General features: G+C 35.9%; 4 protein-coding genes across 8 annotated transcripts; 3 read left to right on the plus strand and 1 right to left on the minus strand.

Moving 5' to 3' along the window:
• Positions 1-6,490: 6,490 nt before the first annotated feature.
• Positions 6,491-11,090, plus strand: LOC127810143 (F-box/kelch-repeat protein At1g67480). 4 transcript variants are annotated; one of them, XM_052349422.1, is made up of 5 exons: positions 6,501-6,641; positions 7,648-7,804; positions 8,032-8,113; positions 8,234-9,113; positions 10,187-11,090. In XM_052349422.1, the coding sequence occupies exons 4-5, from the start codon at positions 8,584-8,586 to the stop codon at positions 10,812-10,814; spliced, it is 1,158 nt and encodes a 385-aa protein (XP_052205382.1). In that variant the 5' UTR covers positions 6,501-6,641; positions 7,648-7,804; positions 8,032-8,113; positions 8,234-8,583; the 3' UTR covers positions 10,815-11,090. The 4 variants fall into 4 exon arrangements, with proteins under 4 accessions (XP_052205381.1, XP_052205382.1, XP_052205384.1 ...); XM_052349421.1 differs by lacking the exon at positions 7,648-7,804 and having other exon boundaries at positions 6,491-6,641; XM_052349424.1 differs by lacking the exon at positions 6,501-6,641 and having other exon boundaries at positions 6,658-7,817.
• An 892-nt stretch (positions 11,091-11,982) lies between these two features.
• Positions 11,983-20,984, plus strand: LOC127809115 (nuclear pore complex protein NUP54). Its single transcript, XM_052347805.1, has 9 exons — positions 11,983-12,537; positions 12,644-12,697; positions 13,390-13,449; positions 13,561-13,671; positions 16,822-16,887; positions 16,967-17,053; positions 17,802-17,903; positions 17,991-18,137; positions 20,600-20,984. The coding sequence occupies exons 1-9, from the start codon at positions 12,115-12,117 to the stop codon at positions 20,711-20,713; spliced, it is 1,164 nt and encodes a 387-aa protein (XP_052203765.1). The 5' UTR covers positions 11,983-12,114; the 3' UTR covers positions 20,714-20,984.
• Positions 20,985-21,752: 768 nt separating this feature from the next.
• Positions 21,753-91,188, minus strand: LOC127809573 (mannosyl-oligosaccharide glucosidase GCS1-like). 2 transcript variants are annotated; one of them, XM_052348451.1, is made up of 22 exons: positions 90,712-91,188; positions 90,531-90,604; positions 82,101-82,352; positions 81,260-81,428; positions 80,460-80,546; positions 80,167-80,235; positions 79,962-80,058; positions 56,475-56,554; positions 55,745-55,852; positions 31,536-31,657; positions 31,257-31,364; positions 31,093-31,166; positions 30,322-30,447; positions 29,380-29,447; positions 27,471-27,620; positions 27,343-27,393; positions 23,164-23,220; positions 22,900-23,049; positions 22,619-22,710; positions 22,396-22,505; positions 22,235-22,298; positions 21,754-22,147 (listed from the first exon to the last, which is right to left on the minus strand). In XM_052348451.1, exons 1-22 carry the CDS (start codon positions 90,994-90,996, stop codon positions 22,006-22,008), a joined length of 2,535 nt encoding a protein of 844 aa, XP_052204411.1. In that variant the 5' UTR covers positions 90,997-91,188; the 3' UTR covers positions 21,754-22,005. The 2 variants fall into 2 exon arrangements, with proteins under 2 accessions (XP_052204412.1, XP_052204411.1); XM_052348452.1 differs by lacking the exon at positions 80,167-80,235 and having other exon boundaries at positions 21,753-22,147.
• A 43,990-nt stretch (positions 91,189-135,178) lies between these two features.
• Positions 135,179-141,434, plus strand: LOC127810619 (U-box domain-containing protein 6-like). The gene is made up of 6 exons (XM_052350186.1): positions 135,179-135,601; positions 136,155-136,247; positions 136,486-136,671; positions 137,471-137,578; positions 138,290-139,470; positions 140,476-141,434. Exons 2-6 carry the CDS (start codon positions 136,197-136,199, stop codon positions 141,269-141,271), a joined length of 2,322 nt encoding a protein of 773 aa, XP_052206146.1. The 5' UTR covers positions 135,179-135,601; positions 136,155-136,196; the 3' UTR covers positions 141,272-141,434.
• The last annotated feature ends 2,745 nt before the right edge of the window (positions 141,435-144,179 follow it).

Raw genomic sequence — 144,179 nt, forward strand, 5'->3', positions numbered from 1 at the left:
AGCTTATTGAATCTTGAATAAAAGAATAAGGGCTTTTGAACTTCTTGTTGATAGCTCTTGGAGTGCTTGAACGTGATTAAGAGAGGCCACAAACTAAGCTTAAGAAGCTTTTATACTCCTTATGGCGACCTGCTTTCCTTTTAAACTTTTTTGCCCGTTAAACTCGAATAATCGATTAATTAGAACCTTTAGTCGAATATTGTTGAATCTTTAGTTGACTAATGAAATTCAATAGTCGACTAATCTGAGATTTAGTCGACTAATGAAAAATCACTACTTGACCCAGCCGACTAATGCTGCATGGAAGAAAATATTTATGTAGAGATGCTCTCTGCTTATTCGACTAATGACTAATGCTATATGAATAGTCGACTAATGAACTAAAAATGCTGAAAATAAGTTTTCTCCATTAAAAATATTTGTAAAATAATTTAAATAAATAATCATACTTTATTTGAATTAATGCCATAAAAGAGATTATTAAAAAATAAAATTGGGGGTTAACGATTTGTATATAGTTACAAAACGATCTTTAGTTAATTATCAAAATCTTAAAATAAATATAATATAAGTTGGCTCAACAGCCATTCTTTAAATAAAAGATGGGGAAAATAAGCCTCGTAGAGACCAAAACAAGACTCAATGATACATTTAAAGGAAATTCACAAGATTTGAGAAAAACACAGAACTAACACATTTAACTACAAGCTTTCAAAAACCACCATTAAAGAGATGATAGCAAGGGCTTAATTTGTTTAAATATAAAGACATACCTTGCACTAAAATTAAGATAGGAGAAAATGAGAAGGAAGCTTGCTTTTTAATGAAAAATCCCAAGAGAAGAAGCACTCCAGCAACTCAAAATCTACCCATTTTGAGAGCTTGATTCCACCATAATAAATGTAAGAAAGGAAGAGGAAGATGAAAGAAAACTGCTGTGAGAGAGAGCAAGGAGATGGAGAGAAAAAGAAGAAGTTTGAAAGAAAAGAAGGATATGGGGGAGAATGGGCTGCATGTCTATTCTCCAACCACCCTCCTCTCCTAAAATTTCAATTTTGCCCTTCACACATAACACATACACCCAACTTATTCATGTCCTTAATGGTCTTTTACTTCTATTTTTCTTTTTCTTTTCTCTTTTCTATATTTATTCTATTTTGTAAATTTTCATTTTACTCTTAACTTTTTCCACACACAAACATAGCATATAAGCCCTCTTTGTACATTTTGCATTTCATTACCTTTTCCATTTTTCTTATTCATTCATTTTCCACAATATAAATATATATATATATATCTCATTAAATAAAACTCATATTTATACATGACCCAACCCATTTAAAAACTCAATTCATATTAGGCCAATGGAATTATTTTAAACCCACCACTCCCATTGGGTTTTAAACCCTTGATTTAAGCCCACTTTATAACACATATACATTAATTTACTCACATGCAATAACCCCAAACATTTTATTTTTCACTAACTTGCCTTTTAGACCACATATAAAATATTTTTTGTTATTTAATCTCTTTAACAACCTATAAATTATTTTCAGCATTCATCAAATAAGGTCCACATACAATACACTATATAAAAATATAATTAACATCTATGATCTACTTCACGGTCGTTACATCTATTGTCATACAATTTAGATGTATGGCCTAAGTGAGGGGATTTTGTTTCCCCTTCACTCTTTGTACCCTCCTTTTTCTTTTAATCCCCACAATTCCAACATGGTCCAAATGTGGTTTCTTTGGTTCATAATTTAAAATTTAAAAAGATTTCTAAATTTGTTTAAAAATTAGAAGACCAAACAAGTAGTTACCTGACCAAAATATTAAGGCCGCCAAAAAAATTCCAAACAACAATCAACAAATAGCCCATAATGGAGTGTCACACATGAAAAATGAAAAATGATCCTGTAAAGAGCAAACTAGCTGGACATGGTACATCTGTCACGTATTCCCCTCAATGTATGGCAATGATTTTTTTTTTTTAATTATCCTAAGGTATCCAAACTTGTTATCCTATTAATCTTCAGGATGGGTAACCTTTTTCTCTGATATACCCTCCAAATAAATTCGGATGCTAATAAGCTTATACACACTTGGGTTAGACGTTTAACTGACCCCTTCTAATGGCATGAAAACTTCAGAAATCGATAACCCCAATACTCTATGAAAAAGTATCTTATTGCCTCTCCTACTTTACCAGTCCGTTATGTCCGTGGGGGATGTATGGCAGTGATCTTGCGATGATGCTGCTGGGACGATAATTATGAATATTTGCCACGTTTGCTTAGATGCAAAGGTACACGCCGACATTACATCAGTGGATTCCTCTCACAAACATCCGTTACCGTTCCCTTCCTTCAACTTTGATTCAAAATCACTACAGGAAGACCCTTTAATTAAAAATGTAACCCAATTGCTGATTTATCTCCCTTTCTACTTACTTTGTTCCGACTGGTTGGACTCCAAATATAATGGAAGCAATGTGGGAATCAATTAATTAATTAATTCATGTATGAGGTGGGCATGTGGCCACCACAAATGACTCTTTCAAACTTGGCAGCTAGCTAGCTCGATTTTATTCCTTTATTTGGTTGGACGGTACGTAATTGTTAATATTCCAATCTACACTTTGATATTGTTTTGTATTCTAATGGGCATTGGGATTGGGAGCTGCCTCACTGGAACACCAAGAGCCATTAATCAAAAGGCGTTACATGTTGACCAATCATATTAATTACATATATATATATATATGGATCAGCACATTAATTAATTTTTTACAGAAAATCCTATGTAAACCTTATGTATTAATTGTAGATATTTTTGTAATTGCAAGTAAATTAGTTTGATGATTGTTTCAAACGTACAATTAAGAATAGCCGTCCATTTGCGTGGTGTTTGCAAATACTCAAGCTGATAACACAACCGGGGGGTTAAGTCAACTTTGCAAGGAGAAATGTTTTTCTTAACCCTAAAATGTGACTATTTTATTTATTTAGGCCAAGCACTCCGAAAATGACAAATGAAGTAACTTAGAAGTAGAAATAATTAAGCATAAAAAATATGCTTTTATCTTTTTCTAAGTTCTAACAGCTAGACATCATAATTATCCCATTTTTACTGTGTGTAATAAGTAAATTTATTAACCACTTACAATAACTCAAAATTTATTTGTGCTATAAGTATGTGTATAAAAGTATTTAGTTTCCTAATAAGAAACTATTATAACTTCTTTACTTAGGTAACGTTTGTTAAAATGAGTTAGATAAGATTTGAATACTTTTCGGATTAACATATAGAATCGTCAAAATAAATCTGAAAAACATTACAAAATTTTTATTAAATAATTTATTAAATTTTTTAAAATGTACTAGAAGATGTATATGTTATTTTTTCTTATCTATAAAATTTATAATATGTTTATCTAGAGAGGGTCGGGAGAGGGGGGAGAGATAAACATATTTGAAAAATATCAGATAAGAAGTCACGTAATTTTTTTTTTGAAGAGTCGACAAATAAATTTAACAAATACATTAAAAAAGATAAAAATTTATAATATTTTTTATTTTTTATTTTTTTAATTTATATTTTAATTAACAAACATTACCTTACTAACAAACTAATTGGTTGCTAGGACGATGTTAGAATCTTGAGTTCAAGACTTAGGAGGGCACTTTGTGATTTGTTATGTTGTTATGGTGTACAATGTGTTATGGGCTCATCTTTTGGAGTGATGGCTTACTTAGTTCATGTTACAATGGTTGTTGTAGGTAGATATGTAATTTATAGAAAGAGAGAGAATTCTCCAAGTGAAAACTGTAGAGGCTTTTAGATTTGTAAATTAAAAAAAAATAAAAAAAAATTCTTTGGACTGTATTGGCCCAATCGGGTCCGATCTAATGGAGATCTAAGACCTCTATTGACCTTTCGGTCCCATACTTGTCAATAGTGATCATCATTATTTCTGTGCCTGCAACACTTATGCGTCTACTATAAATTTTATTAATGTTCAATGGAGCATTTAATGAAGATCTTGTTGGCACCATACTTTTGTCAGAAAGTCTCATCGACGTTGAATATCTCCATTTCATCCCGCTACAACACCTAAGGTCAACTTACATGTCAAGAAATCTCTTTTTCCCTCTATATAAGCCACCATGATCACAACCCAAGATAGATTTATTTTATTTTATAGATACTTTGTCAACTAAATCTCTTACTCATTTCATCATCGGAGTGTTTGAAGGTGTCACCTCTCACATTTGTTCACCAAAATTAGCTTCAACGTTATAAAAAATCTCCTCGTTTGACAATTCTTTAGGTCGAAAGGAACATTCTTGAATTGGGTAAGAGCAGAACCAAATTTTGTACAGAATTTTAAAATAAAAAATTTACGCAAAATAATGTTATTGGGAGGCTTCCTTGTGGAACCTAGTAAGCATGGCTAAAGCCGTGTTTGGATTCCGAAGAACGGAGCAGAAAAGAAAGGGAGCACACTCGAACAGAGAGCAACCGGAAAGACACGGCTTCCTTTTTCATATTTCTTTAATTTGTTTTGAAAATAATTCTTACGCTCTTATTCATTTTCCTTTAATTTTCTGAATTAATTTTTCTTCCCTTTACACAAAATCCAAACAGCGCCCGAACGTATCCCCCAAATAGATAAGCAGTAAACAGTATCCACAGTCTTTTTGGTGACGTGGCTCACCGTCATTGTCAACAGGCTTCCATGTACATATATATTATCATTAATGTCATGGATTACAAAAATAAATAAACAAACAAATAAATAAATGACAAGACAGATGGCATGCTTGGACCAAAAGGTAAAATTTCTCATCTTAAAGGTCCCCGATTACCCCACACTAAGAGGGAGGTTAATCAGGTACACGCGGGCCACGGTCAACGGGAGATTCAGTACTAACTGCCCACAAGAACCCCACCCCAGAGGAGTAGAAATCCCACGCTGCAACTGGCCAAGTTCGAACCTGGATCCTTGGCACCAATCTACCGTCCCGCAACCACACGTGCTACGCCCTGGGGGCAAGACAGGTGACATACTATGCCATGCCATGAATAAGGTAAGGCCCTCATTTATTACCAACAACTAAATCAATCCATTTTCTATATATACTTCTCTTTCAAATTGATTCTTTAATTTAGGCCTATGTTATACCAAAACACTTAATAGGAATAGTTTTTTCGTTTTTGAAACATTTTTCATTCTTATTTCATACTCTATTTATGTCTATTTTTTTAAAAAAATATTCATTATCATATTTTCATTTCTTATCGAAAATATTTTTTGTTTCTATTTTTATACAATATACATTTAGGCCTATTTTCACACTTTTTTTCTAAGTTAGTAGGTAGAAGTGAAAAATAGAAAGGAGGCAAAAATGATAAGAGCATGTGTGGGCGTGTTTAGTAAATATCTAATATCTAATCATAATGATTGCAATCCTAATGATTTGCCAATTGACCCTTTTTGGTTGAGATATTCTTCCCTGATCTGCAACTGACGATGCCTGCTTTGGACAGCAGTGCCGGCAAATGTCAGCCGCTAATCCTAAGCGAAGGCGCTCATTTTATATGCCGCCCCGACGACGATGAGTTGTAAATCAGCACAAAGTCTTGTCCAAAGCAATGAAGGCCATTTCATCATTGAGATGACAATTAACAACTGCTTGTAGTGGTAAATAACACTCCCTTTTAATGCTAATTTGAATTAAAAAAAATCTACCAAAGTATTGCCTTTTTAAAATGAAAAAAAAACAATAAATCAAATATATATACACATAAATCAAATGAAAAGAGAGAGACAGATCCAACGTCCTAGATTGGTGGGTTGATGACGAACCACACAGTTGAGTGAGAGTACCGGCCGAAATGGATTCTTCCGTTGGGGTTGAGATAGACTACCACTCGAATGATGACGCCTCACATTCTAAGGTTCCCCGGCACTCTCTGCATTCCACCACACAAGAAGCTGCGCTTGTGGGCGTCATACAATCAGTCACACGTCCAAAAAATTGGCCTCAAACCAACCAAATCAAAAAATTGGCCTTGCACCAAACACTCAGTCAGCGAGTTCAACTACAAATTTACTTCACTTTGACTTCGACTCTCTTTTCTTCACTGATATAGTTAGTGATGAAGGGCTGAAATGATTTCAATCGAACTTTGTCCTATCGCATGATTATTCCCAATTTCCCCCCTTTCCATAATAGCAACGACTTCCGACGCGTGACAAAATACCCACTAATTCTGAGTACATAAAAAGATGCCCCGGTAAAGTAATTGCCTAGAAATAATTCCCTCGACTGGGGGGAAAAAACAATTCTCCGTCGCTTTCCTTATCAGTGGATCTGCGGGAGGCTGGAGCCTCATCCTGATTGATGGCTGGCAGATGGGGTCTTGGCTTGGACTTTAGTTAGCAGCGTCTGGCGCTTTTTAATTTATTATTATTTATTATTTTATTCACTGTGTCGACCGCCCTTTCTATAAATCCTCATCCCGGGCGGGCTCACACGACTTGCCCCAGCCCTTAATTACACGCGTCTTTCTCTGTTCGTTTTCGATTCACGAAGAAGCTCTTCGCCGATTCACCTATTTCTCAGGTAACTCGGAAAGCTTCTCCGATCTCTGTCCCTCTCTCTGTTTCGAGACTCGAAACCGCCGTTTTTGGGCTTGCTAAGAGTGAATCTGGTTGTTGTGTTGTTTCACTAGATCGCCGCTTATATCCGTAATATACACGTAGAGTTTGAACCTTTTGGTATTTTTAGTAAATTTTTGACGCTCCTATTTTACAGACGGTTCACTTCTTACACATACTCAAATCAGCCAAGTTTTTGTTTGCTAGAAACAAAGATGGCTTCCGGGAGCTTTCCGGGGAAACATTTGTTCTTGGTATAGGCTGAGATTCGCCCTATTTGAATATAACATGATCTGCCCTTTTATTTTGTTTCTTTTGTCGATTTATTGATTTTAATCAGTTTAACTGAGACAATCAATCAATCAATCTCTGACTTCGACGTTAGAAGAACTTGTTACTTAGCTTACAGGCAATTTTGTTTTCGATTCATTTGCCGCCTATAAAAAAATCTAACGGATCCGTTAACGTTTGGCTTGTAAATCTCAGCTGGTAGCCATACATCTCAAGTGTTCGTTCTTCTGGGACCAGTTTAGGTTTTCTGAATTCCAGTTTGTTACTCGACGCTTTTCGCCCTTATGTTATTCTGTTCATTTTTAGTAAGTCTGATGTGCACAATGCAATTGAGCAGATCTATTGGTCATTTGCTTCTCTAACTTTCCCCTTTCTTCTATTCCTTGCGTATACAAATGGTTTCTTTTTCCCCCTTATTTGGGGGTGGGTGGGTGGGTTTGGTGGGTAGCTGAAGTGTGAACTTGTTTTTCGGCCTTTAAGAAATTGGTTAAGTCGTTTAAAACGATTGAACTTATGCGGTTGCTTGGAATTTCCATCTGATTATTTTATCCATTTTCATGCCAACTTCAAGTTATCGCTTACTTGGAATTTCCATCTGATTATTTTATCCATTTTCCCGCCAACTTCAAGTTATCGCTTACTTGGACTGATTTTAGACTTTATTTTTCTCAAATACAAAGAACTTGTAGGCAGCTTCCATATTGGCGTGCCTAGTTGTTGAACCGTACTTGTTAAAGACAGTTAAATCTCCAACTTTCTTCAATTGTTTTGAATATGGAGCGTGTATTTTTGATAACAACGAGAAGTCGCAGCTACTACCTTTCAAGTGTGCACTAGGTAAATACATGAGGTATATGCAATACTCTACAACCTATGAGCACTAGCTACCAGGTAAGCACGCAGAAACCTTTGTCTAGGGTCACGCTTAGGGATGTTTGACCACTGATTCCAGAGGAGTCAGTTATAGCCTCTTACCAATATGGTGCGTGATAGTAAATCATAGAACTCTTTATCTACAAGCCATAACATTCAACTTACTGGTGAGATAAATTTTGTTGTTATAGGTGATTATTGACTGTGACCGGTCACTTGAACAAAATGGAGGTTACAGGGGGCTAAACTTGTCCAGTTCTATGGCCTTGCGTGGTATTGCTCTATGTCTTTTTCCGCAATGTTTTCTACTTTTTTCTACTCTGATCGTTAGTTTACGTTATTCCTTCTCCTGTTTGCAAATTGGGTGGCTTCAACTTTGTATAACTTATGCAGACATTTCTGCAATGTGCGGGGGAAGAAATAATTCAAGCAAAGTAGAAATCAGCTTTACCTTTGGCAGGACAACTAAGAACGACCAACATAGAAACAGGACAACTGGCATGGAATTTGAATCAGACTGGACAACACATAGAAAGTCATCCCTATTTACAGCTGAAGCGATACGTTCTGCAACATCTTTCATGCCTTGGTCTGGTGAAATCTCTATATGTGAAGGATATCACGAATTTCTCTAGTCAAATGGTGGCATTGGTTTGTTGATATTTGCTTTTGAGAGAATTATTTGTTCACCCATGGGAGTTGCATCAGCCTATCAGCTTTTGGGTAGCTCTACAATCTAGAAAATGCCTGGTCTTGTTTGTCGAAAGAAGAGACTGGCAGAATCAAGTATGTGTTTCACCGATTCTGTCCAACAGGAAACCACAACTCATACAAAAAGCAATCCATTTTCAACTTCTCAGATCACTGATGAATTTCTCAGTCCCATCTTACCTGGTCTCCCTGATGATGTGGCAAAGTATTGCCTTGCTCTTGTCCCTCGTTCCAACTTCCCGGCTATGGGTGGTGTCTGCAAACGGTGGAGGTCATTTATACAAAGCAAAGAATTCATCACTGTTCGGAAACTTTCTGGCATGCTTGAGGAGTGGCTCTATGTCCTCACTATGGATAGTGAAGGTAAGGGGAGCTGCTGGGAGGTTTTGGATTGTCTGGGACAAAAACATAGAGAAGTCCCACCAATGCCTGGCCCTGTCAAGGCTGGTTTTGGGGTAGTAGTTCTTAATGGCAAACTTCTTGTCATGGCTGGCTACTCAATGAAAGATGGAACCGGGCATGCCTCTGCAGATGTTTACCAGTATGATTCTTGCCTCAATGGGTATGTTTACCACAACTCATGTGTACATGCGTGCATATTTACCATGCTTATGCTTTTTTTTTTTTTTTTCCTAGGATCCAACTGTTCAATCTGTTTTACTTGAAGTTAAGCAAAGGTCATTGTGGCCTGTAGTGCTCCGTTTTCATGGATAGAGGTTTTTGGACATTTATCTTTAGTAGTCTGCTCACATTATAACATGTTTTTACACTTTATGTGCAAGCTTATCAATTGGGACCTCCCATTAGGTAAATTCTGAGACCGAGGCTTTGTAAAATTCACGGTAGAATTGGGTGTTAGCTGTGTTATTTTCACTTGAGAACGGTGTAGATTTAAGTTAACAAGACTATTCTTCACCTAATAGTTTCATTTTGTTCTGAGATCATGTTGGCTTCCTAGAATCATTTGTAAAACCCAGAGAAAAGGAGAAATAAGTCACTGAAGGTCTTGGTGAGTGTAGGCCTGCAATAGAGCTTTGATTTTTGCTTGAACCCCCACCCACCCAAATAATAGAAAAATCTTCTTGCTCTTCTTGTTTGGACTGTTAGGTAGCCCACAACCAGTGTATAATTGATTGGATCTTGTAATATAAATTCTAGATACAATGATTACCAAACTAAAATATATTTAGCTGGCCTCATTCAGTGGGATTATCGCTTGGTTGTTGTTGTTGTTGATGATGTTCTATATTTATAACCATTTTTTGGTTTTGTCCTCCATTTAGTGGCTCCATTTAATCAATCAGCCATCTCCAACCGTAATGAAGAAAATCATATCTGACTAAATCATATCAGCCATCTCATTTTTAGGGATTGTTAGATGCCATAAATAGTTTCTATATGCAAGCATCATCCATTTGTTATGGTGTGACTAAATCATATCTGACTATTGTTTCCTTCTTGTCATTTTTATTCCTAGATATTAGTTTGTAAAAAACTAAAAGAATTTCTGAGGCACCCCTCCCCCCCCAAAAAAAAGTAAAATAAAAAGAAAAGGTGAACCTTGCAAGAATTTGTTTTTTTTTTTTTCAAGTAGCTATCCTCCCAACAATGTGCAATATTCTTGTACAATTGCAGGTGGAGCAAAGTAACAAACATGAATGTGGCGCGTTACGACTTTGCTTGTGCTGAAGTTAATGGTATGGTTTATGCAGTCGGGGGCTATGGGACAGAGGGGGAGTCTCTGTCCAGTGCCGAGGTGTACAATCCTGATGACAACAAGTGGACTTTAATTGATAGTCTTCGCCGTCCAAGATGGGGCTGCTTTGCCTGTGGGTTTGAGGGGAAGCTTTACGTTATGGGTGGAAGGTCAAGCTTCACAATTGGAAACTCAAAGTGTGTTGATGTGTATAACCCAGAAAGACACTCTTGGTGTGAAATGAAAAACGGGTGTGTCATGGTTACCGCTCATGCTGTGCTGGGGAAGCAGCTATTTTGTATGGAGTGGAAGAATCAGCGGAAACTAACAATCTTCAATGCAGAGGACAATACATGGAAGATGGTGCCTATTCCTGTTACGGGAAGCTTGAGAATTGGTTTTCGGTTTGGGATACTGGACGGGAAGCTCTTGTTATTCTCGCTAGAGGAAGGCCCTGGTTATCACACCCTGTTATATGATCCTAATGCATCTCCGGGCTCCGAATGGCAGACTTCTAGGATAAAGCCATCTGGGTTGTGCTTGTGCAGTGTCACGATCAAGGCATAAATAAGCTAAGCTAAGCTGCGTTTCTGTTTAAAAAGTGAAATATGATATTAGGACGGCGGCTTATGTTAGTTACTTTGCTGGGCGGTTTGGGTTGAAACTAGTATGGTTCCTATTCTCACCATTGATATTCAGCTGTCTGTTTTTGCTATAATGATCACTGGATTTTAGATCATTCTGCTTCAGTTGTTATGCTATTACTCTATGTTAAGAGTATATTGTGTTTCGGTGGTTTCAGTTAGTTTCAATTGAATGAATGAGTGCCTTTTTTGTTTCTCACTCTTGAGAGCCCATTTGTTCAATTTTAATTTTAATTTATGATCTGATCTTGACAAAGCTGTAGATTTTTTGTCATTTCTTATTTTAATTGAAAATTAAAAATTGAACACATTGGTCGTGTGCCCATTTAGATCAACAACGAAAACTTAATAAATCACTCGACCAGCAATTTTATATGCTCATCCCTCATCTTCATTTTTTCCCCCATTTTATGATTTCCTCCTGAGGTTGAGGTTGAGTTTTTTTTTTTTTTTAATTAAAAATATTTTATTATTTAATACTCAAAAATAACTTAAAACAACAATTTTTCTGGTATTTGGAACTGTCTGTAAATATTATGTTAACATTAAAAAATATAACCGAATGGAATAAAATAAAATGAAAAAAATAACATTATTTTGAAGGTTTATTTGGGAGAAAGTAATAAAAAAAAATGGAGCCAAAAAAGAAGAGTTGAAAAAAATGAATATAAAATATTTCTTTTTATTTCAGAAAGTAATAAAAATAAATAGAATAAAAGGATGATAAATAATAAATGACAGTTTTACCTTTTTAATAAAAAATAGAATATGATTTGAGTTAATTTAAAAAAAAAACCCTTAATGTTACGGTTGGTTTGTCTTATAAAACTATATTATTATTGTGTTATATTGTGTTTTTTTGTTATTGTAGTAAATTATATTATAGTGTGTTTTTCGTTATTCTAGTGCAAAAATAAGTAATTAATTATGAATTTTACTATAAGCTTCTTTGTTTTTAATTAGTTTAATTTAATTTTGTAAAAACTATGGCTTAAAAACAAAACTGTAAACTTGATCAAGTATTATTTTTATTTGTTTAAATTGGAAAAGAATAATTAATTGTGCTTCAAGACAGAAGGGGCAAGAGAGGAAAGATTGAAGCATCACGCTCTTAATTCCCTGCTGACATTGAAAATGGCGGCAATTGGGCGTCATTCTCTCTCGCTCTAGGGTTTTACTTCTCTCTCTGCTCTGCTCTGCTCTGCTCTGTTCTGAAAGCTAAAATGTTCGGAGTTCAGGCGTCGTCGTCGGCCTTCGGGACGCCGTCGGTAACCCCAGCATTCGGAACTCCCTCCTCCACGCCGGCCTTCGGAGCCTCTTCCTCCATGCCAGCATTCGGAACTCCTTCCTCTACTCCAGCCTTCGGCACCCCATCGACGCCGGCCTTCGCCACCGGCTTCGGCACGTCGCTCTTCTCAACTCCATTTTCACAACAACAACAACAACAGCAACCGCAAACCTCACTGTTTCAACCCCACCACCAACAACAACAGCAACAGACCCCCAGCCTATTCGGCTTCTCCACCCCATTCAGCGCCCCAGCACCGTCCACTGCTACTCCTTTTGCAAATGCTCAGACTCAGTTGACCACTCAGATGGCCCCCGTGGCTCCTCTTCCCTTCTCTCTCGCCGATCGCGACATCCAGGTAGTAAAGTTCTTCCATCTGACCCCTAAGATCTCTGATATAATCAACCCTAGTTTTCTGTTTGAAATTTTTGGCGCTGAGTTATTTATTCGTTGTTTTCTTGTAGGCCATTGTTGATGCTTATAAGGAGGATCCTGGAAACCCTAAGTACGCTTTTAAGGTTTAATCTCGTCTTCCTTTTTCTCTGAACTAGTTAGTTAACTCGCAATAATCTTCTCTTGCTTTGCTTACTAACAAAAAAAGTTATCAAACAATTAAGAAGAAAATAGATAATGAATTTTATGAGTCGTTTATGTAACTTCAGAACAAAGAAAAAATTACTTCACTGCGTTGGGAGTGTTACTTGGTTGAGCAACATTGACCTTTTTGGGTTAACCACCCTTACGTATATCAAGGACACCCCCTTAACTAAAATTGGATGAGTTGAGCACTTTGGGTATCAATATCCAATCATTTCAATGTTATCACCCAACTTGTGATGCTAATGAGGTAAATTCGTTCCCTAAAAATTGGTTGTAGAACGAAAACAATCTAGAAATGCCCTTCCAAACTATTTTTAGTCTTGAATTTGACAGTAGCAGTTAAGGTTGACTGAAGTATGTGTTGGGTTAAGGATGCTATTCTACTAGCTGGCTATGTTATCCTGAATATGAATTCACATTGTTGATTCATAACCATACCTTTTAGTTTCATCAAGTAAGATCGTAGTTTAGGTGTTCAACTTGGACTAACGCTCATCTTATTTGTTATCCTTTTTGATATTTTTGTTTGAATACTTTTTTAAGTCTTCTTGCAACCAAAATGAGCACAGGGGACTCAGAGGTTTATTGGATTTTTTTGTTGGTTTCTCAGCATTTATTATTCAGCGTAACTGAACAACAATTTAGGATAAAGCCTGCTGGTGTATCAGATGTGAGTTGACTAACTAAGCTTCTGTTTGTTAATTCCTTCACATCTTAGAAGTTTATGGATTTATTTTTGTGGCTTATGTTGCTAAGTTTGGAAAATAGTTTACATCACCAGATCATGTGGGCAGAAGCAATGGGGAAGCTAGAGGGCATGGATAGTTCTAACCGGGAACGCCTTTGGCCTCAGCTTGTTCAGGGTTTCAAAGATCTTTCTCAACGCCTGAAGGTACTTTTTTACTATTGTTATGTGAATTTTGTCTATAGCTACTAAAGGGAGGTAATGAAGTAAACTTGAGAAATAGATCCATAGAGAGAACAAGATGGGTCCTAAATCTAAAATTTGTTGAGTTTTGGTTTTGATCTACAAATCCTATCTCAAGATAATTTCAACACTGTATTTGTATCTTATACTTGTTTGCTCATTTATGCTATTGTCTAGGGTTGCAATTTGAAACGTATTAATAAGGAGATTCTTCATTGTTTGGGGAGTTAATTCGCCATATCCACTGTATTTTTTACAAATATAATATGCACATGTATTGTTATGGTTGATGTGTGGCCATACAAGATCTAATGTAATAAGGTTGGAGTGCTGCCTATGAGGATAAGATGAGGAAGTTGTTATTAAAATGGTTTGGACATGCAAGAAGAAGACCAATGGAAGCACCTATGAGGTGAGCGGATGAAATGGAGAAAATTTGTAGCAAAAGAGGGAAAGGAGACCAATGAGAACTTGATGAGACACCCTTAGACATGGCACAAGATATAATAGTCTTATAAAAGATATGGCCATGGTTAGATTTCATTGGAGATCTAGATTTTATATAGCTGACCCAACCTAGTGGGATTGAGGCTTGTGATTGTTGTTGATGATATGCTCATGTATTTGCTTCATGCATGGTTTATTTTTTCCCCTTCTATTTGCATGTTGATTGGTTAGGATAATGCCACTCAAGTGTCAAATGATATCTTTACCATTCAGGTTTTGGGTAAATTGAAGGGCTCATTTGAATATCAAGATGATTAGAAAGGCCACATGGATCTCTTTGTTCTAAAAATTCTTAATTTGATCCCAATTTTCTTTTGAGGTGTATGTTAAACACATGGAAGTAAAAACAATCTGATAATTATGGTCTCTACTATATATTGATTTTTATCTTAACCTAAACGGTCCTAGTAGTTGGTTATGCATATTTTTAGTACATACAATTGTTTTAGATTACAAGATAATCAATGTACTAATACTTGATTATTTTTTCATGTAACCCATAACAACAACAAACATTTCAAGTCTTAATATATTCAATACAACTAATCAAGTTACTAATACTTTATCATTTTTATCTATGGCAATACTTTTTGTAAGGTCATTATAACCTATGTATTGCCTAAGATTTTCACCGAGTTTTTCTTAGTCTTTCCCTACTTCTTTTGTTTCAAAACTTCTTTTATGTCATCTATCTCTTCATAGGAACATCTATAGGCCTTATTTTTTCATGATCATATTATCTTTAATTGTACCTCACATATTTTATTCTTAGTAGGAGCCACTTTGACCTAAGTACAAGCAATTGTATTTCTAATTGTCTTTTCTTGTATAGTTGCATATCTATTATTGTGCTGTCATCTTAATTATGCGTATATTTTTCACATTTTGGTCCTTTGTTGATACTTTGTGTTACAAACATGGATGATTTGTCATTTGAGAAAAGTTCCTGTTTTGACTTTTAAAGGAATTTTACAATTGCATAAAATGCCAAAAGTACTTATCTACTATAATTATTCTGCCCTAATTTGTGACTAACATTCTCAAGAACTCATCTTTTTGGATAATTGATCCGGAATTTTAGAATTGTTTACTTTTTGCAATGGCTTAATTTTCAGGTCCCCTCCCCTTCCCTCTCCCTAGAGATGTCAAAAGGGCCGGGCGGCCCAGCCCGGGATGGGCCCGGCTATGGCCTGGCCCATCACTGTTCAAACGGGCCAGGCCGGGCCAAAGAATTTGGGCCCACAGTCCGACCCGTTGGGACCTTATGGGCCGGGCTCATGAGGCCCACTGGGCCCGGCCCATTGGGATCTTATATATTCCCAACGTTCCTTGCTCATTTATTTTTTTAACTATGTTATTTTTTATTAATTATTGATATTGGATGCTAAAAAATTTACATTTCGCAATATATATAAATAATAATCATCAATATATTTAAAATTTCTAAGCTAAATTTTTTATATATTTAAATTATAAATAAACATTCTCCTTTTTATATGTGCATTCTTTTTCATATCAATTCATAAGAAAATTTACAAGGCATATAGAATTTTGAAATATAAAGTCATAAAATTGTTTAAAAAAAAAAAAGAAAAAAAATAATTTTTATATATGCATTATTTTGATATTTATATATGTATTATTTTTTAAAAAAATTATTTTAAAAAAGAAAAAGGGGTCGGGCCTGGCCCGACCCGCTAGGCCCTGTGGGCTAAGGCCCACAAGCCCGCTAGGCCCATGGGCTGGGTTGGCCCGGCCCGACCCGACCCAGCCCCCCTACAGGGGGGCTGTGGGTCGGGTCCTACCCACAGCAAAAGGGGCCGGACTGGGCCCGGCCCTTTTAGTAAATGGCCTGGCCTGTCCCGGTTAAAAAGCCCGTGGGCCGGCCCGGCTCTTTTGACATCTCTACCTCTCTCCCCTTTCTCTCTAGAGTGATGCGGGAAGAGGGGGGGGTTTCAGAGCATAACAAAATTTTTTAACCACATGGTTATCTATTTTCAAATTTTGAAACTGCTTTGTTTTGGGAACTTTTATTTCCAGTCTCTCTCATCTTCAGTCCTAGCACTGAAGCATAACAAAGTAAAATATAAGGTAAAACATACAACACCATCAAATTCTCAAAAAATAAAAAAGGATGTATGGATTGGATCTGTTAGATCTGAATCTGACTAGATAAGATTTGATTAGCAATTGAATCTATTGGATCAAATTCTATTGGATCTATGCGTTGAATCATGACTATGAACAAATGAATCAGGATCAGAGCTTGATTGGATTGAGATCCAATCTGATTAGTTGACAGATCCATTGTCTAGTTAGTTTATTCATGTCTAGTTAAAGGAATCCCTCAGTGGGGATCTTCCATTTTAACCTTCGGCATTGGGGAAGTTCCTTGTTCTGCCTGTGTTAGTGGACATGAAGGTTGCAGCTCCTTAATTATTCAAGTTTAGGTACCTTGTTGGTCTTGCTGACCTGATATCCCACAAATATTTTTAGGTTGACATTGATCTTGATGACCTGACATTCATGATAAATGGATTTTTTAATTGTTCTGATAGAAAGTTGTTCTATAATTATATAATGATTTGTTATATTTGGCTGGTGCAGCTTCAGGATGAAGTTATACTCTCTGATGCTGAGAGATTGCAGATGATTCAAAACAATGTGAAAATGGTACTCTGTGTGCATATGCAGTTTTCATGTGTTTTGACATGCATCATGGATATGTAATGTTCAATTTCATGTATTGCAGCTTCAAAGGCACTTCCAAGCTGACACTCTTCCTTGGATAGAAAGAATGAGACAGAAAGAGCAAGGTCTTCAAAGGCGCCTATTAAGGGTGGGATTTAGCTCCATAATGGATAAACTTTTTTTTTTCTAAGTACAATGGATTAACTCTTAAATGTACTTTTAAGTGTAGATATAAACTATCAATGTAGTTTCACAAGAAGCTAGGTCTTGTTTGCTTGGTTGGGTTAATTGTCAGAATGCGGTGCACTTTAATGGCCCATTTGGTTGTGGATAACTTGGACGTAATACCATCTGTAGTGGTAAATGGTAATACCATGTTTGGGATGGAAAATGGGTGGGGTATAAGTTGACACATTTAGAACAAATACTGCTCTATGAAAGCCATCCCTTTATATTATATATATAATATAGTATATATAATTATATATATAACTATATGAATATACATTCCTTTCAGTGAATGGGCAGTTTGGTCATTTTCCATTTAATGCCAAGTAATACCTCATTCACATTTTCACACAGCAAACATGAAATACTTATGACCTCAAATAATACCTCCTTTGCCAAACATTGGATACTGTTTTTTAATCCCATCACTATTCTATCTGTGAACCAAACAGGCTGTAAATGGTTTAAGCATCATGGTTGGGGAACACTTCTATGGTATGCTTGAATAGCTTTGTTGTCATCTACTTGAATTTCCACCATGCTCGTGTATTATCATATTTGCCACTTCTCGCATCTGTCTCCTGCGTGCTTTTTGATCATTCATGTGAAAAATTGATTCATGCCACTTGTTCTTGTTTTTCTTACATGTTTGTTGTTTTGTTGAAAAGGCTATGAGAATAATTGAGGCATTGGAGGGAAGAGGGTGCAGGGTGCCTTTAATGAAAGGAGAAGCTGAATTGGCCGAGAAGTTGGCTGCAATAACTAGGCAGGTTGGTATATCTTGCCTTCTGTTTTAACACATGGTATTTTCTTGGCTTGTCAAAATGAATCATACTGACGAGCAGATGCCGATACAGTTGAAAGGTTCTGGGGCAGAACTTTCAAGGAGGGTGCAGAATCTTCTCACTATAGCACGCTTCCAGGCAAATGCTGGTGGTGGTGGTTCCGTTTATCTTCCAGGGGCAGCCAAAATACATGAACAGAGTCTTTCTGATATGCAGGAGGTAAGTTCTGATAGGTTTGAAATGTTATGGCACACACTCAAGAGGGGGGGTGAATTGGGTTATTTAAAAATTGGCCTGAAAATTTAAAATCTTTTCAGAACAAATAAGAATATAATGTAAGTGAGGATTATTGAAATGCTTGAAATAATAAATGAAACAAGAAGCATAAGCAAGAGGTGAACACAAGGATTTATAGTAGTTTGACTTAAACCAAGTTTAATCCACTACTTTAGCTCGTTACTAAGGATTTTGTAAACCAATCCATTATAACCTCCTATTTGAACCCAAGTAGGCCCTTTAGTCTAAGATTAGGAAAATACAACATTTTGCTTTAAACTAGCAAGCCTTCTAGCATCAAGCTAGGTACAATCCTCCTACATGCAATGTAGGTCCTCTAGCAATACAAGCTGGGAAAATAAGAAATGTATAATAGAGAAGTTCTAAGAGTATACACTTTTAGTTACAATGTCTCAAAATAAGATACAAAGGCTTGAAACTAATTCTACAAGATGATACACAAAGCCTTTTTGGGAGAAAAATAAAGCTCAAGCACAATTGAGAAGATGAATAAATTTTGCAAGCTCACTTTATTCCCATTCATTGGCCTCTTCTAGATCATTCTTGATATGTATTTATAGGCCTCCCAAAAGTTTCAAGATAAATATAGCTGTTTGTGACCTTTAGAGTTTGAAAAACTAGTCGTTGGAGGCTTTCAGCGACTGAAACGGTCGACAGATGAAGAACATTGGTCGACAGATGGATAAAAACGGTCGATAGATGCAAAATCACATTCTGTTGGTCAACAGATGCATGAGCATCGATCGACAGTTATTGTAGCAAAATATTGTAGCAATCGGAAAATACTGTAGCAATTGGAAAGTAATGTAGCAAACATCAAAAAATTATTTTGAAACTTTTTCTCCACTCCAAAATTATTAGAAGTATTTTTGATACAATTTTTAATCAAATAAAAACATAATATTCCAAATGTCATAAAGAAATTTATCACAAGATATTTTGACATTGGAATGCATGATGAAATTGATTTTAATTTTCGGTACTTAATAGATCATATAAAACTAATTTAGAGCACCAAGATAATATCCATTGATAAAATAATTTCATTATCAAAATGCAATTAATTTTCATCATCAAAAATATATTAAAGGCAAAAACATCAATCATCAACATACATTATGTCAGTCGACAGCTCATAGCAAAACGGTCGACAAATGCAAACTAAATTGCAAAACATAAAAAACAAGCACTCTATCGGTCGACAGCCCTAAGACAATCGGTTGACAGCCAGAAGCATGACGGTCAACAATCACTATCAATCTATCGACAGTTTGGTCCAAAATGCCAAAACGGTCGACAGGTTCCTAGAACCGGTCGACAGATGGTCTCTTGCCTTTGAAAAAATTTAGCTTCATTTTAACCAATGGTTCAAAATTAATTTTTGAATATAATTTAGGGGATTTGATCATAAATATGCTTGGGCAAATCTCCATGTATGTATAAGAATATAATTCGATTGATTTTCATTTTAACAAAGTATTTGAAATTGATTTTTGAAAACCATAAAGTTGACTCATGACTTTGGGATCAAAATCAAATGTTTTTCAACATCAAAACTAAAAACAAGTATAAAACATCAAGTTCTAATGTTTTAAAAGACTATTCTTGAGGATGGAATGGTACATGGCTGTTATATCTGCGTAGTTGGTACTTTTGGTTCTTCCTTCTGGAATATCAGTTCTAATTGTTCTAATAGCAATGATTTTGGAAGAGAAGGAAAAGGGGGAAAAAAAAAACATGAAGCTGCTTTGGTATAAATGTCCAAAACTCAGAGAAGTTCAATGGTTTTTAAACATAAGTTTAGTGAAAATTAAGCTAATTTAGAGAAAGTTGCTACATGTTTTCCATTATAACTTTGAAGATAGAAAAGGCTTCTATATTTCTTATTCTTTTTCTAGCAAGGAACTCATTGTTCCTTGTCTGATTACTGTGGTAAGGGAGAAGGTTCTTGGAATAGTATGCTTGAAATTTTTAAGTCTAGATATTGAGTATTCATGAATTCCATGATTTCTTATTGCTTGAAAATTTTTAATCAGTACTTGTAGGTATTAGAAAAATATATAGAGGGTGAGCCTTGTTAGCAATAGTAAGGTTCCTCCTTTGTGACTGGCAGGCTATAGGTTTTTGTGTTGTAGAAGTAGCCTTTTTGCAAAGCAAGGATAAGATTGCATGCAAGAATGAAAGCTAGGAACCTTGTGTATTGAGGACACCCTCTTTAGTTTCATTTTACATCTTGTTTCCACTTGCCAATTTTGAAGTTCGTAGAACTATTGTCTGTCATGGAAAGTGGGGGGGGTATATTTCATATTTGGTTTTAGTCTAGATCAATGGGTATTTTTCACGATGTTTTTGTTTTTAAGTGCTGTATTATTTTTTTGGGGCAGGTCTTACAGCAGCAGACAGAAGCGATTGCAAAGCTAGGCAATGTATTAAAGAGGGATATCAGGGATATGGAGATTATAATGGCCGAGGATACAGAGTTGACAGATGCGAGTTAAGAGTTACTGGATGATTTCAAAAATTTCTGTAATTTTTGATCAATGATTTGGTTTTTGTTGTTACTGATTGCATTTGACGTTTGACTGGTGATTGAACTAATACACAAATAGTCGCTAGAATGGTAGGGATTTGTAACCTTGAGAGCTTGCTCCATGTTGGAGTTGGAGCTCGTGCTCCAGCTCCTCGAGTAGGCTGGAGCACGCAATTGTTAACGTCTCTGGCACCTCCGGCACCACTTGCTTAAACCATTAAAACCATTATTACCTTTCAGTTTAGTTGTAGCAGAAGTAAATTCAGAGACCATAAAATTGTACAGGATTAGGTGTCTAATCACTGCCCCTTCGTAGGGATGTCAAGTTGGCACGGTGGTCTAGCCTGGTCCATCACACTGCCCGAGGACCTCTGCAGCATAGATAAAGGCGTCGGCCTGGCCCATTTCTGCCAGCGGGCCGGGAAAGTGCAGGGAAATGAGTAGATTTGACGTTCCTGGCCGTAATCAGGAAAGAATTTGCAATGAATCATGCTACATCTATCATTTTTATACATTTTAAACTACATAAAATAATATTATAATTAAAATATTTCTATCTTCATACACATGAATGATATTTTTATCATTGACATTTTTGTATAATTTAAAATATATATAAAGGTCTATCATTAACATTATTTATTTGCAATATAGCTGGGCCTGACTGAATCCAAACAGAGCCCACCAATTGTCAAACTTGACCAGATCTACAAGCACTAAGCTAAAACGGCAACAGTGGACAAATGCAAGCTCTATTTGATAACATTTAATTAAAAAATAATATTTTCTAATAGAAAATAAAAATCACTGGAATTTTTATAAAAAATAAATGAAACATATTTTAATAATTATACTGTAAAATTTAATTCTATAAAAAATTATAATGTCAAATAATAAAAATGAAATTTAATTTTTCGGATGTTACATTTAACACACCCTTAGTATTATCCAAATATCACAACTAAATTTTAATGGTCACAAATAACTATATTTATCGATATCTTTCAGTTCAGTTTAACTGGCATCAGAAGTAAATTTTGACACTAAAAAAGCTATACAGAACTAGGAGGCTTATTTGTTGTGGGATTCTTTCCTTTGTTGATAAATAAAGTTAATAAAATCCAAGTCGCAGTAATCGTCTTCTTCCCTCTAATACTTAAAAAGTTCTATCCCAAACAAGAAGCATACAAAAGGGGCAATGTATGACAATAAAACTAGGACCCATAATTTAGCTGAGATCTACTCATTTCCCTTTCTGATCTAGTCGCCATATGCTTCCGCCATGATCAATAACACAAGTGACGTCCAGCCAGTAAACACGCGTGCGCCTTTTCCCTTCCCTTTCTTCTGATCAAATTGTTCCCAGAAATAACCTGTCTGCTGGTAATTTCGAACAACGTTTCTGTGACAAGCAGAAATGTACATTAGTCATTTGAATCAACTGGACAGCAAGATGCGTGTTATTAACAAAAAGGAACATGAATGTCACCTAATCACATTGCTCCTCAACTCATGATAAATGGTCCTGGCTCTGTCCCTATATGGTCCATTCTCTGCACGTGTTAAATTGCCAAGGATTCAAATTTCATTACAAGGCGGAAATGAGGGTTCAGATTTGATCTCTGCAAGAGCAGAGGTATATAACTTTACCTTTAGAGTAGTGATGAAGAGAGGATAAAATCAGGTAATTCATGTTCATCCAAATTGGTCCTCTCCAATAAGGTGGATCGTGCTCTGTGTTGCGTTTCATGTACATTGAGCTGTGTTATGCAAGAGAAATTTTATCAATTAATTTCCTTAACTCTACAACAAACCAGTTATCAAACAAATCTCTATAGATAAAGGACCTCATGAACAAGCGACAGAATCGTACCTTGTTTTTGAAAGAGACCGTAGCCCATAGTCAGTCCATAAAATGGACCGGTTTGAAATGAGATTGAGCTGCTGTTCTAAGATCGATGAGTCCTATTTGTGCATTAACAAATGCGAATGTTAGTCATCCCCAATTGAAAAAAGAATTGAAAAAAGAAATGATAAAGGAAGGGGGCGGAGGAAATTAGTATAAAAGGGTTCATTGTGAGAATGTAGTAAACAAGCACTGATAACAGACAAATAAATAAGCAAATTGCATTGTAATGAGATCATGCAACTTACAGGTGGAATAATCCTCCCCACAAATGGGAAAAGGCTGACATAGCCAACATGAGGAACAAACCTCAACTTCGGCTGTTCTAAAACTTCCTGGACTAGCTCTCGACTAGCATGATGGTTGTTTCCAATTACTTCTCTCCAACTCAATTGAACCTTAAAAAGATCAAACATTTTTTTAGAATCTTGGCAGTTTATGTAGTACGCAGGAGACGGTTCTTTAATGTATTGTATATACTTGTTCAGAAACTAAATGTACGAGTAGCATGCCTTTTCTGTGTGATTTCCAAAATCAAAATAAGCCCCATAAGAATCATCAAAGTGCATCTGCAAAACATTAAAGCATGTATGAGAGAGTATCTACAAATTAATAACCAAGGTCTTAAAAGACCAATCAGTGAATTGGGCCTGATCAGGAACCATTCTATCCTGTTTGTTTAGACCTGGATGGATCTGGATTGGACAAATCCAGTTAATTGGATTTGATTTGATGGGATCAATCTAGCATTAAGGACAACAGCAAGGCTGTGTAAAAATATGACTCTTGCAAAGCAAGAAGTCTACTGCACTGGCGTCTCTTTTTGTATGTGAATATTATGATGGTATTTTTTAATTTATATTTTAGTTATGTTTAAATGTTAGGAAGATGAATGGAAAAAAGAAAAAGAAAAATGGACAAATAAAAATGCCCAAAACAAAGCATAAAACAGTTTCCTCTTCAGCTCATTTTCTTTCTTTATTTTTTTTCTCTGAGACTGAAGTCAACAACATTCTTCTTTTTTTTTCTTCAATAAGTGAAAATAGAAAGTGCATTGATCAATTTATGTGCCAAACCAAACTAGCAAAGTGTTAGGGTGTCAATTGAATATACAACTTTCCTGCTTAAAATATAATTTATTTTGATTTTCTTTAATGAGTGTTTGATTCCACAGGGTGGAAAAGAAAATAAATTCCAACATCCATGGAAAATCAAAACCAACATCCCCCCCGAATTGATTTTCCTTGGTTTTATGGAAAATATGGCATTTTTGTACTTGGATGGAAAACAAATTTCATGGAAAAGTTATCAAACACCCAAATTTGGAATTTGGCTGGAAAATATTTTCTTTTCCACGTTAGTAAGTTCTATTTGATGAATTCACAGGGAAAAAAATACTGAAGGTAGAAACATTTCAAATTAGTTACAAAAATAAAAAATAATTTACCATTTATAGTTATATAGTACATAATTTTATTCCTCTTTTTTTTTTTTTCAAAAAAGATTAATTTGACGAACTTATTCTACTGACTCATTGTCTGAAAAAAGTGAGGCAAGCCAAAAAAGATGAAAAAATAGAACAGTTGGACTAAACAACTTTATCCCACAAGAATTCCAGTTCTCCAATTATCTTTATCAACGACCATTTTCCAGGAAGCTCATTATATCATGTCATGTCTAAAGGGTTTCCTACCAAGTTTTTTTCCCCTCTTCTACAATAAATTTCCTCCATTTCATACATCCATACACTTGTCTCATAGGAAGCCTATCAGTCTTCACCCCAAATGTCCACACCATTTTAGTTGACTCACTCATCTTACCTTTAATAGACGCTACTCCAACCTTATTATGAAATGATATTTTCATACAAGCATGAAAATACACAAGAGAATTAGGCACTTTATGGTAACAAAACTAGTCAATTAGATAATTTAATTGAAGAAAAGAAAACACTCAACGAATGAAGAAAGAGCAATCTAGTGTCTATGAACAAAGTAAATCAAAAATGTGATTGAATAAGGCTAAAAAGAGAAACCAAGGTATCTAAAAATAAATTTGGTTTCTTGTCTTGTAGGTTAACAATAGAAGAGATATATCTGCTAAGACACCTAATGGAAAAATCAATTATTTAAGTAAAAAAAAAAAAAAATTACAAGTGTTTATATATTTAAAACAAGCTTATGACAAAGTCTAAAGAACAAGTCTTATGGAGGGTCTCAAGAAGAAGTCCAAGTTGCTTACATACAAGTTATTGACACATGCATCATAGAGCATAAACATATGTTAGAACTCGTGGAGATCTTAAGTCTTGTTCAATTAAAATAGGATTGCATTGAAGATGTAGACTAAGCTTTCATCTCTTTGCTCTAGTGATGAACAAACTCATTAAGCACATATAAATAGAGGTGCATTGGTATATGTTATTTGTAGATGATCCTATCTTGACGGATGAGACAAATGAAGGCTCAAATACTAAACCCGAGGTATAAAGGGGCACCTAGAATCCAAAGGCTTTAAGTTGAACAACATATTGCAATTAAACATATGCCTAAGCCAAAAAAAAAAAGAAAAGAAAAGAAAAGAATTAAACATATGGAAGTTTAATAAAAATAAAATCTGGATGATGTTATGGTGAACCTAAAGATCAAATCATTTCAAGAAAATATCAATTCATATATTCCTGAGTTAATTTTCCAAAAGACAAGAGGATAGATGTTAGTCACAAAATTAACACAAAATGGTTAACCTGGAGAAGCACTTTTGATGTTTCATATGATTTTAAGATCCCTTAAAGCTAAAAGAAGAAACAACTAAAAGACAAGCTTTATTGTAGTACACAAAATGTTGGACAATAAAACACTAATATGTGCAAAATATTTGTAATTGAGATGAGTATGTTATGGTGAATGTGTTGACAAACAAGAAATGGCAGTATCAGAAAAAAAGGAGATAAGAAATAAAGTTAAGACTGGCCTATTGAGGATGAGACACATGAGACATGATTAAAATGATTTGATCATCTAAGCAGAAGATCGAAAAAGTGCTTTAATGAGTAAAGTGGATTGAATAGAAGAAATTTGCAAAAATGAAGAAAAGGAAGACCAAAAAGAACTTGGTAACTCCCAGGCATGACACTGGTTATAATAATGTGATAGAAGATATGGTTATAGTTAATGATGATTAGCTAGGCAGACTCCATGTAGTTAGCCCCACCTAGTGGGGTTAAAACTTAGTATGCTGCTATTCTATTTAAAAACTTGAGGGAAATGCATGAAAAATAGAATTATTTAAATGAGTTTAAAGTAAAAAATAATTGTAGAAACAAAAATTTACCATGAGGCTTGTGATTTCTTTTTTTGTTCTTTTTTGTCTACTTCCTCTTAGAGAAAATAAAATCATAGATAGAAACAGTGTTCGAAAATTCAGTCTAGGCAGCCACTGGCCGCGGCGAAGAAAGGCTGGTTGGCACCTTAGGCGCTGGGTCCGATTAATCGAGCCACGGCGCCGCCTAGACTGCCGAGGCGGCGCCTAACCGCCTAGGTCGCGCGCGGCCTGGGGCGATTTATTTCCTCCTTCTCTTTCTCTATTTCCCCTTTCCCTTCCTCTCTCTGGTCGTTCATCGCGGGTCGTCTCTCTCTCTCTCTCGCCGCCGATCTCGTCTCTTGATCGTTCGCCACCGCCGTCGATCTCGTCTCTTGGCCGGTATGTATCCATCTTCCTCTGCCTTCGATCTCGTCTTCCTCCACTATGCATGCTGCTCGCTGCAGCAAGTAGCAGCAAGCTTGCATTGCTGCCAACGCAAGCTTGGGCCTAGGCGCAACAAGCTTGCTTCTTGTTGCCAACGCAAGCTTGCTGCTGCAACAAGCAGCAAGCTTGCGTTGCTGCTTGCGGTGGCAGCAAGCTTGCTGTTATCTATAATACATTAATACTACATTAGATAGTTCATTAGGAAAAAAAAAAACAACCATAACAACCATTTTTCCTAGTCGCCGCCTAAGCCCCGCCTAGGCACCCTAGGCGCTAGGCCCCAGCCTGGCGCCCGACTAGCGCCTAGCGCGTTTTTGAACATTGGATAGAAATGTTAAGTGAGTTAAAATTCATATAGCTAACCTAACGTAGTGAGATTAAGGCGAGATATTGCTGTTGTTGTTGGTCTACTTGCTCAAATATGTGTATATTACATGAAAGAAAAAAAAATCCCCCACTAAAGTAATCAGGTTAGCTGAAGTATATGGATCAGGTACTTGATTATCATTATTAGTTTTCTTGTTACCATTATTTTTTTTAATGATCAGCATGGGTTAAGTAATCAGGTAGTCTTTTTTGTTATGTACTAATTATTTTGAATTAGGTCCAAATATGCTAGAAAAAGCAAGGGGAAGGTTGCATAAAAAATACGGCCTCCCCGACCATCACAAAGTGGGGAGCCTCATATACTAGGAATGCCTAGGTCCAAATATGCCAGACTCAATCCGGTCATCAATAGATCTTTATTAAGTCCATGTCAATTGAATGCAAATTTGGACATATAGATGTCATCAAATCTCTATGTTCTTAATTTTCTTATGCTGAACTAGAAGACTCAAGAACTCTATTTAAACGGCCAAAAATTATATCAATTATTATAAAAGCTCTAATACGGTAAAAAAAAAAAAAAAAGGTCATACCAGATATCATCATGTCACACAAACCTGATTTAGAATTCCAAAATCTGAGAGTAGCTTAGCTGTTGAACCATACTCCTGCATCATTTCAGTTGAGAGGTTTATTATGTTAGAGATGAAACATAACATGCAGATAAGCATCCTCCTTGCCATACCTTCCCCAGTTCCCTTTCCTTCCCAAGAAGCTTTGAGATGGAATACATGCAATCTGCTGCAAGAAGCATCCAACACCTAAGATCCAAGTGTCGTTCCTCTTCACTTGGGTGTGAGGCACGTGGGTAATCATCCAACCCAGAGCTCAGTGCCTGGACATTCCGGTGACAATATCAATATAGCAGCACAACCATGGTTGAAGTCATGGAATCGGGAATAACCAGAATTCATGTACTTGACTTAGTTAAAAGTTATAGAACTAGTGCTTTCAATAAAAAAAAAAAACCCGACTGATCTAAGTTAAGTGGCCTGCTGGGTTTTTCATTCATTAAGTAAAGCTTAGTTTTCATTGGGGGGAGAAAGCTTGATTTTGCTACAATATTATTTGATAAAACAAAGCAAAATCACGTGGAGAGTGAGAGCAGTAAAAGAACTTCTTCAAGGTACAAAGAAAATTTACATAGTGCAGGAGATTCGCAATTTATCTAAAACAAAAAGGGAAAATCCTATACAGCTATACTGTTCTTTTTAGGCATTTGCCTTTTGCTTTTTTGTTCCCCCCCTCTCTATTTCTTTTTAAATTTTTCAGAATGGTCCTTATACATCTCAGTACCACAATTACACATACAGAAGAAAGCCAAACCTGCCCAAGACAACGCAGGTGACAACTCTTTTATGTGCATATGCACTAGCATACAAAATTTAGAAAGTAACAATAAGGAAAATAAAAAGATAGTATAAGACCACAAAACAAGGCCCCAACCATTGTATCACAGTGACCTTCAATTTTTTTAATATGTCTATTTTCCTGATCTGTCTTTGAAAACAACCAATAACATATCTAGAAACTAATTGAAGCACTCCCTGTATCATAAATATCCTACAAAATGGAAATAACTCTTTTCAATTCTAATACATGAAAAAGATTATTAAAAGATATGCAGCAGCTATTTTTAAAAAAGTCTCTCTAGATGATTTGCAGATATTCTACAAGGTTATTTAGGGAGTGGGCTGAGATATTCTTATTTCATCATTGAATTAGAAAAAGCAATCTGTAATGTTTCTAAGCCAGAGGAAGTGTGGGAAATAATAGTATTGGAAGAATTACAGCTAACACATATACTATACAGAGAAAGTTGGCCTGCAACCTTGGTGGATTAGAGCCAGTGCATAATTATGGGATTCCATTAGCAGAATGGATTGAAAATGTGATCTTATTCTAACCTGATTTGTTCAAGCAAGCTTTCTGGTATTAGTGCTTTTTTTTTTTTATTTGTTTGACAAGAAAAATTACTCGTGTTTGCATGTTGTAAAGGTTGGTTTCAAAATATCAACTATGTGATGGAACATGAGAAAATCAATTATCTCCATTCACCGCCATCTCATAAAACCTTTTCATATAAAGATGGTGCTGGAAATTTATCTCATCTGCATCAGGAATGGCATTTGGCATAAGTTTTGCCACATTATTGTCAATGCTTTTAGAAGTCAATTGACATTGTGGATGCAGTGTCACCGACCCTAACTTGGTTGGAATAAGGTGTAGTTATGGTGATGATGAATTTTAATAAGAAAAATTCTTTAAAACAAAAGCTGACAGAGGGGGCAAACCCTGTACAAGGGGTCAGTTTTTCCTAGTAAACAGGTTATGACCTTTAAGTCAAAAAGAGAGAGAGAGAAAAAGATGCCACATCAGCATGCAGCCTATTCATAAACAACTACAATTTGAACAAAAACAGAAATACTCAACACATGTTACAAATTTTGCCCAATATTGTAACAATAAATCCTATAAGTAGGTCATGTTCCACATTTTGCCCAAAACCTGTGCTCTACCATAACACATTTTTATTCTTTAGAAAGCATATTTAATTTTTTGTTCAGAAAATTAATCATAGTTGTGATAAGGACCTTAGGATTTAATTCACGTGTAGTTGAATTGTCTCTTCCATGCCAAAAGTAGCTGCCCATATCCTTGCCTGTCAATCATAGCAGCGAAATAAAAAATATAATACTTTCAGAGTGAAAAAAATGGTAGAACATACATTCTCATGATCAGAAACAATAATCAGGTTATTGTATTTCACACTGTTCTTTATTTGGTGGGTCTCAGCAGAGACAGAAGGATCTTACTTTGTTTGTCTACATGAGTAACTATCAATCATTCTGATTGTTTCTGTGGTATACATGGTTGAAAGCGTCTAAGAAAAAGGGTTAGCAAGTGTCTAGATCAAGCAAATACTGTCGAAGGTCAAGGAGATGCAGTCTGTTTTTTCCTTTCTCCAGTCAAGCAGGAGGGAGAACACAGGCACCACCTGACAGTGAAAGGATTCCCAATAGAGAGCAACAATCACAAGCCTTAAACCCACTTGCAGTGGCAGTGGCATCCCCAAATAGCAAAATTTTGACCTGCCAATCTCTTTACTTTGGTTTAAAGGGTAGCCTTATTGTTTCTATATCTAATGACAAGAAGAGAGTATGCTATGATCATAAAATTTGCAAGCCTTTGGCCTTCTGCTGAAAATGGATGCACACAGAACAGGAACAAGTATATGGCAGAGTGATCAGATAATAATAGTACAGGAAAGAGTTAAGAGGGTAAGTAAACTCATTGTGGAAGTCACATGAATGCAACTCTATTCAGCAGAAATCTACCCAAAAGGACAGGAGGAACAATAGTTAACACTGCCATTGACCTAATATCAACCAAGAGTAGACTAAATTGACTTTGTTTAAGAATTTCTTTTCCAACCTATTTTTCATAATCAAATTTCATGTTACAATGACAAATTCTCAGACCATAATCATTAACCTTACGAGCTCATGTCCCACGACAAAAGAGTTCTGATTTACCTGATTGTGTGGTATTAAACCACTGAAACCATGCTTCAAGGCGAATGAATGCCAGATCTAAGAAGGAAGAAATCTGATCCCTCTCTGTCGCTGTAAACTTGTTTCTTTTTGTAGCACAAACCAAATCTGAGAAAGTTGAGTTTCCAGCTTTGATCAAAAACATATTTTGTAAGCCATGACATTGTATTCTCCTCAAGAGAAATATAAGAAAATACCAACAATAGACAGATTATCTGTCTATGGCCGGACCAAAAAGAGGAAACATACTTTGATTGGAATATGTACATAAGAAGAGTAGTTTTTACTTTAAATTGATGAATGTTACAGGTATCACCCTCCACCTGATGATGAAATATCATTTTTATTTGCAGTGTTCAGTGAATATTTGCAAAAACTTTCAAGTGGGGACCACATGATGAAACTTAGTTTTCCAGGTTTTTTCCCAGCCATCTTAATCAAACAAGATGATGTCTTTAAGCTTACTGAGAAAGGGGGGGCCACGGGCAAGCCATCTTGACTTGCCACACAAATAGCTGGCAACACAAACCAATAGTAATTTCAAGGTTACACTTTAGGGTAAAGACATATCAATGAGTTATCACCTAAATGATAATTAGATGTGTTATGTGAATGCACACTTGTACTAATGCAAATCTCACCATCAACTCAGAGGAAGATGTGACATGCCTAAATCTCTAAAGTGTACCAATGTAAGAGAAAGATCACCCAAAAAAGCAAAAGCAAAAAATGTATTCAGAGGAGTTCAGATACCACGCAAGACCAAAAACAGAGTTGGTGGATTGCCATTTGTTGGATGTTGAACAACAAATTCCTCAGGAACCTTACTGTAACAGAAAAAAAGGAAAAAGTGCCTGTAAATGACAGATTTTGAAATTCCAAATTTGTCAAATTCATTCCAAGAAACAATTTGATACCTTAGAGCTTCTGCACCCAAAATTTGCTCACGTGGAATCCACCCATCAATATTCATTAAATCTAACCAATGTCCCATAATATCCAAGGAAATATATATATCCCACCGCCTATAGCATGGTAAAAAAAAAAATAAAAAAAAACACAAGCAATAATGGTGTGATAGAATTTAGAATATAATTTACATAAAACATTTATCATATCAAAGCATGCAGTTAGCAAGTATGGAGATTAATACATATGCAATTGCAACTCAAATGGAGAAGTAACAAACAGCTAACCAGATCAATAGTTGATGAAAACCTTCATCCCACAAAAATCCTCTTGGAAAGAATGGTCTGCTAGGTACAGCTGTATAAAGTTCTGCTGGCCAATATAAAATGTAGCTTTCCCCACTTTTGAGCTGCAAAGTATAATTGCCAACTATATGATTTTTCCAGATGTCAAATCACAGTTGTCAAGAACAAAAACTAGTAATTTTTCCCCATACAAGTAAAAGTATCAATACAGGTTAATCAAATAGAAAGAGCCCGAGTTTCATGTGGTCAAACTGGCCAAAATATTAGTAGCTATGAAGCACGGAAAGAGCTTAAATACAAAAGATAAGCCCTTCTCTCCTTTTAGTGAATAGAATATAAGGATATTTGCCAGAGGTTTAACATTCCATAACTAAACGGTCTTGTAAAGGCATCCCTCACATCCGACCAGAAACCCCTCATTAAAGATGCTGAACCCCTAATGTGAGATTCATATGTAACACCCAATACGCTGATATGACGCATGGCATTCACTAAAGAATGGAAGTGTAGTTTGTGGGACCTTGATGACTGCATTGTGGTAATTATGAGTAAAGGTTTGACAATGATCAGAATATGGCATGCCCTAATTATTTACGGCATGTGGAGATAGTCAGTAAGGCTCAGGAAAATAGACCCAAAGAGAAATTTTAAAGCCCCTAAAAGATATTAGAGAATGGGAAATGAGCTTGAGAAGCCAAGAGATTTTTATAGACGAAGAAATGGGCTTAAAAGGACTAACATAGGTCTATTGGTATTAAATAGGCCCAAAAAGAAATTTTAAGTTGGGTTTGCCTTAAAAATAAAAATAGTCCCAGTAGGCTGAAGTAGGTTCAAAGTATTTAAAAAGATAATTAGGAAAATAAGAATTAAAATTGGGTTGGGTCTAAAAATAGGACCAACAGAATTAAAAGAGGTTAATGGGCCTAAAGCACAAAATTGAAAATAAAGATGCAATGGGCTTAAAATTAGGAATGACAATGGGACTTTGTTTGGATCAGGTACACCTTCCATTTCCCTTTTTTATTCATCGTCCCCGTCCCCGTCCCCGTCAGGTAACTTGCAATATAAAGCAACAACATAAAGAATGAAAATAAATTTGTTAAGGTAGTATTTCCATCTATCCTCCATGGTGGTTCTAAGGTGAAAGGAAGCTAGAATGCTGGGATTTTTGGGAACAGTTTTAGAATCTTGGCTTCTTTTTTTTTTTTCCTTTCGGTTTTGGGAGGAGGCGAGAATAGTTGAAGAAATGATACGTGCTACCAATTTCTTTCCACTTCAATGCTACCCAGGGTTTATTGTTCTTATCCAAATGCCATTGTTTCTTCTACATAGTTAAGCTGCAAGGGAAGAACAAAATTCTAGAGATAGCCAAAGAAATGTGATGGCTAAACATAAGGGAACTATAACTTTGCTCTCAGTAAGATTCATCCTGTAAAGGCAAAACAAACACAAGAAAGCAAGTTTTATTTTGAATTCAAACTAGTAATACGGGACTATAAATAATAGTGTCACACGGTGAACTTGGCCTTAGGAAATTTTTAACTTTCTTTTACTACTGTAACTTTTGTTTACTGCTGTTTTTTCTATTTTCTATTATAGAGTTTGTTAGCCTAGGGGAATCCACGTGAAGTGGTTATAGGTGGCAGCAGGTGGTTATAACCACAGCAACTGCAAGAATCTGCCCTTGGCGGATTGAATATATTCTCCCATCGATTCCTGAAAGAATTAATGAGAAAATATCAGAAGAATTCTCTCTCTCTTTCTTTCTGTTCTACGTTTTGTTCCTCTGAGAATGCCTTCCAATTCAAATCAGATTAGGAAGGTAAACATTGTTAGGCTTAGGCCGTGACAATATTGGCATTAGAGCGCGATTCTTGGCCAGAGTTTGCTGGAATCAATGGTGGAAGGTACCCACATAAAGAATCTCTAGTCGCAGCTGTAGCAAGTCAACTCGACTATGACGGATTTCTAGAATAGAGTAGACCAATTGGAGTTCGGAGCCACCCAGAATCATGAGGCGATTGTAGCAATGGATCGTAAATTGGAGAGTTTCATGGAGGGATTGGAGCGGAGGTTAGATGGATCAATCAAAGGGTGCGAGAGGAACTAGGAGCTCAAATGTAGTAGTTCATGGTGATGTTCACTCGCCAGAACTCGATAAGAATATCTCCCGACTTTCCTCCTATGGAGAGGATTGAACCTATTTTGCATGGAAATAGGATGAATAGGGGAAATGGCACCTCTGAAATTGAGGTGGATTTGGAGGAGGAATTGGAGGGATTGATGGATAGAGGAAGGGGTGGTCCTATCAACCATCAACATCCGGGGTTTCCCATGCCCCAGATGGAGATCCCAATGTTTGAAGGAACTAATCCTAGATGGTGGTTGAGGAAGTGCAGGATGTTTAATTGGCTTAATATATCGGAAGGACAAAGAGTGTCCTTAGCTACAACTTACTTCAATGACGTGGTTGATGCCTGGTTTCAGGGGTATATGCAAGTGAGAAGGAATTATACTTGGGAAGAGTTTTCAGAGAAATTGTGTGAACGATTTGGAGAAAGAAGTATGGTAGATGTCATAGAAGAATTTAACAAACTTAGGTAGATTGGGGATGTAGGATCTTATCAAAAACGGTTTGAAGAGTTGAGATCCCTCTCGTGATACACCACAACCCTCATCTCACGAAGGCTTATTTTGTGTCAAGTTACATGAGTGGTCTAAGCGAGGAGCTCAAGCCAATGGTTAAAATGATAAGGCCCCAAACAATGGAGTAGGCATCGGAAAGCGCCCGATTACAAGAGATGGTGGTGGAGGCCTTAATGAAGAAGCAAAAGTAGCAACAAAAAGGGGTGGTCTTAGGGACATCCAATCTGGGAGGCAAGAACTTTAACAAATAGGTGCTGAAGGGAAATACTGGAATGAAAAATGGGGTTGGATCAAGCACCTCATCCTATGGAGGGAAATTGGGAGAACAAAGGAGACTTGCTGGCCTATGTGTTAAAACTGAAGCCCAATTACTCACTCAATATTCACCGAATCAATCACAATACATGCACAAAATAGAAAGTAAAAAAAAAATCGACAGAATTAAAATAGAACAGAAAATCAAACCACAAGTCTTTGCACGCTGATTTACCCTAGTTCATGCCATAGAAATGACACTACATCCAGTAACTCCACCGAGAGAACAATTCACTAATGAATGTAGGAAATCTGTACAAGAATCACTAGCCTTCTCTTTACACTCGAGTACAATTCTCTTCAAAAGGACTCCAAGAACTATATTGATCATAGCTCTCTCTCTTTTCTCATTGCACTTGAACAAGAGAATAAAATTGACGCAGCGTGTAGCGCGTGTGAAAAAAACATACCAAAATAAACCCTTGAAAGAACAAACTTCAATAGCCCAAACTTGGTTTTCAAGAAGATGCAAAAACAAAATTGTTTTGCTAAGAAAACCCAAATAGGTTGCTGAAATTTGATTGAGAAAAAGTTGATTACAAACTCTAGATTCTAGGCATATTTATAATGTTTGGCTAATCCAAATCCATCTAATATTTGTAATTAAAATTCAACTAGAATTCTAATAAAAATAAATCCTAAGTAAAAGTCAACTAGAATCCTAATAAAAATAAAACCCTAATCAAACATGAAGTAAAATCCTAAATCAAGTAGAAACATGAAGTATAATCCTAAATCAAATAGAATCATGAAATAGAATCCTAAATTAAGTAGAAACATAAAGTAGAATCCTAAATCAAGTAGAATTCTAAAACTTAAGAAGTATTAAAATACTATTCTGGTGCCACTATTCCGGTGTGATTGGCTCGGCCTTGGCTTGGGCCAGGGTCTTGATCATGTCCGCATCATTCACCTCTACTTGAGAAAAATTCGTCCTCGAATTATGATCCGGGTAGAACAAAACCATGTCCGACAAGTACAAAGAGATATTAGCCACATTGAATGTTTGGAAATACCCATATAATTAGGCAAATCCACAATATAGGCATTATCATTGGTCTTCTTTGTAATCTTGTAAGGACCATACTTCTTTGACTTGAACTTGTTTTGCTTTTCTGCTGGAATCCGTTCTTTCTTCAAGAGTATCATGACTTCATCTTCAACCTCAAATACCTTGTACTTTCTATGCTTGTCAGTTGTCGCCTTGTACTTCTTATTTGTGCAACTTTTGCTTGGCATCTTCTTGAACTGCTTGAAAATTTCTGCTAAGGGAACATAAGCAAAGACATTCCTTCCCCTCCTATCTTCGTTGGCATGGGTCCAACCATTACCATGTTTGTTGCCCTCTCTGCCTCTATTGTATTATTATTGTTAGATTGAGGACGTTGAACCTTCCATCTTGAGCGCTTCTCTAATTTGGTAGATCTTATCATAGGTCCTTCTCCTCTCATTAGTTTTCTTGATTTTGACTTCTCAATAGATTCCGAATTCATCCATAGATTTTTCTTGCCTGGTGAAGCATTCCTTTGCAATTGTTTCGAATAGAGGCTTATTCCATAACTACCAGCAGTCACTCCATCACTTAAAATATTGATGCTTGAATCCTCCTTTGGTCTAAGCACATGATCAGCTATAGCAACAGCTGCTACAACATTCTTAGTTTTAGAATCTAATTTCAAATTTGTCAACTGAAAAAAATGAATAGTCTTTTAATCTTATTCAATCAAGAAGCACACGAGTACAATAAATAACAATCATCTTCCTGCTAATTTTAGGAAGATTCTAATTGCTATACAAGAACCTATTTTTAGAAACTATAAATAAAGAAACAAAAGGCTATATACAAATTTACATTCCTACTTTAGATGATCCTATCCTAGGCACAAGATCAACTAAGAATAGAAAGATATAAGAGACTAATTGATTGACTAAAAGAACAGCCAATCATAATCCTTAGATATCGACTGAATTAGGAAGCTTCCATTCCTTGCTGCTGCCTTGCATTAAATACTCGCTAACACTCCCCCTCAAGATTGGAATGGATATCATCCATCCTAATCTTGCTAGAAAGTCTTCGAAATACCATTGGAGGTAATCCCTTTGTAAGAACATCCGCTACTTGATCACCAGAGGAGACATAAGGAGTGCAAATCAAACCATTGTCCAATTTTTCTTTGATAAAATGTCTGTCCACTTCAATATGCTTGGTTCTGTCGTGTTGAACTGGGTTGTGGGCTATACTGATCGCAGATTTGTTATCACAATAGAGTTTCATAGGACCTTGCCATTGAATTCTTAAGTCCTCCAAAATAATTTTTAGCCATAACAGCTCACAAATACCCAAAGCCATAGACCAGAATTCTGCCTCAGCGCTAGATCGGGCTACAACATTCTGTTTTTTACTCTATGTCACAATATTCCCTCCTAGGAAAGTGCAATAACCTGAAGTTGATCTTCTATCCACCATTGAACCTGCATAGTTTGCATCAGTATAACTTCAAGAGTCAAATCATCACCTTTTTTAAACAGAATTCCCTTGCCAGGCGCTCCTTTAAGATAGTGAAGTATCCTATAAACTGCTTTCAAATGAGGTTCTCTCGGACTGTGCATAAATTGACTGACTACTCCAACCGCATAGGCGATGTCTGGCCTAGTGTGAGCTAAGTAGATGAGTTTCCCAACCAGCCTTTGATAAGACCCTATATCCACTGCATTTTCTCCTAGAGCTTCTCCTAACTTGTGATTTGGATCAATTGGGGTGTCCACAGCTTTGCATCCCAGCATCCCTATTTCATTTAATAAGTCGATGATATATTTTTGCTGAGAGATAAAGATACATTTTTTCGAATGAGCCACTTCTATACCCAAGAAATACTTTAGTCTCCCTAGGTCTTTAATTTCAAACTCTTGAATTAGACATTCTCGCAGCCATTGCATTTCAGTTTCATCACTCCCTGTAACCACAATATCATCAACATAAACAATAAGTATAGTGACTCCCCCTGAAACCGAATGCTTCACAAATAGAGTATGATCTCCTTGGCTTTGCTTGAACCCTTGAGCAACCATTGCTTTTGTAAAACGACCAAACCATGCACGTGGTGATTGTTTCAAGCCATATAGGGCTTTATTCAACCTACACACCTTCTTTCCTGATTAGGAAGCTCATATCCCGGAGGAATGTCCATGTACACTTCCTCTTCAAGGTCCCCATGTAAAAAGGCATTTTTGACATCATATTGGTATAATTTCCAGCCAAGGTTAATTGCTAAGGATAGAAGGACCCGAACTGTATTTAATTTCACAACAGGAGCAAAGGTGTCTAAATAATCAATACCATATACCTGAGTATACCCTTTGGCCACTAATCTGGCCTTATAGCTGTCTAGGGAGCCATCAGCTTTGTACTTGACAGTATAAATCCACCGGCAGCCTACAGGGTGCTTTCCTTCAGGTAGATCAACAATTTTCCAGGTCTGGTTTTTCTGTAGGGCTGTCATCTCTGCTTCCATGGCTTCTCTCCACTACTTATGTCCTATTGCTTCAGAAAACGTCTTTGGAACAAAGGTAGTATGCAGGGTAGTGAGAAAAGCTTTGTGAGGAGAGGATAATTTTGAATAGGAAAGAAACAAATGTAATGGATGTTTGGTGCAGGCTCTAGTTCCCTTGCGAAGAGCAATAGGCCAATTCAAATCATTAGGGAGATCGGCAGATTCAAGGGTCACAAGATTGGGACTTTCAGGGTTGTTGTTAACAGCAGTTGGAGGTTCCGTGAGGATGTTACCTGAGGTTGAGTTGATAGAATCAGTAGCTCGGTCATCTGCAAGAGTAGGCTCTGTGGAGGAGGATGCTGGATCTGATATAGGAATTTCAGCACCTTTTCTTCTTGAGTAAACCTGTAATGGCCGAGGGGATTTCGGGAATGATTCTGTCACTCCTGTTTTCTGGGTGCTCTCTGGCTTAGCAGCCGGTAAAGGAAACAAAGGTTGATTCGGGCAAGTAGGAGTAGGAACCATAGACTTATTTGGGTCAAGAGATGAATGATTGGATTGATGGAAACAGGACTCTTCTTCTGTAAAGGTGACATCGGCTGACACAAAGAATTTTTTTGTAGGAGGGTGATAACACTTGTAACCTTTTTGAGTGGCTGAGTACCCAATAAATATACATTTTACAGCTCTTGGGTCTAGCTTACCCCTGCTAACGGAAGGAATATGAACAAAGGCACTACACCCGAACACCCTACGCTGCAGACTTGGACTGATCATACAACAATCAGGGAATGACTTAGTGAGCAATTGGATTGGACTACAAAACCCCAGAAGCTGAGATGGTAAGCGGTTGATAAGGAATGTGGCTGTTAGAGCAGCTTCTCCCCAATAATGTTTGGGAACATTATGATGAAAGAGAAGTGCTCAAGTAACATTTAGAATGTGCCCAATTTTCCTTTCAGCCACCCCATTTTGTTGGGGAGTGTAGGGACAAGATGATTCATGTATGACTCCCTGTTTTAGGAAAAAATCAGATAGGGAATGACTGAAAAAATCTCTAGCATTATCTGATCTAATCCTCTTAATGCTCACTCCAAACTGATTTTTAATCATGTTGAAGAATGTGGGAATCACATTACTTACATCAGCCTTAGTTTTTAAAAGATATAGCCATGAGGTTCGAGTATAATCATCAATAAACACTACAAACCACTTTGCTCTAGAGATATTAGACATAGATGAGGGACCCCAGATGTCACTATGAATAAGGGAAAAAGGTGAACAAGACCTTTTATTTGAGGAAGTAAACGTGGATCTCCGATGCTTAGCCATTTCACATACAGAACAATGAAAGACAGCAGTACTTAGACCCTTGAATAAATCTGGAAACATGTTTTTGAGAAGGAAAAAAGATGGATGACCTAATCTGTAGTGATGTAACCACAGTTGGTTTTTATTAGACTGAGCTAAACATGATATGATCTGATCTTTCCCTTGTCCTCCCTGCTCTCTAGGTTCCTCAAAAAGAAATAGGCCTGCTTTCTCTTTAGCAAGTCCAATCCTCCTCCTAGTGCCTTGCTCCTACATCTCGCAATGGGTTGCACAAAATATGATATTGCAATTAGAGTCTGAAACAAGTTTATGAACAGATATTAGGTTAGCAAAAAGTTTGGGAACGTGCAACACATTTTTAAGGGTGGGGTGCCGACTAAGAATCACATCACCTTGGCCTGCCACAGTGGTTGAAGAACCATCTGCTAAGGTGATTTTTCTGGAACTAGGACAAGGAATATAAGAACTGAAATGGGTTGAAATTGGTGTCATGTGATCAGTGGCACTAGAATCTAAGATCCATGAGGTAGGGGAATTATTTTCTGAAGCATATAGGCTATAAGATATGGTAGAGATACCTGTGAGAGCAAGAGGGGCTACACCCTCAGTTTCTGTACCTTTTCCGAGGGATTCCAATAGTTTTCTCAGCTTCTCAATTTCCATTTGATTCAGCTCTGGGACATTTTCTTGCTCGGGTTCCTTTTGATTTTGAGGCTGTGGCTGGCTGCCATATACACCTGGCCAGAATTCTTCCCTGAAGATCCTCCCTTATTAGGCCGCCCATGAAGTTTCCAACATTTCTCTATGGTGTGCCTAGGCTTTTTGCAATAGGTGCACCATAGGTTATCTCTATCAAAGGGCTTCTTCTCATCCTTTCCTTTGTTTTGGGCCTGAACTTTTAGAGACAATAGAGCCGAAGTTTCTATTGGATTGGTTTCTAACATAACACCTCTCATTCCTTCTTTTGCCCGAACTATAGAAATAACTTCATTGAGGGACGATAAATCTTCTTTTCCAAGAATCTGAATTCTCACAGCATCAAAATCAGTATTTAGCCCAGCTAGAAGATCATATATCCTTTCCTTTTCAACAAATCTCTTGTGTAATGCAGCATCTTCGCTGCATGTCATCTTTAGACACTGGTAATGGTCTAATTCCTGCCACATAGTTTGCAGAAGATAGGCATATTCTGTGATTGATCTAGTACCTTGCTCTGTTGCTGCCACTTTAGTTTGGATCTCATAGATCTGGGCAGCATCTTTGATCTTGGAATATGTCAACTTGATAGCCTCCCAAATCTCCCTTGACGTCGATAGGAACATCACCGTGTCGCTGATTTCAAGGACCATAGAATTCCATAACCATGACATTATTAAAGAGTCTTCTTTGTTCCATGTAACAAACCTTGGGTCATCGGTCTTAGGGCCAGTCCCTTCTAGGTGACTAAGCCTCCCTTTGCCCTTAAGAATGGTCCGAACCAATTGAGACCACTTCAAATAATTCTTACCATTTAAAAGGTAAGCTATCTGAAGGCTTGGCAGATCCCCACTGGTATTTCCGCCATTGTTGCTGGTCATTGAAGGTTCAGCCACTCTCGTATTGCTGGAATCGGTAGTCTCAAGGGTTTGAGTACTAGACATGATTCAAGCTGGACTAAAGAAAGGAGGAAGGGATCAAGTTGAACCAAGGAGGAAACGGCCACAATAGTTTCACAGATCGGAAAGCTATTGTCTTGGCTCTGATACCATGTCAACTAAAAAAATGAATAGTCTTTTAATCTTATTCAATCAAGAAGCACACGAGTACAATAAATAACAATCATCTTCCTGCTAATTTTAGGAAGATTCTAACTGCTATACAAGAACCTATTTTTAGAAACTATAAATAAAGAAACAAAAGGCTATATATAGATTTACATTCCTACTTTAGATGATCCTATCCTAGGCACAAGATCAACTAAGAATAGAAAGATATAAGAGACTAATTAATTGACTAAAAGAACAGCCAATCATAATCCTTAGATATCGGCTGAATTAGGAAGCTTCCATTCCTTGCTGCTGCCTTACATTAAATACTCGCTAACAAAATTAATACCGAAAGTAGTTGCACTACCCGAGTTAACTAGACTGGGAGATCTAACACCCCTATCCACAAAGAGACTCATTTGACCATCTTGCTTTTGCAATCGCAAATGTGAATATATTCCTATTGCCTTCAATTCAACCATGACAGAGCCTGAATGAACTGTAGAAGGATCTACTATCATGGCCTCCATCTCCTTTATAGTCACAAGTCGATCAAAAAAAACACCGCCATCCTTGGATTGCAAGCAATGCCTAAGCCCGAGACTAGAAAATATCCCAATATGAGTCAATAACCTTGGAGTTTCTGTCATGTTAGCAGCATAAATCAAACCTGAGTTTGCGAACGTTGAGGTTGCTGGGACAACATAATGTTTGACATCAAGCTCCAAACTCAACGAAAAACCATTCTTTAGTTTATACTCATCGTTTCCCCAATGGTTGTGTTGCTGCGCATTCCTCCTAACCCCTTTACCACTAGGGTTGGCTATCATATGACCAAGATCATCCTCATCGTCGCTATCATCTATCATTGGTCTTCTAGGATTAATGAGGACAGGATTAATGGCTGGTCTTCCTGGTTTAACATAGTCGGCTTGATTCACACCATTAGTTCGGTTCCGATTATCCTTAACTCGTTGTAAAACGCCCAATTGGTTGCGGATTCGCTCCAATTGATGCTCCATTGTACGAGTTATTTCCCGTTGTTCTTCTATTGCTCTCCAAACCACGGGCAACCCCCGATCACTGTCACGAGGCTGGTTGCTACCGTTACCTTCAAAATTGGCCATTTGATTGGTTGATGAACCGCTCTGATACCACCTGATGCAGCATGTAGCGCGTGTGTGAAAAAAACACACCAAAATAAACCCTTGAAAGAGCAAACTTCAATGGCCGAAGCTTAGATTTGAAGAAAACGCAAAAACAAGACTGTTTTGCTAAGAAAACCCAAATAGGTTGCTGAAATTTGATTAAGAAAAACTTGATTACAAACTCTAGATTCTAGGCATATTTATAATGTTTGGCTAATCCAAATCCATTCAATATTTGTAATTAAAATTCAACTAGAATCCTAATAAAAATAAATCCTAAGTAAAATTCAATTAGAATCCTAATAAAAATAAAACTCTAATCAAACATGAAGTAGAATCCTAAATCAAGTAGAATCATGAAGTAGAATCCTAAATCAAATAGAATCATGAAGTAGAATCCTAAATCAAGTAGAATTCTAAAACTTAAGAAGTATTAAAATACTGTTCTGGTGCTACAGTTCCGGTGTTTATTAGCTTGGCCTTGGCTTGGGCCAGGTCTTGATCAATGTCCGTATAAAAAATGATAAAATGATTGATGATCATAACAGGTCCCCTTGACCTCCTATTTATAAACTAAAAGGGCAGACCTTCCTAGGGAACATAATCGACTATTACAAAGTCTAAATTACCCCAAACATTTACAGTTAATTACAAATTGTATCTTGCACTCTAACTACCACGCGATCATCATCATAGTCTCCTTAGATTTCTTCTAAACTTCCAGCATAATAACTCGAGCAAAACATTAACAAATCTCCACCATTTTGCCTCGAGTAAACCTAGAACTTTACCATTCTTGTTCTGCTCTCACCTAAAAAATGATCAATCAAACAACATAAAACTATAACAACCTTAAACAATGATGTAATTTGGACATGGGAACAACTTTAGTGAACATGTCAGCTACATTATCATTTCCTGCAACTTTAATAAGATCAATCTCCTTCTCAAGAATTTCTCTTATAAAATGGTACATAATGTCAATATGTTTAGTTCTCTCATGGTGGCTTTGATTTTTAGCCAAGTGTATAGCACTTTAGTTGTCGCACTTTAGAATAACCTTCACATTATTTCCTAGGAGCTCAATAACCAAACCTTTCAACCACAATGACTCTTTAACAGCTTCGGTTACAGCTATATATTCTAATTCAGTGGTTGATAGTGCCACAACTGGTTAAAGGTTAGTCTTCCAACTAATTGTAGAGTTCCATAATTGAAACACATAGCCGGTGGTAGATCTTCTCCTATCTAGGTCTGATGCATAATCTGCATCAATATAACATATAATGTTAGATTTTTCTAATTTCTTAACTCCACCATAAACTAAAACTTTATTAATTGACCCCTTCAAGTATCTGAACACCCACTTTACAACTGTCAATGTCCCTTCCCCGGATTAGCCATGAATCTACTTACCACACTCATGGCATGGGCTAAGTCCAGCCTAGAACACACCATAGCATACATAAGACTACTAACAGCATTAGAATAGGGAATTCTCTCCATTTCTTTTAAGTTCTCTTCATTCGATGGAGATTGGGCATGCAATAACTTGAAATGTTGTGCAAAGGGTATATTTACTACTTTTGCATCCAACATATGAAATTTCCTTATGATTTTCTCTAGATAGGCTTTTGGGATAGCTGAAGGATTTTGTTATGTCTATCCCTAGTAATTTCCATTCCTAAAATTTTCTTAGCCTCACGTAGCTCTTTCATTTCAAAGGCTGACCTAAGTTTTAGCTTTAGACTTTGGATTCCACCTGGTGAATGACTTGCTATAAGCATGTCATCAACATATAACAAGAGGTAGATTGCTACTTTAGAGGAAACATGCCAAGTAGACACAACAATCAAATGAGCTTCTTATAAACCCTTGACTTATCATAAAAGAATCAAATTTCTTGTACCACTGCTTAGGAGATTGTTTTAGTCCATATAGAGACTTTTTCAACAAACAAATCTTGTCGTCTTTTCCCCTAATTTCAAAACCTCTAGGCTGATCCATTAGAATTTCTTCTTCTAACTCGCCATGGAGAAATGCGGGGGTAACATCCATTTGCTCTAGGCAAAGGTCTAGATGGGCTGTCATAGCTAGCAGGATTCTTATGGAAGTGTGTGTCACAACCAGAGAGAACACTTCGTTGAAATCTACCCCTGCTACTTGGGTAAAGCCCCTTGCTACTAGCTTAGCTTTATACCTAGGCTTAAGGCTATCTCTAGCTCCTTTTACCTTAAACAACCACCTACAACCTACTATTCTTTTTCCCAAGGATCTATCTACTAACACCCAAGTCTCATTCTTTCTCAAAGATTCCATCTTAGTTTCCATGGCAGCTATTTCTGAGATTCCTTTGAGTTTATAGCCTCTTCATAGGATTGAGGCTCTTCTCCGGCCATCTTATCTACACTTAGCAATGCATATGCTACCAGATTAGAGAAACCATATCTCACTAGTGGCTTACTGATTCTTCTTTGCCTACATTATATCTTTCTTCAATTAAATCTCCTATTGTACTTGATGAACCAGCATTGTCCATGTGTTGTTCTTCAACATAACTTGATGAATCCCTCATATCTATAGATCTGTTAAGGTTATTTAGGTTTGAGGATCCTTCACCTGCACTTGGCTGGTCCTGAATAGGTTCCAAGGGAGTATTGTATACAACAACATCATCCTGTTGTTGTTCAAAGTTTACAGCTTTTGCCTTCCCTTTCCTATCCTTATTCTCCTTGTCTTGATCAATAAATGAATTCTCATCAAAGGTTACATCTCTACTTACCATGGTTATAGGCATTTCTTCTTCTAAATTCCACAACTTATACCCCTTAACCCCTAATGGATAACCGATAAACACACACTTCTTAGCCCTAGGTTCTAATTTACCTTGTTTTACATGAGCATAAGCTATACACCCACACACCCTATTGATATGCATTAATATTTCCTGTAAATATTCCTTGTAATTAGCTGATTACTTGTTGTATTTAAATGATACTACTTGTTATATTTAGATAAGTCAATCCCTAAAATTAAGGGAGTTGATTGAGTTTCTTGTAACTATATATAATCAAGAAGATTGTGAGTGATTCACACGCCATATTACGCACCAAATATCCTCTTCTAACTTGGTATCAGAGTTGGTTTGTTTTGGGGCTGTAAAATCCCCAACAGCCAATCTCCCTCATCTCTCACGCATGACTAGCCTCTGTCTAAGGCTAGATTTGCTATCCAAACACCTTCAACTGTCCAAGTGAAGGTCTCAGTTGTCTACCCTAGTGATTCTGACCGACTGACCCACCGAAGTCTTGTCGCCAAAAATCCCTCCACGCGCCTCCTCTCTTGTCAGTGCGTGAGAGCCACGCACCACCTTCCCATTGCCGAAACGCCACGCTACTGGTCCCATATGACTCATCAACACCTCCTAGTCCTCTTCCAAGGGTCAGATCTCCAATCGCAGGTCTCTATCTTCGTGGGTCAGATCTCCATCATCTCCTACAATGGCTTCCGCATCAGAAACTTCGTCAATCACTTCTGAAACACCAAAGAAGGGACTCATTTCCTTTTCCTTCTCTGGTAATCCCACTATAACATAAAAAAAAACTCAATGGAAAGAATTTCTTAGATTGGCATGCTGCTGTTGATATTTGGTTTTTGGGCTAGGGACTCTCTAAAAACCTTACTAAGCAGGCGAAAGACATTCCTAATAATGAGAGAGAACAATGGCAGCGGGTTGATTATCAGTTAGTCTCTTTATTATGGCAATCCATTGATACCAAACTGTTGGTTCACTTCCAGTCTTATAAAACATGCTCTGATATATGAAGAAAGCTCGAAGCATCTACTGTAATGACATACAGCGTCTGTATGACTCAGTTCATAACCTAATAACGCTTCAGATGACAAACCATGACTTACCTTCATATCTGAACAAAGCTACTATTGAAGAGATCAAATTGAGATTGACAAAAGATACCCTCGAAAAGGTGTTAGACAAGCTTGACAAAATGTATATGGTCTTTGTTCTCCACGGTCTTCACAAAGATTTTGAATCTGTTCGAAACCAAGTTCTGACTAATCCCAATATCCCTATGGTGGAGGACCTCATTGATTGGTTATTTCGAGTTCCTTCTCCGAAGGCAACATCGGGATTTGGTTCTCAAACAGTTTCAGAATCCTCAGCCTTTCTCTCTAATTTGGCTGAACATGGAGGTCAAGGCCGTGGCCGCTGTAATGGTAGAGGTGGTTGAGGTACCTTATTCCTTGGCCACTGTAGCTCATATTGGTAAGTCTATGGTTTCTCTCCCTCATTCTTCGTCTGTTAGTTTTTGGATTTTGGACTCTGGTGCTTTCGATCACATAACTGGTAATCCTTCCCTTTTCTCAAATTTATTATCTCCCAAGACACCACATCAGATCACCCTTATCGATAGCTCTAAAGCTAAGGCCACTGGCGTTGGTTAAGCCAAACCTATCTCATATATGTCCTTAAATTCTGTTCTTTTTATACCTGATTATCCCTTTAATTTAATTTTTGTTAGTCAACTTACTCGCACTCTTAATTGCTCCATAACCTTTACTGCTGATTCATTTCTTATACAGGACCGAAGTACGGGACAAACGATTGGAGAAGGATCTGAATCCAGTAAACTAAAACGTGGCCTAGGCGGCCGATGGCCGCCGCGATTATGGCCAAATCGGCCACCTTCGGCGTCGGCCCGGCTAATCAGTACCAAGCGGCGCCTAGGCGGACACCTAACCGCATGAACCGCTTGGCCGATTATGGCCTAATCGACCACCTGGGCCGCGTGAATTGTTTAGTATAAATTTATTAGGGTTTTGTTTCCCCTTACCCATTACCCCTTCTCTCTCGTCGATTTCCCCTTCTCACTCGTGTGCACCACCACTGACAGTCTATTGTTGAGTCGTCGTCACCTCTCTCGTGCTCGCATGCTGCCACCGTCTCTTCCAGTTGCAGAGTCGCTACCGCTACCATCTCTTGCAGTTGCAGAGTCACCGTCGCCACCGTCTTGTGCTCGCACACTGCCACACTCTGGTTGTCTCTTGCATCTTCATCTTCTTCACTCACCCTCTGCCTCCTTCAGTAAGCAGTAGCCAGTAAGCTGCTGCTTGCTTTTGCCTCTCCCTCTTTTGTTTTCTTTTTATTTTTTTGTTATTTAATTTAGTATTTATGTTAATATTTGATTATTTGTTATTCAAATATTAATTAATTATTATTATTAATGTTTTAAAAAATTAATATTTGTAACTTACTAACTTGCAAGCAAGCAACAAATGTAGCAAGCTACCTTTGTTGCTGCTTGCTATTGCACTGGTGCTGCTTGGGGCTATTGTTAGCTCTTGGCTTTGTTTGTTAGCTAGTTGTCTATTTTAATTCAATCATTCAATGTCAATTTACTCAGGAAAAAAAAAAGAAAGTCATGTCGAATGGAATTGGGAGTACGGAAGCATTGTCCGATGCCGCCTCAGTTCTTAAAAGGAAATCAAATGATGTCGAATGGCAGTATGGAATGTTAATTAATCTGAAGAATATGGATAAAGTTAAATGCAAGTTGTGTGGTAAAGTTATGTCTGGAGGAGTTTACAGAGTCAAAGAACACATCGGCCACATTTCCGAAAATGTTTCTGCATGTCCTAAATCTTCTCCGGATGATAAAGCTAAATGCAAGAATGCTATTGCCGAGGCAAAGAGTAAGAAGAAGAATAAGAAACAAGAGGAAGATATGATGAGATCCTCGGTTAATATTTCTGACAAGGGGAAAGGGGTGGATGATGAAGATGAATTGGAAGAGTTAGGGAGCAAAAAAGTGCCTCGTACTCTTGGCCCTATAGATAAATTTGCAAGCTCCATAGTCCTGAAATTTGTTTTGAGTTCGAGAATGACGCAAAGGCAGCAAAATATTAGTGAAGCACTGTTTAAAAAGAGAACACAGACTGTACAAGAATATTGTGCTAGATGGGTGTACGAAACTGGTATACCTTTCAATGCTATTGATCATGATAGCTTCAAATTGTTTGTTGAGGCAGTTGATCAATTTGGGCCGATGTTCAAACCTCCTAGTCAATACCAGTTGAGGGAACCGTTATTAAAGGAAGAGGTTGACAGAATGAAAGACTTACTGAAGAAGCATGAAGAAGAGTGGGCACAAAATGGGTGCTCTATTATGACAAATGCTTGGGCAGACAGAAAAAGAAGGAGCATCATGAACCTATGTGTTAATTCTAGCATGAGTACTGCTTTTCTTTCTTCAAAAGAAGCATCAAACGAAGCACATACAAGTGAACTCATATTTGAGTATGTGGACAAGTGCATTGAGCAAGTTGGGCCACAAAATGTCGTCCAAGTAGTAACCGACAATGCTGCCAACAATATGGGAGCGGCAAAATTATTGAAGCTGAAGAGGCCAAATATCTTTTGGACATCATGTGCTACTCACACCATCAATTTGATGCTTGAAAGTATTGGAAAAATGCCAAGATATAAGAAAGTCATTGATCAGGCAAAGAGTTTGACAATCTTCATTTATGCATACCATAAGACCTTGTCCTTAATGAGGTCATTTACGAAGAAGAGGGATATAGTGAGACCGGGAGTCACTAAATTTGCTTCTTCTTTCCTTACTTTGCAGAGTTTGATGGAGAAAAAGGCCCAATTGAGGTCAATGTTTACCAGCTCTAAATGGGAGAAGTGTAAATGGTCAAAGACTGTTAAAGGGAAAGCAACATATGCTACTGTGATGAGCATTGCTTTCTGGAATGGTGTAACTTTATGCCATGGTGTAACTTTATGCCTTAAGATTTTTGCACCTTTGGTGAAGGTGCTTCAAATTGTTGATGCAGATAGAAAGCCTTCTATGGGCTTTTTATATGGAGAGATTAAGCAAGCAAAGGAAAATATTAAGGAGGCCCTAAATAATCTTGAGAAAAACTATCAGCCTATTATAGAGATTATTAAAGCAAGGGTGAAAGATAGGCTAGATAGTCCATTGCATTTGGCGGCTTACCTTTTGAATCCCTACTACCTTTTCAAGAATAAGACTATATATCTTGATAATCAAGTGATGGATGGGCTTTTTAATTGTGTGGAGATGTTTTATCATGGTGATGATCATTTTGAATTGCAAGGTCATGTTATAAATATTGAGTTGCCAAAGTATACTTGTAAAGAGGGAGCTTTTAGAAAATTGTGGGCAGCTCAAGGCTGTGCAAAAAATGATGACAATTATAATCCAGGTATAAAATTCCTTTAATCCTTTTCTTAGTTCCTAATGTGTATTAGTGTATAAATTTGTTTACTTTATACTTGTTAACTTATGTAGTTACATGGTGGATGACTTATGGAAATCAAACTCCAAACTTGCAACGAATGGTAACAAGAATCCTCTCGTTAACCAGTAATTCATCCGGTTGTGAAAGAAATTGGAGCACTTTTGAAGGAGTTAGTGTATATTTTAAAACATTTTTAATATTTTAATGTCACTATCCCTATGAAAATATGAACTATATTTCTTTAATATCAATAACTTATCTATCATTTAAATTGATATTACTTTTATTTTATTTATCTAGATACATACGAAGAAAAGAAATAAACTAGATGTGCATCGATTGAACAATCTTGTCTATGTCCAATTTAATGCAAAACTGATGAACAAGCAAAAGAGGGAGAAGGAAAGGAATGTTGTTGTGCTACTTGCTAGTGATGCCAGCAATGCACAAGGATGGATTGTTGAAGGAGAAGATGATGAAGAAATTGAGCTTGGTACGGGGCTTACTTGGGAAGTGATTGGTGAAGCATCCGGAGCAGACGGGATGCTTCAACCTCGAAGAAGTTCTAGGATGAGAGAACTTCATAAAGATGATTTCCAATAAGAAGAAGAAGAAGATGAGCAAGAGCTCAATGAATTTGATTTTGAGTCTGATGAAGATCATGTATTGGAAGAATATGGAGAGGAAGAATTCCAATTAGATAGTTAGATACTTAGATTCTTCAAGTATGGTTTATGTTGCATTATTGTTGCTTTTGTCTTATTGAAGTTTGAACCTAGAACTGATCTATAACAATTGTTTTCTCATGCTTAATTCTATATTTCACTTGTCATTCCATTATTGTTGTATTATTGATTTATGTTGCATTATTGATGCTTTTCAACTTTGATTTAATTGAAAATAACATCAAATTACATCACAAAGTTAAAAAACAAAAACAAAAAAACAACAGTTTTCCTAGGCCCCGCCTAAGCCCCCTAGGCGCTGGGCCCCAGCTTAGCGCCCAACTAGCGCCTAGCCCCTTTTAGAACACTGTCTGAATCACGTGGACTTTATTATCTACAGCCTCTATCCTCTACCATATATGCTATCACAGAGTCTCCTACTTTGCTCCACCATCGTCTAGGTCATACAAGTCTAGATAAGCTAAAGAAAATGGTCCCTCATCTCTCTCATTTACAGTCCTTAGAGTGTGAGTCGTGTTAGCTTGGAAAACATGGTCGGGCATCGTTTCCAAGCAAAGGTCAGTCTAGTAAAGCACCCTTTGACATTGTTCATACTGATGTTTGGGATTCTAATCGTGTCAGTTTAGTTTTAGGTTATCGATACTTTGTTACTTTCATAGATGACTTTTCCAGACGCACTTGGATATTTTTAATGAAAGAACGTTCAGAGTTATTTACTATATTTCATAACTTTTGCAGTGAAATTTTAACTCAATTTGGACATCCTATTTGCATTTTAAGGAGCGACAATGCAAAAGAATATTTTTATGCTTCTTTCAATTCTTTTATGGCATCTCACAGCATGGTTCATCAATCCACTTGTCCACACACTCCACAACAAAATGGCACACTAGAGAGGAAGCATCGTCATATTATTGAAACCGCTTGCACTCTTTTATTACATGCTAATGCTCCTTTAAAGTTTTGGGGCAATGCTGTCCTCACTGCTGGCTACTTAATAAATCACATACCATCGTCTGTGTTAAATAACAAAGTATCTTATTCTCTTTTGTTTCCTCAGGAGCCCTTTACAATGTTCCCCCTTGTATTTTTGGTTCTACGTGTTTTGTACATGATCTCTTTCCAGGTCTTGATAAATTGTCGACGTATGCTATCAAGTGCGTCTTTCTTGGGTTTTCTCGGGTTTAGAAAGGGTATCAGTGTTATTCTTCTTCCACATATCGATTTTACATGTCTACAGAGGTCACTTTCTTTGAGAGTACTCCCTACTTCACCTCACCAGTGGAACCTGACTCTGTCTCTCAGCTCTTACCAGTTCCTTGCCTTAGTCTACCTGTCTCTACTCCTTCATGTCCCACTTTACCTGAATCCTCGACTCCAACAAGACAATCCTCACCATGCCCAATTATCACCTATCAACATCGGTCACAACATCCATGTCCAGAGGCTGTTCTTTCTCCAGATCCACGTGATTCATCTTCTACTCCACTTGCTCTGGACCTACCTACGCCTTCCGCTTACCTGCCCATTGCACTTCATAAAGGTACAAGCTCTACTCGTAATCCTCATCCCATCTATAATTTCCTTCGCTATCATCGTTTATCATCATCCCATTATGCCTTTGTGTCTGCCTTGTCATCCATCTCTATTCCTAAAACTATCCAAGAAGCACTTTCTCATCCAGGTTGGCGACAGGCTATGATTGATGAGATGGCAGCCTTGGATTCCAATCATACATGGACTCTTCTTCCATCCCCTCCTAGGAAGTCTATAGTTGGTTGTTGCTAAGTATTTACGATCAAAGTGGGCCCTGATGGCCAAATCAATAGCCCGACAGCTCGCCTTGTGACTAAAGGCTATACACAAATCTTTTGCCTTGATTATGGTGATACATTCTCCCCGATTGCCAAGATGGCGTCTGTTTGTCTTTTCCTCTCTATGGCTGACATGCATCATTGGCCTCTTCATCAATTGGATATTAAAAATTCCTTCTTGCATGGTCACTTAGAGGAAGAAGTCTACATGGAGCAACCACTTGGGTTTGTTGCTCAGGGGGAGTCCGATCTTGTTTGTCGATTGCACAAGTCTCTCTATGGTCTTAAATAGTCCCCTCGGGCATGCTTTGGCAAGTTCAATAAAGTTATACGGTAAAGTTATACAGTAAAGTTATACAACAGTTTGACATGATTCATAGTGAGGCAGATCACTCTGTGTTCTACAAACACTCGTCTTCAAATCAATGTATCTATCTTGTGGTCTATGTGGACGATAATGTTATTATAGGAGATGATCATGAAGGCATCAAAGGTCTTAAACAACCCTTATTTCAACATTTTCAAACTAAGGACTTGGGACGACTGCGTTATTTTCTTGGAATTGAAGTAGCCCAATCAAAAACAGGCATTGCCATTACTCAGAGGAAGTATGCTCTTGATATCTTGGAAGAAACTAGGGTGCTAGATTGCAAACCAATTGATACTCCCATGAATCCAAATGTTAAACTTCTACTGGATTAGGGGGAGCCCTATTCAAACCCTGGAAGATATCGAAGGCTAGTGGGAAAGCTAAATTACCTTACTATGACCAGGCCAGATATATCTTTTGATGTTAGCACTGTAAGTCAGTTTTTCAATTCTCCCCATGACAATCATTGGGATGCAGTAATTCAAATCCTAAGGTATATTAAGGGCTCCCCTGGCAAAGGCTTAGTTTATGAAGATAGGGGCCATATTGATATTATGGCATATATAGATGCAGATTGGGTAGGCTCTCCAAGTGATAGGAGATCAACTTTTGGGTACTGTGTTCTCATTGGAGGGAATCTCATATCTCGGAAAGCAAAAAACAGAGTGTGGTCGCCAAGTTAAGTGTAGAAGTAGAATATCGAACCATGGCCCTTGCCACATGTGAGCTTGTTTAGTTGAAACAACTGCTTCAAGAATTAAAGTTCTTCAAAATAGGCCCTATGAAGCTCATCTATGATAATCAAGCAGCGTTACACATTGCTTCCAATCCAATATTTCATGAGCAGACCAAACTTATAGAGATTGACTGTCACTACATTCGTGAGAAAATTCTATATGGAGAAGTCACTACTTCCTTTATAAACTCTAGTGATCAACTAGCGGATATTTTTACTAAATCTCTTAGGGGATCGAGAGTGTCATATATACGTAACAAGCTAAATGCATATGACATATATGCACCAGCTTGAGGGGGAGTGTTGATATGCGTTAATATTTATTGTAAATATTACTTGTAGTTAATATTTCTTGTAAATGTTCCTTGTAATTAGCTGAGTACTAGCTGAGTACTTGCCACATTTAGATGATACTACTTGCTGTATTTAGATTAGTCAATCCCTAAAATTAAGTGAGTTGATTGAGTTTCTTGTAACTATATATAATCAAGAAGGCTATGAGTGATTCACAAGCCATATTACGCACTAAATATCCTCTTCTAACTCACCCTAAGATGATCTAGGTTTGGCTTATGATTATTCCACATTTCATAAGATGTCTTAAAATCTATGGTTGATGAAGGTGATTGGTTTATCAAATAGGCTGTTGTAGCAACAACCTCTCTCTAAAATGTTTTTGGAAGCCTAGTATGAAACAACATACATCTCACCCTCTCAAGGAGGGCCCTATTCATGCGCTTGGCTAACCCATTTTGCTTGGGGTTACCAAGGCAGTAAGGTGCCTTTGAATACCATTCTCTTTACATAATAGAGTGAATTCCTTATTACAAAATTCTATGCCATTATCAGTCCTAATGACCTTCAATTTTACACCCTTTTGGTTTTCAATCAAAGTTTTTCAAGTCTTAAATGCATCAAAGGTATTATCTTTGGATTTCAAAACAAAGACCCAAACCATTCTAAAGTAGTCATCTATTATAGAAAGGAAATACCTAGCTCCACCATGAGTTAGAGCTTGACTAGGGCCCCATAAATCTAATGGACATATTCAAGTGGGCCTTTAGAGGTATGGAGTGCCTTCTTAGGGAACTATACTTTCATAGATTTTCTATAGATACATGATTCACATGTGTCTAAATGTGTTACCTTACTTGAGCCTAAAATCCCTTGGCTAACTAGTTCTCTAAGCCCTTGGATACTCATATGAGCCATCCTAAAATGCCATAGCTTTGTGTGCTCATAGGTCTTATCTTCCCCTACAGCCACATCCCCACATAATGTGGAAACTATCATAACAAATATTCCATTTTTAAGGACTGCCTTCATACATACAAGTGATCCTCTAGCTACCTTGAGAACATCACCATGGCCACTATAACTATATCCACTCTTAGCTAGGGGAAATCAGATTCTTCTTTAAGTCAGGAACATATCTTACTGATGACAGGATCCTAACTGACCCATCAAACATCTTAAGCTTAATGTCCCCAATCCCCTTTATACTACACTCTTGACTTTTTCTAATAAAACCTTCCCCCCACTTATGTCTCTATAATTCAAGAACCATTCTAGATGGGGTGACATATGGAAAGAGCAACCGGAATCTAATACCCACACCTCTTTATCCGAATGTCTTGATACCACAAGAGCATGCGAACTATCATAGTCAAAATCATATATTGAGTTTGAGAATTCTGGTTTACCTTTATCTGAAAGTTCTTACTTTTTCTTTGGGCAATTTTTCTTTATATGCCCTTCCTCATGGCAATGAAAACATCTAAAGTTTTTCTTACCATTTCTTGACTTTGATCGAGACTTCCCCTTTGCCTTAGTGTCTCTCTTTTCAGAGTTTACAATAGGAAGGGCTACAACACATTTAGGAAAGATTATTATACAATGGGATTAGGAAAGATTCCTATTCCTTTTAAGAAACTAATCTAATCAAGATAAAATCTTAAATAAAGCATTCCAAAACAGGCTGCACTGCCGCCTCTTCTTCTTTCCTTCCCTTTCATGTCAACACTCATCTCTGTCATATTCATGTTGGTGCATTACCCCATTTTATGATTTGCCTCAATAAAATATACAATGAAGACAAAAATATAACACCATCTGAAGATGAATGCTAAAGGAGCTGCCCATGGTTCATCCAAAATGCCATTTGCAAACCAAATTTAAGTTTTTTCTATATCAGTGTTATATATTTACACAACAAACATTCGATAGATAGATTTCCTGAACATTAAGATCTAGTAAAAGTCTGATCTTGGCAATAAATTTGAGATTTTTGACCTTAAGGAGCTATGGAGACAAAGACAAGTATTTGTGCAAACAAGACACAAACTTTTTCAAATGCTATTCTAAAGCACAAAATTATATGTCTAGATAAACTTTAATTGTGCTTTAACTTACATGACTTATAGATCATTGAACTCACTGTAGTAATGGCTTTGAGCCCCTTCTCTCTCTCTCTCTCTCTCTCTCCCCCCCCCCCCCCCCCCTCCCCCTCTCTCTTCCTTTCCTTTAGCACAAGAAATGAGATGGAGATAGTTATTTCAAATGAATTTCAAAAGGCATATCTAAAATATGGTGGTCATAAAAAAGATTTACAAACTTACGTTAGAGTTCCTTGGGAGTGAGATCCTTGACTGGCCATAAAAATAGCCAATACCACCTAACAAATTCCCAATGGCAGCTTTACCAGTGGAGATAGATTCAGGATCAAGCTAAAACAAAAAAAAAAAACATAATAGTAATTAAGTGCACAAAAAGAGAAAATCAAAGCATAGAACAAATGGTTGATAATTTATTTAACTTCTTGATATGGAAACTGCAATTAGTATTGTCACTAACAGCATATGGATGGAAAAAGATCCATCTGTTTGAATCTGAAAATCCTTTTTCAATTTTTTTTTGTGAAATAATTCAGCAACCTAAACAGCATATGCCAGTTTGTCTGCAATAGTGCCTCAGAAAACGTTAATGGTGGTTTCACAACTATATAATCCCCTGCATCATAATTACCAGAATCCTAAAAATTTAGCTAGCATACTTTTTAGTACATTGAAGCATGTGAAGTAATGTTTCCCTTCAAAATAAGCCAATATGACACATCTTAACCAAAACTTCAAACTCCTTACAATCTCAATCAGCAAGGGACAATATGTCGATATTCATCATGATAATTTTGATGAAACACTCAAATGAACTTGATTTATCACCAAGTGTGAATAACCTTTACAGACAAAACTATCAATAGACATTGCCATGATGCTACAATTTCCACAAACAGTTACCTGATATCAAAATTGATGAATCAGAATATAAGAATTTCATACAGAAGATTACCTCTGAAAGATTGAAGGTATTTTTGAATTTCTCCTCAAATTCTTTTTCCTTCTCATTTAGTTGACTAGTCAGCAAGGTGCCTAAAAATATGAAGGAAAACCATCACAAGAGGTTACAAATCTGAACTAAATCATTCCTGCCAATGGAAGATCACAATAAGCATAGCAAGAATTAGGAGCAAAACTGTATATAATACAGAACATGATTCATATTTGGTAGATATGTCGTTCCTTCACACCATGGGAAGCTTGAACTTTGGTGTTGCAGTAAAAAGGGGATTTTATTCAAAGAACTGTGATGACTGGTCAGTGAAATGAAGCTAATGTGCTGAACTTTTTAACCAATGGCACTGGAAGCATCAGATTACTTGTTAATAACATCTTGATCACAGCATATCCATCTAATTCCATGACATCCTGTTGAATCCATTACACTTTCTATGACGGCATGAAAAATCAACTCTTTGTTTCCTTGAGTAAACCAAATTAAAAGTTTTTGCAAACTTGCTTGAGCCTCTCTCTAACATGCTTACATGCTAAAATTCTTTGAAACTGGTCATTCTAGCACCAGATCGTTTTTAGACAACAAAACATTTACCACACTCATCTCTTCCCTACCTCTTCTTACTGAATACTTGTTTACTCCTCTTTAAATTGTTGAAGAATATATGGAATAATTCCGACCGTGTAGTGATAAAAAAAGATTGGAATGTGATAAAAGAGATAAGATGATAAGAAGAAGAATTTTAAATTAAAGACAGCTGAGGAGATAAAGAAAGGATAAGAGGTTACAAACAAAGTAGTTCCATAAAGATATGAGAGAACTATCTATAAGTTTGAATCCTATCATATCTATTGTTGTACTATATTTAAAATTTGTATTTTGAATTCCTATATTCTAGAAGCAAACTAAGGCCTAATCATGTATATATACCTCGTTGGAGATCAAATACAAGTGTGAAAATAATTCATTTTGCTCACCTCCAGTTTTACCTAGAGTATTCCTACTTCGAGTTTTCTACTCGTTCATGGTATCAGAGGCACCGATCTAGTGGCTGCATACCTTATCTTTTTCTTCACCAAACAGTCGTTCCAAGATGACTAGCAATCCACCAACAAGTGAAATCTCCACTACTCATCCTGCACCCACCAAAACCCCACAAACTCAAGTCGTTCCTATTTCTCTAGACAGCCATACCCTTCAAATTACACAGCATAAACTGAATGGGATTAATTTTCGAGAATGGTCTCGATCAATTTTGTTGGTTGTTAAAGGGAAGGGAAAAATGGGATACCTAACTGGTGGTACTCCTATGGCAGATCGTGAAGTTGCTAATTATGAAGTATGGGATGCCAAAAATTCAATTGTTATGGATTGGCTCATTAATTCCATGGAGCTAAAGATAAGCAGAACCTATCTGTTCTATAAAACAGCCAAGGAAGTATGGGAGGCAGTGTAAGCTCTTTACTCAGATATGGAGAACATGGCTTAATGTTTTGAAATCTAGTTGGCTATTCAGACAACTCGACAAGGTAATCATTCGGTCACCAATTACTATAACATGTTGACAGAATTATGGCAAGAAATGGATCTATTTTAGGACATTAGTTAGGAGTGTACTGAAGATGGAGTTAAATACACTAAAATGGTGGAAAAAGAACGGGTGTTTGATTTCCTTCATGGCCTTAATTCTAACTTGGATGAAGTCAAAGGAAGATTACTAGGAACTAAACTATTCTCGTCAATCCGAGAGGCATTTGCAAAGATAAGAAGGGAGGAAAGCCAAAAGAAGGTAATGATGAACTCATTTTCTACACATGAAAATAACACTTAGAATTCAGCCCTTGCTACTTCTAAACTAAAAATAGTACCAATACGTGGTGAATCACAAAAAGAGAAACAGTGGTGTGATCACTTTCATAAGCTCCATCATACGAGAGACACTTGCTAGAAAATTCATGGGAAACCAACAAACTGGAAAGGAAAAAATCAAAAGAATATGACTCAAGCAGCCCATGCAGTAGAGGCTGAAGAGGGTAAAATGACTAATCTTACCCTAACAAAAAATCAATTGGAACTCCTTCAACAAGTATTGAACCAGACAAAGGTCACTAAGCCATCTGATTCGAGTGAATCTCCAAAACCAACCGTGTCACTTGCCAAACAAGGTACTTTCTATTAGCGTCACCTCTCTAAAATGTTGTCTACAAATGATTGGATTGTGGATACAAGAGCTTCAAATCATATGATAGGTTCATTACATGGATTATCAACCTATAAAAGGTGTGATAGGACTATAACTGTGACTATGGTAGATGGTACTGTATCCTATGCTAAAGGAGAAGGATCAGTATATACAGCTAGCCTACATTTAAAGTCTATTTTATATGTGCCTAAATTGAAATGTAATCTATTTTCAATTAGCAAGCTAACAAAGGACATGAACTATAAAGTGACATTTTTCCAACTCACTGTGTTTTTCATAACCTAACTTCGGAGAAGATGATTGGCAATGCTGAGGGAAATGAAGGTTTTTATTATGTCAATAGCCAGTACTCCCACCTTATCTAGATTTACATAATAAATCCTCAATTTCTATTGTCTTAGATTTTAATATTCAGTTATGGCATAAACGATTAGGCCATCCTAATTTTAGATACTTAAAGATCTTGTATCTTCATTTGTTTATTAATAAAGAGAGTGAATCTTTTCAATGTGAGCAATGTATTCTTGCCAAAAAAAACTAAAGTTTCACACCCTATTCACTCTTATCAGCCCACTAAACCATTTTATTTAGTACATAGTGATGTATGGGGGCCAACAAGAACACCTATTCACACCAACACTTGCTGGTTTGTCACTTTCATAGATAATCATACCAAAGTTTGTTGGGTCTTCTTACTAAAAGAAAAGTCTGAAGTTCATGCAATGTTCAGAAAATTCCACCAAATGGTACGCAGTGTTTATCAAACATCAATCCATATCCTTCGATCGGATAATGGAAGGGAATATTTCTCAAATGAGTTTGATAACTACTTGAGTGAAAATGGGATTATCCATCAAAGTACTTATCCCTGTAACCCACAAAAAAATGGGGTGGCTGAGAAAAAGAATCGACATCTTCTTGAAACTGCCCGATCCTTGATGTTTATAAGCTTAGTTTCTAATTCCTATTAGGGAGAGACTATACTTACAACTACTTACCTCATAAATAGACTCCCTACCCAGGTTCTAGATTTTAACACTCCCTTGAGCACTCTTCTTGCTAGCTATCCCCTCACTAGAATGCTTAATTCACTGTCACCAAAAGTCTTTGGGTGTACAATGTTTGTGCATAATTATTTCCTTATATCACTCCAAATTGGAACCTAAATTTATGAAGTGTGTGATTGTGGGATACTCCCCAACACAACAAGGCTACAAGTATCATTGTCCTAACACTAGGAAATTTGTTGTATCATGTGATGCCTCTTTTCTCAAGGATCACTACTTTTATTCCCCCATATCTCCATAAGAGGGGACTTCTAATGCAGAGCAAGGCTGGGATTCTTTGTTTTGTCGTGAGGCATTTACCATGATTAATCCCACTCCTAGTTATGTAACAAATCAAAGGGGAGAACAATCGATCCAAGCTCCTCAAAAACCACCTATGGTTTATTCTTGGAGAAGTTATGACCCAAAGTAAGGCCAGTCATCACCTTAGGAGGAAGGTCCAGTACTTGAAAGATGAAAGATCCAATGTTATTAAAGACGCAAGGCGCACTAAGGCACAAAAGGATGTTGGAGTCTAAGACGCAAGGCACAAGGTGAGGCGTGCACCTAACGAACTAGGCGAATGCTAACTAAAAAATGAAAAATATATATATCATAATTGAAGAATAAGGTATAAAATAACTCATAACTCCTAATAACATATTCACAAGTATGTTATCAAGAAAATTAAAAAATTCAACATATATTAATGAAAAGAATAATAAAAAAGGATAAAGCTATTTGTACAGAAGGGGGTGTACAGATAGCTTTACAGAATTATGAAATGACCAAATTACCCCTGAGTTCAACCCAACACACTCTCTCTCTCTCTCGCCTCGCCTCGCCTCTGCTCTCCTCTCCTTTGTCTCTCTCTCGCGCTCGCCTCGCCATCACCCTCCCCGCTTGCCGATCGCCGCCGCCCGCTGCACCTCGATTGGTTTGGGTGGTAGCTAGTTGTTGGAGGTTGCAGCGGTGAGGAGGCAAGGTGGCAAGGCGCAGAGACGAGGCGGCGAGAGGAGGCGGTGAGATGGCAGGCGAGGGCGAGGCGGGCGGCGAGAGAAGAGGAGAGAGAGAGAGAGAAGGGGGTGAACAAATCGCGATTTATCGCGTCTGTGAAGGGGTTCTGTGAACCCCTTCTGTACGAATAGCGCGACCCAATAAAAAAAGCTAAAAGATGCAATTTAAAAGTCTTTAAATTAACTTAAATTAAATCTTAAACAATTTATAGGTCTTAAATCTTAATTAAGATTAACTACTTATGCATTTTAAATAATCTAAAAGTCATCCTCATCATCAAGATCAAACATTTTGATATTTTCATCATTAGAAGCATCATTTCTAATATCATTTTCTTCCACATCATCTCCCTCTCCATCTTCATCAAGTTCAAATCCAAATGGGGCATTTGAAGTAGTAGCTCTTTTACTCATTGTCAAATTTGTAGTTAAAGTAATAAATATAAATCCTAAACAGTAAAAAATTAAATAAGATAATAAACAATAAAATAAAAACCTCAAAAAACAATTAAAAAAGTTCATGCGAGCCTAAGCCCAAGGCGCCTTGGGCCTGGTCTGCGCCCACCTATAAGCATTTCAGGCGTCCGAGGTGCACCTAGGTAGGCCTTGTGCCTAGGCGTGCCTTTAATAACACTAGAAAGACCTTAACCTAAAGTAGCAAAGATGATGATAGTACCTGACGAGGAAGAACAAAGGACATAAATTGCAGAAACCTATGATTTGGATATCCCAATAGCTTGGAGGAAAAGGGGAAGGTCATATACAAAGTATCCCATATCTAATCATTTGGTATATTCCAAATTATCTCCACAGTTCAGGGCATTTACTACACGGGTTGATGAGATTCAAATTCCAAAAGATATCCATAGTGCTTTACAAAACTACACCTGGGGATGTTATCCAATGCCAGTCCCAAGTCCGGATAAAAGAGGTGGGCTGTGTTAAGTAGCCGACAACCAACGTAAAACTTAGTCAGATCCAAAACATGAACTCTAGACAAATTATGAAAAATCGTTGAGGCGTAGGCGTAACCTTTCATAGCGACGCGCTACACTGCCCGCATGTAGTGTCAAGTGAGCTAGGGCCGCTACATCCGCGCCCGGATGTGGTGACAAATGAGTAAGGGTTCCCGCATTTGCATGGACGGATATGGGTAAAGAAGCTAGTCCAAATCAAAATCAAAACCAAAATCAAAATCAAAATCAAAACAAAATCAAATTCAAAGTCAAGGCTAAAAACAAAAATCATAAATTAAGGATTGGGTCATGGAACATAGGAATATTAACAGACAAAGCTATGGAAGTGGTAGATGTGATGATTAGGAGAAAGATTAATATTATGTGCATTCAAGAGACGAGATGGGTAGGGAAAAAAGCAAAAACTTTATCAGAAACTAGATATAAAATATGGTAGACAGGAAATGATAGAGCGAAAAATGGAGTGGGGATTATTATGGATAAAAGCTTAGTGGATGTAAAGAGAATAGGGGATAGGATTATTATGGTGAAAGTTAGTCTAGGAAGAATGACTATGAATATCTTTAGTACATATGTACCATAAGCGGGGTTAGGTGAGGAGATAAAAGCAAAATTCTGGGAGGACCTAGAGGGACTCATACAAATGATACCAAGAGAAGAGAAAGTGATTATAGGAGGTGACTTAAATGGGCACGTGAGTAGAGACGAAAACGGCTATAGAGAGGTACATGGAGGGTATGGATTCAGGGAAATTAATAGTGAGGGTAAGTCTATTCTAGATTTTTCTATGGCATATGGGCTCATCATAACCAATACTAGGTTCAAAAAACAGGACGAACACTAAATCACATATAAAAATGTCACATCAAGCACCCAAATAGATTACTTCCTCATGAGACAAGAGGATCGGTTATGTTGTAGGGATTGTAAGGTGATACTAGGAGAGTGTTTGACTACTCAACATAGACTTCTAGCACTTGACGTCCAAGTAAGAAATTGGAAGAGAAAAAATCACATAAAGCAAAATCCAAGAATCAGGTGGTGGAATTTAAAAGGGGAGAAACAACTAATCTTCAAAGAAAAATTAAGGGGTAGAAGGGAATGGAATGGAGAATGACAGACAAACCAAATGTGGAGAGAAATGACTAAAGCCCTGAGAAGCACGGCAAAGGTAGTCCTTAGAGAGAAATATGGTAGAGCCCCTAACCTTAAGGAGTCTTGGTGGTGGAATGAAGAGGTACAATTGAAAATTAAAAATAAGAAAACTTGCTATAAGGCTATATATCAGTGCAACAATGAAGAAAATCAAAAAAATTATAAAGAAGCAAAAAATGCAGCAAAAAGAGCTGTGAAGCAAGGTCAAAAGCATATAAGAATCTATATAAACGACTTGATACAAAAGATGGAGAAAGAGATATATATAAATTAGCTAAAACAAGAGAAAGAAAAACAAGGGATTTAAATCAAGTGAAATGCATAAAAGATGAAAATCAAAATGTATTAGTGAATGAGGGAGCGATTAAGGAGAGATGGAATGAGTATTTCACAAAATTATTCAATGATGGTGGCAACACAAGAGTTAGGTTGGGACATCTTAGTAACTCCGAGGGGAACGTGAGCTATACATTTTATTGACGCATAAGTTCAAATGAAATAAGGCAAGCATTAAAAAAGATGAAAAATCATAAGACGGTGGGACCGGATAATATACCAATAGAAGCATAGAAATGCATGGGAGAAGAGGGCATTTCCTGACTAACGAAATTATTTAACGCGATCCTTAAATAAAAAAAAATGCCAGATGAGTGGAGGAAGAGTACTTTGGTTCTTATATACAAGAGCAAATGAGATGTTCAAAACTGTGAAAATTACAGAGGAATTAAGTTAATGAGCCATACCATGAAACTCTGAGAGAGAGTAACAAAGCAAAGGCTTAGAAAAGAAACAGAGGTCTCGAAAAATCAATTTGGTTTCATGCCTGGTAGGTCAACAATGGAAGCTATATACCTACTAAGGCGCCTAATGGAAAGGTATCGAGATCATCAGAAGACCTACATATGATGTTTATAGATCTTGAAAAAGGCCTATGATAGGGTTCCTAGAGAAGTATTATAAAGGGTTTTAGAGAAGAAGGGAGTTTGAATAGCCTATATACAAGCCCTTAAGGACATGTATCACGGTGCAGAGATAAGGGTCAGAACATGCGGAGGGGATACTGAACCGTTTAAAATTACAATAGGACTGCATCAAGGTTCTGCACTAAGTCTACACTTATTTACTCTAGTAATGGATGAACTCACTAAAGATATTCAGACAGAGGTGCCATGGTGTATGCTATTTGCAGACGACATAGTGTTGGTGGATGAAACAAAAGAATGAGTGAACACTAAGCTTGAGTTGTGGATAAACAAGTTAAAATCTAAGGGATTTAAATTAAGTAGAAAGAAAACAAAATATATGAATGTAAATTTAGTAAGAATGCAAGAGTAGAGGATGTTATAATAAAATTGGAAGACCAAATCTTACAAAGAAAAGACCATTTTCGATATTTGGGATCAGTGATTCAAAAAGATGGAGAAATTCATGAGGATGTCACACATAGAATTAAGGCAAGTTGGCTAAAATGGAGAAATGCATCGGGGTGTTATGTGATGGTAAAATCCCATTAAAACTGAAAGGAAAATTCTATAGGACAGCTATAAGACCAGCCTTGTTGTATGGCTCAGAATGTTGGGCAGTCAAATTCCAGCACGAGCAAAAGACGAGCGTAGCGGAGATGAGGATGTTAAGATGGATGTGCGGCCATACAAGAAAAGATAAAATTAGAAATGAAGTTATTCGTAATAAGGTAGGAGTAATGCCAATCGAGGAGAAGATGAGAGAGACTAGACTAAGATGGTTTGGTCATGTGAGAATGAGACCAAGAGACGCTCCTGTGAAGAGTTGATGAAATGGAACAATTAGTCAAAAAAAAAGAGATAGAGACAGACCCAAGAAGACTTTGGGAGAGACATTAAAGTTTGATATGAAGTGTATGGACCTAAATGAAGATATGACAAAAGACAGAAATACATGGAAGTTTAGAATTCATGTAACCGACCCCACATAGTGGGATAAAGGCTGGATATGTTGTATCCATAGTGCTTTACAAAATTCACACTGGAAGACTGTTGCAATGGATAAAATGAATGCGCTGGAAAAAAATGGCACATGGGAGATTGTGACATTACCTAAAGATAAGAAGGTGGTAGGTAGCAAATGGGTGTTTACTATTAAATATAAATTTGATGAAGTCTTGACAGGTACAATACAAGATTGGTAGCTCAAGGCTTCACCCAAACACAATGTTTTAAAATGCGCTAGGCGCTAGTCGGGCGCCAGACTGAGGCCTAGCACCTAGGATGCCTAGGCGGGGCCTAAGTAGACAGTTATTTTTTTTTTTTTAATGTTTTTGATGTAATTTCATGTTATTTTTAGATAAATCAAAGTTAAAGACAAATGAAACATATATATATATATATATGTTTATATATATATAAACAATAAATAATATATATATAACGGTGCCTAGGCGTTGTTTTGTGCTTTGGCCGCCTAAGCACCGCCTGGGCCGCCTAGACCTGATTAATCGAGCATGGCACCTAGGATGCCGATTTGCATGTATTCATAGCAACAAGGGTCCGCCTAACGCCTAGGCGGCGTTTTAGAACATTGCCCAAACACAAGGATTGGATTATGAAGAGACCTTGGCTCCGATTGCAAAACTAAATTTTATACGCGTCCTGCTTTCTGTTCTAACTAATTTGGATTGGAAATTACATCAACTGGACATTAAAAAAGCATTTTTCAATGGTGATCTAGAAGAAGAAATCTATATGTGAATTCCTCTGAGATTTGAGACAGAAGGTAGAGAAGGAAAAGTTTGCAGGATGACGAAGTCCTTGTTGGTTTAAACGGTTTAGTACAACTTTAAACCAGCTAGGGTATAAGTAGGGGCAGGTTGATCATACTTTGTTCACTAAACATACAACAGATGGCCGGGAAACTATCATGATAGTGTGTGGATGATATTATTATTACTGGTGATAATATCTAAGAAATAAAGGTACTTAAAGGGCAGTTACAATAAGCCTATTGTTTGTTTGCATCGAGTTTAGCCCTTGAAGAAATCAGTGGAGTCCAAGTTAGTTTCAAGCAGCATATTAGTTAGTTAGGGTGTGTTCTAGCAGTAACTTGTGTATAAGGGTATATTAGGTATTGTAATGTCTTTTACATTCCTTGTATGGTCCGCCCCAAATGTCTATAAATATAAGGCAAGGGGCAATCACTTGAGGTATTATTCTGATAGTATGCGAGTGTTTGTGATTGAGAGAAAAGTCTAGAGAGAGATAGCCTTTGTAATCTCGATTTTCATTTGTACTCATGAGGGATTCTTGTACTGATTGATTTCAAGATTCATAGAGGATAGCTCTCAGGATCAAGATGCTGGATGTAGGATCATCTTCAGATGATTTGAACCAAGATATATCATTATGTCTTCTTTTGGTTTGCGTATCTTTACTCTGTCATTTAATTCTGTTCTTATTCTATTTCTATTTTTTATTCAAATCCATGTGTGTGTGATTGAATTCGGCTAAGATTGAGTGCATTCCAATGCTCCCAATTCAACAAAGCCTTTGAAGTAAAAGACCTAGGACAACTAAGGTATTTCCTAAGAATGGAAATGGTAAGAAGTAAGGAAGGAATTTTTATCTCTCAGCGGAAATACACATTGGATCTACTGAAGGAAACGAGCAAGCTTGGTTGTAAGCCAACTAGCACACCGTTGGAAAGATGGCATAGGAAATCCAGTAGACAAAGGAAGATACTAAAGGTTAGTACCTATTATAACATATGCAGTAAGTGTAGTAAACCAATTTATACATTCACCCACTAGCAAACAGCTCAATGTTGCTTGTCATATTCTAAGATACCTTAAAGGAACTCCTGGGAAGGGCTTGTTGTTTAGGAAAAATGAAGACCGAGGAATAAAGGGTTTTATAGATGTTGATTGGGTCGGATCTATTGAGAATAACAGGTTTACATCTGGGTATTGTACTAAAGTATAGGGGCAATCTTGTTACATGGAGAAACAAGAAACAAAATGTGGTAGCTTGAAGTAGTGCTGAGGCAGAATACCGAGCTATAGCTCAAGGTGTGTGTGAGATAATTTGGCTTGGGAAACTAATGGAAGACCTGCAGATGCCTATAACTACCCCTACAAGGCTATATAGTGATAGCAAATCAGCCATAAGTATTGTAAATAACACAGTTCAACGTGATCAGATGAAACATGTGAGAATTGATTGACACTTCGTTAAATAGGTACCTGTCTTGTTCTTCTATTCAAGCATCTTGGACTACCTAAAGTAGCTCCAAACAGTGTTTGAGCTTTGCCATAGGGGCTGCCTTTGTGAACATGTCTGCAACATTCTCATCACCAACTTTTATTAGTTTTACTTCTTTTTTATCTGATATTTCCCTGATAAAATAGTGACAAACATCAATATGTTTAGTTCTTCGTGGTGTGTCTGATTTTTGGATAAGTGTGTGGCACTTTGACTATCACACATCAAAGTGGCATCCACTGGCATCCCAAAGAGCTCACTGGCCAAACCTTTTAGCCATATAGCTTCCTTAATTGCCTCTGAAACAACTATGTATTCTGCCACAATGGTTGATAAAACCATCACATGTTGGAGGCTTGCTTTCCAACTAACAGTGGAGTTCCACAACTTGAAAACATAACCGGTTGTGGACCTCCTCTTATCCAGATCAGTTGCATAATCAATCTCCTATTTTAGCTCCACAATAAGACAAAACCATGTCACTAGAACCCTTTAGATACCTCAATACCCATTTAACAACATTCCAGTATGCTTTACCTAGATTTTTCATGAATCTACTCACAACACTTATTGCATGAGCCAAATTAGGTCTAGTGCACACCATATTGTACATTAGGCACAGCACAAGAGAAGGGTATAACACTCATCTCCTTAGAACTTTCCTCATCCTTAGGTGATTGATCCGAGGATAACTTAAAGTGTTGGGCAAATAGCACATTTACGGCCTTTACATCTGCCATACGAAACTTCCTAATCAGTTTTTCTAGGGAGGATTTCTAAGATAGGTACAGCTTCCTTTGTTGTTTATGTCTAGTGATTTCAATCCCCAGTATTTTCCTAGCTTCCCATAACTCCTTCATCTCAAACTCTGATTTTTACTTCAGCTTTAATTGTTGAATTTCCTTATTAGATTGATTTGCTATCAGCATGTCATCCACATAAAGGAGTAGATAAACCGAAATACTAGATGAAACATGTTTGAAATATACACAACAATCATATGAACTTCTAGCATATCCTTGGTTTAACATAACCATATCAAACTTCCTATACCATTGTCTTGGGGATTGCTTAAGTTCATAAAGTGATTTCCTAAGTAAGCATACATCATCCACCTTTCCTCTAGATTCAAAACCCTTAGGTTGTTCCATTAAGATCCCTTCAACTAAGTCACCATGAAGAAATGTTGTGGTTACATCCATCTGTTCCAAATTTAGGTTCAGGTGTTTTGTCATGGCAAGCAGCACTCGGATGGAGGTATGTCTCACAACTAGTGAAAATACCTCATTAAAATCTGTAGAAGAGAATGTTGATTTAGAGTAGCTGTTATCATATTTCACTTTGTGTATTGTGTTGGTTATTCGTTGGTTGTATTATTTTGTTATGCTTATAGTTGTAGCTGATTGTATCTCAAGTGCTGTTGTATTAGCTGTATGAGGAGCGACTAGAGTTAGTATATAATCTAGCTCTATTTCTGTTTTGTATAGAGGTTGAAATCATTTTAATCAAAGTCTCAGAATTCCTTTCCTTCTTTGTTTTCCTATTCGACTTTATCTTTCGTTTCATGGTATCAGAGCCCTAGCGACTAACGTCCATGGCTTCTCGTGATTCAACCTCGTCTTCTTCTTCATTATCATCTGCGTCTTTGTCTGATTTTTCATCAATCGCTAAGAATCTTAGTTTCGCTTCTACAAAACTAGATTCAAACAATTATTTGTATTGGAAGGCGCAAGTTCTAGCCACAATTAGAGCATTTGATCTGTTGTCTTTTATTAATAAGACAGATCTTCCGTCAAAATACATCTCCTCTGACAATGATGAGCCTGTTGTCAATCCTGAATACTTAAATTGGATCAGATCTGACCATCTCTTGCTAGGATGGCTATTTTCGCTTATAAACAAAGAGGTTCTTGGTCAGGTAATTCAATGTGAATCAGCAACTGAGGTATGGACTACTCTTGAAAGTCTTTATTCTAAACAAACAGTTGCTAGAGCCTTTCAGTTGAAACAACAACTTATATCTATTAAGAAAGATGACACTTCGGTGACTGATTATATTCTGAAGATTAAAACTATCAGTCATTCTCTAGCAGCAATTGGAGAACCTATAAGTGATAAGGATCTGTTGATGTCTATTTTACATGGATTAGGCGAGACTATGATACCGCTATAAACTTAATTACATATCAAATGGATGATATAAACCTAGAAAAGGTTCAGTATCTACTTTTGATGCATGAGCAGAGATTAGCTACGAAAAATGTGGTTAATATGTTGCCTGCTAATACATTTGATAATATTGCTGTGAATGTTAATTTTGCTTCACACGTAAATAAAGGCAGTAATGGAAACACTGGTCGAGAAGGTTTTTTTGGAAGAAATGGTGGAAACTTTAGAGGTAATAGTTTCCGAGGAAACAGAGGCAAAGGTAGATCTTATGGGAGAAGGATCTATTGCCAACTATGTGGGAAACTTGGACATCTTGTTGACAGATGCTATCATAGGTTTGACCAAAATTTTCAGAGACAATCTTTTGGTTGAGGTTTTGGTCGAGGTGGTAATGATTTTCAATCTCAAGCTTTAATGGCTAATCATGAGGCTAATGGAGTTTTCTTAACAGATTTAGGGTTTACACCAGAGACTCACTATAGCTCCTCGACTCCATCTTTTGACAATCAATCTCAGCATTCTTCAGTGTCCTATCCATCTTCATTTTATCAGTCTTCTTCTTCCTATCAACCTAGTGATAACTCTTGGTGTGTAGATTCAGATGCTATAAATTATATCACCTCAAGTTTGAACAATCTTTCTGTCCATACTCCATATGGTGGCAGTGATAAAGTGGCAGTAGGTAATGGTAAGATGCTTCCTATTGCTAATATTGGTGTCAAGAAAATGGTTACCCAAACTTCTCCCACATCTGTCATTTCTTTACCTCAAGTTCTTCATGTTCCTAGCATGACAAAGAATTTAATTAGTGTATCTCAACTCACTAATTATCATAATGTCATTGTTGAATTTCATTCTACTTTTTGCTTGACGGGTAAGGTGTTGCTACGAGGAATTCTTAAAAATGGCCTCTATCAGTTGGATCCAGCATTTATGCATGCTGCATCATCAACTGTTCCTACTTCTTCATCTATGATTTCCCCACCACAGTTTTCTAAGTCATTTGTAACTAGCCTAAATGTTTGTAATAGGCAGGTTTTGTCTTCGTTTCATAAACCTAGCATGCAGTCAACTTGTATGGATAGAGTTTGTCAACAGTGGCATGCTAGGTTGGGTCATCCTTCATCTCATATATTGCAACATGTTATGAATAAAATCAATCTTCCTTGTTCTTCTACTAATCTTTCTTTTTGCGACTCTTGTAAGATGGGAAAAATGCATCAGCTTCCATTTCAAAATTGTCCAATCACAGCTTTACATCCCTTAGAGCTAGTGTATTCCGATTTATGGGGCCTGCTCCTGTTCTTTCTAGTGAAGGTCATAGATATTACATTGTGTTTGTGGATGCTTATACTAGATATACGTGGCTGTATCCAATGAAACTTAAATCTAAAGCCCTATCCATTTTTCAAACCTTTCATAAGTTTGCTGAGTTGCAAGATCAGTCTAAACTTAAGGCTCTCCAAACTGACAATGGTGGAGAATTTAAGGCCTTTTTACCCTATTTACACACTTATGGCATTCAACCTCGGTTTACTTGTCCATATACACACTAACAAAATGGTGTTGCCGAAAGAAAACATCGTCATATAGTTGAAATGGGCCTTACTCTTTTAGCTCATGCCAAAATGCCTTTAAAATTCTAGGTAGAGGCATTTCAAACAGCTGTTTATACTATAAATTTGCTACCAGCCTCACCACTTCAATTTCTTTCTCCATTTGAGAAACTTTATAACAACCAGCCCAATTATATGACTTTACAGCTCTTTGGTTGTGCTTGCTTTCCTTATCTTAGACCCTACAACAAGCACACGTTCAATTTTCATTCCACAAAGTGTGTGTTTCTTGGTTACAGCCATATTCAAGCTGGGTACAAGTGTATGCATCCCTCAGGTCGCATTTATGTGTCTAGACATGTTAGTTTTAATCCTGAGGAGTTTTCTTTTTTCCCATTTATTTTCATCTATTCATACTCCTCAGTCTGAATCTAGCATGGGTTTGCCCACTGCTGTTTTGAACTCCTTTCCATTTTCAGTCAAATCTGGTCGTTCACCTCAAGTAGCACCGACTGATTCCTTAGTCTCCTCTGCCACTAATTCAATTTCGTTTGCCACTAATTCAAGCTCTACTGTTCCTCAGCAATATCCTTCTATTCTTGTTGATTCAGCTCCCTTATCATTACTTGTATCTCATCCTGCTACTGTTCGAAATATTCCTACACCTTCTATTCATCCTATGCTTACTAGATCTAAAGCTCGAGCGCTTTCTTTCACTTCTCCTCATGCCTTCGTGAGTTCTCTAGAGCCCAGTTCTGTTCAAGAAGCTCTCTTAGACTACAATTGGATCAAAGCCATGGAGGAGGAATTCTCAGCCTTAAAGAGGAACCATACCTGGGATCTTGTTCCTTTTTCTCCCGATATGAATTTAATTGATTGCAAATGGGTTTTCCGAGTGAAATATAAGTCTGATGGTTCTATCCTCAAATACAAGGCTTGGCTAGTTGCTAAGGGGTTTCTTTAAACACCAGGGATAGATTTTGCTGAAACCTTTAGTCCAATTATTAAAGCACCTACCATTCGGGTGTTATTTTCCTTGGCTGTAACTTTTGGATAGGAAATTCAACAAGTTGATGTGAATAATGCATTCTTGAATGGTGATCTAAATGAAGCAGTGTTTATAAAGCAACCGGAGGGCTTTGTTGATCAGTCTTTGTCTTCTCATGTGTGTCGGTTAAAGAAATCTCTCTATGGTTTAAAGCAGGCTCCAAGAGCCTGGTATACTAAGCTGAGGTTAGCCTTACAAGATTGGGGTTTCGTGAAAGCTGTGTTTGATGCTTCTTTATTCATAAAACGAACCTCTACATTTGTGTTGTTTGTATTGGTGTATGTTGATGATATCCTGATTACTGGATCAAATTCTGCTACTTTACATGAGTGTATTCGGTAGCTGGACACTCAGTTCTCTCTAAAAACTCTTGGTGCAGTGAATTATTTTCTAGGGTTTGAGGCTTATCGTGATTCTACAGGCCTCTATTTGACTCAATCTAAGTATACCCTAGATTTGTTGAAAAAGGCTGCCATGTCTGAGTGCAAACCGTGTGCTACTCCTATGAGTGCAGCCACTTCTCTAACTGATGATGGAAATCTGTTCTCTATCCCTTCTCTTTATCGAACTATTGTGGGCTCTCTTCAGTATCTCACCTATACTCGCCCTGATATATCATTTGTTGTGAACAAATTGAGTCAATTTTTGTCCTCACCTAAGGATCAACATTGGCTGGCTTGTAAACGTTTATTGTGGTATCTTAAAGGAACTATTGGGCTAGGTCTGATTTTTACTCCTCCTTCATTTGATTTGCCATTGTCTGTGTATACTGATGCTGATCATGCCGGCGGTAAGGTTACACGAAGATCTACTAGTGGTTTGTGTGTTTTTCTTGGCAACAATCTAATTGTTTGGAGTTCTAAGAAACAATCGGTTGTTGCATGGTCTGTGGGTGAGGCTGAATATCGTGTTGTAGCTCAGGGTGTTGCTGAAATTTTATGGTTAAAATTGCTCTTTTCTGAGCTTGGATTTTCATGCTTACATACTCCTATCCTTTGGTGTGACAATTTAGCAGCAAAATGTATAGCTGAAAATCCTGTTTTTCACACAAGGACTAAACATGTAGAGATTGATGTGCATTTTGTAAGAGAGAATGTTGAAACAGGTGCAGTTGATATTAGATATGTTCCTTCTTTGCATCAAGTTGCTGATATATTCACTAAAGGATTGCCCAAAGATAGGTTCTTATTTCTATGTGATAAACTGGGTTTAAAAGTTCCTCCTATATCTCAACAGTTACTAGCTACAACTCCTATCTCGGGGAAGTCCAAATTGAAGGGGCATGTAGAAGAGAATGTTGACTTAGAGTAGCTGTTATCATATTTCACTTTGTGTATTGTGTTGGTTATTGGTTGGTTGTATTATTTTGTTATGCTTATAGCTATAGCTGATTGTATCTCAAGTGTTGTTGTATTAGCTGCGTGAGGAGCGGCTAGAGTTAGTATATAATCTAGCTCTATTTCTGTTTTGTACAGAGGTTGAAATCATTTTAATCAAAGTCTCAGAATTCCTTTCCTTCTCTGCTTTCCTATTCGACTCTATCTTTCGTTTCAAAATCTATACCCAGGACTTAGGTGAACCCTCTAGCCACCAACCTAGCCTTATACATAGGTTTGGGATTACTTCCAACCATTGTTGTTAAAATCCCGATTTTACGCGTACGATTTTAGGATTTTACGATTCGAAGACCTCCAAACGATTCAAATCCCATGTAAAATCCAATTTGGGATAAAATCCTATAAAATCTCGATTTTACATGTACGATTTTACGCTTCAGAGATCCCCAAACGATTTTACGATTCAAAGACCTCTATTGATTTAAGTTGTAATTTAGAGGATGCTTCCAACGTCTCAATGTCACATAGCATCTGACATTGAAACTTATGCAATGAATTGTTATATTTTGCCTCTAAATTGGAACTTGATTTAACATTGATTACATAAATTCCAATGTCACATAGCATCTAACATTAATTGCATAAGTTCCAATTTACTTGATTTAAATTATAATTTTTACTTGATTTAACATTAATTGCATAAGTAAATCAAGACAAACAAGTAATTAATTAATGGACCACCCAACCCCAAATTGGGATATTACTTGATTTAATCAATGTTAAATCAAGAAAAAATTGCAATCTAAATCTAATGGAAGACATTGGAAGCATCCTCTAAAGAATTTTAAGCTATATTTTACCTCTAAATTACCTATATTTTGCCTATAAATTGCCTATACCAACCTGCTAGTTTTTGAGCTATATTTGGGAAGTATCATTTTTTGAATTATAATAAGGAATAATCAAGTTATTAAATAATATTAATTCATTTTCTACAAAATTATATTATTATAAACATATATTTACAAAAATTAAAAGGTATTTTTAATTATCTCTAAAATCTTACGATTTTACAATTCGATTTTACGATCCGATTTTATGGACCCTTTGTCGATCCCACTTAAAATCCCGATTTTAACAACCTTGCTTCCAGCCCTTTCTTTTATCTTATATAGCCATTTACAACTAACAATTCACTATCCTTGAGGCTTATCAATCAGTGCCCAAGTCTGATTCTTTCTTAAGGACTCAATTTCTAACTTCATGGCATCTATCCACTTTTGAGATTCTTTTGATTTCACTGCTTCTTCGAATGACAAAGATACTTCCCCTATAACTTCTAATGCACTTGTTAGTGCATAAGAAACAAGGTCTGAAAACCCATATCTAAGTAGTGGTCTACAACTCCTTTTCCTATCCCTAGCCACATTATACCTTTGGGTATCCAACTAGTCATCTACTTGGAGTCACCATCACTCTCCTCTTGATAAGCATAATTCTGTTCATGAGGAGTTTCTAAGTCATTTTCAAAAATTATACCTTGTACCTCAACATCTATTGATTTAGATTTTTCTTCTAAGTCCGAATGGTCATCTGCATTAACCCCCTTCATCAAATGTCACATCCCTAGTAACAATAGTTCTCGACCCTTCGGTCTCTAGGTTCCATAGTTTGTAACCTTTTACACCAATGAGATAACCTATAAACAGACACTTCTTTGCCCTAGGTTCCAGCTTGCCTTGCTTCACATGAGCATAGGCTAAGCAACCAAATACTCTAAGGTGATCTAGTTTTGGCTTGTCACCTATCCATTTTTAATAGAGTGTTTTAAACTCAATAGTAGTAGATGGTGATCTATTGATCACATGTGCTACAATTAAGACTACTTTCCCCCAAAATGTCTTAGGTAAATTTGCATGGAATAGTATATATCTCAGTCTTTCTAATAGAGTCATATTCATTCTCTCAGCCAAACCATTTTGTTTTGGGTTTTCAAGGGCAGTTAAATGTCTCACTATCCCACTCTTATTACACAACAACAACAACATATCCAGCCGTTATCCCACTATGTGGGGTTGACTACATGAACTCTAGACTTCTATGTGGGTTACATCCCAACAGATAGTTTATCTAGAATTCATATTTGGATCCGACTAGGTTTTAAGCTGGCTGTCGGCTACCTAACGCAACCCTCCTCCTTTATCCGGGCTTGGGACCGGCAGTGGATAATATTCCCTGGCGGAGTAATGATGAAATGAAGTTTGAACACCATCTTCACATGGAGAAGTTTCATGAGATGGTGGTGAATGAAGATAATTGATATAGTTGTGTTCTATCACTTAGTTGATATGGTGAAACCAACAAGTACAATATGGAAACACAACATTCCATGTTTTAAAGGCCTCAAATGTATGATCCTTTGACTTTAAGACATATACCCCATTCTTGAATAATTATCAATAATAGAAAGGAAATATCTAAAGCCTCCATGAGTTAGGGTTTGTGATGGTCCCCAAAGAATTGAGTGTATGTAATCTAATGGGGCCTTGGAGGAGTGAATTGCCTTCTTAATAAATTTGACTTTGGCAGCTTTGCCATAGATGCAGGACTCACATTTATTGAGTCCTATAGTCTAAACTTGTCCTATGATGCCTTGTTTTGCAAGCTCTTTTAGCCCTCATTCACTAATGTGTGACATCCTTGGATGCCACAATCTAGCCTACATGTGAGCTTCGTTACCTGCCACTGCAGCTTCCCCACTTAAAGTGGTGGCTTGCATAATATATATACCATTTTGTAGCATGGCTCTCATGCATATCAAGGACCCTCTAGAAACTCTCAAGACTCCACCATCACCCTTAAAGTTATAGCCATTCCTATCCAGTTCACCAAGAGAAATTAAATTTCCCTTTAATTCTGAAATGTGCCTAACTGCTGACAGTGTTCTACACTACACAAGCCATCATGCATCTTTAGTCTTATATCACCTATCCCTAACACCCTACATTCATAGTCATTTGCTAGCAGAACTTTTCCTCCATTGATTTCTTGATAGTTTAGGAACCAATGCCTCTTTGGTGTCATGTGGTATGAAAAACTAGAATCCATTATCCACACCTCATTTCTAGCCTTTTCTGAAACCACAAGAGCATCAACACTATCATATCCAAACTCACATATACTAACTCCACCATCAAAATTACACCTTTCTTGAAAATCCCTTTTCTTCATGGGACAATTTTTCTTAATGTGACCCTCCTCATGACAATAATAGAATTTTATTGATTTCTTTCCAGATCTAAACCTAGATCTTGACCTACCCCTTCCCTTAGGGTCTCTTCTACCATTTCTGAATTTTACAATAAGGGCATCTCCCGGAGAACTTTTCCCTTCCACTTTATTCTGCAATACTTTGGAATTAAGGGCCCCTATTACATCATCTAATGATAGGGTGTCTCTTCCATGTTTTAGGATGTCTACAAAGGTCTCATATGATCTAGGTAGGGAATGAAGCAAGACTAATGCCTTGTCTTCACCTTCATATTTTACCTCTATGTTTCAAGATCTAAGCAGAGTTTGTCAAACTCATCTATATGATCTTGAAGCTTTTGACCATCATTCATTTAGAAAGTAAAGAATCTTGCCTTTAAGTATAAGCTGTGGGACAGTGACTTGGTCATGTACAGGCTCTCCAACTTGAGCCATATGTCCGCATCCATCTTCATCTTGGAAACCTTCCTCAACACCTTGTTCCCAAGACTAAGAACTAGCGTGTTGTAAGCCTTCTTTAGGATCTCCTTCTTCTGTTCTACCGTGTACGTCTTAGGCATCTTGGCTTCTCCCTTTAGTGCTTCCTCAAGGCCAAGATTGCGAAGGAGGGCATGCATCTTCATCTTCCAGAAGGCAAAGTCATTTTGCCCATCAAATTTCTCAATGTCGTGTCTTAAGGCAGATGAAGATGAAGCAATAGTTCTGAGTTGTATCGTGTCTCTTCACCTTAAGTAAATTCTTGAATGTGGAGAACAAGACTCCGATACCAGATTGTTGAACAAATTCATGTCACACACTCGCACTCAATCTCTCAAGGAAGACACATAACTCTCACATAAATAACAAAATAAGAATAAGAACAACACAACACACAAGGGACAACGGATTTATTCTAGTTAGAATCACCTTTGAATTGGTGAATCCTACGTCCAAATTGATCAGAGGGCTTATGGCTTCCACTATCTTAGAAATACAATCGATACACTACACTGCACTCACAGCTCTTTTAACCGAGCTATCCTCGCAAAGATTACAAAAGCTAAGTCTAGTCTTTTCTCTCTCACAGTACACAATACAAGATACAATGAATTCCCAATCATAAAAGACTCACCCCAGCCATCTATTTATAGAACATAGATGCGAGAATTACAAGAAATGACTAACCAGTAGTTACCTTAATTGGTAGTTACCATTATAAACGCCTAACTACTTCTAATAACCGGTCTTTAAAGGCTTTATTTCTTTTGTCTTTTATATACTTCTGAGCCATAGGACTAATCTGAGGCAAAAACTTAACAAACTCAATATCAAGATTGCTTTCCTTCATGGTGATTTAAAGGAAGAGGCGTAAATAGAGCAACCTCTTGGGTTTCTTGCTCAGGGGGAGTATGGCTTAGTGTGTCACCTGCAAAAATCCTTCTATGGCTCAAAAGAGTCTCCTCGAGCTTGGTTTGATAGATATAGTTCAGTTATCCTAGAGTTTAGGTTAGCTTAGAGTGAAGTTAATCATTCTATCTTTTATCACTCTCAGTTTGGTCATCATATTCTCATGGTGATATATGTTAACGATATAGTTATTACAAAGAATATCACAAAGTTGAAACCTCACCTTCAACGATAGTTTCAGACCAAGGATTTGGGTTTCCTAAAATATTTTCTTAGTATTGAGGTGGCTCGGTCAAAGTCGGGAATCTCTACTTCTCAAAGGAAGTACACCTTGGATATGCTTGAAGAGACCGACATACTTGGATGAAAGCCTATAGCGACTCCTATGAACCCAAATATAAAGTTGCTTCTAGTGCAAGGAAAGCCTATGTCTAACTGTTGGTGTTAAAGTTTGCCTTGAGTTTTGTCCTAGAAGATAGCAGAACCGGAAGGAGCACGAAGGAGTAGTCTCGACTGAAGAAATTAGGCAACTAGGGGTTAAGTGTAATTAGTACATTTTGTTGGGGTTAATATGTAATTTCCCTAAGTTAGTTAGTTGCCTAAGTGTGTCCGCCTCCGCTATAAATAAGAGGGCAAGGCGCCTGCTGAGAGATGATCATTCTGTGAGTGCTCTAGTCCTTTGTAAATTGAGTGCAAGGCATTGTTCAAGAAAGAAAGACTGTCTGCGAGTCTTGGGTTCTTCTTGGGGAAACAATGTGGTGTTGTACTCGAGGTTTGTGGGCTATGAAGGCTGTGATGTACTGATCTTCTGTCTGGAAATAAAGACTGCTTGAAGGGGTGTTTGGACTGCTGGATGTAGGATTGCCAAAGGCATTCTGAATCAGGATATATCTTGCGCCTATTGTTTGGTTTGTGTCTTGATTATTTTCTGTTTCTGTTATTCATGTTTTCTGTTCCTATATTTTCATTGCATCCGAGAGTGTTTGAGAGGATTTATGTGAGGGTTTTCTCGGCCAAGGGTGTAATCTAAGAGTCCTAAGGTTAACACTTGGCACTATCATCAATTAGTTGGAAAGCTTAATTACCTCATAGTCACTCGTCCTGATATTTCATTTATTGTGAGTGTAGCAAGTCAGTTTCTAGATTCACCTTGTGGGAGTCATTAAAATGTAGTGATTCATATTCTTTGATATACTAAAGGCGTTCTTGGTTGCAATGTGATGTATCGAGATCATGGACATAGCTAGATTGTGGGATATATAGATGTTGATTAGGTAGAATCTCCCACAACCAAACAATCCACATCTAGATATTGTGTCTTTATTGGTGGCAATTTAGTCTCTTAGACAAGCAAGAAACAAAATGTTGTTACTAGATCCAATGTAAAAGCTGAAAATGGCCTAACAACTTGTGAGTTACGGTGGTCAAAACGATTACTTAAGGAGTAAGAAGTCATTAAGGTCAAGTCTACACAATTGAAGTGTCACAATTAGGTTGTTATACACATTGCTTCAAATCATGTATTCCATGAGAGAACCAAGCACATTGAGATTGATTGACATTTTATTAGAGAAAATGTGTTTTCCAAAGATGTTGTTACAACATTTGTGGGCTATAATGATCAATTGGTTGATTTACTCAGTAAGTCACTTAGAGGTCCTTGTGTGAGTAACATTTGTACCAAGCTGGAATGTTAAATATATATGTTCTAGCTTGAGGGAGAGCGTTGAAGTGTATATGTATACAACAAGGAGTATTATTGTAATTAGGGTACTTAATATACTCTTGTATATATACCTTGTCTATACATTTTAGAGAAATACATGTTATTTTATTCCTCTACAAATTGCTAACTGTTTATGATTACTTGCTTTAATTTTAAAAAGACATTCTAGGGGGTATCAAATTAGCAAAAAGAAAAAAAAAAATCCAGGGGTATCAATAATTCTAAAACTTTTTCATTTTTTAAGGATACGTAGCTGCTTATACCAATATTATTTTTGTAGAGGGAAGTTTCATAAAAAATGAGATGTTTGCAATCATATAAACATAATATTTCAATCAATACAAGAACATACACAGAAGATACCTGTAAGGCTGCTGAGGCGTTCTTTAGGTCTTGAATTTTCTAATTCAGTTCCAGATATAAATGCTATATCTGTTCTAAAAGGAGCCCTACCTGAAATCTGCATAAATAGAAGACAACATGAGATGGAAAAAATTTGAGGACATAACAATGACAACCACAGTCCTTGGACACCTTTAACCCTTCATGTCTCTTACCACCTACCTACCTGAAATACCAAAATGTTGGAAGAATCATCAGAAGTATCTGAGAGCTGCAAAAGACCAAACTTCCTCGCCTAACAAGGCATACTTGGGCATTAGTGAGTGCATGGTTGCACATGCATCCATACTTACAGAGGATAAATGAAAGAAACTACTAGTGAAAGCAGAAAGACAAAACACATTAAAACACTGGAAAATGAAAGCAAATTAAACTTTTACTACAAACCAATCATCAACAAGCTCTAACATGAAAAAAACCAGGAGGAAACCAAAAATATAAAAAACAATTCCAACATACCTGAATTCCAAGATTTTGCATGACAAGGTCTGATAAATTGTGAATATGAGGTGTATTGAAGCCAGAATAGTGGACTTCTAAATCATCCTGCACAAAGTTTTATTGAGATTAAAGTTGAATTAACAACACGGCTGGTGCAAAAGGTTCAATAAACATGAAAGGGCCAAAGTACACATGGGGAATTCACGGGAAGTGTCTAAGAATGACCATTAAATTAATAAGAGAGAAGAACAAAAAATGAAAATAGACTCCAGATAAGTCTACCAGAAAGGAAACCAGTTGGTAGCTCTGAAACCGTTCACAATTTTAAACTGCGTATCCACAGCCAAAAAAAGAGGGAGGAACACCATGACAGAGTGGCCCAGAAAAGGGATTTTGCAATCAGGATACTTGAATGTAGTTGATAGAACAGGAGTAAACAAAGGGGAAAGTTATGTTGAAACCACTAGAATATAGGAATGACCATCATCAGAAAGATATTTAAGTATGTTTGAGAACTATTTTGAGTAATAAGTGAGGCAGCAGTTTATGAAAGTATCTACATGTTTACTAAATATTCCAGAACATTCTTTCAGGATGCTTCATAAGGATCAACAGCGGGACCAGGTATATCAATAATGATAAGGACGTCCAGGTTCTGCAACCCTTGTGTATATAATGAGCTGTATGTTGGAAGAGTTCAGACAACAGAGAAAGACAGGCTGACACAGCTGGGAAAAGCATTCATGTTGTAACCCGGAGAACTATTTCTTCTTTTACAAAGATTACAGCACATCTATCTGGCAACATGCACAACATACCTTAGATTCTAGATGAAGATTCCAACTGCCAACATCTGTTCGCAATCCAAAAGCCAGGAGCGAATCCTCACGAATATCCAGGAGATCTCTACTCAAACTTAAAGCATTACCAGCTTCATCAGCTAGATAAAAGAAAAGGTGAACAGTCTCCAGCATGTCCTCGCCAGGTCTGGAACAGATAATATTGAAGACCATTGTAGCAGATAACAACTACGAAATAATGTGAAATAAGCTTGCAACCCACTTTTTCTAATACTTCCAATTAAGAATATTAGATTCCCAGGAATGATAATCTGAAAGAGAAATATAAATTAGGAAAAAGGAACACAGACGTAACATATATCCTTGGTTCAGTAGCTAACTTATTGATGCATGAACTTGAATTTCTCTGTTACAGAATATTCCAATGAAAAAGCTGTACACCCCACAGCCATAATCCATGAAGTGAGCAAGTTTCTGTGGTCATATTTGTAAATGTTGCACAAGGGATGCAAAACATAGGTACAGAACAAAAGAATAACCCATTTTTATCTATGACCTCATCAATTAACATAACATCTTTTTTATGTAAATCTCTCTTTTTTCTTTCTAATCAAGTATATCTTTCTTTCTTACACGTGAAAAATAAATAAAAGCCATAATATAGGGAAATTTGTATGACTCATCTAGGACTGTTAACAAGAAGTTTACAATTCAAGCAAAAAAAAAAAAAAATCACATAAATATCATTTTTCGCATGCTATTTTCTAATTGGATAATCTCGTTTCCAGCTATATTCACTAGAGCAAACAAGGTTATCAGAAGTGTACCAAAGATGTAAATAGGAGATAAAGATGTTTACTTCTCACTTTGCACATCAATTCGAACTGCCCAGTCCCCACCATAGCCACTGCCAGCCTCTTTGGACTTTAAAAAACTTGTCATCAACATCATATCTTGGTCAAGTAGCGTTTGATGTCCATAATCTCGTCCATTATGTCGAGTCCAACCATATGTCTTCAACTCATCTGAATCTTGGCAAATATGTCGCATGGAATATCTTCTATCCTTTACACCAATCCACATTAGTCCAGCAACCAGAGACTGCGGAGTCCTGAGAACTACAACTATTAATTATATTTACTGAAAGAAATAAAATGAAGGGCTAAAAATGGAAGGAAAAAAATCACACACAACACCTTGTCCTCAGCATAAATAATAAATACATATATATAGCATGCAGTTTTTCCCCCTATTTCCTGCTATCTCTTTAGTGGACTACAGTAGTAAACCTTAAGAGTTAAATTGGAGGCATGACCATAAATTTCATCCTAATATTTACCACACCACCAGTTGAGATGTGACAAGGTGGTCTTTTCAAGCCAGCTTAATTTTTTGTCAAAAGCAAAAAGTTTACCTATATCCCAAATCATCAGGTTTTTATCTTTTTTTTTTTTTTTTTTTTGGGGGGGGGGGGGGGGGTTGTCCAGTACATGTCTTTACTCACTTCCTCCTATTTGGAACAGAGGACTCTTAGTTATTGCTTGTGGAACCAACTCACAATGTTTTATCACGGAACTTGCTGTGTTTGCCCCAAGTTTGAGCGATAGGAGATCAGTGAAATGTTAGTGATTTATTGGCTGGAAGTTAGAACAATTAGGTTTCAAATTCAAAGTGTAATTTACTTATTTTTTGGGGTCCAATTGTAATATCCCAATGTCGGTTAAGTTACATTGGGGTGTCAGCCCTTTCTATAAATAAGAGGGCAAGGGGCACTCAAGTTAACCAAGAGGAAGTCTTCTATTCATATGTGATTGAGCGCTGTTTTCATTCTTGAGAAAAGAGAGGCTAAGTGATAAGGATTTAGTTCTTGTGTATTCTTGAGAGAATGAGAGGTTTGTACTCAGTGATATAGATGAAAGGAGAGAGCTTGATGTACTAATCAAATTTCGGACTGAATAAAGATTGCCCTATTGGTGTTGGACTGCTGGATGTAGGTTTGCCTAAAGGCATTCCAAACCAGGATAAATCTCGATCTTTGTGGTTTGATCTTTTTGTACATTGTTCTTATATTTTCTTTTGTTATAACTGATTACTTTATTGGCTTTCTAATTCCGTGAGTGTGTAAGGGTTTGTGTGGAAGTTTTATTCTCATTGTTCCTTGTTTGTAAGTCCTAACAACAACAGAACTTTTGATCAATTCTGTTTCTTAGGATAAAAGCAAGCCAAGACAAAAGATTACATAGAGCACAGAAAATGTAAGAAAATATCAAAAAGGTGCAAACGAAAATATCATGTTGAGGAGGAATTCACAATAAAGAAGAAGATAAAATCTGGAATAAGATAAAGAAGACCAGATTGAATAAAAGAGATAAAGCCCCAGCCGTTCCAAAGAAATAGGAAAAGATGAGGCTTCAACTACTCCTAAGAAGTAGGAGAAAACTTAGTAGAAAATTTAGGAGAAAATTTCTCCCTTATCTATTGTTGTATTTGTAATTTAAGTTCCTAGATTTTAGGTAGATTTTCTGTATTTAAATAGGCTACATGTATCATGGTAAAGGCGTGAAACTTATACTTTCATTCACCCCTCTTTAGTTAAAGAGTTTATTCTCTCAATTTATTCTCAATTCCTCTACGCTTATTCATGGTATCAGAGCCTTCGATTATGTAAATTCCATACCGATTATACTTCTATACAGACAGCTTCAAGATGGCTACTTCTTCCCCAACCAGCAACGCATCAATGATCTTCCCTACAAGCTCGAGATCGTTACTCCCAAATGCTGCCTCTAATTCCGGGGACAACCACAACCTACAAATCACTCAACATAAACTCAATGGGACTAACTTTCGAGAGTGGTCCCAAACAGTGTTGTTGGTGATGAAAGGAAAAGACAAGGTCAGGTATCTCACTGGAGGGACTCCAAAGCCAGATTCTGAAGACACAAATTATGAAGCATGGATGCTGAAAATTCCCTAGTTATGGCTTGGCTCATCAACTCCATGGAACCAAAGATAGGGAGGACCTATCTGTTTTACAAGACAGCCAAAGAAGTATGGGAGATTGTCCAAAGTTTGTATTCCGATATGGAGAATGCAGTACAGTGCTTTGAAGTTAGATCGGCCATAAGAAATACTCGCCAAGGTAATCATTCAATAACCGATTACTTTAATGAGTTATCTAAATTATGGCAAGAGATGCACTTGTTCTATGACATCAGTTGGGAGTGCACAAAAGATGGGGTAAAGTACTCAAAAATGATAGAGAAAGAAAGGGTATTTGACTTCCTACATGGCCTAAACTCTAATTTAGATGAAGTTGAAGGAAGGCTATTAGGAACCAAACCCTTTCCATCTATCAGGGAGGCCTTTGCAGAAGTTAGAAGGGAAGAGAGCCAAAAGAAGGTGATGCTGAGTGCACAAACTGAAGTAAACAACCAGAATGGATCAGCTTTTGTGGCTTCGAAACCAGGGGTGGCACCAACTCGTGGAGACCCTCCAAAGGACAAACAATGGTGTGACCATTGCAACAAACCCTACCACACAAAAGAAACCAGCTGGAAGATACATGGGCAGCCAGCAAGCTGGAAAGGGAGAAATCAGGGGAGACCACAAACAGCTATGTAGTTGATGCTGCAAAAGGTAAAGGTACCAATTTTGCCTTAACACCAGAACAATTGGAAGTATTGCAGCAGGTTTTGAACCAAAGGTTACAAAACCAGCAGAATTTGTTGAAGTTCCTAACCCAACAGTCTCCCTTGCTAAACAAGGTAATTTTCTTACATGCTATCTCTCAAAGAAGCTAAATATGAATGATTGGATTGTGGATACCGGGGCTTCAAACCATATGACAGGTTCCTTGAATGGTTTTTTCGAATACAAACAGTGTGACAAAGCTATTAAGGTGACTATGGCTGATGGTAATATCTCTTATGCTAAGGGAGAGGATTCTATTTACCTAGCTGATTTGTGGTTAAAATCTGTCCTACATGTGCCGGGTTTGAGATGCAACTAATTATCTATCAGCAAGCTTAAAAAAGACCTTAATTGTAAAGTAACTTTTCTTCCAACTCATTGTGTATTTCAGGACCTAATTTCGGGGAAAATGAGTGGCAATGCTAAAGAAAGAGAAGGTCTATACTATGTGGAAGACACTGCTGGTACTCCTAAGTTACACAATTCATTCTCTGCTATCTCAGATTCCAGCATACTTTTATGGTACAAAAGATTAGGACATCCAAGTTTTAGATGTTTAAAGTTCTTATATCCTCATTTATTTGTCAATAAAATGAGTGAATCTTTCAATTGTGAGCAATGCATTTTTGCCAAGCAAACTAAAGCCTCCCATCCTATTCATCATTACCAACCAACCAAACCATTCTACCTTGTTCATAGTGATGTGTGGAGACCAACAAAAGTCCCAAATCTAACAAATACTCGCTGATTTGTAACCTTTATAGATGACCATACCAGGGTATGTTGAGTATTTCCGTTGGAAGAAAAATTTGAAGTATATAAGGTATTCAGAAAATTCCATCAAATGATTCTTAACATTTTTCAAACCTCAATCCATATCCTTCGATCGAATAATGGAAGGGAGTATTTCTCAACAGAATTTGAAACTTATCTTAGTGAAAATGGCATTGTTCATCAAAGTACATGCCCTTATAATCCCCAACAAAATGGAGTGGCCAAAAGGAAGAATAGGCATTTGCTTGAAACAGCTAGAACCCTAATATTTACCAGCTCAATTCCTTCTTCCTATTGGGGAGAAGCCATTCTCACTACCACCTATCTCATCGATCAACTTCCAACTAGGGTTCTAAAGTTCAAAACTCCCTTGAGCACTCTCATTGCTTCCCATCCTCTCCTTACCCAAATGCTTAATCCTCTCTCTCCAAAAGTATTTGGACGTACAACCTATGTCCACCATTATTACTCAAATTAAATCCCAAGTCTTTGAAGTGTGTATTTGTTGGTTACTCTCCTACACAACAAGGCTACAAGTGTTATTGTCCAAACACTAAGAAATTTTTCGTGTCTGTGATGTCTCCCTTTTTGAGAATCAATATTACTACTCTACCATACCTCTGCAAGGGGAGACTCCTAGTGTAGAACAAGGTATGGATGGTAGAGATATTAGTGTGTTTCCTGAGACAGTTACATCCTTTACTCCTATTCCTAATTGTGTAACTAATCAAGGGGGAGAACAGCAACAGCAGCAAATACAACAGCAAATTCAAAAAGAAATTGCTAAGTCTCAACCACCTTTTCAAGTGTACTCTCGAAGAAAGGACTTTCAATCAAAGCAAAGCCATTCATTAACCCTGAAAAAAGGCCCAGTACTTGAGGAGGACGAAAACGCTAAAGTGGTAGTACCTATTGATGAGAGTAACAAAGCAGACAATGCAGAAAGTACAGAGCCAATTGCAAAGCCTGAGTATGATTTAGATGTTCCAATTGCTTGGAGAAAGGGGGTAAGATCATGCACTAAATATCCTATCTCTGATCATATGGCATACTCTCAATTATCTCCAAGTTTTAGGGCATTCACAGCTAGAATTGATGAAGTGCAAATTCCTAGGAATATCAATGAGACTCTACAAACACCTCATTGGAAAAGAGCTATGATGGAGGAAATGGAAGCACTAGAGAAAAATGGTACATGGGAAGTAATGAGTTTACCTCAAAATAAAAGTGTGGTAGGAAGCAAAAGGGTTTTTACAATAAAACACAATTTTGATGGAAGTATTGAGAGGTATAAGGCCAAGTTAGTAGCCCAAGAATTTACCCAAACACACGGCATAAACTATGATGAGACTTTTGCATCGGTTGCAAAGCTGAATTTTATACGTGTGTTGTTATCTATTGGAGCTAATTTAGATTGGGAATTGCATCAATTAGATATAAAAAATGCAATTCTCAATGGTGACCTAGAAGAAGAGATATATATGAAGATTCCTCCTAGTTTTGAAGAAAAAGGAAGAGTTTGCAGATTAAAGAAGTCATTGTATGGGCCGAATCAACCTCCTAGGACATGGTTTAAAAGGTTTAGCACAACCTTAACCCAGCTAGGGTACCAACAGGGCATTCGGATCACACCTTGTTCACTAAACATCCTACTAATGGTTTGAAAACTATTCTAATAGTTTATGTGGATGATATTATTATCACAGGTGACAATCAGCAGTAAATACAGACACTAAAAGGGTAATTACAGCATCATTTGAAGTCAAAGACCTTGGACAATTGAGGCATTTCTTAGGGATGGAGGTAGCAAGAAGTAAGGACAGCATTTGCATCTCACAAAGGAAGTATACATTGGAACTACTAAAGGAGACAGGTAAGTTGGGCTGCAAACCAGCTAGCACCCCCTTGGAACCTAACTGGAAAGCTAAGGAGAATGGGACAAAAACTGTTGTGGAAAAGGGTAGACACCAAAGGTTAGTGGAAAAACTAATTTATTTAACTCTTACACAACCCGATATTACATATGCAGTGAGTCAATTTATGCATTCACCCACTAGCTCACTTTATGCATTCACCCACTAGCAAACACCTTAATGTTGCCTATCATATCTTAAGATATCTGAAAGGAACTCCCAGTAAGGGAATTTTATTCAAAAAGAATGAAGACAGAGGAATTTAGTGTTTTGTAGATGTTGATTGGGCAGGTTCTTTAGAGGACAGTAAATCCACTTCCGAGTTTTGCACCAAGGTATGGGAAAACTTGGTGACATGGAGGAGCAAGAAACAGAGTGTAGTGGCTAGAAGCAATGTTGAGGCAGAATACTGAGCCATAGCTCAAGGTATATGTGAGGTAATATGGCTGAAAAATTTTATGAAGACTTGAAGATACCAAATTCTACTCCTACAAGGCTATACTGTGATAGTAAGTCTGCTATAAGTATAGTAAATAATCCAGTCCAACATGACCGGATTAAAAATGTGAGGATAGATAAGACATTTTATCAAGCAAGTGATTGAAGATGGTGGTATCAATCTGGTATATATTCCTACAGGTATACTGTATTCCTACAGGTATACTATCAATCTGGTATATATTCCCATAGGTATACAAGAAGCCGATATCCTCACTAAGGCAATGAACAATTAAGGATTTGAGCTAATTAGAAGCAATCTAAGAATGAAAGACATTTATTCACAGCTTGAGAGAGAGTGTTGAGGAGGAATTTACGATAAAGAAGACGATAAAATCTAGAATAAGATAAAGGAGACCATATTGAATAAAAGACATAAAGCCCCAGTCGTTCCAAAGAAATAGGAACAGATGAGGCTTCAGCTACTCCTAAGAAGTAGGAGAAACTTAGTAGAAAATTTTGGAGAAAATTTCTCCCTTATCTATCGTTGTATTTATAATTTAAGTTCCTAGATTTTAGGTAGATTTTCTGTATTTAAATAGGCTACATGTATCATAGTAAAGGCATGAGACTGATACTTTCATTCACCCCTCAATTATTCTCAATTCATCTAAGCTTGTTCATATCAAAAAGGTGCAAGCATGTATATCGCATGCAAAATGACAAAGTAAGGGTACCAACCGTAGTAGCATAATGGTACTGGAGACCAAAGGTGTATTTCGTTTTAGGCGATCCATTTTTATCAAATCTCCATGCTGATAGGTGTAGTTTAACAGAAATATAGCAGACCATAGGCTTCTCAAATGTCTGAAACTTCTCTGTCCATCCTTCCTTAACCAATTTATCCATTGTAATGCTAATAGCCTCCTTCACCCCATGTGTTTTGAAAGTTGGGAAAAAAGGCCTCCTATTCTAGAACTCTAACCTCTAGGGCAATCAACGAATCCTTAAATGGATTCCGTTGATCAAAGGAAAAACTTGAGGAAAGAGGGGCTATATGTGCAAAGAGGGTGGAGAATATGTTAGGTCATCTTTTGTTGCATTGACCAATGGCTAGGGAGCTGTGGAGTCTTATAGCTAGGGAAATTGCTCCTTTTGTATGATGTGATCCCTCCAAAGGAAGGGGATAAGAGGGTGATTTTAGGCATATGGTCATAATTCATTGAATAAAAGGGAACAATTTTTCACAATCATCTTCTTATGGTTGACGTAGAACATCTTATGGTTGAGGTACATATGCAAGTCCATATATAGGTGTCATTTTTTTGTCTTGCAAAGCTTGTGAAGAGCGCCCTTGCCCCACCCCTCTCCTTCTAGTAGTCTTATTTAAATTGATTCTTATTTACCAAAAAAGAAAATTGGGAGGTGTGTGTGTTTGGGGGGGGGGGGGGGGGGGGGGTTGAAGACCGTTAGGCATAGCATGAGTTAAAGATGCATGTGTCAAGTCCTTGAATTAGGACTTGGCAATTCAGTAATTCCGATTGAGAAAAGAGAAAGAAAAGGTGAATTAGAATAGAGAGATTGGGAAGGTTAAGAGAGAAAAGGATTTATTCATCAATCAATCGGTAGAAACCCCATATGCTGTAGGTCTCCTTATTAATAAGACCTCTAGCTATACAATGATTCTTCTAACCTCCTAACCGTTTCCTCAGATTGTTACAATAGCCTCCCCCGCCTCCTAACTTGCCCAACAGTTTAATAGAGGTAGAGATTACAAAATAACCCCCAGGATCATGACAGCATGCACTCTAATAAGATGTATGCGTGTGTTCGTGTCATTTTCCTTTTGCTTTGCTCAGCTTGTAAAGGGTCTATCTCTTTATAGTGTCTCTCTATGGTAGTGGAATGCTATTTACCTCAAAAAGGAGTGAAGGTTTTGTTTAGGTATAATGCAAGCTTTGGGATGTATATACTCAGCATACATAAGTTGAAGGTTTTGTCAACTTGGAGTTTTATGGATTTATAGCGTGCCTCTGTATCTTTCAACCTCATTATTTCTTGAACATGTGGAGGTTTTGGCGTTAATTAAAACTTAAGACAACTACCTTTTCGTTGTACAAAATGAAGAATGAATCACAAGCCATGCTCAAGCTATTGATCATATGCACTATATGATTCAACTATTAAAACAGAATAACGCAGCACACCACCACAATGCTCGAAATATTTGATCTTTTGGTATGCCAATTTCAGTGCTGTTAAAACTGCCAGTCATATTCAAACAGTTAATGCACCAAGTATAATTACCGAACTAAGAGCATCATAACAAAGGTTGAATCAGAACACACCATAAGGTTCTAAAATAATCCTCGGCAAATATAGCAAAAAAAAGACAACAACATTGATAAACGTGAAGTGGCAAAGAAACACTCAAAACTGCGGATAAAAGGCGGCAAAAGACAAAGGGATACCTGGCGCGGATTCCAAGATAAACGTGAGGGCGATAGGTTCCCCAGTACAAGCTCTCCTTATGCTCGCCTTGAAACTGCAGCAGGCGAAGGCGATTCATCCAAATCATGGCAAAAACACACATGCATTGAGTAAACGCATACATATGAGAAAATGAGTTGAAACTGCAAATGAATGTTCAACCTGGGGGAGATCCATGATTTTTGGAGCAGGAAAGGGGGTGACCACCCTGTGTTTCTGAGACTCTTCGACCGGCTTTACGAAATGTTGAATCAGAAACAGGACAATGAAGAAAGAGACAACAGTAAGCACTAGAAGAGCTTTGAGATCAAATTTTGGGATGGGAATGAGAGTGCGATTTCGGTTTCGGTGCTTGAGGAATTTAGGGTTGGGCTTGGCGCGATCCCCGTCGACGTCCGGGGAGAACTTGATTCTGCTTCGAGCGCTTCGTCGGCCATTGCCAGCCATTTTCTGTTAGGGTTACTAACCCAGAGACTTGCCAAGTTCTCAGGAGTGCATCATCCTCCTGTCTGTCGATCGGCACTCGGGAGGACTGGGGAGTCGCCCGCAGATTTTCAACACAGAACTCGAACGGATTTTTTTTTTTTTTTTTTCTCGCTCTTTAACACCACAAAGCTCGAACTTGAAAGGCTTCTCGCGACACCTAAAGAGATTTCACCACGAGCACTAATCATGCCTGTATTTATATTAATAATAATATATTGACTTTTTTATTTTTTATTTTTTATTTTTTATTTTTCATGATTATGTAACACTTTTTTTTTTTTATCGTCTGTCTATTTGTAGTTAAAACTTTTAAAATGATTAAATTATTTTTAATTTCCTGAAAATAAACTGAGATATAGAGATAATATAAAGAATAATATACGTATCTAAAAATAAAAAATTTATCTTTGTGATAGTTAATGAAGAGAAAATAAGAAAAAGACTTATTCAGTTATACCTATTAATATGTTACGTGATTGTGATGGATTTTGTCCATCATAATTTAACTATTGAAGAAAAATAGTGAGGAGGAGGAGTAAGGTGCTTATTGTCACAGGGAGACGAGGGATAAAGAAAGGTATAGGAAGAGAGATAGTGTAAATTTTAAATAAATTGGCAAAATGGTTAATTACCATGTTTTAATGTAGATTAATGCTATTTTTGAAAATATAAAAGTTGTTATCTAGAAAAATACTTAAGAGGGGTGAATTTAGTTTTTTTAAAATTTATGATTTTAATTCTTTTTGAAAACTCTTAAATTATGATCTTAATAAAAAGTGATTGTAACATGAAAAATAATATTTAAATCAAACAATTATAAGGGACATAAGAATTTTTATATAGGTTCAAATCTAAAGAGTTTAGCTATCTCTCTCAAGAGTGTACTTAAGGTTTTACTAAAGAAATATAACACTAACTTTTAATTGTAATTAGAACCAATGCGCAATCCATTGCCTAAATAAAAATCACTCGCACATTACTAGTAAATACAAACCCTTCATAAAACTAGTGAGTAAAACAACAAATTTATAATCAGAGACAAATTCAAACAAGTCACTAATGTTGAGAATTCTACTAGACAACATACTTCCAATACTTTGAACTTTTCTCACTCTTGTTTGAATACTCTTTCAATCAGTTTGTTATTTTTCCTTTTTAGCCTTCACATTACCTTATATAAATATACATATTCCAGAAAACTAGTTGTTACAAAAAAAAAAAGACAAAAGACAATTTTGAAATTTGAAAAATCTTCAAACATTTTAGTCTCCAACAAGCATATGTAGGAATCTTGGCTTACAAACATATCAGAAAAAATACACTGTACAAAAATTTAACTAAAGAAAGTTGAGGGGACAACCTAATATCAAAAATAGCTATAAGCTTTTTGAGACAAAAAGATTATAGGTGTTAGAGACAAGAAAATCAAAATATGCAAAAGTGAAGTCAAAACACTTTTTCTTCAAACAAATATTTTAGTACTTTTTGCATGAGAACAAATATATACATATCAGAATGTGAATTTAAAGTACAAGATGAAAAATATTTTATATAGATATATCTTTAAACGAGCAACAAAAAAATATGCAAGAGGAATAGAGACAACCATTGGTCTTCGATCGATTAAAGTTGCCACCTCAATTGACCTAAGTCGTCTAGTAACCTTGTACACAATTTCGGTTGAAGGCCCGGTCAACCCAAGATTAAAGGCCAACATTTTGGCCAACTTCGATCGACCTAAAATACACACAAATAGATTCTAAGATATTGATTTACTTCAGTCGACTTACACTAAACCATCAGTCAACTTAAGATACAAAATCATAAAAAATGCATTTTAAATCATGAAAAACACATTTTTTCATCATAAAGAGCTAATAAAAAATATTTATATCTTAAAATTATTTTTGTTATTATCAAAATCTTATTATCGTATCCTTAAACTTAACAAAAGTAATTAATGCTATTTCATTATATCTGAAAAACTTTTGAGTGGAGTTTCCTCTTGTTTGAACCTAAAAAAAAAAAAATTACGAGTAAAAAAATAATTTCTAACAAATTCTTAATTTCAAATTGACATTTTAATATATTTTTTCAATAACTACGTACGTCTAACTTTTAAAATATTTCAATTGTATACCATCATTTATTTATTTAAATAATGATGTATATACTTATATATAATAAGCATAAACAGAAATGCTCATATATGTTTATTAAAGGGGTGACTTGTGTTATCATAGGATAAAAAAATAAAAAAGAATTAAATAAAAGTTCATAAGATAGCATTTGACAGTTATATTTCACTTTTTAATTATTTTAGATAGAAATTAAATTAAATGAGTATAGTGATAAAATTATTTGAAAAGTTAATTATTGTTTAAGGGTGATAAAGTTCAAATCTTATTAATTTAATTACCTTTTATTTATTAAGAAAAATACGTAAAAGATACTTTAAGAAAATACTTTATTAACACATTTTATATATTTTATATATATCACTTGTATAAAATTTGATAACTTGCACTCAAAAATAATTGATCTTATTTTTAAAAAAATCAAATTATAATTTTAAGAAATTATTTTTAAACTATCAAATAGGCATAAGAAAAAATTGAATTCTATGCATAGAGTTTTCAGGTTTACGTTTCAATTGAGCTTCTTAATTATTTAATATTATAACTCAACTCAATTTTATAAATTTAATAATATTTTTTTTAATTTAACTTATCTCACTTCCCTTCATCTCCTACCCTCCATTTAAAAATCGTTCACTGGTCCTCAAATTTTGAGAATTTCTCAGCTGGCAACACAATGACTCTTATCACTGTCAATTAATGGGCAATTCATAATGCCATCAGGTTTCAATTCATGGGCAATTCACTGCAGACTTCAAAAGTTGAAAGAAGAAAGAAAGAAGCTGCAGAGAGAAGCAAGAGCCAATCCAGGTCCATGCATAAGCATTACATTCATGACTAGGTGGAGAGGTTAATAGATGGCCAAATTTATATTTTTGGCTTACCTATTTTTAAGTTTCTTTTATACGATGATTTGAATTTTTTGTTATTTTGATTATATTACTATATTTATATTTTTGAGTTAATTTAATTCTTCTACTTTAATATTTTTTTTGTATAATAAGTCAAATTTTTTGTTATTTTGATTACAATTTTATACTTTTATTTATAAGTCAATTTAATCCCTATATTTTGACATATAAAAAAAAGTTAAGTTAATTAATATTATTTTAATTTTTTTAAATATATCAAAGTATAATAATTAAATTGATTCGAAAATATGGGTTAAGAGGTATAATTGAAATGAACGAAAATTATGGATGACCACCAAAAAAAAACATGAAAATATAAAACCAAAAATATAGTTTTGCCCTTAATAAATCATATCATCTTTGTTTGCCTCCACCTGTGGAATGGGCAGACAAACTACAGCATCTCTGCCTTTTATTGAGTGCGCAGAGGGTTAGAAACTACTGAGTTTAGTCTTATTCTACGTACCCACCACAACGCCAACAATCAACATTTGATCCCCCACTTACTTATTAAAGCAAAATGATACCCTAAACCTTAAAATCCACCCAGTCAATGCAAAGTTATCAATGTAAAGTGGAGACCCTCATGCCTTAGGAATGTCCTTTTCAAATAATAATTCAAATGCAAGAAGTCTCTTATTACAAGAAAAAAATACAAGTCTGTATCTCTAACTTCTTGAGATTCTTACTTACTTTTAGTTTACTGTTACGAGTTCACTTTCATGTGTATTCTATACGAGTTTAAATCATCTAAACCTTGTTTAAACATGCATAACTATCCTGCCAACTTAAATCATACGTATGAGGGATGTGTATCAATAAGGATATATAGGACTGAGAGTTCATATATGACGCAGGTACCCAGGAATGTATGGAATAGTTTGCCTATTAAGGCTAATTATAATTAAAACTGTGACAAAACTAACTTAATGCCATCCCTACAAATGATCAAACCTAGCCATGATGGATGACAAGGTTTGAACCAAAAGGTGTGTCAACTTTCTCGGCCACTTTTGATAAAGTTGGTAGGGTAGCCAGTCTCCCTCGGCCAATGTCATGCTCCAAAAGGCCCTACAGCCCCTAAATTGATATACAGACCATTTGTCTAGCTATTTTGTGCTATATAAATATCATATCTAGCAACTTCTTAAATTCATGCCACATAATAAATATTTATTTAATATTAAGAAAATATCTTAACAATTTTAGCCCGCCAACAGTCCTTAATGCCAAACAAAAAAATGCCTTTACAATTTTAAACTAACCAAACACATCCTAAGGCCAAAAATACCTTTTAATTCATTTGCCAACCAAACGCGCTCTTAAATTAAAAAGAACTTTTCTAGATCTTGAATTAAAATTGGCCAACCAAATGTGGCCTTAAATTAACCCGCTTCTTTCTAAATCAAAAGGTTCCAAAGACTTCATCTCCAGATTTGTTTATGTGTTTTTCTTCCAGCAATCTATTCTCTTCTTCTTCTTCCTTATTTCCTTTCTGAAATTTCTAGAAGCAGATCCATTGCCGCTGAACATTCAAACAACCCCATAGTCGCGAGGTGAATTCGGTGCCTCCACAGGAGTGCAACTGTGGCGTGTGCCATCGCAAATGCTTGTCGTAGGCACTGCAAGCGACGGTTGGGCTTGGTCGCTTGTATGTGCCCATCGTCGCTGGCTGTGCGCGCGACCATCTCATGCGGCCACTGTCGCCACTGGTTCGTTTTTGACACAGCCATTAACAGATCGTATGATTTTTAAAAAAAAAAATAGAATTATTTCTTTGGGTTCGATTAGATCTAATCCATGATATATGTATATACACGCATAATCATGTCTTGAGAAGCAATACAAAGAAACTTAAATATTGACTTTGATTACCAATTATATGTATATGAATATGAACATATATTCTTAGCGTATGTATAACTGTCATCAAATATTCTGAGCGTATGATGGTATTAGTTCATACTTGTTGATGTGCTAATATTTCTATACCATTCTTACTTGATTTTATGCTTAATTCTTATGCTTAGATATGTTTTCTATATTAATTTTAGGTAATTTATCATGTTGATAGGATTTGAAGGAAAAGTGAGAAAGAAGAGCAAAAGTTATGGATTTTTGCTATTGAATGGTCCGATTAAAAATAAAAGTTGTACCAATTGGAATGTTAAAAAATTCTAGAAAAAATAGCTCTATATGTCTACTTTTCTACACTTCAAATGGTGAATAAATCTAAATTTTCTACAGAAAGTTATGGTTGTTGAAGTGACAAAAAGTCAAAACTGTCAAAAATTCAGCATTACCTATGAATTTTGCATTCCATTTTCTCCAAGTTGGGCTAATTTGTAGATGGATTAAGAGGTCTTTTAAGAATTATCTGGGCTTCTTATTTCATGAAGAATTAGGCCCAATTGGACTTAAGAAGCCTAGCCCAAAAGTTTAATTAAATTAAACCCATATCTTACAAAAATCCTTAAATTGTAATTCTTGATATTTTGAGGAATTATTTTGTATTGAGTATGGGACCTAAACTTTTGAGTGGACCTAAACTTTTGAGTGAACATGGGTGGCATGAAACATGGAGAGGAAAACATGGAAGAGAAAAACATGGAGGTAGGGTATCCCATGTTTTAAGAAGAAAATTAAGGAAAAGAAGAAATGAATGGGTATAAATAGAAAAGGAAGGCTATAAAATTGAAAGAGTTAGAGGTGAGAGAGTTTGAAGGATTGGAGCACTCTTGGTGAAAGATTTCTTCAAGAATTGGTGACAATATTTTTGGAGAAGAAAATCCTGCACATCAAAAGAGTTTTATTCTCTTCTTCTATTTCCTTTAAATTTTATATTTATGTTCATTTGTTTTGTTATGGATTTTATCATTTGTAATATGAACTAAACTCTATAACTAGGGTGTTTTTATGTAACTTAAATATGATAATTTGATTTTCATGGATTGATTTTCTTTATTCATGCAAGTGTTTATTATTGTGCTTAATGCTATCAAATACTTAGCCAATATTTGATTGATATGTTGATATAGATTTAGACTAGAAGGAAAAATCTATAATTTGATCTAGATAATAAACACCACAAGAATATAATTGGAACGGAAGTAAAAATTTGACTTGTGTGGTTAATTATCATTGCATGAATAATTAAATTTGGATTGTCAACCATTTAAATTAAATTGGATTAATTAGGTGAAATCAAAATACCCTAGTGCTCTTCAAATCTTGAAATTCTCCATATTTACATTGTGTTATTATTAATTCTCTTTAATCAATTATTTAAATAAAATTTGGGTTAATATAATTTTGGTAATTATCACCCGATTCTCGTGAGAATGATACTCTACTCACTACTTTATTACTTATGCGATCCGTACACTTTCGAAAAATCGTCATCACTTGTATCACATATACATATTAAAATCAGACTGTTATAGGGTTAACTCATGCTTGTTGTGAATCATATGGCTGTATCAATTGCACATTTATAGCAATGAAGGTAACCGGAATACAACCATAACTAGCTCTAATACCATTTGATGGAAAAAGAAACATGGATCATAACAACAATAACATACCTGCTACTTACACAGCGGAAGTTTAATCACAATAGTTGTATCACTAGGTTCCAACATAAGCGAGGTAAGGGAAATCCTCAAGCCAAGAAACAAAAATTTAACATACACGGGAAAGGAAAGCATCATTCCAAGAAGAAAAACATTGCAAAGTTGAAGTGTTTCAATTGTGGACAAAAGGGACATTTTCCTCGTGATTGCACTGAGCCCAAAAAGGTATGTGACCTTTATGCACTTGTAAGTGTTGTTAATGTCTCAAGTTTTATTTTTCTTATTGAATCTTATCCTTTGTGTGGACTGTACCGTAACAACAGACCATGTAGCGAATGATAAGAGCGTCTTCATAGAGTTCTGACGGATTCCATATGGAGCAAGATAGATATATTTTGGAATCAACTCCAAAGTAGGAGTCAAGGGGATTGGCACGTGCAAGTTAATCATGCATGGAGGTCAAACCTTATTCTACATGATGTCTTGTATGCTCCAGAGATTCCCCGGAATCTTATTTCTATTCTTATATTAGTTGAAGATGGTTTTTTTGTTAATTTTATAGAAACGGTGTTGACTTGTCCTTGGGAACAAGTTATTATTGTTCTGGCTATTTCTTGGATGGTTTTATTATAATAGGTGTGGCACCTTATGATCGTGTTAATAGTTTTTCCTTATTTACATCTTCAAGTAATGATATGAATGATGTATGCTTATGGCATGTTGGACTAGGTCATATTGGCCAACAACGAATGAACCAATTAGCTAAAGTGGGCTTATTGGGTGATCTTGATAAAGTAGAAATGTCTACTTGTGAGTACTATCTAGCTGAAAAAATTGTAAGAAAACCATTTGGAAAAGGAACTAGAGCTGAAATTCCATTGCAATTAATCCATTATGACATATGTGGTCCAATGAATGTTAGAGCTAGACATGGGGCTTCTTATTTCATCACATTTATAGATGATTATACTAGGTATGGTCTTGCCTATTTGATATCTCATAAATCAGAAGCTTTAAGTTATTTCAAGAATTATATGAATTTAGTGGAAATCAATTAAACAAGAGAATAAAAATGTTAAGAAATGACCATGGTCGGGAATACTTATCTGATCAATTTAGAAAATTATGTGATGAAAATGGAATCGAACATCAGTTGACTATTCTTGGTACACCGCAACAAAATGGTGTTGCGAAAATGAGAAATAAAACCCTATTAGAAATGGTTAGGTCTATGATGGCTCAAACAAATTTTCCAATCACCTATTGGGGTGATGCATTATTAGCGGCCACATATGTACTTAACTGAGTGCCTAGCAAATCCGTAACTACTACTTCATATGAGTTATGGACCAAAAGACAACCCAACCTAAGTGTTTTAAAACCATGGGGTTGTGCAGTTTTTGCTTGTGATTCTTCTCATAAACATGGAAAATTAGGTCCAAGAGGGAAAAAATATATCTTTTTAAGATACTCTGAACAATCAAAAAGATATGTTTTATTAGGTAAGCAATATGATGGTACGGTGACAGAATTTTAATCACATGATGTCACATTCTTAGAGAATGATTTTCCGAAACAAGCTGAGATAGGACACGACTTATCTCTATTTGAAACTCATGATCAACAAGATTTCATAATACTAGAATAACTTAATACACAACATCCAAGTGGGAGTGGGTTAAAGGACGATAAATTAGTTTCATCTAAAATTCAAACTATTAAGTATCCATTAGAGAATGTTGATCCCAGTGGGAGTAATATGAGAATTGATGAATTAACTTATCAACCTCAACTGCGACGAACAAGTTAAAAATGTGTTCCTCGTCGTCGATTTGAGATTGAATGGGGGAAGCTTTTATTATTACTCCACAAGATGAGGAAGAGCCAAGGAATGTAAATGAGGCTCTTACTTGCCCTGCTAGAGAAAAATAGATTAAAGCAATGGAAGAAGAAATGGAGTCCATGAAATCGAATCAAGTTTGGGAACTAGTCGATTTACCCAAGGGACGCGAAGCAATTGGGAACAAATGGGTTCTCAAAAATTAAATGTAAGGCAGATGGAAATATAGAAAGATTAAAGGCTTGTTTAGAAGCAAAAGGCTACACACAATAGGAGGTAATAGACTATGAAGCGACTTTTTTACCTATTGTAAGGTTCACCTCAATTCGGCTAATTTTAGCAATAGTTGCTAACATGGATCTCAAGTTACATCAAATGGATGTAAAGACTACTTTTCTCAATGGAGAATTAAGTAAAGAAATCTATACGGAGCAACCTATAGGTTTTATTAGAGAAGGTCAAAAGCACAAAGTGTGCAAACTTCAAAAGTTTATATATGGCTTGAAGCAATCCTCAAGACAATAGTATATTCATTTTCATAATGCAATCATGTTGTATGATTTCAATATGATAAATGAATATCACTGTGTGTATACGAAGAGATCAAAAGATAAGTTTGTGATTTTATCTTTATATGTAGACGATATGGTGGCGCATAATGAAGTGGACATGAAGTACATTTCTACACAAAATATGGTAGCAGATCCTCCGATAAAGCCTATTTCAAAAGAAGTTTTTGATAGTCATGTAAAAACACTGGGTTTGCGTAGATGTTAATGTACACTTATATTCATCATTTCCCGAACATGTTTACTTGTACAAGTTTTATCATTTAATGATAAATTTATGATTTCCTATTCATATATTTGTTATATATCATACGTGTAGATTTATGTTATGTGCATAAATTCTGACACAAAGTATGACAGATAGATAAAAGACTAGCCATCTCACACAGGCAATTGCCTCCGTTATTTAGTGAAATAAAGATGAGATAGTATTTTAAGTTTTATTATCTAGATGATAATAAGATAAATCTCAAACTTAAAATACATGATGTCGCTCTAGTAAGAGAATGTCTCATTCTTGAAATGGATAATGAAGTGATTTTAAATATCACAATATTTGTCTTGAATGCCAGATGTGAGTTCTGCTTAAAAATGAGTAGATGTGAACTCAAGGTTAAGCATTATGTATGTATGTATGTTTAATCTATCATCTGTACGGTATTTGGAATAAATCATACGCTCTAAGGGAAAGGAGAAAATACCGTAATATGTGTTTTTATACCACATATGCACAAAGTCAATCGATAAGGATAATCAAAGTTCTGATCTCAACTTTGATAGTGTGAGTCCTTGAGATCATTTATGATCTCACTAAGTGCCCTTTGATAACTCCTAGTATGTTCTCAAATTTTTTGGGTTTAATGTTTGTTATCTTGATATGTTGCCAAATGGTTATGATTGATTTGATCAGTTGAAACATATTGGAAAAACAAGTTAACTAAAAATTGAGAGAATCGAGAAAAGAGGAAAAATCATTTCAAGTCATCATATCTTTCGTATTCATTAGTCGACCAATTATATTTATCTTATATTTATCTCAATGATTAAATATAATTATGAATACAAGACATGAGATCAAAGAGAGTTGGATATGATAAATGATTTGGGGTACTACATACTTATTTACTCAATTTCAAGATGTTATATACTCCTAACCGTTATATAGCAATTGAACTCTTGAAGTATGCACGGTTGCATGGCCTATCTGTCTGTATGAAAGCTATAAGAGGAATGAGAAATTATGGGAATGTTGAGCCCATTATGTGCGAGTGGAAGATTTGGAGAATTGGACCAGATTCGAGTTTAGGATCTGGGTTGGGTCGCCTATAAAGGGTTTTGGATCCAAATAACTAGATCCATTTGTGGATCTGGCGATAACTGTAGAAAACTGTCCACTTCCTCCATATGTGGAAAAGATGGAATGATGGCAATTTTTCTCAAAAACTGTATATAAAATATTTTTCTCTCACAATTGTAAAAAATGAACGTTGGAGTTGGTTGGCAAAGAGTTTTTCTTCTCAGATTTCCTTTAAAGGTTTTTAGGCTGTGACTCAATGGTGATTTCCATTTTTGTGATTTCACTTGTGACCAGTGATACAACTATTGTGATTAAATTTCTGCTATACAAGTAACAAGTATGTTATTATTGTTATGATCCCTGTTTCTTTTTCCATCAAATGGTATTAGAGCCAGTTATGATTGTATTTTGGTTACTTTCGTTGCTATAAATGTGTAATTAATATAGCCATATGATTCACAGCAAGCATGAGTTAACCCTATAATAGTCTAATTTTAATATGTATATGTGATACAAGTATGAACCAATACCGTCGTACACTTAGAATATCTGATGACAATTATACATACACTAAGAATATTTATTCATATTCATATACACATAAGAGGTAATCAAAGTCAATATTTAAGTTTCTTTGTATTGCTTCTCAAGACATGATTATGCTTATATATATATATATCATGATCAGATCTAATTAAACCCAAATAAATAATTATATATATTTTTAAAAAATTCCTACGATCTATCAATGGCTGCATTCAAAATGAACTGGTGGCAGCAGTGGCCACATGAGATAGTCGTGCGCACAACTGATGGTGATGGTCGCATACAAGCGGGCACGCCCAATCGTCGCTTGCAGCGGCTACGACAGGCGTCTGCGGAGGCGCACGCCGAGGCTGCACTCATTTGGCGGCACCGAATTCACCTCGTGGCTATGGGGTTACTGGGATTTTCAGGGGCCATGGATCTATTTCCAGAAAATTCAGAAATGAAATAAGGAAGAAGAAGAGAACAGATTGCAAGAAGAAAAAACGCATAAACAAATCTGGAGATGAAGTCTCTAAAACCTTTTGATTTGGAAAGAAGTGGGTTAATTTAAGGCCACGTTTGACTGGCCAATTTTAATTCAAGATCCAAAAAGTTCTTTTTAATTTAAGAGCGTGTTTGGCTGGCAAATGAATTAAAAGGCATTTTTGGTCTTAAGATGTGTTTGGTTAGCTTAAAATTGCAAAGGCATGTTTTTGTTTGGCATTAAGGGCTGTTTAGCGGGATAAAATTGTTAAGATGTTTTCTTAACATTAAATAAATATTTATTATGTGAATTAATTATTTTTTTGATAATTTTAACTCAACAAACTACCTCCCCCCCCCCCCGCCCCCTCCCCCTCCCCCTATAGGCATATTTTGAGGTTATTAGTTAACCACATGTGGAAGAGTACATAATATACATTCTGTTTTGAACAAAATGTACAAAGAACTGATGGAAAAAGAAATAGGGATTATAACAACAATAACATACATGTTACTTGCATAGCAGAAGTTTAATCACAATAGTTGTATCACTGGTCACAAGTAAAATCACAAAAATGGAAATCTCCCTTGAGTCACAGCCTAAAAACCTTTAAAGGAAATCTGAGAAGAAAAACTCTTTGCCAACCAACTCCAACGTTCGTTTTTTACAATTGTGAGAGAAAGCTATTTTATATGCAATTTTTCGAGAAAAATTGCCCTTATTCCATCTTTTCCACATATGGCAATTTTCTGTAGTTATCGTCAGATCTACAAATAGATCTAATTATTTGGATCCCAAACCCTTTATGGGCGACCTGACCCAAATCCTAGACCCGGATCTGAGTTCAGTTCTCCAACATCTCTCACTTGCGCATAATGGGCTCAACATTCTCATATTTTCTAATTCTTTTTATAGCTTTCATACAGACAGATAGGCTGTGCGATCGGGCATATTTCAAGAGCTCAATTGTTATATAACGGTTAGGAATATATAATGTCTTGAAATTGAATAGATAAGTATGTAGTACCCCAAATCATTTATCATATCCAACTCTTTTTGATCTCATGTCTTGTATTCATAATTATATTTACTCTTGAGTCATAGCCTAAAAACCTTTAGAGGAAATTTGAGAAGAAAAACTCTTTGCTAACTTACTCCAACGTTCGTTTTTTACAATTGTGAGAGAAAACTATTTTATATGCAGTTTTTGAGAAAAATTGTCATTATTCCATATTTTCTAAATATAAAGGAAGTTAGCAGTGTTTTGCAATTATCGCCATGGATCTGATTATTTAGATCCAAAACCCTTTATGGGCGACTCGACCCAAATCTGGGTCCAATTCTCCAACAATAACATATTATATATATAATATAATATTATATATATTTATATATATATATACACACACATGGGTAACTTTGTCCACCTTCCCTCAATCACATCCAGCCCCATTTCACTATTTTAATGTTTTTAAATAATTTTTGTATTAATTATGTTAATATAATATACTATTACACACATAATATTATGTAAGAATGAATCATACCATGAGAATAATTCTTATAACTAATATCTTAGTAAAAATATCATTAACTTTTTAATAATATATATATATATATTATCATCTATTAACACTTAATGTTAATTTCAATTTATGATAATTTTTAATGAAGGAAGTATGGTCGTTTTGTCCAAAAATAGCAAAATAGTTGTTTCGACAACCGAAACACTATAAAAGTTCGACAACTCTAATTATGCATCGAAAATATGCCGTTAGGGCTTTGAACCTAAATTTTTATTTTTTTCATTATTTACACTTTAGTCCCTAAACCTTTAAAAAATTACAAAATGTGTCTAAAAACAAATTTTCATGAAATTTTACGGTCATGGTTGATCAAAATCATGCATATCCATTTCAAACATATAATAGTTCAAATTCATTTATCAATAAAAATGTGCAGCACATGCAAAAATATTAACAGAGTGACCCAAATCCCGTTAACAGGTCATTACATATTCCCAAACAACTATATTGTCTTGTATCTTCTTGGCAATAATTTGTTAAGGCCCCTCCCACCATGTCTAGGCAATTTGACTCGTTTGCACTCTTTCACTCCTTACAATATAATAAGTTACCATATTTGGTCAAATTCAGCTATAAAAATAAGATGAAGTTGGTTATGAAATGAAGGCAATTGGAATTCATCAATATTCTTAGCATTGTGAATATCAATGACCTTTTAGGCAACAACCTGTAGAGAGAGATCCTAGAAGAACTCATAAATCTTTTAACCATTGTTACCTTAAATTTGTCTAGGAACCAATTGACAAGTGTTATGATTTTGGATCGAAAACAAACTACAATCAAACCATCATCCACACAAATAAACCCAAATTAGAAAAATCACAGGCAAAAAGAACAAAATATCACAAAACAAATATTGCTATAATAATTACAAGGCATTGGACACCTATTTAGAGATCTAAAATTATCTATAGATGTACATAGGAAATTATATCTTGATCAGAATCAAATTTGACATCCTTATCACAGTCAAATTTGAAATCCTAATCATGGTCAAATTAGGAATCACAATCATAGATGAATTTATATTTTAAGTCACACTTATCATGAATCTCCACCTTGACTCAAAATTCAAATATGAAATTATCCAAAATTCTTTCTGTTGTGTTTGCTATTAGAATGTTTTGGTGATAAATGGTTTATTCCAAAAATTTAATGATTTCATATGTTACATTCTCATATTTCTTGAGGAAATGTTAAGGTTGCCTTGATAACCTTATTATGTTTATCTATTTGTGATTAAACTTGTTTTATGTTTTATCTATTTGTGATTAAGCTTTGTTTTATGTCTTATCTATTAATATTCTTGCTCTATCTATAAAAAGGTTGTTTAGCATTTCAAGGGATAATCTAAATATCTATAATGCATGAGTATCATGTGGAGCTCATGGTTCTTTTAAGTGTTCAAAATATGTGGCAGCATTACTCTAAGCTTAAGAGTAATCTATCTCATATATGTATTCTTGATGACTTTTGAGAAACATCTAGATTTTAAGTAAATGATCATACACTCAAAATATTGGTTTTTGAGTCTTGATCCATAAAGCCTAGTTTGTCTATGTGATACCGAGTATCAAACTACTAAGCTTCTCAATGTTTTAAAATTTTTAGGAAATAACACTTGAAAAACTTGTTGTTTGGATATACATAGGTAAAATTATCAAAAGATTATGGGCTTAAAGTATAATTTATTATAGTTATAAGTGTCGAATCGACTACAGAGAATGACCTGGAGTGTAAATGTCTATGAAAAATGATATGGTCTCGATGAGCATTCCGAGATACGATTTATGGTATTAAAAGAAATCAGAATTAAGATGATTTTTGGTACAGCTAAAATGCAGTTTTGATTTGGGATAAAAAATTGAATTATTGTAGAGGACTTCTGGGAAGTCAACGGAACCCTAAGAGGGCTCCGATTTTTCGTAGGGATCAACCTTGAGGTGGTTTCGGGATGAATCAATAGCCCGGTGAGGACACTAGGGCAAAATCGTCCTTATCGAGTAATCTTAAAATTATTAATTTTGCGTTTTTGGTATTATAATGCAACTTGATCTGAGGTTTGAGTATGTAATTGAAATTAGAGATTTTTCAAGTGGAATTAAGAGAGATTATGAGGTTAAATGTGTAATTTATATATATATATATATTTATTTATTTATAATGTGTAATATTTTTATATATGAGCGTGTGCGCGCGCATGTGAAGTAGCTTTTGCGAAGCTTCGTGGGCATAATAAGGAATGAAAAGCAAGGGCTAAGAGCAATAAAGGAGAGAAGAGGTCTCGGGAGAGGGCCGAGTGCAACGAAAGTAGATCGAGAAAGAGTGAGTAAGATGAGGGATCGAGAGGGTCGATCAGCTATGGCAACAGTTGCCATGGCCGACGATGAAGCGCAACAGTAGAGGCAACGAGTTGGGCGACTGATGGTGGCAGCAAGGCTCGACGACCGACGGTGGTTGCAGAGTCGCGGCCTGAAACGAAGGCAGCCGGAGGTGGCTGCAGCAGCAGGGCGTTGTGTGTGCAAGCTTGCGCACATGAGGCCATGGCAGCAAGGCGCGGAGACGTCGGCCGGTGGTTGCAGTTACGGGGCCGGCGGTGTCGGTCGAAGGCAGGCGCCACGGTGGCGAAGGCTAAGCTTGGCCGAGGCTGTATGTAGGCAGTGGCTGGTGCAAATGTTCGCGGAGAAGAAGAATAGAGGAAGAAGAGGAAGGAAGAAGAAGAAAAAAGAAGAAAAAAAAAATAAAGAAAAGGAAAAAGAAAAATTAGGAAAAAAATAGAGGAAAAATCTTGGAAAATGCTAGAAAATTCTAGGAATTTATTTGGGGCTCGAGGAGTATGTCCGGAGTCAGGAAATTGATCGGGCACACGTTTCGAGGTCAAGACACACATACCGAAAAAGTCTGAGAGGCTAAGTTAAGGTGAGTAAATTTTTTTAAAAAATTTCAAAAAATCAGGAAAGTTATTTTATGAATTTTTAAAGAGAAATATTTGAGAAAATACTTGAGCAATATTTAGTTTTGATTTATTGATGAAAAATAAGGAGAAAATAAAAAAAATGCAAGAAATTATGAGGAAAAATACGTTTTGATACTTATTTAAATAAATATGATGATTAGGGTGTTTTGAGGCTTAAGTTGAAATGACTTGTGCGAATTTTGAAGTTAACACAAAAATCGAAATCGAGCATGCAAATTGAGGAGATGAACGTATTTCGAGAAAATTTAAGTTTTATCTAAATGTGAGTGTTCTGATTTAAAAACTTGGTTTAATTTGAGAATTCTTATCTAAAAACTTGATTTATTGTGAGCGGTTTTATCCTAATCCTGGTTTTGTAAGTGGTTCAACGTAAAACCCGATTTGATTATCATGTTGTCATGTCTTTATGTGAATATGTCATGTAGATTGCATTTACATGTTTTGATAAAATGTGCATACAATCACGATGATGTTATTGGTCATGTATTGCACAGGGTTTGGCATTATGGATTGGCACCGCTGCTCTACCAATGGTGCACCTATACACCTCAACCTGGTACGAAAGCTGTAAAAATGAGGAAGTAACAGTTGGGTGCGGTTGACTCAAACTAAAAAGAAATGATGACATTTTGCATTCATGCACGAAATATGTTTATTGTTCCTTCACTTAAATAATTCATCATCTAACTTGGGTTTTGTCTCTGGAATATTCAAACATTCCAGATGGAGATTGTAGTGGAGACGATGATGAATGAGGTATGAAATGGCATTTAGTAAAGTGCATGATGAATGGAATGATGAATTGACTGTATGTTATGTAGCCTATGTATTTAAGTTCTGCTACTTTAAATTCTGAACGTTTTGAAAGAATGATGATGTATAACCTTATTTAGGGTTAATGTTAATTGAGAACTTCTGTTATGTATTAAGTCATATTGAGAAACTTATGTTCCATTGATGAATAGCCTTGTATTGGGGATTAAGTTCGAAAACGGTCATGTATACTATTATGATTTGATATTAAAGTTAAGATTCGATTCTAATTTCTGCATTTGATGTTTATGATAGTTTTATTTCGAGATAAATGTATGAAAACTTTGGGATGGATATAAGGAATGATATAGTTTAATATTAATTTGAAAGAAAAAAATTTATTATCCTAAAATTGTCTCAATTTATAACATGTCCGAGAAAATGAGGTGTTACAAGTATCATGTTGTCATACTTGACTACCTTGTCAGTATAATCAAATATATCATATTTTTAGTCGAGTAATAAATTATCTTACTCGAGTGATAATTGGGTTGAAGAATGTCAAGTTTCATTACTTGAACATTAATCGACTAAGAGTTGGATAATCGAGCAAAATCTTATTTTATTCGAGTATTTCTATACTATAGTCGAGTAATTTTGGTTGGACAGAGATTGTGTTGCTATATTTGAATTATTAATTGATTATATAAATTTTGTAATCGAGTAAGAGTTTAAGTTTAATCCTCTCAAGTAAATTAATCGAGTATAATTTTTTTTGTAATCGAGTAAATATTAATGTATATTCGATTAAATTTAATATATAATTGAGTAATTATTTCATGTTTTTGTCTCAAAAATATAATCAATTTTAAATATTTTGTAATTGAGTAAATTGACAAATTTAGTGTATTACAAACAGTGAACTTTCACAAATTCCATCCCTCCCAACCAAATTTAAATTTCACTTCCCTTTCGGTCCTTGATCTCTTGTTCAACTCCACGACTCCACAAAAATTGATCTCTTGCCCCTCGGGCACAGTTGAGTTGGCCAAGGCTGAGGTGGGATAAATCCTGCCAAGTTGATGGCTACCAGCGTGGGTTCGAACCCTGGGGGCAGCAAAGCTACCTTATGGGATTGAGCCTTAGCAAGCGTCAATGCGTGTAACAGTTCAGACCCTGGTTGGTTCGGATATATCCCACGATTTGCCTCCGTAGTATTGTCTTAGGGGCGAGGTGGCTGCGGACACTCGTGATGGTACAAAAACCAAAAAAAAAATTGATCTTTGAGCATATTTTTTCAATATCCCAATTGGTGACATCCCATTGAAAAGTCTTTGCAATCGTGCTAAAGTTATGGTTCAGTGAATTAAGCGGGCAATTGCCTGAGTCACTCAGATGTCTTAATAATTCCTTAATGCTTATTGGGAACTTACTCTCAAGCCCCTTGCCTGCAACTATTGCAAACTTGTCTTTACTGAAGGAATTGGATCTCTCTTACAGTCAATTCAATGGGTCCATCGCCCAAAACATAGGGCAACTAGTGGCATTAAGTCCCCTTTTTCATGGCCCAAATTCATGGGAAGGTGTCATGTCACAACATATTTTAGGAATTCTTATACTTGTTTAATACATAAAAAAAAAATAAAATTACTCTACTTACAATTTATAGTAACGTTAAGTAAAGATTGATCCATAAAAATTACTCAATCAAATATAATATCATAATTAATCAATAAAAATAAAAGAAATTTCAAAACTATAATTTAATTAACAAAAGAATAATTTAAAAAAACATAATTGAGTAACAAAATTTAATTTAGAACAATATCAATTTAAGAAAAAAATACTCACGGTTGCAAATTGATCATTAATTTCTAATAGATATATTTTTTTACAATTAAATATTTAACTAAAGATTGTCAAAAAGTACGACAAGCTTTACCTTCTCTAATTGCATTAATCTGGACCCAACACCCAAATTAATTCTTATCAATAAACTAATTGGTATTAAGCAATTCTCATGAATTTATTGATAGCATTAGAACTAAGAAGGAGTTAAAAGATGAATAACAATCGATAAATATTAGATTATTTAATTCATTCCATATTTCTCTTAAACAAATAACAAAAATTAAGATTATAATTATTTTACTTAATTGCAACATCAACGAAATATTATAACAATTACAGATTATGAATTCAGTTTAGGTGTTGATCATACAATTCAATCAATTAATAGATCTTTTTAATTAATCATTATCATGTAAAATAAAAAAATATAGATATTTGAATAGAAAATAAATAAAGTTAAGAATAAGATCTCACAATTTTATTAATCATTTTTAAATTTCTTGAATCGATTAAAAATTTTAGTCAAACATAATAGAATAAAAATAACACAAAAATCTAAACTATTTTCCCTTCCATCCACTTTACTGCCTTTTGTGCTTGAATCCGCCGCTTGCTGCTTCTCTTCTGCTCTTGCCTTCTTACTATATTATTATTATATATATATCTACCACGCACCAAGCGGCTGCCCGATTCCTCCAATTTTCTCCATGGGCCCCACTCCAATTCTAATTACACGCGGCAGCTCCTGGGCCTTCAATTTCTTGTTGCCAATTAGCCTTTAATTTCCACTTTATATTATAATATATAAGTGGGCCTCTAAATATATATAAATGTATGCACATACGTGGGCCTCCAATTCCCCTTCACCACTTGCAATTTGGACTTTAATTTCCCACTTCAAAACACATGGCCGCTTTCCAATTGCTTGAGTATATATATATATATATATATATCACCATGACCCCCTTTTTCTCCAATTTGATTTCCTTTTCAATTGTAACTTCTTTTGAATTTAATTTTCTTTGCCTTTCATACAAAAAGATATTAAATATAAAATTTATATAAACACAAATTTTAAATAGGAGAAATAACACAACAAAAATTAAATAAAAATGTGTAAAATAAGGATAGAATTTTTTTATTTATAAACATAACTTACTAAATTTTGCCACTAATGTCTTATTCATAAAAGATTATCACAAATGAACACTATAAGACATAAAATATGTTAAATAAACTAAATGTAGGAAGAATAAAAATATAAAATTTTGATTTTATTAGACTCTCAAGAGACTAGAACATTTTTTTATCTCATCATCATATAAAATGTTAATTCTTGATATCGAGTAAGATTGGGATCCACCTTTTAGCATAAAATCCATTACACAAGTGATTGTCCATTGGGATTGGAGTTCCCTTCATGGCTAAAAACTTAAGAGTATAACAACCCAAAATTCTCCTCAACTTCTATTTACGACATTGGTAGCAAAATAGCTACAAATACACACCTTAAGACCGTCTTACACACAACAAGGTCTCAAACAATCAAGTCTAATCAATTACAACACTGACACTTTGCCTACAACTCACCTTTAGAGATCTTTTCAATCAGGATTGCCCTGTACATGTAGCCACATAGAATCGACACGTCACAAGCCCATCCTCGATGTCAACTTCCACATAGAGACAACTCTCTTTTAGACGCCTCACAAATGTTTCACTTTCAAGCATAGTGCCTGGTTGGCTTTGGGAATTGTCTCCACATCTAGAATGGTTGGATCATTCTAATAATAAAATATAAAGGATGTTTCCTAACTCGTTGCAGTTTCACAAGTTGGCATGGGTGGATTTAAGTTTCAATTACTTGGAGGGCCAGTTGCCAATTTCTCAAAATGTCACAATTCTCCATCTGAGAAACAAATTTGTCAAAAAATTAATTATCTGGGAAAATTCCAAGAAACTGGAAGAATATGAAGCAAATAGGGGTAATAGATTTGTCCCAGAACAATATAGTTGGTGACTTGCTAGAGTTCGTATGTTCTGTGCCTTGGCTTTATAGCTTCAAGTTGAGTAACAACCTCGTCCATGGGGAAAACTTTTCTTCGTTAGCTAACTATACAAGCTTAGAAGTGAAGGAATCTATGTAGACAAGCGCTGCATAATTTAAAATTTTTATTCATAGATTCTCTTAGAAGACTGGCTCCTAGGAATAAATCACAAAAGGAAGATAAGATATTACCTTTTTGTAGCGCAAGTCATTGAAAAGAATGATCGCCTCTAGTTGCACAAATGCACAACCTCTAATGTGTAATCCACACGAACAACACCTGGAACCAAAACGGGAGAGCAACTTCTCTAGGGTATCGTGGAGTGCTAACTCAATGAGAGGGTGGAATTTACAGGAAAGATGATGCCCTTGAGTATGGCCGAAATTCTCTTTCTCATAACTAGGGTTTTGGAAATCACAAAGATCATTCACTTTTTGACTCTCAATAAGGATATATATAGAGAAAGTTTTAACGAAACCCTAGCCTATGTGGGCTAAAGCCCATGAGTGTGGCCCCTCTTCCATTGGGCTTGGATTTATTTAAACATTTTAAACCAATCACTTAGAACCCAAATTAAATTCCTTAATCCAGCCCATTAACCCTGGAAAAGTGGTAAATAAGATCAACTAATAATTTGGACTAATAAGTCACCAAACCCTAAAGCCTAATAAGAATCCATATCCAAATTAGGGTTTGCATCCTTGTCAAAGACATTAAGTGACTTTAATCCCATATTATTAGAGTCATTATTTACATTAATTGTCTTAATATTAATCTCATTAATATTTAAGAAATTCTATCTCTTACACTTAGGTTTACTCACAAAACCTATCGAGCCCGTAATTAGCTCATCATGTTATCCTATTGCGTGTGACCCGTTAGCTTTCTACATATGTTGGCAATTATTCTTTTCCCTAAAAGTACCATAAACCTTGAGCAAGATCTAGCAATCCATCAAGGCCCCCAATTAGTAAAAGGATCAATACCAATCACTAATCTTTCAATGAAGGCTAAAATTATGTATGTGTAATGTTATTCCTTTATCGGTTTAAAGTGTCTCAACTAAACAAATGATTGGATTAGGTGTCACCTCTTCTAAGTTTGGTCTTGCTATATTTGATATATCAAAAGGATAACTGTAAGAGTATTTGATTTAAGATCCAATCTCAAATCAAATTCCCATTGTGCACAAATTTAATAGTTACCTTTTCATCAAAGGGGCCCAAGAGACATTCTCCCATTAAGAGTTGATGAATCCTCTCTAGATTTGGACTACTCACAACCTTCATATGCTTCATGACATACCAAATCACCACTAAGTTCACATCCTTTACTAGATGCTTTCATGACGGAGTCAAAGTATGCAAATCAACACACAAGATACTATGGTGACCACAAGTCAAATGATGACTTTACACAACCGCCACTAGGGTTTCCATAGACACCTATAAACCTTATGGAGTCCCATGTCAGGTCATGTCCAGTGAACTTGTTCTCTAACAAGTACCCATACACTTGCCTTCAATCTCACACCACCAGCCTTGTAAGATTGGCTGTTATTTTCCTTAAGACAAAGGAAACATGTATACCAATCTCGCATGAATCATTGATATCCTGTCTCAATGATACCTTGACTAGGGACTATGTTGTAAGGTACTAACCTTTTGGTATATGTGTTGAGTGCTTTTATAATTAAAGTCAAATTTTAACCACTCTCCACATAGAATAGTCCTCGGGACTTCATCCATAGGTATTTATGTACAATTAAGTACAAATGATGAATTGTGCCTAATTTATTTTATCATTGCAACAATAATTGTGTATCTTTCACCAAACCACCACACTTGGTTCGTAAAGCCTACACTGACTTACATCTAGTGTATCATTTATGAGCTCATCACACTTGGTTCATAAGGACACTAATATGAGACACCATATGAGAGATCATAAATTCTCTACAAACATACTGAACACAATTATAGGAAGGCTTTCATCACTATTGGGGTTACGTCTACAAGGAAACTTGTTTACTGGAGACATTCCCAGATAACTATGCAGTCTTCCTTATCTCCATATCTTGTACCTTGCTGGCAATAATTTGTTAGGGCCCCTCTCACAATGTTTAGCCAATTTAACTCATTTGCGCTCTTTCATTCCTTATAATAAGTCACCACCTTTGGTCAGATTCAACTACAAAAATAAGATGGAGTTGGTTATGAGAAGGGAAGGCAATTGGAATTCATCAATATTCTTAGCACTATGAATATCAATGACCTTTTAGGAAACAACCTGCAAAGAGAGATCCAGAAGAACTAACAAATCTTTTAGCCATGTTGTCTTAATTTTGTCCAAGAACCAATTGACATGAAAGATACTGGAGAAGATTAGAGGAGAATTGTGACAATTAGAAAATCTTGACCTTTCATGGAACCATATCTCAGGCCCAATTCTTGAAAGCATGTCTTCTATAACTTCATTGAACTATTTGAAATTATCTCATAATAAATTGTCTGGCCCAATTCCTCAACAAAGTTGGGGTACAGAAACGCATAACAATAAATGTATACCTGAAGTCCGATGTTAAGTATGCATTTATATGAATAATAATAAATGCATATCTGAAATCTAATGTCAGGTTGAGGTACATAAACACTTTTTGTAATGAGACTAGATTCCACCTCACGTTGTGGTGGTCCTAAGTTGTCCACACCTAGTTTGCTATTTGGTACCGTTTCGATCACTTCTTCTTGTGTTAGACTAGAGGCTACCCGTATCACCAGCACCTACTTCTCAATTTCTCGCGTGACTATCACATAGCTATAATTTTTAGTGGAAGCAAAAGAAGATGGAGAAAGCATAAATTATAGAGAAAAGTAATGTAGTAAGAAACCTCTCTATAATTCTTTCATATATACTCACATCCCAATTTCAATTGTTGCCTCACCATCCACCCCTCCCAATTTCGTGCCACGTGGAAGGTACTACTGCTGGCTGGGGTGGTGCGGGAGTTGACTTCCGAGCTATTGGGAGTTGACTTGCACAAGGGAAAGTTGACTTCCTTACCCAACAAGTTAACATTTGACCCGCTGTTATTTGAGATGCACTGGTTACACAATGTCAATACCAAACACAACACTATATGGTGTGTGACTTTTTAGATTCACTATCCACTAGCAATTAGATAGCACCAAAACCTATTTCGGTCATAGCTAACACTTTGACCCATCACCGAAATCTCTCCATACCCCGATGATGATCTAAGGGTTCCTGGGGAGCGCCTAACAATGGCTCAGGACAATATAGGTGGCAGTGAAGTCTCATTCCAAGTGAACCTATTACAGTTAACGATTATCATGTGCTATAATCCTTTCATCACCTAACGTCCCGACCAAGTGAGAGTAATGGAGTAATAAACTCACAAACTCCATAAACATGTGTCTAACCACATCAATATGATTATATGACACTTCAAGAAACATCTTTCCTGATAATCAATCTGCCTTAGCCAAGGATTGTCCCGTCACACTGATAGTAGATCACATAGGACATTCACTCTATCAATAATGACGAGGGTAACAGATCCTATCCCCAACACCTACCTCCATATACTAGTAATGTAGAACCACATAGATAAACGTTCCCATCTTATAATTGGATGGTTCAACTCATTAGCAAACCCTGCACACCGATACACAAAACAATCGTGCCGGTTTAATTCTAACGATCAATAACACCATCACAAATTGACGACATGACCATTATCCACTATGCCATGTGGTCAATCACCTGCCTCACATTCGGTGCGTTGTTCTCCAATAACCACCCATAAGTCTTCTAACGATATCCCAATATCATATGACGTGTAACACACCATCCTCCGATCAATAACTTATACTGAACGAGATAGTAACCCATGTGTTAGTCCATAGTTGACTGATCGGAGTCTCTATCCACAGAATCTAAGGACTATGAATCATTTAAGAAATTTTGTTACCAGAGAATCATGTCACACAGTCTCAACATCTTGAAAATAAGATTTATAAATAAAAGATCTTGAAACTCATTCATATAAGAACTAGAGAGTTTATGAATGAAGACAAACTTTCCTTATATTGATATATACAAAGATACAATAAAAGTGATTCATTACAAACCCGCTAGACATCATCCAAATCTAGTATTAGGGTATACAACACTAATACATATAGTACGACATTTGGTATCGGCACCGTGTACCAATTGTGTCTCGATCATCATTAATGGTTAATGGTGATTTTGGATGTGTCATTAAGTGTTAAGGATGGAGGTTCGTTAAAAGTTAATGGGTTGGTTTCAGTTCTCTAATTGTTAGTAGATTGAGTTACAGTTTCTTCTAGAAATAGCAGCAAAGTCGACTGCCACATTCGAAGAGTAGTCAATCCCCACACTGCCCTAGCCAAAAATTAGTGGATTACACGTGGCATGAAATTGGAGGGGGTGGTAGGGGTATCTGGAGCAGAAATTAGATGGGAGAAATGGGAGGTGTGTATGGGTACTTGGATTTTGTATCCTATCTACTCTCTGTTCTCTTCTTCTTTTGCTTCTATTAATTTCAGATGTGTGAGTATCACACGCAGAAAATTATGGGGAATCCGTTTATACGCATGAGTGCCAGTGTATTAATGTTCTCAGGCTAGCATAGTACAAGGATCACGACGTGGTACCAGGTAGCTAGCTAGGTGTGGACAAACTAGGTCCACCACAACTTAAGGTGGATTCAGTTTTAGTACAGAAACGATTTCAGTATAGAAATGATTTCTGTACTCCACCTAGCATTGGGTTATAGGTATATCATTTATTATATTTCATAAGATGAAATATTGTGTTGCTTAAATATTCAAGTTGTGTATGGTGTGTGTATTTAGGTACTTCATTACGTGTATCTGATATACCAAAATTTTTAAATTTACCTACACCACCACACGTGTATTCCAACAGATAAGTCTATTTTGGATAAGGTGAGAAATAGGGTGTGCTTGTGGCGTACTCAGTTGCTATCTTTTGGGGTTGACTCTAGCTAGCGCATTTTGTAATCTCCATGATTTATTTGTATTGGATTTCTATTTTCTTCTTACCGAAGCAGGTGCTCAAGGAGCTTGAGTAGATGATTAGAAATTTCCTTTAGAGGGGAAATGAGCTTAACTCCTATAAGGCGGAGATCGCTTGGCAAGATGTGTGCATCCCTAAGTAGCAGGGAGGCCTAAGTCTCAAACCTTTATATGTCTAGAACCAAGCCCTCATTGCGAAATTGATTTGGTCGCTACTCTCAAGTGATAGCGAGTCATTATAGGTTAAATGGGTCCACACTTATCAAGATAGAGATAAGTGCTTTTGGCTTCTTCTGGTGCCTTATTCTTGTCCATGGTATTGGAGGAAACTATTATCTATCTACGGTGCAGTTTAAGCTAATTTTTTTGGTTGGAGGGTTGGGGATGGCAACTCGATCTTCTTATGGCATGACCAGTGGCATCCTTTCAGGGTATATGGTTGACTGATTTTCTAGCTAACTACTCCTGTAGTTAAGTGTCTCTATTTTGGCCCCAAGTTTCTAAGATCATTGTCGATGGGGTTTGGTCATGGCTAGAGGGGACTAGATCACTTTCCCCAAACATGATTCAAAACCATATGTCTGGCCCTCCTTGGGTTGGGCGCTAAGGTGGCTTCCAACCTCCAATGAGGTAATTTTTGTTCGATCTGCTTTGCAGGGCCTTTTGGTGCACCGCTTGCGTGTTCCTTGGCATTGTTTGGTATTACGTAATACTAGTTTGCATGCTTATATGTTCATTTTTTGATTAGCGATTAAGGATTGTTTATATACTCTTGATCATATTAACTTATTCTTACCTTTACCGAATAAAAGTTTTTGTTTTTAGGGCAGATACGGAGTGGCATAACCACATTTTCTTTGACTATCCCTATTTTTGACAGGTGTTGTCCTTGTTTCATCACTTGAAGAAATTTGGATAGCCTTGGAAGCGATAGGAGACAGTAATGCTATGGGTTGCGACGAGGTGGAGAGGTAAGAGCCCCTGGTGGGTAGCTAAGCATTTGTTTTTTTTTTTTTTTGTAGGGCGGATGCAGAGTGGCATAGTCACCTTTCCTTTGACTATCCCTATTCTCGATAGGTGGTGTCCTTATTTCGTCGCTTGAAGAAATTTGGACAGCCTTGGAAGCTATGAGAGACAAAAGTGATGTGGGTTGCGACAAGGCGAAAAGGTAAAAGCCCTTGGCAAGTAACTAACCATTTAGTTTTTAATAATCAAATTCGCAAGTATACAAAATTATTTAAACAATAACGTAGTGAATAAGACATTATTTCCATAGAAATTGTTTACGAATTATCAAAATTTATTAACCTTACTATTATTTAATTTATTTAGAAAAGCTGTAATTAAACTAAAACTAAATAAAATAAAATTAATTTCAATGAATCAAGGAATAACAAGAAAGATCGATATTAATTTATTAATTGGGCATTTTGATTTCACTTAAATCAATTTTATTTAATTTATTTGATTGATAATTCAATTTTAATTCTCTATACAATTAGTTGAACAACCCTAAAATAATTGATATTATTTCCCAAGTCATATCAAATATATTGTATTAAATAACAATAAATTCATTAAGATTAATGATTATTCAATTTAATTCCACACAAGTTAAGTTTTTAACTCCGTTTCAACTATTTTCTTATGAAATTTTTTACCTAAGTCAAAGTATGAAACTTTCCTTTCGATTTCATTTCATGACAATAAATTAATTAAATATTAGTTAAATATTTAATAGTTTTTAGAACAATAAAAAAACTCCTTGCAAAGATAAAAAAAATTAATTTAAGTAAATATAAATTATCAATTAAAAAAATTTAATAAATAAAATTAATTCATGACAGATTAACAATTCAATGCTCCCTGCCAGATCTGGAACCAAATCTGAATCGTCGGTCGGATCCTTCTGCTGAAGCCTGCACAAGCCACGCCTCAGCCACTGTTTCAGCGCGCCGCCTTGCGCCTTGCGTCCGACTGCTGGCTTCGGCTTCCCTGCGTCTTCAATCTGCGGCGGCTTGTCTTCGTCCGGCCTTGCTGCTGTGCGCGGCTTGCAATTCCGTTCTCCCGGGTCTGCTCGGCCTCCAATTCCGATTCTTCCTCCAATTGCAATTCTCCTCCACTTTTATATTAATTTAATCCTCAATTTTCGCCGCCAATTCCTACTGCAATTTGAATTCTTTTCTTCTCAATCTCAATCTTCCTCTTTTAATTTTTTTTTATTCCTTTTATTTCCATCTTTGAATTCTTTATCTTCTGCTTCAATTTCTCCTCAATTGATTTGATTGAACAAAGCTGCCGAGAATTCCTTCTTTTAATAATTATTTAATATTAATCTTAGCATTAATTTTCAATTAATTAATCAAAAATTTCTTCTGTTAAAGCCTAATTCCATGAATTTAATTGTTTTACTTATTTCTTACAAAAAGATATTCAAATTGTGTAAAATCTATATAAACTTGCATTACAAATAGAAAAAATAACACAAAGTTAAAACAAAAATTAGATAAAAATATATATAAAATTAAACCTTATCAATTTTGTAGGCTTTGGTTTATTTTATATGGCGTGAACGGAATAACCAATGTTTTGGAGAGAAAAAACGGCCTACGTTTCAATTGACGCACCAAGTACAATGTATTGTTTGGGCACGGTTGGTCATTATCCTTTTTTTCATTCTCTTCATACTTATATTTTACAGCATGTCTAGTAACTCCCAACTGATCAGTCTTTCTTACTCCGTTGAGTCGTTATGCTTAGTAATTTTGAACTGACAGAGTCTTTACATATCTTCAAAATAAAATAATAGACGTCTCACGAGTACGCTTATGCATCTTTAGTCATGATTTGGATAATAGTTAAAAATTTACAATTTATTCTTGCATCAATTTCTCGTGTGAATATTACTTACTACTAGTAAAGAAGATCCTATGAATTGACAATTTTTAGCACCAAGTGTTTGTGCTCGTGAATATCCCAAGGTTTGGTGTACCACAGTGACCTTTGAATGACTAAAGCCAATATACTCTTTGGCTCCTAGCTTTGACTTGTTGATTCCTGCCGATGCACGCTGTTAGGTGTTGGGAGTATTTGTTTGCTTGCTTGTTGATTCTCTTCTGAAGACTTTTTTTCGACAATTGTATAGAATTGTATATAGAATCTTATATTTTTTCCTTAGTTCATAGGGCTTCTTTAATTATTCGTTAGTTTTTTCTTTCATGTTCTCGTTATGAGCAGGGAAATATCCCATTTATCGATGTAGACGCTTCTGCATTGATTTTTGTCTTAATAAAATTTTTATTTATAAAAAATATATATATAAACATATATGCATGTATTTACAAGTATTTAATTAAACAGTAATTAACCTTGTTAATGTCAAAATTTAATAGAGGATTTTCTTTTCTTGGTATTAAGAAAATAAAATCAACTATTTAATTGAAAATAAATCACATGAGATGAGATGTTTGAATAAAATGTGAGAATAATTTATTTTATTAATTAAATATAAAATAAAAGATAAATTAAAAATGGAATTATATTTAATATTTGAATTGAGTGAGAGATGGTGAGCACCGTCCTTATTAACAGTTCCAATAGAATTGAGAAAATGTCTAAATCAAAGAAAAATACCAATGAGGACGACAGAGACGTCTCTGCTTTGGGATAACAATCAAATATTTATTTTATTTTATTTTATTTTTAACGGACGGCGTTGATTACGCTAGGAAATTTTCAACCTCACATCAGCTATGCGTCCCTTTTTCAACTGAATCGTTAAATCATTATGCTGAAGTTAATGCTCCACACTACACGTGTTATGGGACAATTCTGAGCCAGATTTGACTTTTGGCGAGTAGGAAGGAGGGGCCTTTCCATGGATTTTGAATGGACATGGGCGCAGTCCAAATTGACGTGGACACTTGTGAAATATACAAGACTGAACAAGCATTGTAGGTTCTTGGAAATATATACGCCACCTTCTTCAATGACAAAATACTCCTTTTATGGCCCTCAAACATGGTATAGTTAGGTGTGAATAAAAGTTCGATTAAATCAAACTAATCGAATGGAATTGATAAATTTGGTCGGTTTAGGTTTTTAAAAGGAATGGTTTGGTTCGGTTATTTTTGCCCTTAAAAATCAGTTTTTCGATTCGGTTCGGTTATTTTAGTAAAAATAATAAAAAAATCGAACCAAACCAAATAGCAATACCCCCATCTCTCTCGAACTGAACTGCCCCCTCCCTCACGCGGCGCGACAACCCCCTTTGTCGAACCGAATCGAACTGGCCCCCTTCCCTTACGCGGGCGCGACACCCCATGTCTGCCATCGTCTTCTCTTCACCTTTCTCTTCGTCATTCTCTCTCTAAGACTCTATCTCTCTTGCCATTTCGTCTTTCTCTTTGAGATCTGGCCTGCTGTAGCACTCATCTCTTCATAGATCTTAGATCTGGTCGCGCGGCAGCACTGCCTCATGGTCATCTCTTCGTCCCTTCTCTCTTCCTCCACCATCACTCGCCGTCGTCGATGGCGAAGACGAAGGCTCTTCGAGTTCGAGGCTTCGTAGATCAGGCCGCCTCATCTCTTCATCTCTTCTCTCTCCCTCCACCATCCCTCGTCGTCACCGATGGCGAAGACGAAGACGAAGGCTGGAGACGAAGATGACGCCAATGCGAGCTGTTGTCGATGGCCAGAGATGAAGATGACGTCGATGGTTTTTAGGTTAGTTTTCTGGGTACAACGTCTCTTTTACATTAAAAGTTTGAAACCTAGATCTACTAAAATCTAACCAGTAGATGTTTTTAATTTTTGGGTATGTGGGTCACCGTGGTTGGGGGAATCCGATGATCGGTTCCGATCATTGGAATCACTGGCCGACTAGGTGGCCGGCGACAACAGCAAGGCAGTCTCTTGTTTATTTTTGTGTGCTAGTTCGTTTTCGATTCATTTTCGGTTCGGTTAGTATGGTGTAGGCTTCGGTTAGTTCAGTTTCGGTTAGTTCAGTTAGTTTGGGTCGGTCGGTCGGTTCGGTTATTACATATAGTTCGGTTCGATTCGGTTCATAATTTTTGAGTGGTTCGGTTCGGTTATAACCGATTGCACACCCCTAGGTATAGTAATAAAATATTAAAGTTCAAATTAATGTAAGGACTTAAAAAGAAGATTTATTATTGAAAAATAGCAGTAATATTGAAAACTAAGTTTTGCATGAACTGTACCGAATGTTTAATTCTAAATGTGTATAGATTGTGTTCGCATCTAAATTTACTCTGAAGATGCATCAGGAGAAAATGTCACTTGCTCATGAGGATTGGTTAGACAAAACTTGGACACCTCAAGTGAATTAAAAAAAAAAAAAAAACTCCTTTCGTGCAATCATTGTGTTTTTCTCAAGATGTTATATATAACTTGTCTTAAAAGCATATGAGATACCTTGAGACACTTTAAATCATAGGTTTACATACCAAGGTCTTTAGGAAACTTCCTCCACTGGAGTCCATAAATTCATTTCCTGAGACCTTTCTTGTGAGATACCTCTCAAATCTGTTTTGAGAATTGCATAAAGGATAAGATTTAGCTACAACACTCCAAGTCCTAGTCAATTTCATAACAATCCCCCCCTCCCCAACTCAACCATAAATAGAGGAGAACCCATCCTCTTAGGTAAGACACTTACTATTTCAAGAGTTATGCAATTCTTCGACAATTTCCATTATTTTGACTTAAATATTGAAATGTTTGCATGAAGAATGTAAACGCCCTATAACAATTTCTTTCTTATAACTTCTTGATGGCTTGAAGATGAATTTCCTAGTAAATAAATTTATTATTTTGTTTTAGCAACAACAATTGTTGTTGTCTGTGGAAAGATGATCAAGAAATCAAAAAAGTTTACCATGGTTTACACAAGATCACGAGCAATAAAAAAAAAAACAAAGCAAAGAGGATCTTGATGTCGACAACCCTCCTAATCAAATACAGCAGGAGACTTTCCCAAAGAAAGCTCCTGAAGCCCTAGGGACAACTTCCTAAACTATTCCTTTGAGGAATTATGAAGTATTGAGACAATAGCATGAAGAAAACACTCGGGTTTTCTAGGAGATGATGGTCTTCCTACAAAACGTCCTACCACTAGCTCCATTTCAGCTTATTTTATAAAAATATGCTAAAAGTGGACCTTTACTCAAGAATCCTCTTGAGACTCTATGAGGAAGTCTTTTGTAGGGACATCAACCTCTCTCGAAGACATGCCAAGAAGAAGGGACACGGGAGACCCTCCTAGACCTACAAGACATGGGGGGTGTTGTCGTAGTTCGAAAGAAAATTAGGGTTGCCCATAATGAAAAATATCAAGAAATCATTAAAAGCATAGCTATTGGAGAGGTTAAAACCCTACCTAGGATTTAGCCTAGGAAGGAACAAGATGGAGATAGACAATCTATCTTCAATTGCATGTGAAGCTACTGATATAAAGAGAATGATTAAACAAGTACTAGAGCAAAACGAGTTGGTACTTGTTGAAGGAGAGCAACATAAGAGAAAGATTCCCTTTACTCTTGAGATAAAGGGAAATCCTTTGCCACCCAACTTTAAAATGCCTCTGATTAATACTTATTCTAAAAAAGATGACCCTCGCAATCATTTTCAAAATTATGAATCAATTATACTACTATATGAAATGGAGAATGCTATTATGTGTAGAGCCTTTTCATTAACTCTAACAGATCGTGCACGTACATGGTTCAATGGCCTGATTGAATAGTTTATTTCATCTTTCAATCAATTAAAAAGAGAATTCATTAAGGCCTTCATAATCAACAACCAAAGGAAGAAAGATGCCATTTATTTACTCAACATTCGACAAAGTAGCAAGGAAACCCTTAGGGGATATATTGATAGATCCAAAAATACAGCCTTGGAAATAAAGGACTTGTAAGTGGGTGTAACAATTGTCATGATGCTCCAAAGCACCAAGTCAAAACCACTATAAGAATCCCTTACTCTTGATTAACTTGCATCATTAGCAGAATTGTTTGTCTAGGCCAATAAATATATTATGCAGGAGTATAATAAGGGCAAATAAAGAATACGAAAACCCTTAAGACTTGGTGTGAAAAATCTCATGGCCTGTGGTTAAATCTTGATTGAGTTTAATGCAACCCATCATCGCTTTAATTTAGAAACCATTAAGACATCTAGGGGTCACTAAAGTTTCTATTAAACCATGGGTTAAAGGAACTAAGAACTCATCCTGGTGCACATGGTAACTCAACAAATAACATGAAACAAAAATCCTTCAATACAACAAAGTTCCCCTAAAGGATTGGGGAGCAAGCATAATACCCCCTCTTTAGAGAAAAACGAAGAAAAAGAAAACATGAACAACATAATGCAACATGATAAAAGGAAACAAGATTAAGCAAGAAAAAAAAAATTCAAACGCACATCCAACAAAAAAAATGAACCTTTTCATTAAAAGGAAAGAAAAAACTATACAAAGGTAAAAAGAAAGAGCAAAAAGTACATTAAGAAGACAAAGAATCTAAAAATCATGTTCCTTTACAAGACTAGAAAGGATCTCGACATGAGGCTCAAAAGATAAAGAGGGAGTGCCAAAAGGAATGATTGTTGAAGAAGGGCTACGATGTTGGCATCTCTTAGAAGCTCAATGACATGAAGAAAGGGCGCAACCTCTAAAGCAAGATCCTTAGTTATATCTTAGGCCACCACGTCTAAATCCTTAATAACCTTAATCATCTTGGGATTCCCTTGGTTGCCTAAATAAGGCTCCTAAGGACCTGAGAGGTTCTCCAAATTATCTGTTAAGTAGGAGTTAAGATAAGTATCTAGACTTTTAGGCTCTAGATCATAACAATGCCAATCATGTGCCTCAAAACCTGTAGCATCACGATTAAAGATGAGCTCATTAAAGGACTACCCAAGAGGCCTTGACTTGAGATAAGAGCAAGCCAGATAGAAACCATACTTGACAAAACTACTCGCATATGCTTATTTCCCATTATAGCAATCATAGGATAGTTGATACTCGCAAATCACCTTTGCTCTCACCGTTGAGTAATCTAACTCCAACCAACACTTTGTAATCTTTAATCTCTCTTGAAGCTCCAACTCACAAGCATAGCTGAAAGCAAGATCCTTAGCTTATTGGTTCTGTTCCTCAAGGAGGGCAGGGTGAGAACTCTTAACATCCTCGATCACTTTCCTTTAATCCTTACTAACCTTCCTCAAGTCATGGACCTCCTTCTCAATAACACTAAGCTTGGTGGCATAATTAGTGTTGACATTTTCCAGCTAGCCACAAAGATCTTTGCACATCTTTTGCAGCTCCTCATAATTCTTCTTAAGGCTTTAATGAGTATGTTGAAGGGATCTATACATTTGGGCATCCTAGTCCTATTTTTCTCTCTCACTCTTCCAACCTTCTAGCTCCTCTTACATATGTTGGTGGTAAGCTCAACCTTAGGTGTTTGCAACCACCATCCTTTGCACACCCTGAGCAAAACCCAAAGAAATGAAGGTCAAGAAAAAGAAAAATATTTGACAAAGACAACAATAAGAAGCAAAAGAATTCCCAAACACTTACCATAATAATCTCTTACTTGAGCTCATCTAGCACCTTTGGGAAGTTGCTAAAGACCCTCTCTTCATACCAAGGAAGGATAGTCAAATAAATCAAACGCACACCAATCCTCGAGTTTTACACAGAGTTAGTGTCAATCACCCCAGAATAGACTTAAATTTTTTTGTTAGTGGTGTGCCCTAATTCTAGATTTAGATGACATCTAGTGGGCTAATTAAACATTTGATGTATCTTTGTATATATTAATGTAAAATTTATCTTCATTCATTACTCTCTAAGTTTGTATGAATGAATTCTTAGATTTTCTATTTGAGATCTCATTTTTAAGTTGTTAAGAATATGTGATGAGGTTCTCTAGTAACGGGATTTATTTGATATTCCTGGTCCTTAGATTTTTCAGATGGGGACTCTAATTAATCAATTATGAACTAACAAGTAAGTTTACTACTTTAATTAGTATGAAATATTAATGGTAAAGGGTGGTGAGTCACATACCATAGAGCATGTGATTCTCGTAGTAAACTCGTGGGTGGTTGTTGGAGAATACTGCACCAATCATGACATTGATGACAGATCACATGGTATGGTGGATAATGGTCTTGTCATTAAGCTGCGATTGTGTAATTGATCTTTTAACCTGAAGCAACATAGTTATCTCTTGTGTGCTAGTGTGCCATATTTTCTAATGCGTCGAACCATCTAATTGCAAGGTGGGGACGTTTATCTTATGTGATCATGTATTGCTAGTACATGGATGTAGGTGCTTGTGGATAGAATCTGTCGCCCTTATTAATAAACATCTTGTAGTCTACCATTAATATGACAAGAAATCCTCAGCCAGGGAAAAATGATTGACCAGGAAAAAAGTTTCCTGATGTGTCATCTAGTCACACTGATGAGATCGAATACATAGTTACTGGGCTTGTAAGTTTATCACTCCATGGCTCTCGCTCGATCAAGATGTTAGGTGAGAGAAAGATTTTATTACACGGTAATCGTTAGCTATAATAGGTTCACATATAAATAGACTTCATTGCCTTTTAGATTATCCTAAGCTGTTGTGAGGTGTTACTCAGGATTGTCAAAACGTCTCATGAAGATGGAAAGATTCTTGAGATAGGTCGAAGTATTTGACCATCATCAAAGGTTATCTGATTGCTACTAGGCAATGAACCTAGAAAGTCACACACCGGAAAGCATGGCATTTGAAACCAAATCTATGCACCTATTTATTCTCAACACCATTAATAGTTAATGATGGGATTTATTAAGTGTTAATGGACTGGATATAGCTAAACAAAGGACCATGTAGCATGCAGGTCAAAACTGTTGACTATTTCAACAAATGGTCTACTACTTTTCCAAGAGTTGGGGAAACAATCGACTGCTTGGTTAAGACTATCGACCGATTTTTTCCAATAGTTGGGAAACAATTGATAATTTAAAGAAAGAGTCTACTAGTTTTGTACTACAGATTATGTGTGGGAGCTTCAAGTGAAATCGACTTTACCTTGTTAGTGCTCTCCACATGGCAATCTATGAGGCATGTTGATAGGCAAGTGTTACCCTTATATTAGACCTACAAATTATCATATTAAGAGGACAAATTAGAAGATGAATACCTTATGCATGGGTTATGTGATTTTCTCGGCCTTCTTGCTCATGCACTACTACTTCTTCCTTTTCCTTGCTTCTTGCTGTAGTTAGCTCAAGTGTTGAGCTTTATAGACTAGGAAGAACTGAACAAGTGATAGTAACTTTGCATCTTCTGACTAGCATGAGACAAGGACAACTAGTTGGTTTTAAAAAACCTATTTGGTATGGTCGAACTAGACCCTCCACAACTTAAGAAGGATGCAGTCTCAGTGTAGAAATTGTTTTTATGCTTACCTTGACATTAGACTTTTAGGTATGCATTCATTTATTTACATGTGATGTAAAATTGCGTTGCTTAAACATCTAAGTTATATATGGTATGTGTAGAATTTTGTTGTGCATCTTTAAAGAATTTTTTTTTTTAAATATGTACACATTCATATGGCACTTCCAACAGTTCTCTCCCCTTAACCTTCATTCATCGAAAAGTTATATTTAACAGAAACTCAGAGGATTGACTTCAAGAAGGATAGGCATAATGCGAAGATAGCTTCCCCCTAAGGTCTTTCAATCTTTATTGTGGGGAGATAGAAGGCAGTTGCACTCCACTCGACCATGGTCCTTTAAGTTAAGGACAAACCTTGCCTCTAAACCATAGCTAGAAGCATAAGGAGGAGAATAAGCCCAACGAGAGCTCTTAGCAACAGCTACCCTAGAGGGAGGTGTATTAGCTATCGTCAAACAAGGTAGAGACGTATGAGGCGAAGAATATGGTTAGGTAGTCACCTCAGCATAGGCGAGCACGCCAACAGTATCCTAAGTAAGATGAGGTTGCTTATTACCCCTTATTTAACCTTTTAAGAATCATATTGACAAAATGATACCAATTTCTACAAAACCAAGAGAGGTAACAAAGTTAGTAATGTAAATCACCATGGAGAATAAAGAAAGCTAGAAAAAATACCCTCAAGAGAAACATGCTCCTATGGGGATGTGGAGGTATGTAGGTGAGATTCTTCCATTCTTTTGGTCTTCCTTTCTCTCTACCCATCATTGGAAGATGAAGACATTGATTAAACACTATCATTCAAAGAATCTTTGAAAAGACTGTCAAAAGAGCCACCTATTCCCTCAATATCACCTCTTTCAACTGAAAGAACAATAGACGATACCTCATTCTCACCAAAAACCCTAGAAAGACCAGCCAATTGTGTGATTTGAAGTCCCCATCCTGTGGCAACAATACTATCATAGGTTAAACCTTACATAGGTGAACACGACATGGCGAGGCTAACTGCCAAATCGGCTCGTTATAAACTACTTAAACTATGAGAAGGAAAATGAACTAGTTAAGCCTCTCGCACATCATCCCAACACCATTGCAGGGGATGATTCCAATTAGCTACAAGTTTCACAACAAACCAACTAATCTCAACACTATCTATCTTACCCAAGAGGTTTATAATAGTTTGTGGTAATATTTGAAGGGTAAAAAAGTAACTTGCTAGCCTATTGTGTATATCCTGTAAAAATAGCTAAACAACTCAAGAGAAGGCATCACTCCTTTGTAATGACATAAAATGGAAAAGGCTACAAGTTGGGACCATCCATTTAAGTGAAGTTGAGCTAGGACTAAAAAGCTTATCCTTAGAAAACTCAAGCCAAACTCAAGGATAGGGTACTTAAGGCCTGTTGTTAATGAAGTCTCATGTACACCTATACAATTTGCATCAATAAGCACAATACAAGTATCCCCCATAATTCTCAAGAAAAGGAAAATACAACCTTACTCTCTCAAGATTTGTTTCCACAAATCTAGATCATTTACCTAAAAGCACCATCATCCCTTGAGGAGTGGTAAACCTAGTCATATATTTTGTCCTAGCCTTTACTTACTCAAATAACTATTTGAACGTAAAAGAAGTCTCCGGGACACTCAAAGAAATGATAGGTGAAATAACAAGAATTCACCCATCATAATAAAAAAAATATATGGTGTTTGATCCCTAATGAACAAAAACATCAAGATTTTATTTCTTAATTATTAAAAATTATTGTTTTAAATTATTACCATGATTGAAAGTAAACAAAATTGTTATTTATGCTACGTAGAACATACACGCAAAGAAGAAAAAGTGCCATGTTATAAAAAAATCACGTCAACAAGACATATTAAATTAAAATTTACATTGATTAGAAAAAGACCAAATTACCCATAGTCTAAAAAAAACTCTAAATCCCAAACATCTAAATCTTTAAATCACTAACCCAAAAAATGTTATCTTCTTCTGTTATCAATCAAAAAATATAACAGATCTAATCTCCATCATTTTTCTTTGTTGAACTCAATTTCATCGTTGTCTCACACTCTTATTTATATCCTATTTTGTGTCTCAGGGTCAAGAATTAAAATAATAATTTTTAATAGTTGAGATATAAAATTTTGATATTTTGACTTTAGGGACCAATGCCATATTTTTTTAATTGTTGAGAGAGCATAACAAATTATTCAATTTATTCAAATATTGTCATCCGATTATCCTTGTGCCATATCATTTACGAAAATAGGCATATTCATACACGCGCTAACGTTCTGCTATGATAAGGACTTAATACAATCATTTTTAATAATTGAGATATCAAATCTTGACGTTTTGCATATCAAAAACTAAATACCATATATTTTAATTACTGAGGAGATGTAGTATGTATTAAACTTATTATCAATGTGTAAATGTGGGTTTATATTTATATGTATATATGTGTAGTAGTATACATGAGTATGCATCTTTATATGTCTGTGGGTGCATGTGTATGCATATATATATGTATGTATGTAATGTGTTTATATTTATGTACATGTAAATTTTGCCAAAATTTTTAATTCCCAATAATACTATTTGACTATTTTATTTAAAATATAAAAACTTATAATGTAGTAAAATTCATGATCTTTCACATTTTACATTAAATCAATTATTACCGCCACACTCAAAATTATATTTACATAAATATTGTTTAAAAAATAAAAAATTAAACTTCAATGATTAAATATATTTTTTAACTTATACATACATAGAACAAGTCACACCATTAGTATGCATTTATTTATAGATATACATATTGTTAGGATTTTGGATAAAAAATAAACCACAATTAAACTATCAAACTCGCAAATGAACACATAATTTTAATATAGAAAACCTAAATTGAGAAAAATTACAGGCAGAATAAATAAAATATCACTATAATGATATTGATCTAATAATTCTAGAGTATTGGAAACTTATTTATAGACCTAACACTCATCTGTAAATGTACACAAAAATTATATTCTGATCAAAAGAGGAGATAATAAGATAAGGGGTTGTTTTCTTTGTGTTTTAGTTTTCAGTTTTGAATTTTGTGGTTTAAGTATTTGTTTTGAGATTGTTGAAAACGTGTATTTTTTTTCTGTAGTGTTTTTTGGGTTATGAAAATTTTGCTCGTGTTTGTGATGAAAACAACAAAAATAACTTTTTGTTATTTTGAATTTTCTTTACAATTTTTTTTCTTATTTTTGAAAATATATTTTTTAAAATATGAAAATAAACATATTTTTATTGTTTTAGAAAATTAAAAATTGAAAATAATAAAGAGAATGTGACCTAAGTTTTTGGTTTGAGATAAATCCCAATTACAGTTAAATTTGATGTTACAATCACAGTCAAATTATGAATCCTAATCTTAGATGAATTTGAAGTTTACAATTATCACAATATCCACCTTGACACAAATTTCAAACATAAATTTTTCATAATTCTTTCTTCTAACAAAATCACGGAGAATTAATTTCTCTAGTGAATATCAACCAAATCCACATAACGAGAAATACCAATCAAATCCACACAATGCTTACCGTAGTGGATATCTTCAGCCATACTCAAAATATAGACAACAAGATTAGCCTCAGCATACCTTTAAGAGGGTTTGATATTTTTTTTAGGTCTCTATTTTGCAGTACAATACTCTAATGGATTAATATTTTCTTTTAGGCTTAACTTGGGACTTGACTTAATCTGAGATGAAGACTCAAATGTATGGCTATTATCAATTTTAAGCTCCACCTGAACATTAGAATTCTATTGACTTATAAGCTCTATCTGAATGTCAGAACTCTATTGACCTGTAAGTTTAGATTTTTTTGGTGACGAACCACAAAGCACAACAATTTAATCAAATATAATGTTTCTGCTAATTACAACTTTAGATACTTCTGGATCCCATAATTTATAACTCTTAACACTAGATTTATAACCAAAGAAGAAATATTGTTTAGATCTTAGTCTTAATTTTGTATCATCAATGTGAACAAATGTAGGACATCTAAAAATTTTCACATTAGAATAATGTAAGAGTTCCAAACCATACATATTTTAGAGTTTTCTTATCAGTAGCAAATGAAGAAGACCGATTAACTAGAAAACATATCATGTGTGCATGTTCAACCCAAAATGACTTGGATAAACTAGATTTAGACAGCATACAACATACATTTTTCATGAAGTTTGTTCAGCTACACCATTTTGCTATGGCGTACTTGGAACTGATAAATGCTTTATAATTCCTTCTTTATTGTAGAAATCATTAAATTCATTTTAACAAAATTCTGAATTATTATCTGTGTAGAGACGTTTAATTTGTCTTTCATTTTTTTTTTTTTATCGTAGTCTTCCATTATTTGAAGGTAGCAAAAACATAATTCTTTTATTTCAAAAAGAATACCCAAACTTTCATAGAAAAAATATCAATGAAAGTCAACATATATCTAGCTCTATCTGATGATGGTTTTTGGGACCGACCACCACGTGCCACCTCTGCGACTGGACCTCGGGAATGGAACCTCGGACTTGGGGATGTCGGACCTCGGGTGTAGGACCTGCAAGACAATGGAGGGCCGGGGTTTGGATCCCCCGGGGTGGACTCCGACGCTCAAATCAGTAGAGTGAAGCAAGTAGTAGTAAGTGAGAGAGCTGTAGAGCTTGTCTATACCTGGCGAGAGTCCTTGTCTTTTATAGGCGAAACCGTTTTGGGGTACCCGAGATGAGCGGGCACGACCCCCGAGAATCCCGGTCAAGCTGGAACGGGTCTTGCGGTTCGGCCCGGATTTCCCGGGCTCCGCTCCGGAGTGTTGACTTGCCACGTGTCGGTCTCTCAGGTGGTCCGCGTGGCAGGTGAGACTATCAGAGCGTAAGGGTATTCTAGTAATTTCAGTTGATGCCACATCACTATCTTTATAGGGAACTTTAGTAGGACCTTAGAGATCAGAATGAACATAGTCCAATGTCCCTTTTGGGTTGCGAATACCTTTACTAAATTTGACTCATTTTTGCTTACCAAAGCCACAATGCTCACAAAACTCTAGCTTTTCGGTACTCTACCATTCTAAAAGTCATTTTTTGTTTAATTCAAATATACATATTTCATTCATATGTCAAAAATGCATACGCCACAATTGAGTGATATCGGTACCTGACAAAGAAGAAGTAGAAACAACAACATCACTTGTAACAATAGAACCTTGTAGAACATATAATTTACCATATTGATTTTTACCTTTTATCATAACAAAAAGCACATTTACTGACTTTAATGACTCTACCTTTACCAAAAAACTTGTACCTATTTAAATCAAGAGTACTAAATGAAATAAAATTTCTCTTAAGGTCAACATGTCTAACATTAGTTAAAGTTCTAACAATGCCATCAAATATTTTAATTTTAACTATTCCAATGCAGCAATTTTATAAAAGGAATTATTTTCTATCAACACACATCACCAATAGTTAAAGTTTTATGTGTCGAAAACCAATCCTTATTAAGAGACATATGAAACATACATGTGTCAAAGATCCAATCTTCATAAGGCTTGATAATCTCATTAATTATTACCATAAGTTTCCCATCACTACTATTATCTTCAACAACATTGGTTTCGCCTAAAATCTCTTGTTGTTTTCCTTTTTGGTCAGATTCTTGTCTCTTTAGTTTGTTTTTTTGTTTAAAACATTCCTTTTTTGATGTGTCATTTCTTTTTACAATAATTATAGGTTTTGTCTTTATTTCTAGACTTAAATCTACTTTTTCCGTTGCCACTAGAATTTCTGTCATGGGTTCTCTCTCTAATCAATAGACCATCTCCTTAATTTTTGAAATTTTTCAATAATTGCTTATCAATTTTTTCTTTCAAAAACAAAGTATCATAAACTTTATAGTGTCACGACAATAGAGTATGGTGCCTTTAAAAGTTGAATACGAAAATGATAGAGAACATAAAAAAATTAGGACCAAATCTTCTAATCATATTTAACCCCTATGCTTTTTAAATTGGAAACAATTTCCTTAAGAACTATTAAATGTATTTCAATAGACGTACCTTATGTCATTTGATGAGAATATAACTTTTGTTTGAGATGCAACTTTCTAGTTAAGTTTTTAGTTATACATAGTTGTTCCAATTTCAACTATAAAGTAACAACAATTTTTTCTTTCAAAACATCTTGCAAAATTTGATTTGATAAAAGTAGATGTATTTGAGATAACGCCTTATGATTCTTGCGCTATTTTTCCTCCCTATTCCATGATTGTGGCATTTTATCAAAGCCAAAAATTGCATCATTTAAATCTATCTATGCCAAAATTGAATGCATCTTAACTTGCTATAGTGAGAATCTAATATTTCGGTCTAACAATGGAATATCATACTTTAAGGTAGCCATTATGAAGATCAAATAACCCCAAATAATATCAAATGATCAATAAATAAAACCCCAATAGAAAACAAACTAAATAGCGGATATGGATAGCAAATCTAGGTGAATCTTAGCTGGACAGATTTGAAGCGGATTAGACTTGGATCGGTCTGGGTTTGGATCTGGGCAGGTCTGGCCATATCTAGCTTGAGACAAAACTTGAAGAGCTTCGTTAATGGTAGAGGACTAAGGGTCAACGACTATGGTGATCGATAATGATAACTAGGTGATCGACGGCGACAACAAAGAAGGACAAACAACTGGAGAAGAACAGAGGTGAATGGCTATGAGTAGTTGATTGACAAAGATGAAGGTTGTGAAGCATAAGCAATCGAAGATGGACACCGTTGTCGGTGATGGAAGTAGGGGGTTTGTTGACGATGAAAGGCAACATGGATGGAGTTGATGGCAATGTTAAAGGATGGAGAAGATCGATGATTGTGGATGGCTGAAGAAGGCGAATGCAATTTGCTAGTTAGTTGCGATACAAGGAGTCGACGTCGAAAGCTGTTGACAGTCATCGACGACGATGAATATGGGGGCTGATGGCAGTCGGCGGCGATAACTATGGCAATTAGAAACCCTAGTTGAAAAGAGGATGACGAAACTACAGATCCAACGATTGAGATTTGCCAAAAGCTGATGGTTTGATCCAATGGTTTTGATACTAGTTTGTTAGGATTTTGGATAAAAAACAAAGCATAATTAAGCAATCAAACACATAAATGAGCACATAATTTTAATATGAAAAATTCAAATCAAGAAAAAAACCACGAGAAGAATGAACAAAATATTACTATGATGATATTTGTACAATAATTTTAGAGATATTAGACACCTATTTATAGACCTAATGTTCATATGTAGATGTACATAAAAATTATATTTTGATTAAAAAATAAGTCAAGAAGATAAATTTTTAGTTTATGATAATTTCAATCACAATTAAATTTAACGTCACAATTACGGTCAAAATAGAAATCACAATGCGAGATGAATTTGAATTTTGAATAACAATTATCTCACACACACATATATATTTATATATATATGTAAATGAAAAATAATTTATTGTCACGTCCCACGCTCTCATTTTTTTTTTGTGAACTTTAATATTTTTTTAATTGTATGATTATATATAAAAGTATGAGTTTTTTAAAAAGAGAAATATGTTATATTATAAAATGAATGGATCTGCAATAATAATATTTTTACTTTCGATCCCGTTTTAGCAAGCAGGAGAATAATAATATATAATTGGATGAGTGTGATTTTGTGAGGGGGCAGCTCAGCCTCAGCCTCAGCTTCAGCTTCAGCCTCGTGCTCCTGCCCCCTAAAATCTGGACCGTGATTAGTTAGTTAATCCACGGGGGGTAGTTTGGGCAATTCCCGCCTCATTTATGACAGATCTGGCTGCCGACAAACGAGGAGGTCGGCAAGTGTCGGCCGGTGCGCCGGGGCTTCAAAAGCCGCCAAAAATGATTTCCACTAATGAATGCGACTCCGAGACGCTTCTTTAATAAGTCCAATCCTTCCTTCCATCCCCCCAAAAATTTCGACACTCTTACCAGTGAGTGAATTTTATACATTATATATTCTATTCAGCCCCCCATTTGAATATCATCATTATCAATATTCCCTCTCCATTTCTTCGCAAAAGTTTTAATTATTATACTTAAATAGCAGAAAGAAAGAAAGAAAGAACGAACCCCAGCCCCAAAATCCATCTTCACTTTTTTCGCTCTCGCCCTTCTCTGCGTGATATCCGTCTCTACACGCGCTGATCCCAACGCGACAATACACTCTTCATTGTAGCTCCGTCAGTCAGTCCGTCCCCTCTCAATGTCCCTCTCATGAAGCCGCCGCCATGGTTGATTTCCCCCTCTCTGGAATTCTTTCACTTCCTAATCCGTATTCCTTCAAGGCATTGAAGGTGAAATGAGCAAGGGAAAAGTTATTATTTCTGTATTTTCCGTGTTTCTTTGATTTGGTGTGCACGAATCTCTTATTCGAGTTTCATCCAAAATAGAGGTTTCGGCTGAGGAGGTCATAGTTGTTTCTGATTTCGAGTTCTTATGTGTTCTGCAAATGGGTTTTGGTAGTTTTTTTTTTTTTTAATCATATTTTCATTACCTTGCGCGTTTCCAAAATTGGCTGTATAATGTTCGAGGAAATGCTCGAGATGGATCGTGTTTTCAGTTTGTTGTTTGACGTGCAAGCATACGAAAGTGAATCTGTTCATTGAATAGCAAGCATCGAAGTTTGCATTTTTGCTGGCCGTTCTCTGTACTTTTCGTTTTCTTGTTGATGTTAACTCTGATTCCTTTCTTCAGCTTCACTCGTCTTTATTTTTTTGTTCATTTGACTCTGGATAATTGATATAGTATTTCCTTTCTTATTCATAAATTTCCAATGTGGGTCTCAAGCAGAAGTGTCATTCTGCTTATGCTGATTTTATTGAATTTCACTTCGATTTTGCATTTCAGGCAATATATACTTGAGCTAAAGTTTCCCACGGAACACAGATTATGGATATTGCCGAGATTGAAGAAACTCTATCAGCGATTGGCGATCCAAAGGTAACATGGACGGAATTACTATAAGCCAAATGGGGCATTTCTGGTTACTTGTTTTATTAAGCCATTTGAGAGTGCTTCTTGGCAGGCTAAACGTCGGTTACTTTTCACTTTTGTATATCCCTAGGATGAAAGATCCTTCTGAGTAACATGAACTGAGTTTCTGGCATAGAAGTCAATTTTGCTGGCACTTTCTATAAATTGAGATTGTGGGACTGAGTAGAAGTGGTGTTTAATGCAGTTACATGAAGGAATGTGCAAAATACTGTCTGCAATTTATGGCAAAGTGCTAGGAATTTTTCCCGTTCTGGAAGTAGCACAGCCTAGGAGCACAAAAGGAATTCAGGCATTATGTTCTCTGCACATAGCACTTGAAAAGACGAAGAATATTCTTCAACATTGCTCTGAATGCAGCAAACTTTACTTGGTATGGTTATTCTGTTTTTATATAATTTATCCTTTTATATTATTTCCTTCTATTGAAATTGGGCTTTCTACTTGTAGTTCTGACTATTCCTAGTTAATTTGTCCCAATCTTGTTGTTGAGTGCCCATTTGCCATAAGTATGTGGCCCAGTTGTCAAGTTCTATTGCTTGTTGATAACCTGTGTTTTGACTCACAGGGTGCCATATGGTGCACGTAATGGCAAAAGTTATGGTTGTTTTCAGTATTCCCTTCCAACAACACTCCCTGGTGTGACAGCACTAGCTAGTAGACTTCTAATTCGTGTCCTGGTGATTTAGTGATTCCCAGGAAAAAAATGAATAAATAATGATTGGTGAAGAAAATTTACTTCATGTTTTTATTGGATTCACACATGCTGTCATACGTGTCAACAACCAAAGATAATTTGTAGTGTGGGTGTGACTAGGTTGGTGGATGAGGAAACATAATGAAATTGAAGAATTTGTTAATGGGCCAATATCATTTACTGATGCCTACAGTGTATTGATTTAATATAACTTGAAGTAAAGCTATTAATTGTTAATGGGTTGCCTACAGTGTATTGATTTAATATAACATGAAGTAAAGCTATTAATTGGGCGATAGAAGCATAATATTTGTGACTGGTTTTTGATGAGGTTGAGATATTGTTTCTTTTTTTTTTTTGTGGCTAAGTAATTTTTTTTTCTTTTTTTTTTTTGCTAAGTAAATGAATTGTTTATCTTTTCTTCTTTTTTCATAATTTCTCCATTTCTACTAACTGAATCACATTTACCATGCAGGCTATAACTGGAGACTCTGTTGTTCTAAAGTTTGAGAAAGCAAGGAGTGCTCTAGATGATAGTCTCAGGCAGGTCCAAGATATTGTCCCACAAGCTATAGTTTCTCAGGTAATTTTATTGAGGATCTGTTGGGCTCTTCTTAGATTCCTCAATCAACTTAGTTTACTGTATTTCATGAGTAGTAGTAGTAGCAAGTTTGTTGTCAGTGCCTCCCTGAACGTTCAGATGTTTAGGACTTGGTGGAAAACTGGAACCATGATGTCATAATGCTGGTTTCAACAAAATGTGGATAATATTATATAAACAGTAGTTTGGTTTTCCTACATTCTAAAAACACTATTTGCCTACTGCAGGCAACCTAAAAGACCCCTAGCCTGTGTGGCAACAACTGTTTTTTTTTTTTTATTTTAATTTCACCACTAAAATTGAAGAATGAAGCTCCGGCCAGGAACTTCAACTTCCTTTCTGTGTTGATGCTGTTTGATGCCAAATGATGTCTTTGATCAATGGTTGTATCAATCACTTGAACATACTGTTCAATTTTGGTTCTCTTTTGTAAGGTTATCCGGAAGGCTTTTTACTTTCACCTGAAGCATCCATTTGAATGATTCTTGTACTTTTTTCCTTTTCAACTACTTTTTAGTTAGATTTGTCTCTTTCCTAAATGGAATGAACATATTCACCTAGCAATGATATCCATGAAATTGTTTACAATAAGCTGAAGTATATTATTCTTTAAGATGTTTCCAATTCCTGTAAGCTCTTTTCTTTTTGTTGAGCACTGGACATTAATTCTAACTGTAATTATATTTATTTCAGATTTCGGAAATTTTAAGTGAACTTGGGGGTGTTGAGTTCTCCCTTGATCCATTGGAGAAGCAAGTTGGTGATGATATAATTGCATTGCTTCAGCAAGGAAAGAAATTCAATAGCAATTGTAGTGACAATGATGAGCTTGAATCTTTTCATCAGGCTGTTTCTAAACTTGGCATTACATCCTCAAGAGCAAGTCTTAGAGAGAGAAGGGCGCTGAAGAAAGTATTAGAAAGAGCTCGAATTGAGGAAGACAAGAGAAAGGAATCAATTGTGGCTTATCTTTTACATCTCATGAGAAAATACTCTAAGCTATTTAGAAGTGACTTCTCAGATGACAACGATTCACAGGGTTCAACACCTTGTTCCCCTACTGTTCAGGGTTCTTTTGGAGATTGTGGTGGACCTGGTGGCAATGGTCGTGCCTTTGATCGACAACTATCCAAACTCAGTTCCTTTAAGTTCAAGCCCAACTTCAGGAGATCAGGGCAGATGCCCATCCCCCCTGTAGAGCTAAGGTGTCCAATATCATTGCAAATCATGTATGATCCTGTCATCATTGCTTCAGGGCAAACATATGAGAGGATTTGTATTGAAAAATGGTTTAGTGATGGGCATAATACTTGCCCAAAAACTCAACAACAGCTGTCCCATCTGGATTTGACTCCTAATTACTCAGTGAAGGGTCTTGTCATCAGTTGGTGTGAACAGAATGGAGTTCCTGTTCCAGATGGTCCACCAGAGTCCCTTGATCTCAATTACTGGAGGCTGGCATTGTCTGAGAGTGAGTCTGCAAATTCAAAATCAATGGATAGTATTAGCTCCTGCAAGATGAAGGATGTAAAGGTGGTTCCTCTGGAGGAGAGTTTCATAATCAAGGAGGCTGAAAGAAATGAAATTGAAAGTGTTCCTGTACAAGAGGAAGAGCTTGAGGTTAATGTGCTTGAAAAATATGATTGCCTTTTGATAGTCTTGGACAAGGAGGAACAATTGAGAAAAAAGTGCAGAGTGGTAGAACAGGTAAGGCACTTGCTGAAGGATGACGAGGAAGCTAGGATCTATATGGGAGCTAATGGGTGTGTTGAAGCACTGCTGCGGTTTTTGGGGTGTGCTGTGCGTGAAAGGCATGAAATGGCCCAGGAAACTGGAGCCCTGGCTCTCTTCAATCTTGCCGTCAACAATAACAGGTTTATCTCTTGTTCAATAAAATTGCAAATATCGCATTAGGTCTAAAAAGTAAATGAAAGGATAGAAAAATTCCAGCTTTTCTTAGGGTCCTAAACACAGTAATGGCTCTAGGCTTGAAGGAATAACAATGCAAAGCACGGGGCCTCTGATTACTTCTCTTGGATTGTGACATACTTACCCACCAACCAGAACCAACCAAAAAACAATTCCTGCATCCTTTGCTCCTTTTATGTTTTTTGTTTGTATAAAGAAACAGACTTCATTTATATTCAGACAAAATTGGAACTGATATAACTCAACAGGCTGCTGTGATGATTCCTTGTGATGCCATAATGATTGAGTAAAAATATAAATGTTCTTATTGTAAATTATTATACCCTTATGTAGTTTATCAAATTTCTTGGTAATTTATATTAATTACCTGGATATGGGGACTATTACTTTATCTTAGATATAAAAGAGCAACCTGGCGTGGTGGTTTGAGACTTCTGGTTCTGAGAATGGTAAATTAGAAATTTGTTTTGCCATGCGTGTCTTGGTCTTTTTTCTTAGAGATAATTTTTTATTTATTTATCAAATTGTTGATAAAACTGTGGATATATAGCACTGTTTTTTTCCATCCTGGATGAATCTTTCGACTGCATTGTTTTATTGATGGGAATGATATCCTTTGATTGATTTTGAACAATCTTCAGAAGGTTGCTTAATCCTTGAGTAATACAGTCCCCCCCTTCTTCCTTTGCTCCTCTCTTTTCTTTCCATCATTATATGCCGTTAGACTGTGCAAAGTTAGATGGCATCAAATATTTGTTGAGAAGTATTGGATTGCTGAAAGCTGAACCTCTAGTTATATTCGTTAAGATTATTATATAGAATGAGTGTATTGGTAATTGTACAGCTTAAATTACCTGTTATTGTGTACGTGTTTCTTATGTCTCTTAAGAAGTGAGTATTTGTAATTCTGATGCATTTTTTTTTTCCTTTCCAATCTAATTTGCTGTCAGAAACAAGGAAATAATGTTGGCGGCAGGAATACTTCCATTGCTAGCAGAAATGGTTGACCGATCCAACTCCTATGGAGCTGCTATAGCGCTTTACCTGAATCTTTCCTGTCTTGACAAAGCCAAGCCCATAATAGGCTCAAGTGAGGCTGTCACTTTCCTAACGAAAGTCCTTGTAGCCGAAACTGATCCACAATGCAAGCTTGATGCACTCCATGCCCTATTTAATCTCTCTGCACACCCCTCCAATATTCCAAACCTTCTCTCAGCTGGTATCATCAACGGGCTCATGTTGCTCATCGCAGACTCAAATGACCACGACCTCGCTTGGACAGAAAAATGTGTTGCTGTCTGTATAAACTTGGCTTCTTCAAGTAATTCAGCAAGAGAGCAAATGATATCAGCCCCAGGACTAATAGGTGGGCTTGCAACCATACTGGACATTGGCGGGCCTGCAGAGCAGGAGCAAGCCGCCTCGTGTCTTCTGATTTTGTGTAACAGGAGCGAGAAATGCTGTCAATTGGTGCTGCAAGAAGGGGTCATACCTTCACTGGTGTCAATTTCAGTGAACGGGACGACGAGAGGGAGACAGAAAGCTCTAAAACTTTTGATGTTATTCCGAGAGCAGAGGCAACGAGATGCATCGGCGGTTCAGACGCATCAGCCGAGTGATAATAGAGACGAGGACATGGCTGTTCCAGAGCCAAAATCACAACCCAATTCGGTCTCAAGAAAAAAGATGACAAGAGCTTGGAGTTTTTGGAGGAAGAACAAGAGTTTGGTGGTTCACCAGTGTTGAGTTTCTAGAGAATTATGCTAATAGCTAGTGTTGTAAATCTGTTAGTGTTGAGATATTAGAATCAGATCAGATTTGAATTAGGTTTCTCTCTCATTAGGATAGTTTTCAGTTCAACTCTTCACTATATATTATTATCATTAATATATATATATATATATGGTTTTCTTTGTTTCCTACATAAATTCTCCTTATTTCTTGGGATGACCCTCTCTTGTAAGGGCTCTGGTATTTAATCATTTGATTTTGTTAGAAGAGGTAAATCGCGAGATGTAACTCAGAGAGGTCAGAGTTTAAACTTGCGATGTATCGGAATGATATCGGCACATCACAATCCGTCATTTACCATTTGAGCTTTGTTCCGATAGGCAATTCGTCCTTATTGCTTGTATATAGGTTTAGGTTTATCACTTCACTTGTGCAACTCTTCAATAAATTAATAGTGCTATAAATTGTTAAAAGTAATCTATCAACAATTATTGTTTATCTAGCAACTGTAACAGCAATGAGAAATTCAGTTGCTTTGCTTGCTCTTGTCTCTGCATCCAACTTAAAAGAGGCAGAGCAGAGTTGGTTGTCTGTCTTATTGCAGGTAGTTTATTGCTCGTGCTGCTGCAGCAGCAGCAGCATTTGCCGATTATATATATTAGAAACTGGATAGAGGGAGGGAGCGATGATGGAAGGCGGGCCGCCGCCCACCGTCTAAATTGAATTCTTTTGTTCCATTGCACTCGTTATTATATCAGTTCAAATCCAAATCAGTCATTATTGAGTTTAAATTTTTGGGATTTGGAATAAGGGATCAATAGCCTAAGTTGAGTTTGATGGGGGTGGTGAGGTTTATGTTTCAAAATCTACACAATTATATTAAAATTTAATAATTTAAAATCTATATCACATCAAAATTAAGGCTTACAATATCTGTTTTAATGCACAAAACGCAACCACAAATAAATCTAAAAGAGCACCATTGCATGTTAGAAGCTAAACACCTTTTGAGTATAATTTTATTCTTTATTTTATTTAAATTATTAAATACAATGTATTTAATTAATTCCTATTCCAAAATTAATTTTAAATTTTAATATATAAATATAGATATATATGGGAGTATATATCACAAACTATAGAAATTTGCATATATTATTATTATTTTTTTACTTTAACAACATTATCATATTGAGGGCATTTTAACACGTAAGAATACATAAAATTTTAATTCTAAATTTATTTTAAACATAAGGTTGTGAATTTTGATTAAATTTCATATTTTAAATTGTATCATTTCAAATATAAAAATTTATTTACGAAAAAATTTTAAATTTTATAATTCATTCATTTCAAAGGAACCTTGCACTTATTACTGATAAAGAATTCATGCGTTTGCCTCCTTCCTTTCGTATATAGTTGTCCAAGTTGGATGCAACGCCAATAAATTTTTTTAGTTTACCCCCGCATACATCTTGCCCATCTAACTTACTATTTATATATGAATCATATTAGGTGTACATCCATTTTGTACATTTTAAGTTACATAAAGAGGGTATTATGACTAAAATATCCTGCGCCTCACATGCGCCTCACGCGTTTCTATGCGCCTCATGAAGGGTATTTTTATCATAATACTCTCTTATATAATCTAAAATATACAAAATAAGTGTACCAATAACATTTTCCTTTATATATACTCTGGCGGTGCTCCAATTAGTCTTCGAATCCCACGTTGGAACTAAGCAAAGGAGCAACACTAAAGATGGACGGGTCGATGGATGATCAGGACAGTCCATGGCCTAGGATGGCGGTCTCCATTGCACTTGCCCGGCTAAGTCTGCCTCTAATGGCAGAGCCTACGTCATAATTTGTGATAATAGGGCCCGCAGTCGTGCAGCCCCTCTATTCCCAATGAAAATTTATTTACGTTGGTGGTATAAATTAATATATTTATAGGAGTGCGTAAATAAATGATTGATTCGATTATTGATTCTGTAAATAATTAGTTCAATTATCGAATTGGGCAAAATTTAAATTCATTAATCAATTAAATTGAATTGAGAAATAAAATCAAATCAAATTAATGAATTAATTCAAAAAAATTGAATTAATCGATAACTAAAAAAATTACATAAATCAAATCAAAATGATTAAATCAAAGAAAATCAAAATAATAGATAAAAAATATACAAAATTGAATAAAATAACATCATTTTATAAATATCAAAATATCATTTTAAAACCCGGTCGATTTAAAGTCTGATTCTCCTAACTTAAAACTCGAATTGAAAACTGAAAATTAAATTTTTAAGAAAAATTAATTAAACTAAATCGATATAAGAAAAAAATCGAACCGAATCTACAAATTCAGTCGGTTAATTCGAGTAAACTAAACATTTGCTCTCTCCTACTGTTGCTAAGTATATGAGACTCTTTTATGTAACAAAAATGTCATTGCTAGTCATAATGTGGATTATCGGAAGCATAAATTAAAAGTTATAATATAACTATAAATAAATGGAGACGATAAGATCAGACCATATGTTAGTTCTATATAATAGCAAGTATATCCCAAGAGGGGGTCAATTGGGATATAGGTAAATTTTTAAATAATTTGAAAATTTTGGCTTGCAGGATACTATGTTTCGAAACTTGAGGAGGTATGTTTCGAAACTGACCTTTCTGTTAAGTATGTTTCGAAATATAGATGAGTATGTTTCGAAATCAAACTTACTGGCAGGTATGTTTCGAAACCTACTAAGGTATGTTTCGAAATATTATTCACTGATTTGCAAATAAGAAAACTCCTTTAGATTTTCAAAAATGATTCTTTTAATAACATAAACAAGAATAACAAGTAGGAACGAGAAATCAAGTACACATGATTTATAGTGGTTCGGCACTTGCCTACTCCATTACC

This window comes from Diospyros lotus, chromosome 9 (assembly GCF_014633365.1).
Source record: "Diospyros lotus cultivar Yz01 chromosome 9, ASM1463336v1, whole genome shotgun sequence".
Classification (NCBI taxonomy): domain Eukaryota; kingdom Viridiplantae; phylum Streptophyta; class Magnoliopsida; order Ericales; family Ebenaceae; genus Diospyros; species Diospyros lotus.

What these genes read in the sequence shown, in the direction of transcription:
- LOC127810143 (XM_052349421.1), top strand. Translation starts at nt 8,584, where the DNA reads ATGCCTGGTCTTGTTTGTCGAAAGAAGAGACTGGCAGAATCAAGTATG. An exon ending in TATGATTCTTGCCTCAATGG is followed by an intron (nt 9,114 to 10,186) that starts GTATGTTTACCA and finishes GTACAATTGCAG; the next exon opens with GTGGAGCAAAGTAACAAACA.
- LOC127809115 (XM_052347805.1), top strand. Translation starts at nt 12,115, where the DNA reads ATGTTCGGAGTTCAGGCGTCGTCGTCGGCCTTCGGGACGCCGTCGGTA. An exon ending in ACCCTAAGTACGCTTTTAAG is followed by an intron (nt 12,698 to 13,389) that starts GTTTAATCTCGT and finishes TTGGTTTCTCAG; the next exon opens with CATTTATTATTCAGCGTAAC. An exon ending in AGCCTGCTGGTGTATCAGAT is followed by an intron (nt 13,450 to 13,560) that starts GTGAGTTGACTA and finishes TTACATCACCAG; the next exon opens with ATCATGTGGGCAGAAGCAAT.
- LOC127809573 (XM_052348451.1), bottom strand. Translation starts at nt 90,996, where the DNA reads ATGGCTGGCAATGGCCGACGAAGCGCTCGAAGCAGAATCAAGTTCTCC. An exon ending in TTTCATCAACTATTGATCTG is followed by an intron (nt 31,365 to 31,535) that starts GTTAGCTGTTTG and finishes ACCATGCTATAG; the next exon opens with GCGGTGGGATATATATATTT. An exon ending in CACGTGAATTAAATCCTAAG is followed by an intron (nt 27,621 to 29,379) that starts GTCCTTATCACA and finishes CGGAATGTCCAG; the next exon opens with GCACTGAGCTCTGGGTTGGA.
- LOC127810619 (XM_052350186.1), top strand. Translation starts at nt 136,197, where the DNA reads ATGGATATTGCCGAGATTGAAGAAACTCTATCAGCGATTGGCGATCCA. An exon ending in CAGCGATTGGCGATCCAAAG is followed by an intron (nt 136,248 to 136,485) that starts GTAACATGGACG and finishes TGTTTAATGCAG; the next exon opens with TTACATGAAGGAATGTGCAA. An exon ending in CTTGCCGTCAACAATAACAG is followed by an intron (nt 139,471 to 140,475) that starts GTTTATCTCTTG and finishes ATTTGCTGTCAG; the next exon opens with AAACAAGGAAATAATGTTGG.